A 121,896-nucleotide genomic window follows, 5' to 3' on the forward strand; every position below is an offset into this window, starting at 1 on the left:
CCACACAAATATGCCATTTGTGACTCAACCAAAAGCATTCATTTTAGTTCCTAGTCTTTCCAAAGCACTTAATAGTTTTGTTTTGTCATTTGGTCAAACAGACCTTAGGTTCCTGAGCCTCCCACCCTCCCGCAACTTCCCCTGGTGCCTAGCACAGAGCTTTCCAAACAGGAGGAGAAAGGTCAAGCCTTGTTGAATGAATGCAGCATCTCAGTCCTGTGGGATTCAGCTCTGCTTGTGGAGACATGCTTTTAATGACCAAAAATCTAGTTTTCAAGTAAAGGAATCAGGTATTCCATCTTTTTATTGACGTTGAAACAAAAAGAAAAGAGCTTTAACCAAAACAAGTCTTTGAAGTTTGCCATCAAAAGGATTTCCTTAGAGTGGCTGTTGAAAGCTTTTAAAACTAGACAGGCTTTTAAAAATAAAGTGGGTTACCATCTCCTGGGAAGTTTATGTGTGGGTCTAATTACAACAAAGGAGTATCAATTGAAATAACCTTTATAGAGTCTTTGAAATGGCTGGAAGTCTTTCTGGTAAATAAAGGATGAGAAATGTCCCTCTAGTGAATATTTAAGAGTTCCTTTGTTAAATATTTTACTTTGCAAGACAGGAGCTGCAGGTTTCTAGAAGCTGAAGGAGTAGCTAAAAAACTCTTACATCGTTGGTGGAATTGTAAATTGGTACAGCCTTCCAAGAGAGAAATTTAGGGTATCTAACAAAATTTAAAGTATGCATAAACTGTGATCCAAAAACTTATTCCAATGTTATAATAGGACAAGTGTGGCATGGTCAAGAATATTTATAATATTGTTATTTTTAGTAATTAAAACATTGAAACTTAAGGGTCCATGACAAGGAATTGATTAAATCAATTACGGTATATCCACTGCGGCAGAAGTCTTTTAAAAATACTATGTATTTTTATTTTTTGGCATGAAAAATGTCCATGATATCCAGCAAACAGCAAACTTAGTTATCTGGACAGAATATGTATGAGAATGTGTTCACTGTCTCTGCTTTGTTTGAACTATTTATGAAAATGATGCATTATGAAGGAAGAAAATAATGATGCTTTCTGTTTGGAAAAAAAAAAGCAGCTGTGATTTGTGTTTTCACTGCTCAGAAGACAGAGCAAAGAGCAGACCATTGGGCTAAGCAGATTTACGGTCATCCTATCCAACTTCCTTACATGGGATATAGATAGGAAGACAGTTATAAAACTCCTCTAATATAATTCTTTACTTAAAAATACAAGCAGTACAAAAAAAAAAAAAAAGTAGTACATCTTTTTTTCCAAAATGTGTTGCTGAGGACTGCGATACAAACTAAATGATATACTTTTCAAAGGAAATAATACAGTAATTTATTCCAGCATTAGAAGCATTACAGAGATGATCAAAATTATGCCATAAGTTTAAAAAGACACACATATAATATGTAAAGATAGAATAGTGTCATAAGTCTGAGCTATCTAAACTGAAACAATTAATATATAATAAATGTCAATTAGTAAAATTTTGATTGGTGTATTAGAATTTTGGTGGAATTAGGGGATGACTTCTATAGATCATATTGCTAATAAACTTGTCCATGATCATTTTAAAAGGTACTTTCTTCTTTTTTTTAAATGTCTATTTATTTATTTTGAGAGATAAATAAATAATATTTTATGAGCAAGGAAGGGGCAGAGAGAGAGGAGAGAGAATCTGAGCACAGAACCCAGCATGGGACTCAATCTCATGAACTGTGAGATCATGACCAGAGCCAAAATCAAGAGTCAGACGCTTAACCAACTGAGCCACCCAGGTGCTCCTCTCTTATTTATTAGTCAAGTGTATGCAGCTAATGGGCACATCTGAAAATTCTATTGATGGAAACCTTGCCTTCATCTTTCCCTTTTCTCCCTTTCTCTATCTCTCGTGTCTGAGAGACATCTCTGGGTTTATACTGGATTTATATGCAAGAATTGAAAAGATAGATGTATCTGGCATTGATTAATATTTCCCAATGTCATTTTCATTAACAAACTCCTCTAACAATAAACTATATCTCTAACCCCATTAGAATTTTTAATGTGTATTTGCCCCCAACTTTTTAAATGAAAAATGTTGCATAAATAGAAAAGTTGGCAGAATTATACAGTGATATACCCACTATTGGACTCTACAAGTATTAATATGTTGCTGTATTTGTTTGATCACAGAGCTATCTATTCTCCATCTATGTTCTCTATCCACCCACCAATCCATCTTATTTCTTAGTGTGTGTCTTTTTTTAAGATTTTATTTTATTTTTTATCATTTCTTTTGAGAGAGTGTGTGGGCAAGAGCAGGAAAGGGACAGAGAGAGAGAAAGAGAGAGAGAGAGAGAGAGAGAGAATCCCAAGCAGGCTCCGCACTGTCAGCTCAGAGCCTAACATGGGTCTCGAACTCACAAACCGCAAGATCATAACCTGAGCTGAAATCAAGAGTTGGATGCTTAACCAACTGAGCCACCCAGATGCCCCTAACATTTTATTTTTCCAAGTAATCGCTATACCCACTATAGGGCTCAAACTTACAACCCCAAGATCAAGAGTTGTGTTCTCCACTGACTGAGCCAGCCGGGCGCCCCCCTTTTTTTTATGTATTTCACAGTAAACTGCAAACATGAGTATGCTTTATCCCTAAACACTTCAGCTTGCATATACTTAAGTAGATCTTAATATTTGCCTATAGTTCTTTATTCTCTTAAGAGAAGTCTGCATACGGTGAAATAGACAAATATTAAGTGTACCACCATTCTATGAGTTTTGAAAAATGCAACACTCAATCCAACCCTTATCTAGATCTGACCTCATTTTATACACCATAGATTAGGTGTGCGTATCCTAGAACCGCCTATATGTGCAATCATTCAGTTAGTACTATTTTGTGAAAGGCTTCTTCCACTCAGTGTGTTTTTTGAGAATCATTCATGTTGTGTTTCACTAGTTCATCCCTAGTTATCACCGAGGGATATTCCACACTGTAAGTGTATCACAATTCATTTCCTCCATTCTCCCCTTGATGGACATTTGGTTGTTTCCGCTTAGGGGGAAAAGCTGCTATGAACCAGCCAAGAACTGTGTGGGCCTGAGTCTTCCTCTCACTTGCAGGATTCAGACTAGCCCAACACAGGTTCAGGGATGCTGGCAGAAGATGTGAGATCGCTAAACCAGACACAAAGGGTTTTGTTGCTCACAGCAATGGCAGTAGCCAGAGTTATCAATATCTGCACCACTTCCCTAAGCCCATCTCCAGGGGTGACATACAGGGCCAAGGGACAACAGCAAACAGGAGTTATGTCACAGGGGACAAACCTTGAGCTTAGAGAACCTGAATCTGATGGTCCTGGCGGGAGACTTTATCTTCCACTGCCGTTCTCTATACAAACATAGCGCTGAACAAAAGACAACCTGTACTTCGCTCACAAGCCGCAAGCTGTGCAAAACACCAGAGAGCCACGGAGAACGGTCTCCTTACAAAGCATTCCTGCACAATCCTTTTGTGAACGTGTTTTCGATTTCCCTTGGGGAAAACCCTAAGACCTGAATTGCTGAATCATAAGATAGATGTTTATGGAACTATCAGAACTTTTCCCAAAGTGATTGCACCATTTAATACGCCCACCAACAAACAATGTATGAGCGTTCCTGTCTTTTCAACTCTCCCCGCGTTGGTGTTGTTAGTGTTTTCAATTTAGGCCATTCTGGCTAGTTGTAGTGGTGACTTAATTGTAATTTAATTTGCATTTTCCTGGTAACTAATGATGTTGACCCCTTTTTTGTTTGCTATGGGCCATTAGTACGTTTTCCTTTGGAAGGTGTCTGCTCAAATCATTTGCCTTTTCAAAAAAATAGTTTTTTTGTCAGTCTATTACTGACTTGTAGGAGTTCTCTCTATGGATGCACATCCTTTACTAAATATATATTTAACAAATATTTTCTTTTTGCTTGTTTTTTTATCTTTTTAACTGTGCGTTTCATGGAGTAGGATTTAAAAATTTTTGCTGACGTCTAATTTATCAACTTTTAATTTTATAGTTACTATTTTCTGGGTCTTGTCTAAGAAATCTTTGCTTACTTCATGGTCATGAAGATTCCTTTTAATGTTTTATTCTGGAAGCTTTGTAGTTTTAACTCTTAAGTCTAGGTCATGATACATTTTAAATTATTAATTTTGTAAGGATTAGGTACAGGTGGTTCATTTTTTTTCCATATGAATATCCAGTTGTCCCAGCACCATTTTATGAAAAACTTTTCCTTTCCTCACTGAACTGCTTTGGTAAAAATCAAGTAATTGTGTAAATATGCATCAGTTTGGGGGTGCCTGGGTGGCTTAGTCAGTTAGGTGTCCAACACTTGATTTCCACTCAGATCATGATCTCACAGTTCATGGGTTCAAGTCCCACATTGGGCTCTATGCAAACAGTGCAGAACCTGCTTGGGATTCTCTCTCTCTCCCTCTCTCTGCCCTTTTCCCATGTGAGCACACTCTCTCCCTCCTTCTCTCAAAATGAATAAATAAATATATATTTTTAAATGTTTATTTATTTTTGAAGGAGAGAAAGAGCATGAGCGGGGGAAGAGCAGAGACAGAAGGAGACACAAAATCCGAAGCAGGCTCCAGGCTCTGAGCTATCAGCACAGAGCCTGACGTGGGGCTCAAACTCACAAACTGAAATCATGACCAAGACAAAGTCGGATGCTTAACCAGCTGAACCACCCAGGCGCCCCAATAAATATTTTTTAACGTGGGTCAATTATAGGTTCTCTACTCAGTCCTACTAATTTGTCTATCATTACACCAGTACACTGATTACTGCAGCTTAATAGTATTCTTAAAGTCAGATAGTATAAATTCTTAAATTTTGTTCTTTTTCAAGATTACTTTGGGTTTAAAAAAAATTTTTTTTAATGTTTATTGATTTTTGAGAAAAAGATGGAAAGGCAGGGGACGGGCAGAGAGAGAGGGAGACACAGAATCCAGAGCAGGCTCTAGGCTCTGAGCTGTCAGCACAAACAACCCAAAAAACTTTGGGTTTTTTAAAATGTTTATTTATTTATTTTGAGGTTGAGAGAGAGAGAAAGAGAGAGACAGAGAGAGAGAGAGAGAGAGAGAGAGAGAATGAGTGGGGGAGGGGCAGAGAAAGAGGGAGAGAGAGAATCCCAAGCAGGCTCTGCCCTGTTAGCACAGAGCCAGACACAGGGCTGGAACCCATGAACCATGAGATCATGACCTGAGCCGAAATCAAGAGCAGAACACTTATCTGATTGACCCACCCAGGTGCCCCTTTCAAGATTACTTTGGATAATCCAGATTGTGTGCATTTTCATAGAAATTCTAGAATTGGTCCTTGCAATATAGATAGATAGATAGATAGATAGATAGATAGATACATAGATACATGGATACATAGATAGACAGGTAGTTATTTAGTTTTTGCATAGTATGTAATAGAAAAGTTATTTTAAGTATAATAATAGGAAAAACATTTAAATAACTGCATTATTTTTTAAAATGTTTATTTATTTATTGAGAGAGAGAGAGAGAGAGAGGGAGTGCAAGTGTGAGCAGGGGAGGGACAGAAAGGGAAAGAGGGAGAGAATCCCAAGCAGGCTCCATGCTGTCAGCACAGAGCCCAACTGGAGCCTTGAACTCACAAACTGTGAGATCATGACCTGAGCCGAGATCAAGAGTCAAATACTTTACTAACAGGTGCCCCTAAATAGCTGCATTATTATATTTCTAAATCCATATACATAAGGCAACTTTTTTATTTGATAAGTTACAGATATCATGTAATTTGATGAACATTAACTAGGTAAGAAAAACCTGACAATATGTTGTGTTTGTTTTGACTTTTCAGAATAGGATATTCTGATTAGTCTTATTAGACTGATTAGATGTGCCCAATTAGAATAGTCATGCTCTGGAAAGAGTAAGCATGAGGGGCGTCTGGGTGGCTCAGTTGGTTAAGTGTCCCACTTTGGCTCAGGTCATGATCTCATAGTTCGTGACTTCAAGCCCTGCATCAGGTTCTCTGCTGTCAGTGCAGAACCTGCTGCAGATCCTGTCTCCCTCTCGCGCTGCCCATCCCCTGCTTGAATTCTTTCTCTCTTTCTCTCTCTCTCTCTCAGAAATAAGTAAACATTTTAAAAAAAGAGTAAGCATGAAAAAAATTAAAACAAATGAAGTAGTCATTGTGTTGTTCACTTAATTATAATACATATTTGAATCTCCTATTTTTAAAAAATTTTTTAATGTTTATTTATTTTTGAGAAAGAGAGAGACAGAGTGCAAGTGGAGAAGGGCAGAGAGAGAGGCAGACACAGAGTCTGAAACAGGCTCCAGCTCTGAGCTGTCAGCACAGAGCCCGATGTGGGGCTTGAACCCACAAACTGTGAGATCATGACCTGAGCCGAAGTCAGACACTTCAACAACTGAGCCACCAGGCACCCCTGAATCTCCTATTTAAAGTAGCATTTCTAAATAAAAAATTTGTACTAACTAAAGAATTACCAAACAAAATAGAAAAGTGAAATTATAGAAACCCTTGAAGAATTATCAGGAGTTAAACATGTGCTTTTGAAAGTTTAACAGTATAAATATCTGAAAATGTTGAGAGATATAATAGGCTAATATTAAAAATCTATAATATATATCAAGCATACAGACAACAAAGTTGGCATATATATACAAAGCTGATATATATACAAAAATTAGGAATACAATGCCAATACAATTTTTTATTCACTTATACTGCTTAATATTTATTACTTTACTAAAGTTGCTTAATGCATATTTTCTCCCTTGTCACCTTAAAACTTCCATCATGAAAACAACAACTCATTCGCCTAAGCTTTGAAATAGCAGACTTCTTAGTTATTATATTTATCTTATTATTCAATAACACTAATATGCTTATGAAATGCTTTTTGTTATCTTAAAATTTTCTGGGGACTTTGATACATCAACAATTCTGTCACTTTTACTACCTACAGAATGTTGTAAAATGTGGAGGTAAGAAATTGTGGCCTCGTGACTGCAAAGCTTCCAGTACAACAGGTTTAAGATGATCATTTCTGTCAGAGAAACATATTAATGGAAAATTGACTTGACTACTGAAAGGTCTCTTCTGCCATCTTGTAGTGCATGGCAACCCTTCGTGAAGAGTAGTCTCATGAAGTGTACTTGGCCAGAGAGTAAATATGAACAATTAAGGATATATATGTATACATATATGTGTACATATGTATATAGATATATATGTGTATATATATATCTCCTTATATATCTCTATATATCCATATATATCCTCAACATAATATATCCTTTATGTATATTTATGTAAATATAAATAAATAAATAAATATATATATATATATATATGTATAAAGCAGTGAAAAGGAAAATGAAAAAATAAACAGACATATTTATTTTGGAGCAAATGGTAAGTCAAGGTGTCCTGACATTAATTTTAAATGATTTTCAATTTAAAATGCCATATATGGTCAACCTACAAGTTGCATGAGAAAGTAAATTAAGCTATTTGCACACATACAGGTAGTTCTTGAGATGAGAGAAAAGCCAAGAAAAAGGAAGACGTGGGCTATGTGGGATGTAAGAGAGTGAAGCTGACCCAAAAGCCTATTGAGAAGAGGCACATTTCCTTTCTTTTTTTTTCTTTTTTTTTTTTTTTTTGACAAGAAAAAGAAAGGCACTTAGAATCTCCAGAAAAAACAGACAGTTGTACAGGATGGTCATGGTTCAAACAGGAAGCAACCTAGAAAGTAGCATAATTTTGAGCAATTGGTAGAGTATTAGAAAAGAGAATCTTTTTGGCCTTACAATCCTAAGACTGTCACCTAAGACAGTGACTCTGGAGTGCTGACATTGACCACATACAGAAGGAACTAGGGTCCTAGCACATTAAAAATCTCTGAAGTTAATAACACTACATAGCTACAATAATGTATAAACTGTTTAATGGTTTTCAACTTCTAAAAATAACCTTCAGACAATCCATAGAAGACTTACTAAGAAACTTAATTTGAGAGGTAAAATTTGGAGAAGAATTCTAATTCTACATCCTGAGGAGACAAGAAATATTGTATAAAATTAATGGAATAAGATATGGAGGTCTAAGTACATTATTTCAAGTTATGAAGGTTAAAAAAAAGAACTAAAAATAAAATAACTATCAAAAATTGAAACGAGAAGGCCAAATTGTGTAGGTTAAATCCTTATATTTGGGGGCTGGGAGCTGTTGGACAATATCTATTTAATCTAGAAGCAGTGATATGGACACAATATTTAGAATTATGAAGGTAACTACCAGAAGGATGAAAATTAAAAAAGTGATTGCCCAGGAGAATACGCCTGGTGTAGGAAGAGACATGACGCTTTCCATCACAAATCCTGTGGTTTTTTTTTCAAAAAGCAATTTACATTTATTATGTTGATAAAATTTTGTTTAAATAAGAATAAAATTTAGATTGAAATATATCAGCATTGTGGCATCAAAAATAGACCAGAGCAGCTGTCTTAAATGCTTGCAGTTTTTGGTTAGAAAATGCCACTTGGTTTATTTTTATAAATTTTCCACATAGCTTCAAACTGCTATTTGTTATTTTTTGTTCAGAAATCATACATTGTGAATAGAAGACTTTTTTTTCTCTATAAGTGAAAAGCCGAATTGGGCTTTTTATTTTCATTAATTTGTTTTTTAATTTTGTTTTAAGTGGGCTCTACATCTAACGTGGAGCTTGAACTCACGACCCTGAGATCAAGAGTCTCATGCTCTTCCCACTGAGCCAGCCAGGTACTTCAAGGGCTGTGATTAGATATATACATGTTATTGATTGGGGGAAATATTTGTATATATTCTTCGGTGAAATGTCTACTCGAGATGACTACTTTTAATGAGGTTGTTTGGTTTGTTAATGAGTTTTAGGAGTTCTTTATTTGTTCTGGGTCTTGATTCCTTAATAAGGAATATCTAACAGATACAGGATTTTCAAATATTTTCTCCCATGCGGTGGATTTCCCTTTCACTCTGCTTCCTCACTTTACACCATGGTTTTATATAGACTAAATTAAACAGTGCAGAACTAAGGATAAAAGAATGAAAACTACATAATGGTCTACCCCACCCAACGAGCCAGCTGTGTCCACTGAGTGGTAAACCCCCATACAACTCATGTGTGAGCTGGTTCATCTGACCTGCTCATTGGGTCAGCATCTGATGGCTCTCAAACTTTCTGTTTGAAGGATAAATTTTGTTTTTAATTACCGAATTATTTTTAAAAATTGAAACAGAACAGTGACCATTCTAACTTGTAACAAAGTAAGCCTCTTTAACCTTCAGTTGGGAAATGCTGCCCTGCCACAATACATCTGATTTATGAAGTCACTGCTTTGAAACCATCCAGGCCTCATCAGGGGGCTCCCTCTCCAGGTGTGGAAAATGCTGTTCTAGAATTTTCAGGCCTCCCACTTCCCGGATCAGACTCCCTGTCAGACTCTATGGAATGAACCATTCAGGTGGGTCCTCTGCCATCCTGTGCTGGTGAAGAGAATTTGAAAATACAGTTCTTTTTTTTTTTTAATTTTTTTTCTTAATGTTTTTATTTATTTTTGAGACAGAGAGAGACAGAGCATGAGCAGGGAAGGGGCAGAGAGAGAGGGAGACACAGAATCGGAAGCAGGCTCCAGGCTCTGAACTATCAGCACAGAGCCCGATATGGGGCTTGAACTCACAGACTGTGAGATCATGACCTGAGCCGAAGTCGGATGCTCAACCGACTGACCCACCCAGGCGCCCCTGAAAATACAGTTCTACAATTGAAAAACGACATTGGCATTTTGCCAAGAGACACACATTTTGTGAAATCCCCTCTGCGCTGACTTGAGGAAGATTCAAATTTTGTCTCTCCATCTCTGACTCCTAGGTGTCCCCTGATGTCTTGGCAGTTGTTAAAACAAGTGAATTCTAAGGCAAAAAGGCAGAACTGTCCTGGAGAAGCTCCAAGCTAGAGTGGGGACCACAAAAGGCACATCTGCTTGGCTCCCTGCCCTGAGCCCTGCCCGGTGTTCACGGCATTGTCCCGTTTTATTAACTTACATGGGCTAACTATTAAGGAGATCCAGTGCCATTCTTATGAAAAACAAATTATCAGCTAATAGTACACTCGACGTTCTTTGAAAGTTCTGTGAAATAAAAGCACAACTGTGATCTCCGGACAATTAATTTTAAGAAACATGACTTTCAAAGGCTATAATTCTATTTCAAGAATATTGTTCACCACTGACATTTGAAAATAAGCTTCCCCACCCACCCCCCTTTCGCAGAAATCATTTTGACATGTTTGCTTCTGGGAATTTCTTTCTCAGCAACACATATAAAAGCATTGAACTGATGAAGTTGACATTCTAAACATTTGAAGTTTGTCTTTGATTCTTTCTGGAAAAAAAAAAAAGAAAGAAAAGAAAAGAAAAGAAAAAGAAATAAAAGGGAAGGGAAGGTCATTTAACATGAAAACATCTCTGAGAGTTTGATAGGCTTGTGCTATGGCGACCTAAAATGAAATGAAGACATTTTTCAAAAGGATGGAATTAGGAGATTTTCCTCAACTTTCCACACCTTCCTTTGCAGAGATGTAGAGGCTGAGGCCAAGTAATATTAATGTTCCCCTGCCACTGACATCACTTGCTCAGCAGCAAGGCTCCTTCCCACACGTCATCACGTATCGAGCACGTGGCCTCACCAGTCTCTTTTTGGCCCTCTCCAGGTCATTCTCATTGTCTGCCTCCTAATCCTAAATTAAAAACAACAACAAAAAACAAAACAAGAAAAGCACAAACAACCATCTTCTCATTTTATCTTTTTAAGTTGACTTTTATTTATTTTGAGAGACAGAGAGAGAGAGAGAGCAAGAGCAAGGGTGGGGGCGGGGGGTGAAGGGCAGAGAGAGGGAAACAGAATCCCAAGCAGGCTCTGCACTGAACGGGGGCAGGAGGGCGCTCGAAGTCATGAACTGTGAGATCATGACCTGAGCCAAAGTCAAGAGTCGGACACTTAACCTACTAAGCCACCCAGGTGCCCCGACCATCTTCTAATTTTAAAAGATAGGTACTATGTGTTAAAAAGGAGAGATGGCTCTACGTATACTGACATGGAATACTGTAGTATATATTAAATGAAAAAAGCAAGTCACAGGAAAATAAATTCAGTGATTCCATTCGTATTCTTTAAAAATATGTGTCTACATGCATGGTTTAAAAAAATGGAATCATACATACACACAACACACAGAGACATATACATGTTAAAAAAAAAAAAAGGTTAAAAGCAAACACTGGGCCCCAAATGGAGTCCCTTATGCTAAGCCCCACATCACCAAACGGAGACTTAATTACAGTTTTGGTTCTCCCAGAAATGGAATCCTAAAGCAGTCAACCAGGAATCACCTGATCAGTGCTAGTGAGTTAATCTGCCTGATAGACCCCTATCAGCCCCTAAAGGATGATCACCCCTAAAGGGGTGACCGTGTAATACCCAATCTGATTTTTTACTGGTGTAACTTCCTTATTCCTACTCCCTTCTGCCTACAAGTCTTTCACTTTGTACAGCTACTCAGTGCTCCTTTCTATCTGCTAGATGGGATGCTGCCTGATTCGCGAGCTGTTGAATAGAGCCAATTAGATCATTAAAATTCACTTGGTTGAATTTTGTTTTTTAACAAAGCCCACAAAGAGGGGAGCTTCCTCCCACCCTCAAGGAGAGCTGGGGTCTGCACACTGTCCTCTGAGCATGTCCTGCTTGGGAATGGTCTCAGTTGTGTCCCTAGTGTTGCCATAAGGCCACCTCCTGGAGCCTGCCGGAACACCCAGTGACAGAGGGTCACCTTGGGTCTCCTCAAGCCTAGAAGGATGGATACAATTACAGGAAGGAAATTAAGGCATAGAAGAATTCGAGTACCTGCTAACTTGCACCTTCTCCTGGACCTGAAAAGATTGATTCTGATGAGGAGGGCTGTTGCTTGGGAAGGTGTGATCTGTGGGTGCCCTGAACTTCGTCTAAGCAGACTCCCCTCAGATTCTCATCACCTCAAACAGTTCCCTCTTCTAGTCCCTGTAATAGACTCCACCCCCAAACCCCACCATCTGCCCGCCCAAGTGCAAGGCAGTGTTTGGGATTTCCCCCTATACTTTGTGAAATTGTACCTCCTTTTCCAGTTGAGCAGGTACTCCAGAATAAAATTCTTTTTGGTTCTGTGATCTTAGTGAGTGAGGAGGAGAAGGAGGGACCAGTTTTTCTAGGGACTAGAGTGGGAGGTTATCTATCGAATTTATGAATCCTCTGAGAGAAGTCTGGAAGGATCTGTGGGAGGGGTAAGATGGGAGGAGAGTGTGTAAAGAAGCTTTCACTTTTCACTCCATATATTTCTGTACTGTTGCATTCTTTTGCAATGATCATGAATTCGTGTTTTACTCATGTAATTATAAAAATAAAAATAGGGGCTCAGTTGGTTAAATGAGTTGTGGGTTTATGCATAAATTTTTAATTTGCCTTCTTGCCATGGACCAGAAATACTCTCGAAAGTGAGGACATCATGCAAAATAATGAAAAACAATGTGAGGGAACTGTCACAGGCAGGGAGCTTTCTCATACTGGCTGGTATTTATGCCCTAAATAATTAAGTTTAAAAAAAATTTTTTTTACATTTATTTATTTTTTGAGAGACAGAGCACAAATGGGGGAAGGGCAGAGAGAGAAGGAGACATAGAATCCAAAGCAGGCTCCAGGCTCCCAGCTGTCAGCACAGAGCCTGAGGTGGGGCTCAAACCCACAAACTGTGAGATCATGACCTGAGCCAAAGTCGGATGCTCAACAGACTGAGCCACCCAGGCGCTCCATAACTAATTAAATTTAGAGGCAGCTTGTGTTCTGAACCACTTCGATCATATAAATATATAAGGAAAGCACCTAGATCAATTTTGTCTTACTGGCTGTGAAATTCTACAAAGCTTAGCAGTAATCAGAAGACTCTGCTCACAACCAAAATCCTGACTAAAGGAGGCCAAGGTGGTTATAATGGATGTGAAACCAACGAATATCGCATATGAAGACATCTTTATAGTCCTCATTCGTATTTCAGAATGTGGAATCTTATCATAATTTTTTCAAAAACAGCAAACAAAAGCACCTCAACCATAAGAGAGAAATGTTGAAAGATGATTCATTTTCTAGTTTACACTGATGGGTGAAGAGGATTAAGGAAGAGAAACCTTACATAATAGCTGAAAAATTAGAAACTTTGGATGTAAAATGGGAAACCATTATTCTCGCTGCTGAAACCATTAGCCAAGTCAAGGTAGTCTGCACAGCATATTGTTATCACTACTCTTTGTTAATATAGCAACATTTGAAAAATATTACCTGAGAAGCATAAACCTAGAAAGTAAATACTGGAGTGCCTCAATCAGTTTAGCATCCAACTCTTGATTTTTGCTTAAGTCATGATCCTAGGGTTGTGGGATCGAGCCCTGAGTAAGACTCTGTTCTCAGACTGCGTAAGATTCTCTCTTCCTCTGCTCCCTTCCCCTCCTTGCTCTCTCTCTCTCTCAATATTAAAAAAAGAAAAAGTTAAAAAAAGAAAAAAAGAAAAGAAAGTAAATATAGAGCTTGCACCTGATAATTCAGTGAAATCAAACACAGAGGAAACAGCTAACTTCCTGGTAAACAAAATTAATTTAGTAAAACAAAACAAAAAGCCTGAAGCCGTGATTTGCAAATGTGGCCACTGTTAATATCGCCATGGATTATATCAGACATTACAAAAAAAGCCCCACATGACTATGTTTATGTGCTATTCACATGAAGAGTTAAGACAAATGAGACTTGACACAATAAGCCATTTTAAAGATGTACTGGATGACACAGCTTTGCACCCTGGCATCAGGGACTTTGGTTTCTAACAGTGGTCTGTGGCAGTTGGAATAGGGACAGCCGAATTCCCTGGGCTAAGAATGCAAAATGCACACAAGGTAGATAGAGGTGGAACCGTCTAAAAAAGGAAGATTCGCTTTCTTGGAATTGTTCACCATCTTGTCATTGGTCCCACTTGCTCTAAGTACCCACGTTGTTCTGCATTCCTGGGTTTTCATCAAGTTCCAGGGACTGGTCCTTGTTTAGAGCAATGTTCCAATGTTCGTCATGCAAATGTGGTTTTGCTTTGAATAAGATTTCAATGCGTTTGCTGCTTCACAGATGCTTTGAAGCATCTGTGCATCATGCAAACCCAGTTTGGGGAACCTCGTGAATTCTGAAATGGGTCATGCTGTTAAACAAGGGAGCTTGTCAAAACCTCTTTTGTACTCCTACTTCCAACTTTTTTTTTTTTTTTTTTTTTTTTTGCCATTTGCCAATATCCAAGTTTTCAGTAATTTTCCAGCTCCTGAATGGAGTTTCTTTTTCGTGACCCACAAATATGCAACCTGAAAGGATGCTTGACTTGACCCAAGGGCTTCTCAAGGATAAGATAATAACAGCATCCCCCCCCCCCAACCCTACCACATTTTGGTACTAGGTTTTGGACAGCCTTGGCTACCTATCAAAACCAGAGTCACTGCTCTGTGTGTGCCTTTTATTTGGCACATAGAAAATCATAGGTCCTGCTGGGAGACATATGGAGTCTTTTTGAAGAAGTAAAATATTCCCAAAGTGCTAACCGTCAAAAGCTGACCGAATTCAAACAAAGCCCTGGCATTCCAAATCATTCAGTGGTGTGTGGGCAGCAAATTTAGCCTCGATCACCCGCCTGCATGGCAACGGCTCACCTCTGCTGCACATAGTTCACCAGGACACATAGTTCTCTGGCCTTCGTAACACACCCGTGCTGGTCATGTTGGATTCAAAGATAACTTGCCAACTACAAATACACACAGGCCATCATGCACCACGGGGAGTGCCCCACGCTGGTGGAGGCTTGTATCCATTTGTGATTTATACTGTCCCAGCATGATCTGCAGTGTTACATATTTATCTTCTAAAGGAATCCGACAGATCTCATTCCAAAATGAGAATCTCACCCCCCCCCCCCCAGTTGAGGATCACTGCTTTAGGGAGCAGCAAAGGAAATCTAGGGTATCTGGAGAGGAGAGGACAGGCGAGAGAAGGAGGGGGAGGCCTAGAATATGGATTTCTTATTTTCTCAAGTGAGTCAAATCCTGAAGGACATGGTCTTCCAAAGGAATGCTGGTATCAGATACAAACCTAGTGTTTTAAAATAAGCATTACTAATTGTTTTTTTTTTCATATGAATGCCTGTAAACATTGTAAATATCTGCCCCATCAGAATCCTGATCACCTTAGTCGGATTGGACTATTGTAACAAAATACCACAGACTTGGCTTAAACAGCAAGCATTCATTTCTCACAGTTTTGAAGGCTGGAAGTTGAACACCAAGGTGCTGGAAGATTCCCTGCATGGGGAGGGCCCTCTTCCTGGCTTGCAGATAGCCACCTTCCCGCTGTGTCATCACCTGGCAGAGGGATGGGTGGGGTGGCCCTCTGGTCCCTTCCACTTCTTATAAGGACACTAATCCCATCATGGGAGCTCTACTCTCACTACCCCATCTAAATCTGATCCCTTCCCAAAGCCCCATCTCCTAATACCATCCCTTTGGCAGTTAGAGTTTAAACAAATGAAATCTGGGGGACACTAACATTCAATCCATAACACTGCTGAACTTTTCTTCCAGGGAAACAATCAAGTATTTAGCAGGTGGGCAACTTATGCCCTAGTTTCCTATTCATTTCCCCTTGAGAATATCTGCCTTTTGGAGATCCCGTCACACCATCAGAGAGGTCTGAGGTGGGTGGGGCACGGGATGTGCCAGCCCAGACAGCAAATGGAAGCAACTCCTTCAGCAGAGGAGACACTTCAGGAAGTCAGATCTGGCTGCTCTTTCCCACCCAGTTTTACGCACTCTGCCCTGTGAGCTGGGTTCTCTGGAGCAAACACTCAGCAAACTGCCAGGAGTCAGGGGAGCTGCGTCCCAGCCCTTGATCTGCCCCCATGTGCTTTTAAAAACTTGTTAGCTCGGGGAACCTGGGTGGCTCAGTTAAGCATCATGATCTCTTGGTTCGTGAGTTTGAGCCCCACATCGGGCTCTGTGTTGACCAGAGCCTGGAGCCTACTTCAGATGCTGTGTCTCCCTCTCTCTCCACCCCTCCCCTGCTCACACTCTGTCTTTCTGTCAACAATAAATAAATATTAGGGGCATCTGGGTGGCTCAGTTGGTTAAGCGACCGACTTTGGCTCAGGTCATGATCTAGTGGTTTGTGGGTTTGAGCCCTGAATTGGGCTCTGTGCTGACAGCTCAGAGCCTGGAGCCTGCTTTGGATTCTGTGTCTCCTTTTCCCTCTGCCTGTCCCCCACTTGTGCTCTGTCTCTGTCTCTCAAGAATAAATGTTAAAAAAAATAATAAAAAAAGTTACCTTTTGGACCTGTGCTTCCTCACATGTAGAAGAGTTGGATCCAGCAGTGTCTCCAATGGTAGAGGAGAGTCAACCAACCTAAGGGGCTTTGGGATGAAACCCAAAGAACCATGCTGCTAGCAGGTACATTTCTTTTGGAAGACTTACATTTTTATTTTTATTTGTTTTAATGTTTATTTATTTTTGAGAGAGAGAGAGAGAAACAGAACATGAGCAGGGGAGGGGCAGAGAGAGAGGGAAACAGAATCTGAAGCAGGGTCCAGGCTCTGAGCTGTCAGCACAGAGCCTGATGCGGAGCTTGAACTCACTAGCTGTGAGATCATGACCTGAGCCAAAGTCGGCCGCCTAACCAACTGAGCCACCCAGGCATCTCTACATTTTTATCTTTAAAACACATGAGAGGGGTGCCTGCGTGGCTCAGTCAGTTAAGCGTCCGACTTCGGCTCAGGTCATGATCTTGCCCCGCGTCGGGCTCTGGGCTGATGGCTCAGAGCCTGGAGCCTGCTTCAGATTCTGTGTCCCCCTCTCTCTCTGCCCCTCCCCCGTTCATGCTCTGTCTCTCTCTGTCTCAAAAATAAATAAACATTAAAAAAAATTTTTTTTTAAAAAACACGTGAGAATTTTGCATTCTACTCTATAACATATCTATGTTTATTTAAATATTAATGTCTTGGGGCGCCTGGGTGGCTCATTCAGTTAAGCAGCCGACTTCGGCTCAGGTCATGATCTCACGGTCCGTGAGTTCGAGCCCCACGTCGGGCTCTGCGCTGACAGCTCGGAGCCTGGAGCCTGTTTCAGATTCTGTGTCTCCCTCTCTCTGACCCTCCCCCGTTCATGCTCTGTCTCTCTCTGTCTCAAAAATAAATAAACGTTAAAAATTAAAAAAAATAATAAAAAATAAATAAATATTAATGTCTTAAATCACTTCTCATGAAATAAAGTTAATGTTCCACGTTCTTCCTATGGCTTTGAAGACAAAGAGAGGCTGAAGCCAAGGAATTGGGGCAGCCACTGGAAAGTGAAAAAGGCAAGGAAAGGGGTTCTCCCCTGATAAATGAAAGCTCCCCAGAGCCTCCAGAAGGAACCTGCCCTGTTGATACTTTGATCTTAGCCCAATAAAATTAATTTTGAATTTCTGACCTCCAGGACTCTAGGAACGAATCTATGTTGTTTTAAGCCACTGATTCCATGGTGGTAATTTAAGAACAGCAGTAGAAGACTGTTACCGTTGATATCAAAGCCCATGTTTATTTTGGCAGTTTTCCCCAATGGCAGAAATTCTTGTTTATACATTCATTCCTGTATGCGTTGCTAAGTCAGTGAGAAAAACAACAGCAGCTTTCATTGGGGGTGCACTTATAAAAGCCCATTTTCCTGATTCACAAAGGAGAAGGCACTGCATGGGTACTCATCTGATTCCATTTCACTGGCCCTGTCTGGTTAATGGCCTGGCCTCTTCCATTTTTTCCCTAAAGGAGAATTAATGAGAAAAGAAGTGTCTGCAGAAGATGCATGTCTAGTCAGTAGCTCCAGGTGCCCCGGCATGTCCGAGGACATGCTTGTCAGTTGGCATGAGGGTCTCTGTTGATATGCTTCGCAAAGAGGAGCAACAGATCATGACTGTCTTAGTTGGCTTTGCCACTCAGCACGAGTTAAGGGGGCCACCTCAGTCATTCTCACTGCTGTAATTGTACCGCAGACTGGGCGGCTCTTAGATAACCGACATTAATTCTCACGGTTCTGGAGACTAGAAGTTCAAGAGCAGAGCACCAGTGTGGTCGGGTTTTGGTGATGACCCTCTTGTGGGTTGCAGATGTTAACTTCTCCCTGTGGCAGAAAAAGAGTTCTAAGATCTCTTCTATAAGGGCTCTAATCCCATATTGATGAAGGCTCCATCATCATACCTAATCACCTCCCAAAGGTCCCATCTCCTAACATCAGCACATTGTGGGGGCGGGATCTCAACGTATAAATTTGGTGGGGGGACACAGACATTTCCTGGGGAGGGGGGGCAACCTCTGACTCCAGTGTCGTTCCTGGTTTTTCATTCTAATTCCTCCTGGAATAATTTAACTGATTCATCATATGGAACTTTCATTTTATTTTCATTTATAGTAACAACAATTTCAAGGAAAAGGTGAAATAGAGCAAAATTTTGTAGTGTCCGACTAATTTTAAGTGTACTTTCCAACAAATTGAAATGTTTATTATTTAAAATTTTTCATAATGGGACATATCAAACATATCTAAAAGTAGAAAGAACAGTATAAGGAACCCCCAGGTGCCCATCACCCAGCTCTAATAATTACCAATACATGGCTGGACTTATTCATTTCCCCTGGCCACCAGTGGAGTATTTGAAAGCAAGTTCCAGACACCATATCATCAGTAAATACTTAAGTGATTATTTTAGAGTTTAGTTGATAAAAACAGCACAAAATTCAAAAGATAGAAAGCAAAATTGAGAAGAAGTTAAGTCATGATGCTCCCCTGTCCTCCTCCTCCCGTTAAGCCCTGCTCCCAGACGCTGTGACTATAACTAGTTTTGAACCACAGCTGATGCTTGAATGCAGGGGTTGGGGGCTCTGGCCCCCCATGTAGTCAAAGATCTGCATATAACTTTAGACTCCCCCAAACTTAACTACTAATAGCTTACTGTTGACTGGAAGCCTTACTGAGAACATACAATTAATGCATATTATGTATATGTATTATACACTATATTCTTATGATAAAGTAAGCTAGAGAAGAAAAATGTTATTAAGAAAATCATAAGGAAAATACACTTACAGTCCTATAGGGTATTTATTGAAAAAATCTGGATATTTAAGTGGATCTGTGTACTTCAAATCCATGTTGTTCAAGGGTCAACTGTAGCTCTTTTATTTATGTATTTATTTATTTAAGATTTTATTTGTAAGTAATCTCTACACCCAACGTGGTCCTCAAACTTACAACCCCAAGGTCAAGAGTCACATGCTCCCCAACTAAGCCAGCCAGCCAGGTGCCCCAGTAGCTCTTTTAAATGGAGGCACCACGGGGTGCTTGGGTGGCTCAGTAGGTTGAGCGTCCGACTTTGGCTCAGGTCATGATCTCACGGCCCGTGAGTTCAAGCCCTGCATTGGGCTCTGTGCTGACAGCTCAGAGCCTGGATCCTGCTTTGGATTCTGTGTCTCCCTCACACTCTGCCCACCCCCCCCCCGCCCCCCTACCCCCAGCCGCTCATGCTCTGCCTCTATCTCAAAAATAAATAACATTAAAAAAATAATAATAAATGGAGGCACCACTTAGTCCCACAAAAAGGAGATTTCTCTTAGGAAATTGGCATCTGAATAGACAGACTGAGCTATCACTTAGTATATTTCATTGATGGCTCTTCTGTTAAGACCAGTTACATTGGACTATGTACTGGACACATCATAGATCAATTAATATCTGTGGCTTGATGAATCCTGTAGCTAAAGATGGATGTTATTCAAAACCCAAATTTCCAGCACCCATTTTGCACCACTCTGTCTTGGCCATACACAGAACGTGAGAACCAGCAGGGTGCCTAGCAGTTTAATCGAGCCCTGGGAGATGGGAGAATGAAGCCCAGGGAAGTCAAGCTGGTGGCAGAGAAGTAGAACCTCATTCTCCTGCATCCAGTGCTCTGTCCACTGTGCCCTGAATTCCTCCCCAGCCTGTCCATGTTGGAGTGTATTTGATGTGTTCCCGTTACCATCATCCACAATTAAGAGCAGATGCTGCATTCTTTTAAATTTGCCCTTGGAGAAGGAATCCTTATGGTGTTTGATGGAGCAGCCAGTAGTGGGTTTTACATGCCCAGAGCTGGCCACAGAAAATTCTTCCCGGGATTCAAGACACTCTCAAACAGAACCCATCCAGCAAAACATTGCTAAGGGCCCACAATGGGCTGCTTTCTGCTTACTGCACGCAGGTCGCCTGGAGCTCACAACGCATCTGTGCAACACTGAAGAGTTTCTAAAGTTCCCTGACATCCAGAAGTTCACGTGTTTCTCCTCCTTTAAGGTGAATATCTATAACCCTGTTTTTACATAATAGAAAGTTAAGATTCAGCCATTCTAAGTGACCAGCCCAAGGACGGGTAGTCAGAAAGGGGCAAAGCTAGCACTTAAATGATGGCCTGTGGCCCCCAGCCTGGTTCTCCACCCTCATGCCTGCCTCAGATACAAAATGGAGTAAATGTCTATTTAAGGAGAATATATGAAACGTGACCACTGTTTTGGAAGCCCAGAGGCACAGTATGTGTTTGTCCTGGCACCAATTCTAATTTAGTAGTTTTGGAAAGGACGAGTCCGGCAGGGGGCAAACTGGGAGTGTGGGGAATTATAAGCAGTTTATATTTCTGGAGCATGAAATGGGAGTTGGGCAGCAGTGAGCACGGGAGCCGGGGAGGTGGGCAGGAGCCAGCTCCCGGAGGAGGGCTTTGTATGTCATGAGGAACTTGGATTTTATCCTCTCGTTAACAGATGAGAAGTCACTGAGGACTTTAAAGCAAGGAATAACACGGAAATATTTGCATTTTAAAAGTCATTTGGTGGCCCTGAGGAGGACAAACTGAGGATACCAGGACCAGGGGCAGAAGGATCAGCCGGCAGGCTACACACTGGCTAAATGCAACAGGGCGAGGGGCTGGGAGGGGCAGGAACACAAGGCCCCAAGGTCCGAGCCACAGAGCCCATGGGAAAAGCGAATTTATTCATATCCTCCCATTACAGTGCAGGATGTGACGCTGTTCTGGGGTTGAACTTTCATTGAAGAAAAGCTGAAGACGTAATGAACATACAACAAAATGCACAGGTGTGGAGTGTTCAGCCCGATGAGTTTTGACAGCTGTATAAGCCATGTGACCACAAGGATGTTGGCTGACAGGTAATTGCAGGTGCAGACACTGTGAGAAGCGAGCAACGTTTTTCTTTGTTTTCCTGTCGTACAACTAAGACACACTGTCATGGAATAATACCAGCATTACAGCCTTCCGATTCCTTTCTTTTCCCCAATCTTCTGTCTGAGCTAGGGAAAACAAAGGGAGAAGGGACAGGAACAAACACTGGTTGAGTACACTGCATGCCCGGTGGTGACAGGTATCATGGCATTAACCCTCTCAATGGCAGCCTGATAACCAAACCATGAAACAAGAAGGAGGGTGCCTGGGAAGCGAACTGTCTGTTGTTAGACAAAGCAAACAGAGGTCAAATATAATGGACATTTCTTTTTTTTTTAGAGAGAGAGAGAGTGAGAGAGAGAGCATAAGCGATAGATGGAGAGAGAATTTCAAGGCAGGCTCCATGCTCAGTGTGGAGACCAATGTGGGGCTCGATCCCATGACCCTTAGATGAAATCGGGAGTCGGCCACTCAACCAACTGAGCCACCCAGGCACCACAACAATGGGCATTCCTTAGAAACTCCCCACTCACAGTGTTGACCCATGAGTGCTCCTGGCAAGGACCTCTGAAATAGTGACAGAGCGAGGCCCATCGCATCCCATAAGCACAAGATCAGGGTGGAGGTTGGCCCGGGTCAACAATGGCCAGGGAGAGATGCAACCTCCACGTAGCTCAAGTGAGGAATGCCGCTGGGTCACAGAGGCCTCAAGACACTGCTAGGGCCTCCCCACAGAACCTGAAATGCCAGGGCTCCCCGTGGTAAGGTCCTTAGGTCCAAGGCCATAGTGTGGCTAATGTATATCCTGGCTGCAGCTGACATGGAAAAATGCTTCAGGAGCTGAAGTTTAAAGCCATGGGAGCACGATAGGTCTAGGCATAAGGTGGCTAAATGTTGTTTAAATGGCCCATATTTCCTACTGGACAGCGACATGCAGAAAAATGAACTGGGACCACCTTCTTACACCATACACAAAAATAAACTCAAAATGGATGAAAGACCTAAACGTAAGACAGGAAGCCATCAAAATCCTAGAGGAGAAAGCAGGCAAAAACCTCTTTGATCTTGGCCACAGCAACTTCTTACTCACCGGGGGCCTGCTGGGAAGGCACTAACTACCCAAGCGCTGGGGCCGGAGGGGTTCCAAGGAAAGCAGACCTGGAAAGAGTTTCACTCGACTCCTCAGTGGGTTTCTGTGCAGATACTTTTTTCCAGCAGGATGGCAGCAAGTTGGACTTTGCTTGGTGATGACAGCTATTCAGGGGTTTGGGTACCTTGCAAGGAAATTCTATAAAGTTTCAGTGACATTTAGAAGAATTCTCACAACATATTGTCAAGTTAAAAATATCATTTCATTCTGATCCAGTTTTGTAAGAAAAAGTATATAGGTACTTTTGTGTCGAGAGGAAAAAACCGAGAGAGCATTGTGTTAGGATTTGGGGCTGTGGAGAACAGAGGCTCACCAAGATTTCTCAAAAAAAAAAAGACAGGTTCATCGCAAGGGAACACCTGCACAGAGATACAGAAAAAGCTGGGAACCATTAGGAATGAGGCTTACTCTGGAATCAAGGCAGGTCCAGAGGCCTCAGCAGCAGGAGCAGGAGGTACTGAGGCTTTGCTGTTGTGACAGGCCAGCTTCCTCATACCCCCTTCTGGAACTTCTCTCTCCTTCTCACACCTCCTTCCATTTTCTGTTCCTTCACAATCTCCGCGTGCACAGGACCCATCAGGGCTGCGTAGGTCCTCCTATGTTATTCTATCACACAGCTCCCCATCCCCACCCCCACCACACCCCTCATCCCTGGAGTCACCATTCTCTCAGTAGCTCCTGGTTCTAATACCCAGGAGAGAATAGCTACGGTCCACCATGTTTGTGCCCAACCAACGGAAATTAATCTGCCTTGGGATGCCTGTGTTCCCTGGTCTGGTCCACTTACAAGGACCAAGGTCACACCGGTTACTTTGATTTAGCCCCTCAGTGCCGTGGCCAGTGGGGCAACTTAGGGTGCAATCAGATCACACACACATAAGCCCGACTAAAATGTGAATGATAGGAAAAGATGCAGTTCCGTGCTGGTAACGCGGCACCCTTTGGTGCTCAGTCACCACTCACGGGCTCTGGACCCAGTGGATGCGCCTTCACGCGTCTGGCAGAAGGTTCCGATGACCACATGCTGCTTGCCGCTGTCACGCTCCACGTCCAGTCCGGGCTTGAAGCCCCCAGATGAGAACCCCAAGCCTCGACGGCCAGGCCTATCTGCTTGGTTTTCTCTCTTTTCCAGCAGAAAGATCTGAATTTGAGACTGGTTGAATTATGAGTTGTTTTATTTTTAATCTGTTTTATGAGCCCCTTATTAGCAGGAAAAGCAAGCATTAAACAGAAAAGTGGATGTTTGTTTTTCTTTTTACCTAGGCATGGAAAACGGCAAAGGAACGAGAGAAATGACAAAAAGCCACAGATGTTAGGTGATCCACGTGTGGGAGAGGAAGTGGGCACCCCCATTCCACCCATACAGACTTCCCTGTAGCCACAGGGGACGGCAGAGGCCCTGCTGCTCGAATTTCATCTCCAGAACTGCTGAACACCTGCAGCTCTTGAATTTCATTCAAGATTCCTCCTCAGTAAGAGAATGTGTTCTTTCGAGAGGTCACATCCATTTCTGGAGCCTGGAGCATGAACATGGCTGGCATTCTGCCACTGGCCCCAGGAATCACTTGAGAGACTGTGTTCTGGGCCCTTCTGGAAGGAGCTCTTTGTTCTGAGTTCTGTGCTTGTGTAAAAAGGTCCCTTGGAGGAAATCTGGTATGTCTATTCAGAACAGCTCACAAAAGGGAGAGTTGTAAACACTTGGATAGACAAGGTTTGCTTTAATAAATTAACAATTACCTTAAAATGATTACACTCTCGTGCTTCCTCCTCCCCACCCTGGGGGTTCTGGGTCCTGCCAAATGCACTGAGCTCTTTATAAAACTGGCAACAGCGAGGAAATTCCAAGTCAAGAATGTAATGGAGGCCCCATTATCGGGGCAGGAGGAACAGGGGACATAGAAAAGCCGCGAAAAGGCAGTAGTTCGACAGATTATAAATGAAGCAACAGATGTGAACTACTGGTTAGTATGTTTTATGTAATCACAAATATAGTCTTCCTAAAGATCCTTCTCATGGAATTTTAAAATTAAGGTTTGGAGTTTCTTGCTGGTATTTTTATTGGTTCCGATTAGTTTAAGGGAGTGGAATGCAGCTGTTTAAATGAATGTGATGGGGGCACCTGGGTGGCTCAGTCGGTGGAGCATCCAACTTGGGCTCAGGCCATGATCTCATGGTTCGTGAGTTTGAGCCCCACATAGGGCTCTGTGCTGACAGCTCAGAGCCTGGAGCCTGCTTCGAATTCTGTCTCCCTCTCTCTTGGTCCCTCCCCTGCTTGTGCTCTGTTTCTCTGTCTCAAAAATAAATAAACATTTAAAAAACTTAATAAATGAATGCGACGGACTGAATTCCTCTATAAGGACAAAGAAGTAAATCCCATGATAGTAAAAGGCACAAGCCGTATGACTACCTGTCCTACAATCTTCCTGCTCAAATCTTATATCCTATTTGGAAACTATTAATTAGAATTTGAGAACAAAAATATGTCATTATCCATAGACTAGATCAATAGGTGGAGGTTATCAGTTATAATCAAGACTCCCAATGAGCATTTTGTCATGTTAACATTCTTATTAGAGACTGTGCGTATCTAGTTACTCATAGAAACACATTTTATTTTTTTTTGCTACAAAACAGGATTTTTTTTGAAAAAATATGTTTGTGTCTTTTTAAAATTTAAACTGTATTTAAGGTAATGTATTCTCTTGGCTCACTATTCAAAGGGTATAAAATGAAAGTCTCCTTCCTACCCTGTCCCTCAGCCTCTCATTTCCTTTCCCCGGAGGCAGCCAATGTTTTCATTTTTCTTGTGAATCCTTCCAGATACTTCATTGTTTTTTGTTTTTCTTTTTGTTTTTAATTGTTTAAGTAGGCTCCATGCCCAACATGGATCTTGAACTCATGAGCCTGAGATCAAGAGTCTCATGCTCTACTGGCCTGAGCCAGCCAGGCACCCCCAGACACTTATTTGCATACAAGTAAAGATGCACATAAAATTTTCTGTTTTACACAAACTGTAGAATATTACATATAGTTCTACAACTTGCTTTTTTCTGTTAACAATGTATCTTAGAGAGAATCCACTATTCTTCACGGTTATTCCATTATATGAATGTATCATCACTTACTCAATTACCACTGTTGGACATGTAGGTCCAATATTTTGCATCGTAAACAATGTTTAGTGGATGCCCTTGTGAGCAATGTTTATAGGATATCAACGCCTATCTGCCAAATGTACCCCTCCCCCCAGAGAGATTGTGGAAAACGGCATTCCCCCCAATGACATGTGACTGGTTTCCCACAGCCTCCTCAATGTTAGGTGCTATACGACTCTTTGAACATTGCAAATTTCATAGCTGAAAAATGTGGATCATTGTCAATTTTGCTGGATGAAAATGGTATTTCTATGCTATCATTTTATGTGTGCATATTCTAATTTGCGTTTCTCAAATTTTGAGGGAGGTTAGGAATCTTTAATACTCTTTGGCATTTCGTCTTTTTTCAATAGTCCATTTATATATTTCAACTATATTATTATCAGGTTGTTATTCTTTTTCTTCCTGACATCAAAAAAATTTTTCCAATTTATCATGTCTTTTTCATTGTTTATGAATTTTTATTTTATTTCCCAAATTCAAGTTTGGGCTTTGTAGTAAATGTATCAATTTCTCTTTACTGGCTGTAAAACTTTTAAATTATAATTAAAATGGCCTTTCCTACCCTAAGATTAAAAAAGAATTCCCTTTTTAGGGGTAATTTTGTGGTTTAATTTTTTGTATTTATAGTAATTTTTTAATGTTTATTTATTTATTTATTTATTTAGAGAGAGAGGGCGAGCATGGGAGGGGCAGAAGGAGGGGGACAGAGGATCTGAAGCAGTCTCTGCCCTGAGAGCAGAGAGCCTGATGTGGGGCTAGAACTCACAGACTGTGAGATCATGGCCTGAGCTGAAGTTGGACATTCAACCTACTAAGCCACCCAGATGCCCCACTAAATATACGTTTTATATTGAAAAGTAAATATTCAGACTTCTGTCTCGAGTAATTTAACATCCTGGGAAAAAGTTCTAGATAGAAAATAACAAGAAATGCTGATCCAACATAACCACTTAAAAAAAAAAAGTATAGCTTCACTTGTGAAAAATTAAGGAAAGTCCCTAGATTAGAAAAGAAAAACTTGATGTTAGAGCTAAAAGCCACACTGGCATTGATGTTACCTCTCCCCTGAGAGTATTAGCTGATCTCAAGTAAACAAGAAACTCAAGTTTTAATGAGGCCAGAAGACAAGACAAGGCATAGGGCTGCACAAAGTAGGGATTATAGGTTGGAGGCCCTTTCCTACCTCCCAAGATGCTGGGACTAGTCCAAAAAAGTGAGGACTGGAAAAAATTCTCTCTCTGACAATAAGAGAACAAAGGACAAAAGAAAAACTGTCTGTATTGGTCTGGGATCAAGATGGGGCAAATGTCTCCTTGAGAGTTCATGACCATGAGCATGCCCGTTGCTGCTCCGGAGTTCAAATTCTACTCCCAATTTATGTTTACTCCTATAAATCTAAATTCATCTCAAGGATTTCTGGGCTGGTAGCACCCTGGAGCAGCTGCAGAAGAGAAAAAAAATCTTCCCAGAAAGTATATATCCACAACCCAGCTCTCCTAGGAATGGCACAAAGCCTTTTTGAGCACAAGTTTACCCCCCAAAAGTACAAAATGCATGCAGAAAGAGGCCACCATGAGTGAAACAGACATAAAAAGTTTAACCACTAGAATCAAAAACATCTGGCAAAATCTCTACCTGCAACAACTATCTACAGGTACCATTACTGTCTGATTAATTGTCTACTTCCTTTGACCGTCCAACCCATAAACAAATACTCTACAGGCTGAGAGACCCTCCAAATAAAATTGTCCCACCACTAAAAACACTCAGAAACTCCCACAGCTTCCTGTCAATAACTGTCTGTACTCTATAGCCAGTCTAGACATTGATTCTACCAATAGGTGCTTTATTTCCCAATACCAACAAGTATGCATTTTAAAAGCTTGATAATGAATACCTCAATTTATTCTCTTAAGAATAAAAAATTCCTCAACAAAGTAGGTTTAGAGGGAACATACCTCAACATAATGAAGGCCTTAAATGAAAAGCCCATAGCCAACAACATAGTCAATGGGGAAAAACTGAGAACTTTTCCCCTAAGGCAGAAACAAAAGAGGAATGTCCACTCTCACCACTTATTTAACATAGTACTGGACATCCTATCCACACTAATCAGACAAGAAAAAGGAATAAAAGGCATCCAAATTGGTACGGAAGAAGCAAAACTCTCACTATTTGCAGATGACATGATATTATATATAGAAAACCCAAAAGATTCCACCAAAAAAAATTGCTAAAACTAATAAATGAATTCAGTAAGGGTGCAGAATACAAAATCAGTGTAGAGAAATCTGTTGCAGAAAGAGAAATTAAGACAACAATCCCATTTACAATTGCACCAAAAAGAATAAAATACCTAGAAATAAACTTAACTAGGTTTAGTTCACCAAGAGGTGGAAGACCTATACTATGAAAGTGATAAAACATTGATGAAAGAAATTGAAGACAATAAAAACAAATAGAAAGACATTCCATGTTCATGAATTGGAAGAACAAATATTGTTAAAATATCTATACTGCTCAGTGGGGAAGATAGCAGCAGAGTAGGAGGGCCCTAGGCTCACCTCATTACACAAATACAACTAGAGAACTATCAAATCATCGTAAGTGCCCCAGAAGCTGACCTGAAGATGGCAGAACAAACTCCACAACTAAAGGTAAAGAAGAGGCCACATGGAAGAAGGTAGGAAGTGCAGAGATGCAGTTTGGGAGAGAAACAGATCATGGTTGCCGTGGTGGAGAGGAAGCCATGGTCACGGAGAAGGGTAAGAGACAGACTAACACACAGGGGAGCACACAGAGAAAATGAATTCCCAATAGCATTTGGCTTGGAAAGCGAGTGGGGCTTAAAGCCTGGAGTTTTAAAGGTCAGCAAAAGCATGACTATGATAGAAGCCGGAGGCAGGCAAACACCTGCAGACATACAGCATGGAAACAGCATTCTGAAGAGCACCTGGGGCACACAGTGAGGAAGTTATTTGCTCATCTCAGAGCATGTCCCAGAGAGGCAATGCTCCCAGAGAGATACCTCTGGGGACAAAGGAACTGGCAGGTACCATGTGCCTCCCCCACCCATCAACAAAAGCATAAGGCCACCTGCAGGAACCAGCACCAAGCCCTGCCTCCATGCTCCAGTGGAACCACCTCTCCCAGTCAGGTTTGCCTTGGTCCCAGTGCAGTCAACCCCAAAAGATGAGCCCAAACCCTCTTAACACCACATCTACTGATGTGAGCGTTTTGCAGAGCCTCAGTTCTGGTGGCAGTGGGCACAGGTCTCATTTCACAAACAGACCAGAGCACACCTGGTTAAAACACCCCACATTCAGACCAGGGACAAAATACTGTTCACAACAGGCAAAAGAGAGCCTCTGCAGACGGCTGGCCTAAAGGATAAAGTGGCCAGGACAAAACAGCCAAGCATACACAGCACACCTTGGGTACCAGGCCCTGGGGAACAGGGGACATGACATGGCAGGACACTACAGGACCTCCTCTTCATAAGGCCATTACCCTCAATAACAGGAGATGTAGCTGACTTTGCTAACACACAGAAACGGGCACAGAGACTTAGACAAAACGACAAGATGAGAAATTTATCCCAAATGAAAGAACAGGACAAGACCATAGCCAGAGATCTAAGTGAAACAGATATAAGTAACATGCCTGATAGAGAATTTAAAGGAATGATCATAATGATACTCACTGGACTGGAGAAAAGAGGGAAGACATGAGTGAGACCCTTGATACAGAGATAAGGAATAACATAGCAGAGATAAAAGGCTTAATGAATGAAATGAGAAACATGCCTGATACTTGCAAATGAAATATCCAACAAAGATTTAGTATCCAAAATATATAAAAACTTATATAGTATCAAAAAACAAATAATGCAATTAAAAAATAGAAGAAACAAACAGACGTTTCTCTAAAGGCAACCAGCTGGCCTACAAACACATGGGAAAGATGCTCAACATCACTTATCATCAGTGAAATGCAAATCAAAAACTACGGTGAGACATCACCTCATACCTGTCAAAATGGCCAAAATAAAAAACTCAAGAAACAACAGGTGCTGGCAAAGATGTGGAGAAAAAAGGAATGCTCATGCACTGTTTGTGGAAATGCAAACTGGTGCAGCCACTGTGGAAGACAGAATAGAGGTTCCTCAAAAACTGGACCCTATGATCTAGTAATTCATACTATAGGGTATTTACCCTAAGAATACAAAAACACTAATTGAAAGGGATACATGCACCTGTGGTTTATTGCAGCATTATTTACAATAGCCAAATTATGGAAGCAGCCCACATGTCCATTGATAGATGAATGGATACAGATGTGGTACACACACACACACACACACACACACACACACAGAGAAATATTATTTGACCATTAAAAAAAATGAAATCTTGGCATTTGCAACAACATGGATGGATCTAGAGGGTACAATGCTGAGCAAAATAAGGCAATCAGAGAAAAACAAATACCATATGAGTTCATCGTGTGGAATTTAAGAAACAAAACAAATGAACAAAGGGAAAAAATAAGGAGGCAAACCAAAAAACAGACTCTTAACTATAGAAAGCAAACTGATAGTTACCAGAGGGTGACTAAGTAGGTAAAGGGGATTAAAAGTACACTTATTATGATGAGCACTGAGTAATGTATAAAATTGTTGAATTACTATACTATACACCTGAAACATAGAACACTATGTTAAGTACACTGGAATTAAAATAAAAACTAAAATAAATTCCACTAGCAGTATTTGGAAGAAAATCTCAGCAATAATTCAGGGGGAAAGGCTACTTAAACAGGATGCAAATCCAAAATAGTTAAGAAAATACAGAGCCTGGGGCACCTGGGTGGCTCAGTCAGTTGAACGACCAACTTTGGCTCAGGTCATCATCTCGTTGTTTGTGAGTTCAAGCCCCACATTGGGTTTACTGCTGTCAGCCTGTCAGTTCAGAGCCTACTTCTGATCCTCTGTCCCCCCCCTTCTGCTCCTCCCCCACTTGCACTTGCCCCAAAATAAATAATTATTAAAAAAGAAAGAAAATACAGAGCATGATCTTGGACTTTTGTCCCAAGGCAATGAGTACATGATTAGACCCATGTCAAATGGAAGCAATATTCAATACAGTTGCTCGTACGCTATCCTGAGGACCTAAAACTAAGTAACCTGTTTTTCTGTGTTCCTTGTATTAGATCTGATAACGTTCTTAAACCTTTTGACTGTTCAGTTTTAATGCCTACTATATATCTGGATAAAGGAAATAAAAATTATAACAAATAATTACTGCATTATCTCTTTATATATTATGGATAAGCTTAAAATAATAGATAGTACAACATGTAGCAACTGAAGAAAAGGTCATTGTTTATGGGTGTTTAAAATGTCCTTTATTAGAACTCAAAATATATGTTTTTATCCTCAGAAAATATATCACATACTTGAGATTCAAATTAGCCTTCACAGAAGTTCTTTTCATACTTTAGCTAAAGGAGTACTTCTTGATTGATTTGCTGGATTACACTAGTAAGAATTTCTAACATGTCAGGCAAGGGAAAAAACCTGCCAAGCCTTAAATTTTAAAAATTGCAGGTTGCTTGCTTTTTGTTTTTTGTTTTCTTGTTCAGTCATGACTTTATTTATTCAATAACCATACATTGATAACCCAGTATCAGAGGGACTATACTGCTTACTGGGTATATTATGGTGAACAAGGTACATGTGTAACTTCAAGGAGCCAGCAATTACAACAGAGTATAAAGGCCATGAAGGAATGAAGAGAGAATTTTGAAGGAGTTGCAGTGAGGAAGCCTAAGCCAGCTTCAGAGACGATGAAGGCTTCCCAGAGGACTTGAGGCAAACAGGGACAATTGTGACGAAGGACAATTCAGAATGCACCAGTTGTGCTGAGGGAGGAGAGTTAGGGAGTAAATTCCTGAAAGGATCAGCAGAATGCAGCAAAATATGGAGTTGAGAAAGAGCTTGGAGCACTCTGGAAACCTCATGTCTATCTGTCTGTCTGTCTTCCTTCCTTCCTTCTTTCCTCCTTTCCTCCCTTTTTCTATTTTCTTTTCTTTCTTTCTCTCTTTTTCTCTTTCCTTCCTTCCATCCTTTATTTTTAATTATTTTTTAACGCTTATTTATTTTTGAGAGACAAAGAGAGACAGAGCATGAGCAGGGGAGAGGTAGAGAGAGAGAAGGAGACACAGAATCCAAAGCAGGCTCCAGGCTCTGAGCTGTCAGCACAGAGCCCGACACGGGACTTGAACCCATGAGCTGAGATCACGACCTGAGCCGAAGTTGGACGCTCAGCTGACTGAGCCACCCAGGTGCCTCACATCCTTTATTTTTTAAATAGTTATTTAAAATGGGATTTCTAAGTCTAAAGTCTGCCTTGTACAGAAGTGGCTTTTCTCAAGAGAACAACTTAATAAAGCTGACACATTTCCTAAAGTTAACTTGATGGAGATCTTTAGTTTTTTTTTTTTAGTGGTTTTATTTATTCTTGAGAGAGAGAGAGAGAGACAGAGCATGAGCATGAGCAGGGAGGGGCAGAGCAAGAGAGGGACACAGAATCCGAAGCAGGCTCCAGGCATTGAGCTGTCAGCACAGAGCCTGACATGGGGCTCAAAATCATGAGTCGTGAGATCATGACCTGAGCCGAAGTTGGACACTCAAACAAATGTGTCACCCAGGTGCCCTGAGACCTTTAGCTCTTATGTATACTTTACCCAAAGCCCCTTTCCCGGGTAATCTCTGTATTTCTTTGGAGACCCACTACTCCCCCACTCTGTCCATGTGATCTGGGAGGGCTCCCTTGGACCCGGGAGTGCTACCTGGGACCTCTTCTGGAGCTATCTACACAGTGAGGAGCAATTTCTGCTGACACTGCTAGCTGGTACTCAGCCAGCTCCTGGGGCAGCTCCCTCGGGGTGTGCCAGCCCAGCACAGAGCAGCAGACAAGACAGACTGTTTCCTGTATTCAGCCACTCCTGAAGCCACGATGTGCCTGAGCTTTTGGGATATGTGAACCTCCCAACATCCCCCCATCTTGGGCTGATTTGAATTGTTTTTTTGCTACTTGCAACCTAACCTGCCCCTATAGAAACACTAAAAGGAGTCCTTTAGGCTGAAATGAAAGGACACTAGACAGTAACTTGAATCCACATGAAGAAATAAAGAACACTGGTAAAGGTAACTAAAAAGGTAAATATGTATTTTAAAAAGCACAAGTATATTTTTTTGTTTATAAGTCTTTCCCCCCCCAATCTGATTTAAAGACACCTGCATAAAGGAATAATTATAAATCTGTATTGATGGGCATACAAAATATAAAGATATAATTTGTATGATAATATCAAAAAAGAGGGATGTGATATTGTGATTTTTTGGTCTTAAAAACCTTGGAATTTCCTAAGTGATAAGAGCCATAAAGGTGGCTTTTCTAATTCATAACCAGCTCCTTTCAACCACAGGTGACTTTATGTTAATACCATGACTTTACTTGCCCACCCTCCCACCCCTCCAGCCCTATCAGCTGAATTGACTGAACTCAGTGGTCACCAATGGTCAGTGATCCACTCAATCTTGCTTATATAATAAAGGCTCCATAAAGCCTCCAAAGGACTTGATTCAGAGAGTTTCTGGGCTGGTGAGTAAGAATGGATCCACGTGTGGCCAGGGGTGGTAGGAAGGGGGTGCTTTCCAGACTCCACGGGGATAGAAGCTCTTGTGCTTGGGATCCTTTTGGACTTCACCTGATGTATAGCTTCATCTAGCTGTTCACTCCTAACCTTTAACTTTTGTAATAAACCAGGAATTTAGTAAGTAAACTGTTTTTTTTTTCTCCTGAGTTCTGTGAGCTGCTCTCGATAATTAGTCAAATCTGAGGAGAGTGTAGAAATCCCTGATTTATAGCCAGTCAGAGGCACGAGTGACAGCCTGAACTTGAAGTGGGAGGCAGTCCTGCATGACTGAGCCCTCAACCTGTGTGGGATCTAACGCTATCTCTGCAGAGAGTGTCAGAATTGAGTTGAATTGTACAATACGTAGTTGGGGTCCACCACAGAGTTGGAAAATTGCTTGATGTGTGGGAAAACCCTCCTACATCTCAAGTCAGAAATGAAGCACTGAGAGTAGAATTCAGTAATGAGTAAAGGAATCAAGCGTTTTCTTTACAAGGGCAAGAAAAGCAGGGGAAGATATGGAGTTACACAAACAAAGTTCTTGTACACTATTGAAATTAAATTGACACTAATCTGAAGTAGATAAAGTACAAAGATTTTAATTGTAATTCCCAGTGCAACCATTAAGAAAATAATTCAGAAGAATATATAGTGAAAGAAATTACAAAAGAATTAAAATACAGACTAGAAAATACATAGTTAATGCCAAAAAGTTTTAAAGGGCAGTAATGAAGGAAACATAGGAAGAAAAAAAGACATAAGACATATAAAAAAGAAACTGTAAAATGGCAGACATACATCTTTCCTTATCAGTAATTACATTAAACATAAATAGATTAAAAATTCTGGTTAAAAGGTAGAGTTTTGTAGTATGGATTTAAAAAAAAAAATGCTCCAACCATATGGTGTCTACAAGAGACAGACTTTATTTAAGTTTATTTATTTATTTTGAGAGATAGAGAGAAAAACATAATCCCAAGCAGGCTCTGTGCTGTCAGCGCTGTGCCCAGCACAGGACTTGATCCCACAGACTGAGAGATCATGACCTGAGCAGAAACCGAGAGTTGGACACTCAACCAACTGAGCCACCAAGGCACCCCAAGAGACACACTTTAGATTCCAAGATGCAAATAGGTTGAAAGTAAAATGATGGAGAAAGATATCATGCAAACAGCAACCAAAACAAATCTGAAGTGGGTATACTAAATTCAGATAAAATAATCCTTTAAAAAACTGCTACTAGATGCTTTCAACAATGGCCAAATCACAGAAAGAGCCCAAATGTCCATCAAATGATGAATGGAGAAGATGTGGTTCATATGTGCAATGGAATACTACTAGGCAATGAGAAAGATTGAAATCCTTCCATTTGCAACAACGTGGATGGAACTGGAGGGTATTATGCTAAGTGAAATAAGTCAGTCACAGAAAGACAGATATCATGTTTTCACTCATATGTGGAACTTGAGAAACTTAACAGAAGACCATGAGGGAAGGGAAGGGAAAAAAATAGTTTCAAACAGAGAGGGAGGCAAATCCATAAGAGACTCTTAAATACAGAGAACAAACTGAGGGTTGATGTGGCAGGCAGGGGAGAGGGGAAAATGGGTGATGGGCATTGAGGAGGGCACTTGTTGGGATGAGCACTGGGTGTTGTACGTAAGCGATGAATCACGGGAATCTACCCCTGAAACCAAGAGCACACTGTATACACTGTATGTTAGCCAACTTGACAATAAATTATATTTAGAAAAAAGAAAAGAAAAAAGTAGTAAAGTGGTTGTTCCATTTTCATATGACCTACATAGTTTCTAATAAAAAGTCAGGAACTTTTCAAGCCAAAAAAAAAAAAAATTGCTACTAGAGACAAAGAAGGACATTTTATAATGATAAAGGAGTCAATCTATCAAGAAGACATAACAATTATATACATATATGCATCTGAAACTATAGCCCCAAAATACATTAAGCCAAAACTGACAGAACTGAAAGGAGAGATAGACAATACAACAATAGTTGGAGACTTCAGTACCTAATTTTCAATAAGTCTAGAACAATTAGAAAGAAGATCAATAAGATAATAAGTGAGAGAATTAAAATGGTACAATGTTTGATTTATTTTTGAGAGAGAGACAGAGAGACAGAGCGCAAGCAGGGTAGAGGCAGAGAGGGAGACACAGAATATGAAGCAGGCTCCGGGCTCTGAGCTGTCAGCACAAAGCCCAATGTGGGGCTTGAACTCATGGACCTTGAGATCATGACCTGAGCCAAAGTCAGACGCTTAACTGACTAAGCCACCCAGACACCCGTAAATGTTTATTTATTTTTAAAATAGAGTGAGTGTGCATAAGCAAGGGAGTGTCAGAGAGAGAGGGAGGAGAGAATCCCAAGCAGGCTCCAAGCTGTCAGCACAGAGCCCAACGCAGGGTTCGAACCCACAAACTGTGAGATCATGACCTGAGCTGAAGTTGGAAGCTTAACCAACTAAGCTACCCAGGTGCCCCGAAGACATGCTTTTTAAGGGCACCTTTGGCTAAATCTTGGTTCAAGTCTTGTCCTCTAATCTGGCCTCTGTCAGCTATCAGGTTCTCTGGCATCCATTTTTACTGAGGTCATAGGAAACCTCAGTTAGCTGTCTTGTTTAATGGGGAACCTGTTTTTTAACTTTGGAATGCTTTCGTGGACCTAGGATACAAGAATCAAAACCATATTATCAGTGTTTTTGTCTTAAGAATTGGCATATTTAATTGCATGCTGAAGAGGATTTCACTTATTAGATAGAGCACAGTCTCATAAATCCAAAGTGTGTAATTGAGAAATTGAAGTAGGCTTAATTTTAAGTTGAAAATTAAGTTAATTAAATTTAAGTTGAAATCTTCCTAAATTTGTGTGTAGAATTGGAACTTTCAACAGGTTCCACTTATTATAAATTTAAGTACTCAGCAAACACTGAAGGACAACCTTGAAAACTAGATTGTTAAATATATACCTACATGTTAAACTGTTAGAAATAATATTTGCTGTGTTTTTATTTAAAAAAAAATTTTTTTTAACGTTTTATTTATTTTTGAGACAGAGAGAGACAGAGCATGAACGGGGGAGGGGCAGAGAGAGGGGGAGACACAGAATGGAAGCAGGCTCCAGGCTCTGAGCCATCAGCCCAGAGCCCGACGCGGGGCTCGAACTCACGGACCGCCAGATCGTGACCTGAGCTGAAGTCGGACGCTCAACCGACTGAGCCACCCAGGCGCCCCTTTGCTGTGTTTTTAAACTTTTGGAAGAACTGGGTTTTTTTTATGTTTATTATTATTATTATTATTATTATCATTATTAGTTTTTTGAGAGAGGGAGAGAGACAGCATGAGCAGGGGAGAGGCAGAGAGACAGGGGGACAGAGGATTCCATGCTGGCTCTGTGCTGACAGCAGAGAGCCTGATACAGGGCTTGAGCCCACAAATCGCGAGATCATGACCTGAGCTGAAGTCAGACGCTTAACCAACTGAGCCACCCAGGCACCCCAGAGGTAGTTTTTTTAATTTTGTAAATCAAATAAATTAACCATTAATTTTTAAAACGCATATTAATTTCTGATTAGGCCTTTCTGCAGCAAAAGTTGCCCTCAAGGATACTGGAAACTTTGTGTCAACAACATGCATGACCTTCTTGCTAGGTTGCTAGAGAAGTCCCCTAGTCTCCAAGTCTCCTAGACTACCAGCAGTCTAGAAAGACCCTAAGCCACCCAGCAAAGATGCATTTGCAACACCTACACATGACCCAATGAAAACCTGGACACTGGCTGGCAAAGTGGCAATTCACAGTACCTGGTTACTTCCTGACTAGGGTTGGGATGCTGCTGAAGAATTCCCTGAGGTTCAAGGCTAAGCTGAGCCCTTCCTTGGTTGGCCAGTGAAAGGGGTGAGGGGTAGGCACAAAGGGAAAAAGTGTCCACCCTGATAAAACATCCTTTACAAGGGGCCTGAAAGCAGTTCAGTAGGATCATGAAATTGATGAAGGACAGAAGCAGGACAATGTTTACCCTTAGCCAAGAAGGCTGGCCTAAAGCCTGCATAGTTTCAATAAACATCGAATATGTGCTGCTTGCTACATTCTTTAAGGGTCTCACAACTGCCCCTATATGTAACCTATAGTTAATATTGAATTGAATGACAAGCACCAGAGGAATCTTGCAGAAGTAGTTTTACAAGCAGAAATTCAAAGAAATGTAAAGAGGCTTCTGTAATCTGACACTTCCTGCCTGCCCCCTTCCCTTTGATCACTAAGTATGAAACCACCCACCAGCCTCACACAGCAAAACGTGCAATTCTTTCTGCCCACGAGTTCTGACCTTGTGCTACTTAAAATAAACTTACTAAGATGCATCTTACCATCTCAAGAATTCTTTCTTGATGGTTGTGTTCAATGACTTCACATCGTTTTTGGTGGCCTGTACCGGGATAGCAACAAAATGAATCCAAGAGCTTCAGTGCAGCTTGGGAGTCTCCTTTACTACACCCCCTCTGCCACTCCCCCCAACCCCCTTTTTTGTTTCTTACCTGTTCTTTTTCGGAGAGGTCCTGAATAGTCCAACCCTTCAGAATGTGCCATGTCTGAGTGCTCAGGAGAGAAGCTCTTGCCTGTGGCTACACTAGAGAAAGGGACAAACTCCTGCCACCTGGCTGGACACTAGTACCTTGGCCATAATGGCATTGGGCTCAGAAATCAAGCTTTCCCTCTTTTATCTGTTCTTTGAATCCTTATATTCCTATCACTGGACAGCCATACAGGTCATTAGGATGGCTGTGAATTTTAAGAGTTCTGTGTAAGATTCCCTCCTAAATAATCTGGTGTCATCCCTCAATGAGTATAAAATTCAAGATACATCTGACCGCATGCTTGTGGGAAGGGAGTGGTCAGAGCTATTACCTAGTTGGGGCATTCACCCAATGGGAGACTACTCTCTTGGGATTGGATCATGGATAAAGCTCATGAAAAAGTCACCTGGATTAAATAGGAGTTCTATACTTTCATTTTTTCATGTCTCTCATTTGTTCCTACCTGTGGTCTATTTGGCATTCTCAGTCCTGCTCTCAGATTCGAGGTACTTCTAGCTTAGTCATAGGATGTTTAATACAGTATAAATAGTTGCCCCTTCTCAACGAAGGCCAGGATCCCATCCATTAATACTACATCTACAGGCTAGGCTTACAACAGCTATTGTTATTGGTCATCAAATATATCAACTCCCTCAAAATTGAAAGAGGCAGCCTCAATCTTTGCAGCATTTCAGTCCATCTACCAGCACCTACTGTAGCCTAGGATGCAGTGGGGGAAGTAAAGGGAGGTCAACATCCCTTCTCAAGTAGTACAAGGGTGTCAGAAGAATCAGGAAGAAGGTCGACTCCTGCCACTCAGCACCCCAGGAACCTACGGCAAAATTCCTGATGGGATGCCACTTGGAAGCCAAGGGGAATTTTGGTAATGGACTCATAGTTAGTTAATACACTGTCCTCATTTTGTAGGATTTACCTATGGGATAGACTTCCTCAATCCCAAATGATTTCCTCTTGGGCTGTCTCCTAACATATTAGAATCAATTTGGATTTAAAGAAAAAGTGCAAATGGGGCACCTAGGTGGCTCAGTCAGTTGAGCACCCGACTCTTGGTTTCGGCTCAGGTCACAATTTCAGAGTTTTGTGGGTTCGAGCCCCACATTGGGGTCTGCGCTGGCAGTGAGGAGTCTGCTTGGGATTCTTTCCCTTTGCCCCTCCTCAACTTGCACTGTGTCTCTCTCAAAATAAATAAACTTAGAAAAGAAAAGAAGAAAAGAAAAGAAAAGAAAAGAAAAGAAAAGAAAAGAAAAGAAAAGAAAAGAAAAGAAGAAAAGAAAAGGAAGGGAGGGAGTGCTAAACCATATTTCCCACTCCAAATAATAAACATTACGCCCCCTAGTTAACAACTGTCAATTAAAGATAGACATCCAACCCCCAGGGTGTGCAGCTCTTGAGCTTCTCCGCTCTCAGATCTTGAGAGTGTACTTTTCACTTTAATAAATTGTCCCACTTCTGTTACTCATCTGCTATGCTGTTTATCTACCCTTGAATTCCTTCTTATGACAAGATCAAGAACCTTTGGCAACTCCTTTGGGTCAAGCTGGGTCAAGGTTCCAGCGCCCGGGGTGTCTCCAGTTCACCTGGCAACATCTTTTTGGTGACCATGAAGGGACAAGGTAACAGGCTGAACAACCCTTAGGTTGAGTCTCCAACTCTCACCTTCCTTGTGCTGGAGAGTTGCTTAGTCACTGTTCTCCTCTGTTTGCTCCCTCTTTCTGATCTACTTGAGAAAAGACCTAAAAAGGAAACAAAAACCACTGGTTTGCCAGATTAAATGCAATCTCAGTGCAAGGGAGACCTCCTGTCTCCCAAGAAAACTTATGTTGATTGAAAGGAAAGATGGGCAGGGGTTCCCACTCCAGGAGGCGCACTAGGCTGAAGAGGTCGGCAGGTTGGGGATGCCCTTCTGCACCAGGGATGATAGTTTGGTGGTTTCTGGGAGATGTCCTTGAGGCCAAGACTATCCAAGGCAATGCTCTTGAGGTTCAGCAGGGATGCCTCTAGTCCAGGTGACTGTCACTGTCTTTCCTCTAAATTCTCAATTCCATCCAACACTCCCTTGAGACATATCTTGAGAAACTGGAACCAGTTTAACCCCGATACCTCATATGCTTTCTTCCTAAGTCTGTTCCTTTTGTAGCACTATTGGCCTCAATATAAACTAGAGGATGGAGAAGTCTGACCAGAAAAATGGACTGAAACCCAATATGGTCAGGCTTTTATGACCCTGTACCAAGACACTTATCTGTCCATTCTCCTTTAGGTGACCTGAGAACACCCATCTCCTCCCTGTCTACTCCTCAATCACCATCAGCTCAGCTATCTCAGGCTCATCTACTTCTGTTAATCCATCACATCACCTATGTTCTGTCATGTTCTCTGGTGGCCCCCACCCCATCTCTCTTATAAACATGTTGGTGCCAAGATCTTGCACACACCTCTCTTTTCCCTGACTCACTCATCTCCTCTTTGCTTCTTCTTTTGTGTGTCAGGTCTGAAATATATCTTGAGGGGACCAGATGAATGCTGCCTGACTCTTCTTGTATGTGGGGGCTTCTCCCTCATTCATTTCCGGGTTAATGGCCATGATGTTGGAAGTCGGTGGCTAGTCTACTTTGGGATGCCAAAACTCCTTTTGTTTCAGAGAGGTTCCCTATCTTCCCCAGCCCGACATGGACTGCCTATTTTCACTTTTTGTTGGTGGCAAGAAAATGTGCATCTGTTCATCTGCCCAGGGCTGATGAGCTTTAGGATGAAAAGTCCTCTTTCTTCTGTCCCCTCCAGCCTTGCTGGTGGCACCTTACATCTTCTGCTTCCACCTCCTCTTCCTCCTGTTTCTGGGTATGGCTTACATAACCATGTCCTGTACCATCCTCAGCGCCTCTGGAGCCATTGGCTCCTGCCCCTCTTATCCTCACTGTCAAGGAGTGAAGAGCCCCAAGCTGTGGGGCCACCTCCTTTGGAGGTTCAAACTGAAGCACCTCCCAAATCAGCATGAAGGAGCCCAAGGGTTCCCTTGGACTGAAACCAACCCTTCAGATTTCCCCTCAGTTGCCTCAAGTAAAATTGACAGTGGGGGGACAAATGGATTGACTTTTAGTGGGTACAAATGCAACATATTCTGTATTAAAGCTAATTTAAGTTTGTTAGTTTAAGATAGATATGTCTTTAGAGTTACTTTTTACCAAGGTTTACTAAGGGCTAAATAAGCTTTTGTTATCTTTGTTGCCATTTGTCAGAAGATGGCTTCAAATGATGTTTAATTTTGTCTCGTGAGTTTTCTGGGGTAATTGTTAGGAATGAGTAGGTTGAATAAAAAGGTTTGTAAGTAGAACTTTTAAATAGCCTCCAGAAGTTTTGGTAACCTGAAACTTAGAAGTTTTGCGAAGTCAAATGATAAACTGGATTGAATTCATTGGATATCTAAGTCTTCCAAACAAGATAAAGATTACTGACATAGGTTTTTGCCTTCAGCTTCTTATTGCAGAGAAACTGAGGGTAGTTGAGTCTGTTGGTAAACATGATTTTATGCTTTATTGAATGGTTGTACTATGGGAAAGCATGTTTTTAGAAATTTATGAAATGTATTCATAAATTTGCCAATCTAAAGAATTCTGGTATAACAGACAGTTTACAATTAATTTTCAGTGGCAACTAGTTTCCTTAAGTTAAAGTTCTCCTAAATGTAATTAAGACGATGAAATGCTAAGGAATGCAACCCCGTATGGAGGAAAACAGGAAATGTACAAGGAAGGTATAAGAAATGAGAATACATTTTGTTGAGGGAAACGTGTTCGATTTGTGTCCTAAAATCAGACGGGTTATTCAGAGAGAAAAGGCTTAGGGCAAAATCTGAATGAAAAAGAAAGTTGTAGAAGATTTGTGAAGGGAAATCGTTGGAAAATAATTTTATATGTGGTCAGGACTAAAACTGAGATAAATGGATTTTAAAGATACACTGGTATAAGATGGAAATTTTGATTTTCTCTCTGTTAAAAAGACAAAGTTTTCTTGGATTATTGGTCTGCTCTCAATAAAAAATTGTAAACAAAGTTTTTTTTTCTTTATCTGCCCAGAAAGCCAAAGCTTCTGTGTTTTGTCTTTATCAGGCCTTTGATTACTTCAGAAAGTTAAAACTTCTCAATAAAAAAGGTAAGTTTTGTGAACAACTGTATAACCTTCTGTAGAATCTCTTATTGCCAGCTTGGTTAATGAAATATTGATTTTATACCGATCTGTGATTCTATTTAGCCATGTACTTTGAAACTTCCCAAGATTCAAATTCTAAATGAAATCTTTTTTAAAAGTTTATTTTTGAGAGAGATGGGGCAGGGGATTGGGGCAGAGAGAGAGGAAGAGAGAGTATCAAACAGGCTCCTCATGGTGAGCGCAGAGCCTGACGTGGAGCTCAACTCATGAACCCGTGAGATCATGACCTGAGCTGAAATGCAGAGTCAGATGCCATCCAGGCACTCCCTAAATGAAGTCCCTAAACCAAGTCTTTTCAACTAAATAGGCTTGTTTATTTGGTATGTTAAGTTACCTGGGAAGCATTGTCAAAGAAATGATGATAAACCTTAGGTTACGTTCTTTGGGTAAATGCTGTAACTGTTCTAGAAAATATATGAAATTCTGAACGTTTTAATATGTCCTGGCATAAGGTCATCACTTGACATTCTAATTATTAAAATACTATATGTCACAGAAATAACCAGATTTCCTTGCCAACTGCATTGTTACGAACTCTCTTCAAATCTTTAACCATGTCCGTTTTTGAGTCTTTTGTCTTGTACAGTTATCGTTCTGATGCTCTTGCAGAATGAGTTTTGTCTTCAAGATTGATGAAAAGGATTTTCTAACAAACAGGTTTCTGGTATCTTTAAGATCATAAAACTAAACTGGATAAGAATTTCCAGAACGAATGGGAGAGCTGCATCAAAACAGAAGAATTAGTAACATGGGACTGAATGAATTGAGGAAGATGATTATAGTGTTTTTATGACTCCTGTTTGAAACATTGCTGGTTCTCTAATGTTTCCTCTTCTAGAGTTAATAGTTTTCTCTTAGGATATCTGTGACTTACAGAATTATGATAAAATATTCCTTTGTGAACAAGTTGCAACACTGGACCCTCTGAAATTCAGAAACTCTCAATGAGTATTATTTCTTTCATGGGAATATAATTATTTGCACAAGTTCAATGAAACTCTGTTCTCCTTATAACAGGACCATTGGAAACATTGGTTATATTACCAAGGCTTTTGACTAGAATGTCACGAGGTCCATGCATAGACTCAGATATGCCCAGGCAGCTTAAAGGAACTAAGGTTGACTTAATGGAGCCAAAAAAGCCCCTTGGAAATATCAGCCTGATATCTTGCTTACAGAGTTCCCAGCAGCCTTACCTGGTGAGTAAAAGAAGGTCACTTCCTGGCAGGTGCAGGAACCTCAGGATATGTTGATGACCTTGAGAAGAGAGAAATTCACCCAAATCTATAGCTATTGCAGGCAACTCTGATGGCAAGTATTTGGCTTGGCTTTGGCCTCAAGAGGCTATTGAAAGTTCAATCTGGAGATTCATTGTAAAAAGTTCTAGCAAAGCAGGTTTTTTAAAAGATCTGTACGATTAATCACTATTCTTACTGAGTTTATGTAAATAATTAGGCCACATTTGTCAAAACTGGACTTGTTTTACAAAGAAATTCATCTTGATGTGGCTATCTCTGATAAAAACAAGGGTGATTATAGAAAGAAAATACGTTTCAGTAATACATCTTTGTAGATATTTGATTTTAATACTATTTATTATAAGCTAGACTAGATCCTCAGTTCTTTTGGTTTCCTCAAGAATTTGGCTATGGCTCTCCAAACTAAGGTTTCCAAACTTCTTCCATTCTCTTGACTTAAAGTCATTAAAAACAAAAACTGCCCTTTTTTCCAAAAGCCCTGAAAACAAGTTGCTGGACAACTTGAGGTCAACTTCAGAGAAAATGCCCAAAACTCATGTACAGTCTTTGTGCCTGTCAACTACAGTCTTTGTGCCTGTCAAAAGGATCACCAGAGGGGCGCCTGGGTGGCTCAGTCGGTTAAGCGGCTGACTTTGGCCCAGGTCATGATCTCGCGGTCCGTGAGTTCGAGCCCTGCGTCGGGCTCTGTGCTGACAGCTCAGAGCCTGGAGCCTGTTTCAGATTCTGTGTCTCCCTCTCTCTGACCCTCCCCCGTTCATGCTTTGTCTCTCTCTGTCTCAAAATAAATAAACGTTAAAAAAAAAAAAATTAAAAAAAAAAAAAAAAAGGATCACCAGAGACATCTGAATTACAAACCAGGAAAACCCATCTGATTCCCACTGCCTGTTCCCACTCCGCCTGAAGACATCTAAACATCTTTCTCACTGGCAGCATGCGAGACTCTGACACTGGGTTTGTAATTTGTTCTAACCATTAACCTATATTTTTCTTTTGTTTCCCTAAAAGTGCCTCTTATAAATTACCTGATTGCTTGCTAAACAAAACGATCTATATGATGGGTAACACCACCTGCTACACAAGTAAGTCCTTAAATGACTCTCAAAATAACATTACGTTATTTATTAAGCACTATAGTAACTCATGAGTAAAGCAGTTCTATAAAATAGAATGGCATTAGATGCCTTCACAGCAGCACAAGGAAGGACACGTGCCGTTATTAAAATGGAATGTTGTGTCTCCAATATAGTTGGTGACAAAAGTGTAACAGGATTACTTACAGATATGAATAACCAGATTGGTGGTCTTAAAGACTCTCCATTGCCACTTGATGATTGGTTAAATTCTTGATCTAGAGGTGGACTATGGTCTACCCTAAAGGGTCTTATCACACTTCTTATTTTTATTATATTAATCCTAATGTGGTGTCTCTTTCCCTTTGTTCTTTCCTATTGTCGAGGTACACGTAAACAGTTCCTGATTCCTTTGCCCCGCTGACAGATGATCCCTACTACACGAAACAATCTTTCCTTGACATCCACTCTGGACTCTGAAGCAGTGGCCTTCTGTGATTATTATTCATAGGAACAGACAGTGACCAATTTTGGATCATAGGTAGGAATATCTCTACAACTCCCTGTCAGCTTGAAGAAGTTACAGACAATGAACCCTTTGCCCTTCAGCAACCTTAAAGATTTAAGGACCGAAAATTGGTTAGGGGGGAATATGATGAGGGACAGAAGCAGGAAAATGTTTACCCTTAGCCAAGAAGGCTGGCCTAAAGCCTGCATAGTTTCAATAAACATTGAATATGTGCTGCTTGCTACATTCTTTAAGGGTCTCACGACTGCCTGCAAATCTCACCTATAGTTAATATTGAACTGAATGACAAGCACCAGAGGAATCTTGCAAAAGTAGTTTTACAAGCAGAAATTCAAAGAAATGTAAAAAGGCTTCTGTAATCTGACACTTCCTGCCTGCCCCCTTCCCTTTGATCACTAAGTATGAAACCACCAGCCTCACACAGCAAAATGTGCAGATCTTTCTGCCCACGAGTCCTGACCTCATGCTACTTAAATAAACTTACTAAGTTGCACCTTACCGTCTCAAGAATCTTTCCTGACCGTTGAGTTCAATGACCACACATCAAAATGGAAGAGGTCTGAGGTGGGCCTGGTTGGATGAGCGGGACCAGAATGGGGCCCTTAGGGACCTGCTGAGGAGTTGGGCCTTTATCTGAGGAGCCAGCATTTTAAGCAGAAGTATGAGAGGACCTGCTATCATTCATTCATCCCTAAAGCATCTGTGTCTGCCATGTGTCCCACACTTAAGGGTGCTGGACAACTGTTCAAGGCAGTGATAAAGAATCAAGTTCCCTACCCTCATGGGCCTCACATGCTAGTTAGAGGAGAATAGAAAAGTCACCGATAAATACTTTCGGAGAGTTACCTGATATAAAAAAAATAAAATGGTAATAGGAGGGGTGACTGGGGAGAGGCCATTCCTTGAGAGATGGTAGTAGAGATATTTGAGCTCAGACAGGAATAAGAACAAGCAAACAAAATCTGCATAAAAAGCAGAGGGCAGCAGAGGAAACAACTCATGCAAATCCCAAGGGTGGCATAAATGTGGTGTGCTGAGGGAGGGCAAGGCCAGCAGCAGAGAGAACAGGAGGATGAGGGAAGGGGGTGTGAGGCGGGAGGAGAGGACAGTGAGGCCGCCGGTGGATAAGGCTGAGAGAAGAAAATGTCATTCCACAAACCCAGGACTCCAACAAGTCTTCTCTCATCATTTTCTTCAAATCAAGTAAAATCTGACCCAGAGCCCTATTGCAGCCAACATCTGCCAAGAGCAAGGCTCTGTTACCTACCCTGCATCTCACAGGATCCTAGAGGCAAGTCTGGGGGCCCTAGACACGGAGGGTGGGGCTGGGCTGCTAATAGCCGTAAGTTGAAACCTCTAGAAGAAGGCAACTGCTGACTTTGGAACCAGGACACTTGAGGGCACATTGAGGCCTGGAGCACAGTCCCCATGGTCTGGGAGACCCAGGCCTCTTCCCATTTTCTGGCAAATGCGATTGATTGCTTACCCCCACCTCCCCACTCCCCCCCCCCCCCCCAGAAGCAAAATCCACTGAAGCAGAGGAGACTGCTGAAAAACAAAAAGTAGTTGTCTGCTTTGCTCCTACTAGGTAACTTGAGCCCCTGAGGCAAAGGAGCACAAAGGCCTTGCAGTTCGATGGGATTTGGAACTGGGGTTGGGGAGCTATTACCTGCACATCTGTGTTAGAAGGATCACTCTGGCTGTGGCATCGTGTACATCAGGAGGGCTCACAATGCAATCATTATTGCCACAGAAGTAGTTCGGTGGTGTCTGTGTCTAAATTCAGTGGCTAACTTCAATCAAATCAGGACATTTCGGTCCCCGTGATAGATGAGGGTTCTGTACTTTTCCAGGTTTCTTTCTGAGTCACAGCACCATGCTGGGAGGGCAGAAATTTTTCTCTCTGCTTTTGTACTGAGAATTCTCATCTCAAAAGCTGGGCCCTGGAGTTGCTGCTGACTCCATCCTTCAAGCACAGACTTCAAAACAAAAAGATGTAAAATGAACTTTTTTTCAAATGGTTAGGAAAAATCTAAGAGGCCTAAGAGTCGTGACTCTTAACACCTATAAGCCAATGGAGTGTCCGCCAGCTTAAGGAACTCAGAACATGCCTGGCGTGGTCCGCTGGGTGGGCCTGCCATACTGCAGCCTGCCGGCCTGCTGGTTTCCCCCGCTGAGAGGATCTCGCTCCACTGGGCATCTTCAGATCAAGACCCTCTGCCTCTCAGGGTCACATGACTCACCGCCACTGGACAGCTTCAGCAAAAGAACAACTTTCCTCATCGAATGTATGGTCCTACTTGAAATGAATTCTACCCCCGAACTCCTTAGATTTCTCATTCCGTTAAATCACTCGGCAGGCAACCTGTCCTCTAGAATGTTCCCCTCTCTAGAAGCCCTGTCCACCAAGCTGTCAGAACGTAGATTCTGGGAAACAACGCTGAATCTATCATAAAGGTACCATTTATGGCTCTCAATTCTAATAACGTCATCCCATGAGGGTCACTGTGGGAGAGCGGGGAGTGATTTTCCTACCTTGACCTTCCTGTGACTCCTTCCAACCATCAGATAGATCTCCTGAGCCTTGTAGAACAAGGAGAATGTTAAGTATTTCATTTCAAAGTTTCCCCCGTATTGGAACAAAGCGCATGAAAAAGCAGAGAGCAAACTATTAAAGAGCCTTTGTTTCAACACAATGTGTAGGGACATCCAGAGTGAAGGGTACACGCTTCCCTCAAACTAGAACTTCACTAGACAGAAATGTCACATTTATTCTAGTGTTTGTTCTACACTGAAGTTAGCAAAAAGCAGGACACAGTCATTTCAATTTTTTATTAAAATACTCTTTTGCTTATAGGGACAACCAAAGAAAAAAATGCGTAATTCTACATGTTGTAGATCATGTGAAATACAATTAACATAGACTCTGGGGAATGTAGGATAGATTTTAAAAATCTTCAAGGAAGCTTTCACAAAAACAAACTTTAAATATGTGGCTTATTCATATCTACCTCATTTTTCAGAAGTTTTAGTTTCTTTTCTCTATGTTGATGCTACTCTGCTTTATAAATAATTGTTCAAATATTCTAAAAGTTTACCAATTTTGTTTCCTGAAGCTTTAGAAATATTATTTCTAAATGAAAGCCTCTCTTTTATAGCATTCTATGTAAACAAAGACTTACTTTATTTGAATTATCATTTGATTTGGTGCCACTATTTTGAGTACATTTCTGCAATAATTAGATGTTATGGGGACAAAGAGAGACAGGAAAACTAACTAGCAGGGGCATGTCTTACCCTAGGAAAGAAACTTTTATATATAGCTTTTATAATACCTACTGATTTAGGGGTTTTTTGATCTAGTTATAAAATAGTTAACCTAATTTTTGATTTAAAAAAAAAAGAATTTTTACCAGAGCTTCAAGTTAGAAGTAAATCATATCTAGAATAGTAATAAAGGGTCTAAATTTTAGTGGGGTTACTGGCTTCTGAAATGTTATACTTTTATTTTGGAAAACATTATTATTAAAAACTTGAAATACATTATAAACTGGTAATGGAATCTTTTAGGTAAACTCTGTCTTTCAATCCCCTCATAAACCACAAAAACAAAGCAAAATTGAATATGAAATTAACCATTGCATTTAGGGATAATTTCTACTGGGAGAAATAGATGTAAGGAAAATCAGTTCAAATACAATATGGTTCAAGAAATTACCTTCCCAGTATAAGGGCAGAAGAGATATTACAGTTAAAAATTTAATAATGAAGTCCTAATAAAGATGATAAATGCAGTTAAAAAGTGTCATAGTTAAGGCAACATTAAGCACTGTCAATAAACACAGAAGGATTTCTATATTCAGAGATATGAAATTACTTTGAAGAATACCAAAGTGGAAATGAAGCACCTGGATGTAGATTCCTTTAAAACTTTCTCTTTTTTAGTTTAAAAGGTTTTAAGAAAACCATTACCTTTGTAGGCATTAATGAAGAAGGAAAGCCAAAATGTTTTCAAGGCACTTTTAAACAGAGGCATTTTAGGTGGAAGTAAGAAAAGGATATCCCAATGTTTTCCTATTAAAAAAAATACACACAAGAGCTAAATTTTAACTTTTTTTTTAAAGGCCAAACGTTTTTGAAAAGGCTAAAGTACCTTTAGTATTCATTAGAGTAGTCTGAAAGAACAGAAAGGTATTAAGGCTTTAGATTTTATGATAGTTAATTATGATATTACATATGATTTTGTAATTAACTATTGTTCATACAATGAATACAAATACAAAGTGTCTAAGAGCATTATCTATTTTTATGTACTAAAATATTTAGACATACAAAAAAGATATTCCTGCAAGTTACTTGTAACTCATAATGTACTGAAAAATTAATAATTTTGTATAGTCAAGAGTCTCTGTAATATAAATATTTATGTTTTAGATTCATGCTTGAAGACTGGGATTTTATTACGATGAAGGACACATAGTATTTAAGCTTATCATTATCGAAACATATAAAACAAAATAGTCTGTAGTGTACTTGGAGTTAACATCATCTTAAACAGAGATTTCTTTTTCATTGCATACCCTTCACCTCCCACTGTCTGATTATACTTTGTAGTGAGAACATTCTATCCAGATGGAAACCTAAAGGAAAGATTACACTATAACAAAATAGTTTAAGTTTGCTTCCCATAAGAATTGCCAGCTTTTTCAACCTTCCCTGTTCACACCGGAGAGTTTCCTCTTTATCTCCTCCTGTCACTCAGCTTAGGAACAAGGCTCTGCCCACGCTGTCTGTACAACAGGACGAAGTGTTTCCCTGGTGCTCTAAGTGGAGTCTGATTTGGCAGGCACTTCCCATCCTGAGTGTTCCGTAAGCTGGTACCTTAAGTCTGAGAAATGCTTATCTTCCTAATTCTTTATACCCTAGCAGAATATTTAATGCAATGTCATAGGTGTGCCTTGCAATTCTTGGTCAGAATTCACCTACCTCAGCACTTTGGGCAGGGGCATGTAAGAGAAGGAGAAATTTTCCTCAAAGCTCTGTCAGCATGTGTATTACAGGATGGATTCTACTACGTAAGAGTTTTAAACTGTAAAATGTAGTAAGCATTTACTTTCTAAAACCAACATTACAAGGTTTGAAATTAAGCCTTTAATGGTGAAATTTATGTGAGTTCTCATCGGACTATCTACCCTATTTATAGAAGAGATAAATGAGACAAGGTACAGTGAGTGAAGACTGGTGTACGACTGGAAAAACTCAGTGTCCCAGGAGTAGTATATGAAGAAGTCATAACTTCTGTTAATGTGCTCTAACACTTTCAAAACCAAAGGCTTTTGGAATGCTAGAAAAAAAATGACATCAGGCTTTGTCAAAAAACCTCAGATCTTTCAAGAAATTCTCTGTGTACTTGCTTCTCATATGATCAAAGTTGTAAATGTATTTAAGAGGAAAGGGCTTATTGCCAGTGGGCTATAAAATCAACCAGAGCAGTGATAATTATAATTTAACACATTACTGGATTTGTCATACTTTAACTCTGTCCAAATTCTATCTTCTTAACCAGCTAGCATGCCGGTGCAACCAGTAGAGCTCAATGAATAGTTTTTCATATCTTTCTTGTTGTCTAGATTGCTTTGGTTTGCATTCTTCTCCTTCTTTAGAACATGCAGTTCATACATTTGACAGTTTTACTACCATAGTCGATGCATTCTGGACCAATGCACTCGCAGCAGGCGTTATGGAACCAGCGATATTTGGACGCTCCCATGGATTCACAGGATATTTTACACTGATGTATGGACATGCAGTCATCAAAATAAACCACAGTACACATGTGTTCTGAAAAAGAAAAAATTAAGAGCTCAGAGCAAGAAAGAGGAAAATCAGGAAATGCTTTAATACCTGTCTGATATTAATAGTTATTCTTGGTTCTCTTACTGCTAGTCTACACAGGACAATGGAGGAGGTGTAGGAAAAAAGATCACATTTGTTAATTATATTGAGAAAGAAGCCAGAGTCTCCCACTCCAGTTGAAGAAGGTAAAGGACTTCCTTAGTCACTTTATCAGATTCTGGACTTTGATCTCAAAGTTAAGGTTACTAGGCTTAACGTTTGCTATGCTTCAGAGCTGTGCCTTTTAAATTGGGCATTCCTTCCTTCTTTCCTTCCTTCTTTCCTTCCTTCTTTCCTTCCTTCTTTCCTTCCTTCCTCCCTTCCTTCCTTCCTTCCTTCCTTCCTTCCTTCCTTCCTTCCTTCCTTCCTTCCTTCCTTCTTTCTATTTATATTTGAGAGAGAGGTGGGGGGAGCGTGAGCAGGAGGGGCAGAGAGGGAGGGAGACAGAGGATCTGAAATGGGCTCTGCACTGACAGCAGAGAGCCTGATGAGGGGTTTGAACTCAAGAACCATGAGATAGTGACTTGAGCCAAAGTTGGACACTTAACTGACTGAGCCACCCAGGCACCTCAAATTGGGCATTTCTGATAAGATTTCCTTAGAGGAGAGAATTCTCTGGCTAAAAGAAGTTTGAAAAATACTGTTCTAAAGCTATACTGAGAATTTACAAAAAAAACAAAACAAACTTAATTCAAATGATGCAAAATGGTTAGCAATACTTGGCACAATTCTGCATTAGCTATTTAAAAACGCTCATATTATCAGTAGCAATTTCTAGTCTTGCTTTCCAACACAACTATTTTTGATTGTTTCAATTTTTAGTTCTCCTGGTGGTTAATGTCATATAATGACCTAGCTAGGAGGATAGGGTACATGAAATAAATAAAGACAATAAAAAATATTAATAGAGAGTGTATGATTAGAGTCTGTTATTTTACAGAGCCATTTATAGAACTGATAAATTACCAGGCGTCTGAATAGCAAGGAAAGGTTTAATGGAAAAGAGCGGGCTTGTATTAGGAAGAAGAGTGAAATGCAAAGTTACCAGGTAACAAAATAAGGAAAGTCACAAGGAGACCAGTGCAGTGAGCATGGGGAACGGAGTGGAGGCCAGTCCCGCTGCAGTGAAAGGTTGGCAGCAGGAGACAGCAGAACCATCACTGGCTATAGAAGATGAGATCAAGTCAAGACAGAAAACACGAAGGCCAGTACAGCATGAGACCAGGCAGACTAGGGACTGAGCAGGACAGGGGAGCTTTGAATCTCCAGGTGATTAGTAACTTTTTTTCATTTATTAATTGAACAAGTATTTATGGATCACCTACTATGGAATGGCCATTATGGACTCAAAGAGTAATGAGAGAATCCAAGGAACTAAGTACAAAATGGTAGACCTATAAGTTAAAAACAGACAACAAGTCAAAACACAAATATGGGGAGAAGGAATAGAGCTAATTTGCTCTAGAGGTAAGAGCAGGGGCACCTAGAGAAGGTGTCAAAGAGGAGAAACTTTGTCTCGAAAGATAGTTGGTGTTTCCAGGAAACTTGGCTTCCTGCTAATTATTTTATTAAATTAAATGATATTTGAACAAAATTTATGAATTATCATTGAATGCCTATTATACTGATTACATTTTAGTGGAGAAAATGATAGCAAAATACCTTAATAAGGCATATTCCATATATTTCTGATGTTTTCCAAAATCTGCAATTTGTCTCTTAAGGTAGTATAACCAAAAAGCAACAAGAATGCTTACTCTGAGTATCATTAACAAATGCTGTTTTGCTTTTACTACTGATATCCAAAGGTCATACTATTTCAGATAGGCAGGGTTATAAGGGAGGGCACAAGAAAAAGCCAAATAAGAAATAATACAAATTATACTATTTATGCATAATTCATTTCATATTTTAAGAAATAAAAACTTCATCATTGCCATATTCTTCCACAGTAAAATGGTGCAGAGCCTTTTACTTGAAAATATCAAAGATTTTATAAAAGTTACATGCCCTTTACATTAAGGAATGACCTATCCTCACTAATAAGCGTTCTTTAATATGGTTTTCAAAGTTATACAAGTCATTCTTTCATTTAGTTCCCCTTCTGACCAACAGCACTGGGGACAGTTTATACCTGGAGATTAGACGTCTGTAATACCAACTTGCTCATAAAGAAATTTAGCAGATGACCTCAGTAGCATTTTTGGTACCAATGCTATTACAAAAACGTGACTTCCTAGGACACTCTGAATATTACCTGACAGTGTGCAATGCTATATGAAGTAAGCAGCACTGTTGCTATCCTATGGAAAGAACAATTTAAGCCTAACACAAATAAACATCAAAATTAGAACCAGATTATCTATCTTCCAACACAACCTCTATCACTGTGACCATGAAGGAGTGGTGACTATATGCCTGACATGCCTCCTTATCTACTTAGGGATTAGGGTCATTAAAGTCCAGAATTTACTTAAAATTAGACAAACTCAAAGATACTGTAGGTTTCACAGACCACCCAGAAAGTGAGGGGGCAAGATAGAAAGTCAGCTGTGGGCAGTTACCTTTGTCACTGGAGTAAGGTGCGTGAACATTATTGCTAGGAACAGACACATTTTGATGGTGTGGCTGGTTCACAGTTTCTAAAAAGGAAACCAGATTCTCATGATGCGAGAGTTCCTCTGCAACAGGGAAGGAAACAATGTTCCAGTTCAACTGAGTGTCTCCTTCTGTGAGCGCCCGGAAGAGAGAAGGGATTGGCTCGTGAAGCTCCTCCACCGTGCTCTTTGAGGTTGGAGGTGTGTCACTATAGTTTCTAGGATTACACATACCTGGAGGAGAAGGGACGAAGAAAATAAAAGTTAATTTTTCTCCCTGACTGGAATATCATGCAATACTATCTTGCAATCAAAGCTCCAACATATTAAAATTAGGCTGCTTCTACATATACGTAGATATCTTCCTAGCCTTTTTGGCTGAGAGGGCCCAGAAGTGATGACACCCCTGTAGCATTGAGCACATCAAGTGCCCAGATGTTGTTTTCTAAATACCTAACCTCCACTAAGAGGGACCAGAGCTATTTTGAGAAAAGACTGATTCCAGAACTAGGTCAGGGAAAGTACAAAATGACCCTGGGATACTTTCTATCCCAAAAAGTAAGGAAATGCTCAGTGAATAATGGGACATATCAAAACACAGGATGTAACTTGAAGGGGTTCCTACTGGCCAAATAGACAATTTTAATGTCAAAATAAATGATGATAGTAATGGATTACCACCTGACAAATAAAATAGGAACTAATGAGTCCTTATATTACCGATAAATGAATGAAGGAAAAGCTCCCCAACTGATAAATGTAGAAGGAATGAAGGAAATAGAAAATCACCACTTGGCAATTATCATAGAGGTGTTTGATTCAGAAGGGAGTCATCAATGGATGCTAAAGCTTGTGGGTGGAGGTCAGATGAGGAACATATTAAAGTACTCCAGGATCATCCTACATAACATAAAGTCTCTGCTCAATAAAACTCTCAAGGGAAAGACCGCAGTACTGTTTCAGACTGAATGAGTCTGAACAGACATGACAACTAAATGCATCACATATTCTGGATAGCAGCCTGGATCAGAAGAGGTATCACAAGGGATACTGCTGAGACATTTGGCAAAATATGAATGAAGTTTGTGGACTGGATGGCAATGTTGTAACAATGTTATATACGAGAATGTTCTAGTTAGAAAACACAGACTAGAATATTTAGTAGTGATGGGATATCATGTATAAAGCTTGTTTTCTAAAGGTTCAAAAAAGGATGAATGATCATGTGTGTTGGGTATGCGTATATGGAGAGGGAGTAGTACTGAACAATGGAGCAAATTCGATAAAATGTTAGTAACTGGGGAATCTAGGTGAGGGATACAGGAATCTTCACCCTTCTGGCAGATTTTCTCTATATTTGAAGTTATTTCAAAATGAATTATTTTGGAGGCACCTGGGTGGCTCAGGTTATGATCTCCCAGTTCATGAGTTTGAGCCCCACATCAGGCTCTGTGCTGATGGCGTGGAGCCTGCTTGGGATTCTGGCTCCCTTTCTCTCTGCCCCTCCCCTGCTGATTTTCTCTCTCTTTCTCAAAAATAATAAACATTTTAACAAAAAAAAAAGAATCATTTTTTAAAAAAATCTTAAAAAGGAAAACCGGTAGAGGGGAATTAGCGATAGTGACTATAGAAAATGTTTCCAAGGTGTTTTGTTATAAAGGGAAGAGCTGAGAAAATGCTTAATCAGCCCCAGTCTTTGGGCAATAATAGCCCAACATCCAGCTGATATTGTGGAGCAGAAGGGAGCTACCCAGAATGCGAGTTCTGAGCTAATTAAATGATTATTATTGTCTTAAGCCACTACATTTGGGGGTAGGTTGTTTAGCAGTACTAATAACTGGAACAGAGCCCTCCGGATTTTCTTTCATGAATACTGTACTTTAAACACTAAATTATATTTCACTTTGGTTTAGTATCTATTAGGTCTAATATGGAGTTTTTCTTTTTCCTCAGACTAAAATTTTGAACTGTTAAACCAAATTTATAAATTCCTAGATTTTATAAATTTAGGCGGAAGGGAAAATCATCTCGTGTTTTCCACATGTTACTTGTTTAAGGGACATGGCAAGAACTGAGGATAACGAGGTTGTTTATACTCTTCATAAAATCTTTTAAAACACAGGAACCCTTAATGATTTAGGTGATGACACAGAATGATGGATTAAAGGGTCAATCTGACTCCTTTATTCATAAAAGAGGAAATGGGCCCAGATAAATTAAATCATTCATCCACTGTTATATAATCTAGGATTAATGCCAACATTATGATTCAGTCTGATTTCACATCCATTGCTGATTTCAATAACCACATTCTATAAATAACTGTTAAGTGGCACTGAAAAGCAAATAATACTTAGAATACGTGAATTATAAAATATACATAATTTATTCTTCTGCCGGATTTTATAATGAATGAAAATTAGTAATCTGAGATGAAAAGGTAAACAACAGAGCTCAATGGTTGGAAGAGGTAAACTCAACATCTACTGGGACTTTAAACAAACTTCAGGGCTCATTTCCAGAGATTTCATTACATTCAAAAAAGTTTTGAGGGGAGAGATCTGTGCATTTAACAAACTTAGGCCAAAAACATCTGTAATTTAAATCTGAATACACTGTGTTAAAACCAGTATGCATGAAGTAAATGCTTGCTATCTAGATAATATTTTTCCATGGCATGATTTTAAAGCTTTCACATATCTTTCTCTTTTTACAGCTAGGATTACATTCAGAGAGATCATCACTAGAAACTCTTCTTAGGCAATGCAGATTTTGACCCTGCATTTCTTGCCTGAAGCACTCTTCAAATTCCGAATTCTTTCAAGCATGGGGAGTTATGAAATCTGATCTTCCAATGACATGTGCGATTTATCCTGCTCAGGAAAACCAACTTTTTAAAATTTCTGGAAGTTCTTTTTTTTTTTTTTTTTAATATTTTACAAATTTATTTTAGAGAGAGAGGAGGTGTGAGGGGACCAGGGGCAGAGAGAGAGGGACACAGAGAATCCAAGGCAGGCTCTGCACTGTCAGCACAGAACCCGACACGGGGCTCAAACCCACGAACTGTGAGATCACAGTCTGAGCTTAAATCAAAAGTCAGACACTCAAATGACTGAGCCACCCAGGCACCCCTGGAAATTCTTTAGTTGTCTATATTCATTATGTACAATGGATTAATTTCTGGGGAGAAAGTTACTAACCACTCACAGCTTAAAACAATTAGGAAAACTACTCTGGAAAGCATCTATCATCCTCCTGAAGTTTATCATTGTTAGCTTTTCTTTAGTTGGCTACAGAGGTTATTTTCACTATCATTGTGTTGAGGCAGTTTGTTACTTTGTGCCATTCTATCACTACAGTGAAGTTTTTAAATTTTAAAGAAACCGGCTCTGCACAAGGCAGTCAGGAGAGGCTTCAAATCAGGAAACAAATGGCAACCATTGAAAAGGCAAGCATTTCAAATCCTTTAGGTGCATAGAACTTTGATACAATTTGTTTCAGCAAGCCAGAATTCACTACTATTGTGCTCTAGATCTACAACTACTAAGTACAAAGATTTTTTCTGATGTGTGCTTAATTCTTTTATATATCTGACCTGTGTCTTCATACATTTGAAAACTAAGGTTATATTAAAGTAGAGCTTACTTGATGAAACCACGTTTTAGGGTAGTTATTAAGACTACGGGGGAAAATTATTACTTTCCTTAATGTGCATGGTTAAAAGCAACCACGGAGTCCAGAAAAATGTACAATAAAGAAGCAACATTGCTTTCCACTCCTCCCACCCCCAATTCCACTCCCCAGACACACCCACTTTAAAAGTGTTCTTGGGACACCTGGGGGGCTCAGTTGGTTGAGCGTCTGATTTCAGGTCATGATCCCACAGGTGGTTCCTGAGTTCAAGCCCCACATGTCAGGCTTTCTGCTGTCAGTGCAGAACCTGCTTTGGATCCTCTGTCTCCCTGTCTCCCTGCCCCTCTCCCACTCTCTCTCTCTCTCTCTCAAAAAGAAAAAAGAAAAAGAAAAAAGTCTGTTCTTAAGTTTCTCTGGTAGTTACCTCTACGAGAATTTAAATAAAAATGGTTAATTACCAGAAGCAGTAAAAAACATCTTAGACCTTATCTATTAATCCTCTTATATGAGAGATGAAGATTAAGTTCATTTACACTAGACTCTTTCTTGTGTTTCTAATAATTATATTATTCTAATACTATAGAATACTCCTTTGCAGTCTTAAATATACTTAAACTTCTGATTCTTATTCCACATCTCTTAATTCCCTCATTTGCAGATAAGGATGCCAGTGTCTTCCCACTTTCCCCACCCAACTCCTCCTAACTTATGTTGACAAACTTAATAAAAACCTTCTGTTGCCTAAATACAATGAAATCTTCTTGTCTTAGTATACTTGATTTTGAAAGTTGAAAACCAGCAAACAGCAGTTTACCTTAACATGACCCCATGAACATTGTTCACTGAAAAGCACACAGTATGATAGGATTTCCTTGTCCAATGCTGTATTATCAGAAGCAAATTTTCTAATTTTAAGATAAAATGAATTTTTTTCCATGAACTCCATACAATACTGAAAAACAGCTACATTTCACACAGCATTACCTATCAGGGCTTCTTGCCAAAAATTTTAACCTGAATCCAACCAAACTTTTAACAACTAGCTTCAAATTACTGGAAACACAGAGGGATAGAGGAACAAGCTAAATGACAACCTCAAGGAAATAAAGTTAGACCCTTAATGTGGGATATTCTACAGGCAAACTGATACTGTTTCTTCAATATGTCAGGTGGCATGAGAAAAAAACCACACACCAGATACCACATAAGCATCTTGTTTGGATCAATTTGAACATATCAACTATACAAACATGCTTTTGAGACAAATGGAGAAACTTGATTATGAACTGGAATGTTAGGTTATACCAAGAAATTACTGTTAATTTTGTAGGTTTCATAATGGCATTATGATTTAAAAAGTAAATGTATTTTCTTTTAGGGATTGAAACTGAAGAATGTAGGGGTAAAAATTATTTACTGTCTGTAGTTTGCTTTTAAATATTCTGTGCCAGGTAAGAAAAAAAAAAGGAGGAAAGGATAGATGAAACGAATGTAGCTTATTTTTGATAATTGTTGAATCCAGTGATGGGTATATAGGAATTCATCATGCTACTCTCTCTACTTCTCTGGATGTGAAAATTTTCATAATGGCAAATCAACTGCCATATTTAATTCCTAGGACTAATGTTTTCTTATTGAACTTCTGCATTTTCTTGTACTTTCTATGCTAGGAATTTTCTTGGAATGTGTGTGTGTGTGTGTTTGTGTGTTTGTGTGTGTTTGTACCACAGACAACAAGCTTATAACAAATCTTGAAGAATTATTCTGCTTCTCAAGTGTATGCTAGATATCCTATGGAACACATTTTCTTCTCAGAGATAGGCTTCTCAGGGCCCTCACTTATTGCTTCGGGCAGACTAGTTGTCTCTTAAGCCTCTGTATTATTTATGCTTTTAATTTTCTGTGTATTATGATGTTTCAACATCTTTCTGGCTGGGGAGAGACTGCTCCTTCCTGGGCTAGTCAATTCTTAAAGCCAGCAGTGGGCTCAGCCAGAAGGAGGCTTTTGATATGCAAATTAACCAAACCCTGAGCCACACCTCCTCTATCACCCAAGCACCCCAGGAGGCATGCGCTTAATGAAGCCAGACCTGGTGCTAAGCAACTAGCGAGTGTCTCTAGGGCCTAGAGCCCATGGGAATTATTCAAACTGGCCAGTTCTAAACTGTACGCTCGGCCCTGCCTTTACTTTCCAGTGGAAACCCCACTGAAGATTCTGGCCCAGATTTTCCTCCTGTTCCTGTCTTTTGCCACTTGATAAAAAGCTGGTGCTTCCCCTATGACCCTGGATGGCATGCAGTGACCCCCTCTCTGAGACCTGTGATTTATAATGAACTTTGTTCCTCACTGAGCCTTTCCTGACTGACCACAGAACAGCCTCCTGTGTAGCTTTCATCTTATAACTGTCCTTAAATCACCTCCTGGTTAAAGCCAGTATTTCCTTCAACCCATGTTTTTCTCTTTCTTGGTCTTTTGCCTTATTTTCTCTGATACCACACCAAATGTGGTGTGTGCAAAGTACACTTAAGAGTTCTTGCTGTCCAAAAATGTTTTTAATTTTACATTCACATTCTTGATCAATAATTTGTCAGAACAAAATAATTTTCCTACTGCGTATTTAAGACGTTGGTCCAGTGACAGTAATGAGAAGTCTGATGGCAGTGTGATTCTTCTTCTTTTCTTGACTCTGGTTTTCTACTCACATGATTTATTTTATTTTAAGTAGGCTCCATGCCCAAAGTGGGGCTTGAACTCACAACCTTGAGATCAAGAGTTGCATGCTTTACCAACTGAGCCAGCCAGGCGCCCTTGCAGTGTAATTCTTATTCCTTGTACATACACTCTATTGTTATTTCTGAGATCTTTCAGAATATTATTTAACTTGGCAATAGGAAGACTTATAGGAGGCTGTGTTTAGATGTAGGTGTTTTCTCATTCATCTTGTTCTGCATTCTGTAGATTCTTCCAGTCTAACGATGCATGTTTTTTTCTCAGCCTTGGGAAGTTTTCTTCTATTATTTCTTTGACAGCTTCTTTCCTCCTATTTTTGATTCTTTTCTGGAGTATCTATTTTTCCCTGTCATATTTTCCATCTGTCTGTTTGCTCTATATTTCTATGACATTCCAATGTTATTTCCAACCCCTCTTAATTTACAATTTTTCTAATCAAATTTTAAATTTGCAAATGCTTTCTTGTTCTGTTTTTTATAATATAATAATAAAATATAATATGTTTTCTCAAATTCCTCCAAAATATAGCCATCAGTTTTCTTAAAGATTTATTTCCTAAAGATTTCCTCCATGGTCAGCTGGTCTGCTGCTGTACCATGTTCTTTCCTTCAAGGAACTTGCTCTACTTTGTTCACAGGTCTGGTTATTAGGCTGGAGACATTTCCTCTCCTGCAATGCCTGAATGAGGGGATCTTGACTCTGGTGTGCCAACCACACACCAGTGCTTGTAGTCCTTTCAACTTAATTCCTTCATTTTCTCTAGAGAGAATCTCTCCATTTTTTTTTAACCTGGGTTATTTTGAATGTTTTGTATGAAGAATGAGAGAGGGGATAGGGTATCAAATCATACAGCTGTTCTTTAGACACATCTTTAAATAACCTTTCTATTTTCACGTATATTTCTCATTCTTACACACCACAAAAGTCAAAGCTGAGCCTGAAGATTCACTGGGGGGTTTAGTTAGGAAAGTCACTCCTCACCCTGCCATAACCCCCTTTTCTGCAAATTGTTTTGGTGTTGCTTCCAATCTGTTTACTAAACAGCAAGATTCTCCATCTTCCTTTTAGGTATTTCTCCAATTTCTCTTTCTCTTTGTTGTTAAAGTTCATTTCCAGTTGTATTCTTTTATTTCATTTTACTGGAGTTTAAAAAGTACAAGGGAGAGCATGTGTGAAAACAGACCACTGTGTTGAACCAGAAGTCACATTTGCTTTAAGGGTATGAAAATGTGATGAATCATATTTTCTTTTGCTTTTTCTTGCACTCTGGCTCTTGACCTCTCCCCCATTCCCTCTTCCATCTCGTTTTCCCCAGAATCTCTTGTATCCAACTTCCTATAAGGCATCTCCACTTGAAAACCTTATATGCTCCTCAAACTCAACTGTCCCGGTCATCTTCCCCAACATACCTGGGCATTATTATAGGCATTCTCTATCTTGGTTTCTGTCACAATTTATCCAGTCACACAAGCCAGAAACCCAGAGGCTACTTTGGCTCTCATTTCTCAATTCCCACTCCCAAGGTGTCACCAAGTATGGTCAAGTTAATCTAATTGTTGTTCCAGTTAGGCCACATTTGTTCATCTCTTCTGCTATCACTCTAGACCAAGTCCCCATGAAATTTTGACTAGACCTAAAAGCACTGTATTTTGATGGATTTTAAACTCTATCTTCCATTCTCCCTCAGAAACTCTAGACCTTTAAAACGCATGTTACTGAATTTTGCTATCTGTTATCCCTCCTTTTGGCTATTAGCTTCTGAACACTCAGGCATACTTCTTCCTCACTAACCAATAACTTCAATACCTGGATCACCACTTCATTTCCACCCCTAGACCCACTGTCATTGTTGACAATTTCAATATTCACACTGAAGATCCCCCTAATACCCTGGTCTTTTGTTGCTAGACCCCCTTAGTGATAGGGTTTGTAAATCCACCCCACCTCAGTCATACAACTCATAGGTCTAGCATTAATTCCCTTCTTTCCTTATATCTTACATCCAGTTCAAACCACACTCTGACAACTTACATGCAAAATATTTTCTGAATCTGAGCCTCACCATCTCCACTAATGTCAATAATCCTAGTCTACTCTACTATCATCTGTTACTTCAACTACCACAACCACCTCCTAACTGATCCCCCATCTCCTCTCTTCACACCCTAAAGTCTGTCTTTTGTGCAGAGGTGTCCAGAATGGTCATTTAAAAAATGTAATTCGGATATCACCAATGCATCCTCTCCAGTTGGTTTCCATTATACTTAGGGTACAATCCAAATTCCCTTCCTGGCCTCCAAGACCTAGTCCTTACCCACCTCTCCCATTCATCTCCCTCCACCCTTCCTCTTCATCACTAACATTGGGCCATACTGATCTGTTTTCAAACTTGGATCTTTAGCCACTGCACTTAAAACATATTTTGATATATTAAGTGGTACACATCAATCTTTTGTTAATGATGGTTAACTAAAGTTACTGATTTCTAAAGCTTGTTGGAGACAGACTGTTTTTAACTCTAAAAAATTAGAACTTTCCAGTACTGACAAAAGGAGGAAAAAAAGCTCTTTGAGACTTATCATTCACCTGTTTTCCCTAAATGAAAAAAAAATTATTAAAAGATGCCTTCTACTCTAAGTAAAAGTAAAATTATTCTAAAGGTATCTTGGATTCAGGAGTACTTGGGTGGCACAGTTAGTTGGTTAAGTGTCTGACCTTGGCTCAGGTCATGATTTCACAGTTTGTGGGTTTGAGCCCCACATAGGGCTCTGTGCTGACAGCTCAGAGTCTGGAGCCTGCTTCGGATTCATTCTCTCTCTGTCTGTCTGTCTCTCTCTCTCTCTCTCTCTCTCTCTCTCTCTGCCTCTCCCCTGCTTGTGCTCTCTCTCTCTCAAAAGTAAACAAATAAACATTAAAAAAATTAAAGGTATCTTGGATTCTGTTTATTATACTTTTATAAAATAAAATGTCTTTATTGGAAGTATGTATGAGGAATATTCAACTTTAGAGAGAGGTATGGGTGGTATAAAGAAGGGAGACATTTCATATATATACTTTCTTGTATTGTTTGAATTTACTGTATGTAAATAGTAACTTTAGTTTTTAAATTATATTTTAGAGGAAAATACATATGTGTTAATAGTAGTTGATATCAAAGGTCCTTCTTTTCTATATTTTCCTAAAATTCAACACAGTACTTTCACCTTAAATGACGTACTTAGATGTGCAAAATTGTTGCTTCCTTAGGAGTTTTCTTTAAAAAACTGAATATATTTCAGATTTTAAAAAAAGGATAGATTTGAATAGCAGTTTCCAAAGAATAGTCTAAGAGCTTTGTGGAGTCTCCAGGATCCTTTCAGAGGAATCATACAGTCAAAGTAATTTTCACAAGACTTCGTTTGTTTCACAGGTCTGACGTTGGCACTGATGACACAAAAGTAATGATGAGCAGAACATTTGGCAACTTAGCTTGAATCAAGGCAGTGGTACCAAACTGTTATCAGCAGTCATTGTGTTCTTCACTACCAAATACAGTTTTAGTTTGTTTTTAAAGGCTCATTTCACTTAAGACAATGCTTAATGGAGCAAATAAAAATTATTAGTTTCATTAAGTAGAGATCCTTGAATACATGACTTTTTAATATTCTGTGTGATGAACTGGGAAACATGCAAAAAATACTTGCTGCATACTTAAGTGCAATGCCCGTCTTGAGGAAATAGCTTATTTTTTTAATTTTTAAAAAATTTTTAAAAAATGTTTACTTATTTTTGACAGAGAGAGACAGAGCATGAGCAGGGAAGGGGCAGAGAGAGAGAGGGAGACACAGAATCCGAAGCAGGCTCCAGGCTCTGAGCTGTCAGCACAGAGCCTGACGTGGGGCTTGAACTCACGAGCTGTGAGATCATGACCTGAGCCAAAGTCGGATGCTCAACCGATTGAGCCACCCAGGCACCCCGATTTTTTTAACTTTTATTTATTTTTGAGAGACAGAGAGCGCGAGTGGGGAAGGGGCAGAGAGAGAGGGGGAGACACAGAATCCAAAACAGTCTCCAGGCTCTGAGCTGTCAGCAGAGGCCAAAAGGCCACTGGTGAGACAAATAGTAACTGAAACTGAGAAACAAGGACATGCGTTGTCTAGAGCAGCTTTCCTTAATCTTTTAGAACTCATGCCCTGTTTTCATAAACATAAAAATCCCATCACCATCTGTCCTCTCACGAGTTGTCATAGCGATACGATGCCTTTCAATGCAGACTCAACACATATTGCCTAGTAGGGCAGAGACAACATTAGGAAGGGCCATAACAATGTAGTCTAAGTATGCAGTTCTCAGATGGTCTGGCTAAATCCAAGAGAAAATTTGGAGTTCACAGAATACAGCTTTGTGCCCAAGCCCAACTATCTACAGAGATCATGAAAAATTAATAGTTGTAAATAACTATTAAGTCCAACATCATATACTAGCTTAAAAGTGATAGTTATAATGGCTACAAATATAATGGCTACTGTGTTATGTGATTTTAGAAGGACACCAGCTTTGCCTTCATCTTCACAAGAAGCCGAGTAACATATAATGTGTAACATACAAAAATTAGTACAGCAGAACAGGTCACAGAGCACGGACTTGAAAGCCAGGCTTGAGTCCCAGCTTTCTTTCAGACTAGTTGTCTAACCTTAGGGAGGTCATTTAAACTCTCAGATGTTTCCTCAAGGAAACATCTGTCAAACAGATGAAGGATAATAACATTCTCATACTCCTTAGGTTTGTTGTAAGGACCAAATTAATATATGGAAAGTACTCGACATATACAGATGTTATATAAGCATTAGCTATTAGTTTTTTAGAAAGTATTCCTTGGCTGACTAGTAATCCAATTTGGACACTGCTACGCTGACTTTTTAAAAAAGAATTAAGAAGTGTTCCACTAGACAAAACTCTTTAGGGAGTCATACAGTATATATGGAATGCATGGTCTAAGAATCAAGACATCTTGAACTGAAGATGCACTAATTAACTGTAATTAATTCATTCAACAGCAGAATCTCATCTGATCTCTTCAAATTTTACAATATCAACAAAACTACTGTCGTTTGTTTAATTCACTGATAAACATTTTAAACTTAATTTTTTTTTGTTTTAACAATAAATCTTTATTGAAAGACATTAAAGACAGAAAGATATTAAGTAGAAAGCAATACCATTCTTATGGGTAGGAAGATTCAACATTAAAACTATATTAACACTCTGGGGCATCTGGGTGGTTCGGTCGGTTAAGCATCCAACTCTTGATTTTGGCTCAGGTCATGATCTCACGGTTCATGGGATTGAGCCCCGCATAGGGCTCTGCACTGACAGTGTGGAGCCTACTTGGAATTCTCTCTCTCCCTCTCTGTCTGCCCCTCTCCTGCATGCACTCTTTCTATCTCTCTTAAAATAAATAAATAAACTTTAAAAAAAAGCTATATCAACACTCCAAAAATGTATCTGTAAATTTAGTGTATGTCCAACAAAAATCCTAAGGTTTCTTTATGTTGACATGAATAAAGTCTCTTTATTTTGAGAATTAGATGCATGAATAAAATTTACATAAGATCATATTGTCCATGCTATTTTCCTCCGTAACCTATTTTTTAACAGACTTTTTTTTTTAATCTATGTTGATGCTTTATTTGAAATAGTTCTTCTGAGTTTCAGGGTTCTTTCCTGCATCAAATGAATGAAAGTCAAAGCAGGGAGGAAAAAAGAAAAAGGTACTTGTCAGTTTGAAAGTCACAGTTTATCTTTCTATAATTAGATTAGGAGGGGAAAAAATGAAGAACCCATTGGTAGCAGGAAGAAGCAAGAGTATTCTAGGGTCTGGCATTTGATGAAATAGATATTCAGTTACTGTTCATTTCCATTGTTTTTCCATGGCAGAACATACAGCAGAGACTTGGGAATGCACATGCCTGAAGCCAGGTTACTCTTATGTTCCATAACTATGTTGCTTGCAGGGTTGTTGCTGCCACAGTAGTTGGCTGTGCCCCAGACAAATGGGGTGCTGGTCTGTTCCCACAGATCTTTATCCCAGTCTTCATCGCAAGGAGGGGCACTGCCAGGTGCTCTTGGCCAGAGTCTCTTGTCCAGGGTTCCTGGTTTGGTTGACAACATCCTGCTCAATACAACTTTTATCGTCACAGCTTGAGATATAGTGGCTGATTTCGGCCCGAGGAACCGGTGGCGAGCATTGAAGGGACAAGTAGCCAATTTGTTTGCGACATCAGGATGATTATTTCTGCACTTGGTAAGATGATAAGGAAACCTGCAGGCCCTGATCTGGTGGTTTTTATCATAGGGGAATTATAATAGCTTCTCAGGGTCCAGGGAATTGATGTAAGTTTCTTCCATGTTGGAAATGAAGCAGCTGAATCCAAGTGCTGGTTGAGACACACTCTTCCCACAGTCGCTTTCTCTTAACAGACTTTTTTAGAACAGTTTTATGGAAAAATTGAAAAGACAGGACAGAGTATAACTAATAACTCTACACTTAGTTTCCCCTATTATTAGCATTGTATATAGTATGGTACTTTTGTTAAAATTAATGAACCAATATTGATACATTATTATTAAATAAAGTCCATACTTTTTTCAGATTTCTATAGTATTTACCTAATATCCTTTTCCTGTTCCAAGATCCCTTTTAGGATGTCACACTGTGTTTAGCCATTATGTCTCTTCAGGCTCCTCTTGGCTGTTGTAGTTTCTCAATTTTACTAGTTTTTAATGACTTTGACAGTTTTGAGTAGTACTAGGCAGGTATTTTGTAGAACACCCCACTTTTAGAATTTGTCTAACGTTCTTCTCACAATAAGAGTCAGGCTATGGGCTATTGGGAGGAAGGCTACAGAGGTAAAGTGCTATTTTCGTCAAATTAAATCAAAGCTACACACTACCAACAAGATTTATGGCTTCTGATGCTGACCTTGACCACCTGGCTGAAATAGTGTAAGATTTCTCCACTGCAAAGTTACTCTCCCCCACCCTGCCACCACACCATTTAGAGGGAAGTGACTATGAGCAGCCCAAACCTACGCAGGGTGCAGTTCTGCTGCGGCTTCTCGAGGGCAGACCATCTACATAGTTATTTTGAATTCTGCCTTGGAGATCTGTCTCTTCTCTTCCACTAATTAACTTATTTAATCAAATATTTGTATCAGCGTAGACTCATGAATACTTATTTTATACTGTTAGTTATGATCCAGTATTACTTTATTTTGTTGCTTATTTTTAGCCACCAGGACACTCACACATCAATCAATATGGGTATCTTTTTTTTTTTTTTTTTTTAGCACTTCCTTATCTTTTGGCACTATAGTATGTTCCAGGCTTATCTTCTTTATTTCCTGCCTCAGTGTTAGAACCAGCTGTTTCTCCAAGGAGTCTGGCTCCCTATTCTCTTATTGGAGAATGATATTAGAAACCAAAATCTGAGTGCAAAGTGTGCTCATTGTACTGGAGCAGGATACCCTTTTAAGACGTCTTTTTAGGGGCGCCTGGGGGGCTCAGTTGGTTAAGCGTCTGACTCTTGATTTGGACTCAGATCACAATCTCATTGTTGGTGAGATCGAACCACGTGCTGGGCTTTGCGCTGACAGTGTGGAGCCTGCTTGGGATTCTCTCTCTCTGCCCCTCCCCTGCTCATGTTCTCTCTCTTTCTCTCTCAGTGATGAGGGAACAAAAGGCAAGCTGACACTCCCACCCCCCCCACCCCCCACCTAGATGAGATATGTGTGATATTCCTTGGGGACTCCTGGCTGCCCAAGAACACAGGAAAGGGAAAAAACAAATGGTTAACTGATAGAGATCATAGACCTGCAGGACATAAGTCTCCATCACTCCTCCATAGTGATGTGGGAATCAAAGGCAGAAGGAAATGGCAGATAGAATTAAATTTCCTTGTAACCTGTAGCCCACTGACAAATACTTGAGGCTGGCAGAGTAAAACTTTTCTCCAGGAACTCCCTACTGTCTTAATGCTAATGCTTTGCTAGAGGGAAAACAACTATCACTTGACAATATCTAGGGCTCCACTATCCTGTGATTCTTCTTTAGCATATGAAAATCTCACTGGAAACTTCCCCTGGACTTTACCTCCCACCAACTCCATAGTATATAAGCAGTCTCTCCTCAAGGTCTGGGGCAGCTCTTCCTGCCTGCGGATCCTGTTCCCGTGCTTCAATAAAATCACCTTTTTGCACCAAAGACGTCTTCAAGAATTCTATCTTGGTCATCAGCTCTGGACCCCATGAACCCCACTAAACCTCATCATCAAAATAAATATACTTAAAAATTTTTTGTAAAAGATATTTTTAAAAGGCAGAAGATATATAGGACATATACTACAAACAAACTCAAAAGTTCTTTCTTGGATAAGGAAGGTGAACTATGCCCATGAGTAACTTTAAAAATCGTTTAAATGAAAGCAGGCCCCTTGCTTTGTCTGGGGCTCATATACAAATACAAAAGCAAAATAACTTCATAATGCAATTCCCAAACCTGCTTCTATGACAACTGAAGGGAACTTTAAATAATAAGCAATTTGGTCTAGAAATGTGAGACCAATTATCATTTCTAAAAATAATAGTCCAATGGGTATCACAAAAGAGAATCCTTTTTTTTCAAAGGTTAATTTAGTAAAAAAGGTATAGCTATGAAAAAAAAAACTTAAATAAAAAACAATTACCTAACATAGCTTTATTTTGGAAAAAAAAGGTAATTGAACTTGTTCCTGAATATTATTCCATGACTCATATTTGATATATGTAACAGATTACAGTGCGTTGAAAGGAAAGACAAGGATATTTAATGACCATCTTTGAAGAAAATTCACTCTAAATAAGCAGCTACTATTAGTAACAGAAAATTGTGACTGGAATCATTTTGGAATTAGCCCCTGGGCTATTTGTCACATGGATAAATTAAACTCAGTTTCGTTACTTATTACTTTCTAAATCAATAAATCAGCTTTAAAAGTGAACTCTGAATAGGCACATATGACTCTAGTCTTCAGTGTCCTTAAGTACTTGTTGGGTAACAATTATAAACATCAGAGCCCATCAAACATCATTAAGCAAAATAAAACCAAGTAAAAAAAAGCCTATGTTCCTTGACATATCAATTCTGGCATATGTATTAAATCAAATGCAACACTTAAAATGGTTGGATTTGATGGAAACCACGATGTATCTAAATAATATGCATTGTTTTCTTAAATACTCTGAATATTTTAAAAGGAAATGGAAAATGGAAATTTTCCATAAAATGGAAAATCATATTTGTCAGTAAGGATTTAAAAATAAATGTTTACTGTAGGATACAAAATTAACATATAGAAATCTGTTGCATTTCTATACACTAATAATGATAAAGCAGAAAGAGAAATTAAGAAAACAATTCCCTTTACAGTTGCATCAAAAAGAATAAAATGCCAAGGAATTAACTTAACCAGGAAGATTAAAGACCTGTACTCTGAAAACTGTAAAACAGTGATGAAAGAAATTGAAGAAAACACAAATAAATGGAAAAATAAACCATGGTTGGAAGAATTAATATTGTTAAAATGTCCATACTACCCAAAGCAATATACAGATTCAATGCAATCCCTAACAAAATACCAATAGTATTTTTCACAAAACTAGAACAAACAATCTTAAAATTTGTATGGAACCACAAAAAACTTCAAAGAGCCAAAACAATCTTGAGAAAGAAGAACAAAGCTGGAAGTATCACAATCCCAGATTTCAAAACATACTACAAAGCTGTAGTAATCAGAACAGTATGAAACTGACACAAAAATAGATGCATAGCTCAATGAAACAGAATAGAGAGCCCACATCTATATGTCAATTGATCTATAAGCAAAGGAGGCAAGAATATAAATGGAGAAAAGAAAGTTTCTTCAATAAACAGTGCTGGGAAAACTGGAGAGCTACACGCAAAAGAATGAAACTGGTCAGCTTCCTCACAAAATATACAAAAATAAACTCAAAATGGGTGAAAGATCTACGTGTGAGACCTGAAACCAGAAAGCTCCTAGAAGAAAACACAGACAATAATCTCCTGGACATGTTGCCCTTAGCAACATTTTTCTAGATACGTCTCCTGAGGCAAGGTAGACGAAAGCAAAAACAAACTAGTGGGACTACACCAAAATAAAAAGATCTTACCCAGCAAAGGAAGCCATCAACAAAAAGGCAACCTAGTGAATGGGAGAAGATATATAAATAATATAACTGATAAGGGGTTAATATCCAAAATATATAAAGAACTTATACAACTCAACACCTCAAAAACAAACAATCCAGTTTAAAAATGGGCAGAGGACTTGAAGAGACATTTTTCCAAAGAAGGCATACAAATGGCCAAGACACAAGAAAAGATGCTGAACATCACTAATCATGAGGGAAATGGAAATGAAAACCACAATGAGATATCACTTCCCACTAGTCAAAATGGCTACTATCAAAAAGAGAAGGGGCACCTGAGTAGTTCAGTTGGTTAAGTGTCCGACTTCAGCTGAGGTCATGATCTCATAGTTCGTGAGTTCGAGCCCCACGTCCGGCTGTCTGCTGACAGCTCAGAGCCTGGAGCCTGCTTCAGCTTCTGTGTCTCCCTCTCTCTCTGCCCCTCCCTTCCTCATGCTCTGTGTCTGTCTCTCAAAAATAAACAATAAACATTCAAAAAAAAAATTCAAAAAAAAAAGAGCAAGGTGTTAAAAAAAAAAAAAAAAGACAAAAGGGCCACCTGTGTGGCTCAGTCAGTTAAGCATTTGACTGTTGATTTTGGCTCAGGTTATGATCTCATGGTTCATGAAATCAAGCCCCACGTCACATTATATCTCTCTCTCCCTCTCCCTCTCCCTCTGCCCCTCTCCTGCTTGCATGTGCATGCTCTCTCTCTCTCTCAAAATAAATAAATAAATAAAGACAATAAATAAATCTAAAAAAAAAGACAAGAAATAACAAGTATTGGCACTGTTGCTGGGAATGTAAATTGATGCAGCCACTGTTGGAAACAGTATGGAGGTTACTAAAAAAATTAAAATTAGAAATGCTATATGATCCAGTAATCCCACTTACCGGATCAAAGAAAATGAAAACACTAATTCAAAAAGACACGTGCACCCCTATGTTTATTGCAGCATTATTTACAATAGGCACCATATAGAAGCAACCCAAGTGTCTACTGGTAGGTGAATGGATGAAGAAGAGTACTACATATACACAACGGAATATTAGCCATAAAAGTGAATTGCAACATGGTTGGACCTAGATGTTATTATGCTAAGTAAAATAAGTCAGAGAAAGACAAATACCACATGATTTCACTTATATGTGGAATCTAAAAATCAAACAAACAGACAAAAAAAATCAACAACAGACTCATAAACACATAGAACAAACTGATGGTTACCAGAAGGGAGGAGGACAGAGGGATGGGCAAAAATGGGGGAAGGGGAGTGGTAGGTACAGGCTTCCAGTTATCGAATGAACATGTCACAAAAGGACGAATGATACAGCATAGGAAATATAGTCAATGGTATTTTAATAGCACTGTATGGTGACAGATGGTAGCTACACCTGTGGGGAGCAGAGCTTAATGTACAGAGTTGTCAAATCACTATTTGTACACTTGAAACTAATGTAACACTGTGCATCAACTACGCCTCAATAAAAAGTAAGTAAACAAAAATTAAAACAAAAACATGATAACATAGGGTAGGGACGTAAAGTCATTTATTTTCAACCAAGGCACTTTGTGCTGTACTCTAACTTTATTCATGTCTTCCTGAACTAGGAATATAATTTGACCGTACCTAAAAATAACTAAAAACAGGGTACCTAGGTAGCTCAGTAAGTTAAGCATCCGACTCTTGGTTTCAACTCAGGTCATGATCTCATGGTTTGTGAAATTGAGCATCAGACTCCATGCTAACGGCATGGAGCCTGCTTGGGATTCTCTCTCTCCCTCTCTTTCTCAGCCGCTCCTACACTCTGTCTCTCAAAATAAATGAACAAAAATAACTAAAAAACCCCAATTTCCTATACTAGTATTTTGGTTGAACTCTTAGCACATATATGTTCTTTAATATTAGAAAGTAACATGCTGGTATGAAGCAAAAGAGAAATCTGTGTGGTAGCCAATGAGTACACCTAGATCTGATCTGAGCTACAAAAGTCACAGTTATGGGTGCTGGGCTGGCTCACTTGGTTAAGTCTCCGACTTTGGCTCAGATCATGATCTTGCAGTCTGTGGGTTCAAGCCCCATGTTAAGCCCTGCACTCACAGCTCAGAGCCTGGAGCCTGCTTTGGTTTCTAGATCTTCTCTCTCTCTCTGCCCTCCCCCCATCTGCACTCTGTTTCTCTCTCCTTCCCTCTCTCAAAAATAAACATTAAAACAATTTTTTAAACAAAAAAAAAAGGCACAGTCATAACAAAAAGCGTGGATGCCCCAAAAGGGAGAGGCCAAGACCCAGTGAAGTTAGTACTAGAACCGTGGCCGTGAATTCAAAGTCAGAGTTCAAGGAATTCATAAGGCAAATAAAGGAGCAGAATTACAGAAGAAACATGTGATCTACAGGGTGGCAGAGCCTATCTTAAGGCTCAAGGTTGTGTTCCAAGTATCAAGTGCATAGCTGTCTAATCTTGTTTTCCTGGCTTTTGCAGGTGCTGCCTCTTACCTAACAGGTCCCACCTTCTTTTGCAGTTCTCTTAGGCTTTTCTCTCACCTGGGTGAGATGTGGTATCTCTGAAATAGCGTGGCATTTATCTTTCAACAAGTTTTTGTTGGTAAGCAGTTTTTCAGCAGGCTTCCCAGCCTCGTCTTGGAACATATAATATTTTTTTTGTTTTTGTTTTTGTTTTTTTTTTTGAGAGAGAGAGAAAGATTGTGAGGAGAGGGGCAGAAGGAGAGAGAGAGAGAGGAGAGAGAGAATCCCAAGCAGGCTCTTTGTCCAGCATGGAGCCGTATCTCAAGACCTTGAGATCATGACCTGAGGTGAAACCAAGAGTTGGACGCTTAACTGACTGAGCCACGCAGGCATCCTATGTTTTTTTGTTTGTTTGTTTGTTTGTTTTGCATATAATACTTTCATTAAGTACTGAAAGTGGCCTCAGTATCAGAAAGAATCTAGTGTTTCCAAACCAACATTATCAAAACAGTGCATCACTGAATTCCAGTGTTCCATGAGACATATTTTTTTTTTAAAGAGATTTTTTTTACTAGACTTGATTTTTTTTTTTTTAACGTTTATTTATTTTTGAGACAGAGAGAGACAGAGCATGAACGGGGTAGGGTCAGAGAGAGAGGGAGACACAGAATCCGAAACAGGCTCCAGGCTCTGAGCTGTCAGCACAGAGCCCGACGCGGGGCTCGAACTCACGGACCGTGAGATCGTGACCTGAGCCGAAGTCGGCCGCTTAACCAACTGAGCCACCCAGGCACCCCTCCATGAGACATATTTAGTATCTCACTTGTTCAAAGAGGGGCACCTGGGTGGCTCGGTCAGTGAAGCATCCAACTTTTTTTTTTCTTTTTAATGTTTGTTTTTGAGAGAGAGACACACAGAGTGTGAACTGGGGAGGGACAGTGAGAGGAAGACACAGAATCCAAAGCAGGCTCCAGGCTCTGAGCTGTCAGCACAGAGCCAACTCGGGGCTCGAGCCCATGAACCATGACCTGAGACAAAGTCTGACACTTAACCAACTGAGCTGCCCAGGTGCCCCTGTGTCCAACTCTTGATTTTGGCTGAGGTCATGATCTCACAATTTATGGGATTGGGCCCGTGTGGGAGGCTTTGATAGCATGGAGCCTAATTGGGATTCTCTCTCTCTCTCCCTCTCTCTGCCCCTCCCCTACTTATGTGCTTTGTCTTTCTCTCTCAAAATAAATAAATAAACTTAAAAAAAAAAACTGTTCAAAAATGAAAAAGCTGATGGTTGTTATGTTTTTTCTTCACTGGTGAAAGTTACTCATTTTTTCTTATAATTTAACATTGGCCATGAATTCAATATTTAAATGCACATCAAACATGTCTCAAAGTTAAAATTTCTTAAAGTAGTGTGAAAATTAATAAAAGAAAACTTCACATTTTAGTCAGGAGGCCAGAAAGGAGAGCTCTCACACCAAACCACTCCTTACAGCCCGTGGCAATCCCTATAAGAAGAAGCCTATACTTTGCTACCCCAGAAGGAGGAAGGTTTTCTTCTCCCCCAGCAACGGCCCAGATAATGAGAGACTGTCTCAACTCAGCCAGTGAGAATCCACTGCACTTTCAACTCTTAGTTTACTCCAGCAGACTTTTTGTTTACAAGAGTACCCCCAACTCCTCCCTGTCCTCCATACAAGAGTGTTCCTCTCCTTTGTTCTCCAGACTTGCCTATGGTTTTGCTGTAGCTTGCATGTCCCAAATTGCAATTCTCTGCTATTCCCAAATAAACCTCTTTTTGCTTGCAAAAAAAAAAAAAAAAGATAATTTTACTTTTAAGGTTTAAGTAAAGAGTCTATTATATTACACATCATTTAATAATTTTCTAAAATGCATTTTAAACCACTATGTGATACTGTATGATTCCATTTATGTGAAATTATAGAACAATAGTTAGGCCCGCTTGTTTTTGCTGCACATTATTCTAAAAGTACAGGCTAATGCCAAATCCAGAATATAAAATAGAGCATTTCATTTACACAAAACTGAATATTGTCAATGGTCTGTTTCTGTACTTTAGGGCAAAAAAACCCAAAAAACAAAAAACAAAAAAAACTCAGGGAAAACAAAAAGTAGCCTAATTAATGAAGTCAGCGTTCTTTGTGTTTAATATATTAATAACTTTCGGGAGAATCAGTTTTCTTTTTTTTTTTTTTTAACGCTTATTTATTTTTGAAACAGAGAGAGACAGAGCATGAACAGGGGAGGGTCAGAGAGAGGGAGACACAGAACCTGAAACAGGCGCCAGGCTCTGAGCCATCAGCACAGAGCCCGACGCAGGGCTCGAACTCACGGACCGCGAGATCATGATCTGAGCCGAAGTTGGCCGCTCAACCAACTGAGCCACCCAGGCACCCCAAGAATCAGTTTTCAAGAGCTAAGCCTGTTTGGGAAGTCTCTTGCACGTCGAAAGGGAAGAAAAGAATCCTCTTATCAACTGTAGTGTGTACATGTGTATACTTGAAATTAATTCACTCTGGGTAGAAGAATGACCGATGGATGCCGAGCCTTCATAGATATTAAGATATGTACAAGGCCTCTATACATACAACAATGTGGTTTTCTCCAATTTTTTTAAAGATTTTATTTTTAAGTAATCTTTCCACCCAACATGAGGCTCAAACTCACAACACCAAGAGTCATATGCGCTACTGACTGGGCCAGCCAGGTGCCCCAAAACAGTGTGGTTTTGATGCACGAACAGACACAGAGATGGATGGCATAGCAGAGAAAACCCAGAAATAAAGCAAAGTGCATATGATAAAGGTGGCATCTTAAACCAGTGCAGAGAGCCTTTTAAATAGCTTTATGCCTTTATAAATAATATTTAAATAAATAGTGGTAGTTATTTGAAAAAGAAAAAAACTGGATCCATAGTTCATATATAAACCAGGGTGAATTCCAAATGTATTAGACAGCTAGATGTAGATAAACAAATAAAACCATACAAGTATTATCTGGGAGCACAGGGAAATCCTGATTATGACTCAAAATCTAGAAACAAACACTGATAGAGTTGACAACATAAAATAAAAAACTTCTCAAGATAAAAAATAACAAAGAAAGTTAAAATACAAATGATCAGCTGTGAAACAAAATTATAATTTATAACACAGATGTTGGGGTTATATACCGAATATATTTTTAAGCTTCTAAATAATGAACAAAAATACCAATAATCTAGTAGCAAAATGGGCAAAAGATATGAACAAACAATGCACAAAAAAATAAATATAAATCATCCTTAAGCATATGAATAGATGCTCAATCTCACTGGTAATACGAGATAGTGAAATTTTAAAAATATACCATTTCTTACCTATCAAATTAACAAAAATCCAAAACTTTGGTAACAATAGCAGCAAAAGTTTGACAACATAAACCTTTGGTAATGTTGTAAGGGAGCAGGTGTTCTGTTATATTGCCTTCACGAGAAACCAAATGTTACAGCTCTTTTGGAGGAGAATTTGACAATATCTAGCAATATTACATTGACTTGACTACACAAGATTATTCATTATAGTGTTGTTTGTAATGGTAAAAGATTAGAAATAACCCAATGTCCATCTATCAACAAATGAGTACATAAAATGTTGGGGTTCTATGTAGGTAGCCAAAACAATATTAATATGAAAGAAGTTCCAGGATATTCAATTAAATGAAAAAACAGGGGTGCCTGGATGGCTATTTGGCTAAGTGTTTGACTCTTGATTTTGGCTCAGGGCTTGATCTGTTGGTTCCTGAGTTCGAGCTCCACATAGGGCTCTGCCCTGACAGCAGGGATTCTCTCTCTAACCCCCTCTCTGCTCTCCCCACATGCTCTCTCATTCTCACTCTCTTTTTCAAAACAAACAAACAAATAAACAAACTTTTAAAAAATGAAAAAACAAGAGGGGCGCCAGGGTGGCTCAGTCGGTTAAACATCCGACTTCAGCTCAGGTCATGATCTCACAGTTTGTGAGTTCGAGCCCCGCATCAGGCTCTGTGTTGACAGCTCGGAGCCTGGAGCCTGCTTCGGATTCTGTGTCTCCTTCTCTCTCTGCCTCTCCCCAACTTGTGCTCTGTCTCTCAAAAAATAAATGTAAAAAAAATAAATAAATAAAAAGAAAGAAAAAAGCATGAAGCATAATGTTTTATGTGACAAATGAATATTTTGTTTAACAAAATATGAATGCCTATGAAGGTTTTAAAAAAATGGTTATAGATAGGATGAAACCATCCATCCCAATTTCCTTGCGCCAATTCTAGTCAATTCAAGTTCAGGTTTATCCTATTGCCCTAGTTTAATTCTCAAAAATGTCCTAGTTTCTAGGCTTTGATTGAAGGGTGCCTGGGTGGCTCAGTTGGTTAAGTGTCTGACTCTTGATTTCAGCTCAGGTCATAATCTTGGGATTGGTGAAACTGAGCCCCTCATGGGGTTGTGCACTGACAGGACCCTGCTTGGGATTCTTTCTTTCCCTCCCTCCCTCCCTCCCTCCCTCCCTCCCTCCCTCTCTCTCTCTCTCTCAAAATAAACTTTAAAAAATATTGTCCTAATTTGGATAAAAAATTATGTGGTCACCTTGTCTATAGTTGAGGGAAGGAATAGAGTGGAGGTGACAGAGATGGAAATGAGCCATTGCCACTATTATATACATTTGTCTTTCTAATTGTGTAAATATTTTACATAATCAAAGCACAAAAAAATTCAAAAAAGGAAATAAACAGAGGCACCTGGGTGGCTCAATCAGTTAAACCCCTGACTCAGGTCATGATCTCACAGTTCATGCATTCGAGTCCCACATCAAGGTCTGTGCTGACAGTGTGGAGCCTGCTCAGGATTCTCTCTCTCTGCTCTCTCTCTCTAAAATAAATAAATAAACCTTAAAAAAAGAAAAATAATCTCTAAAAACTGAAAACAACACAAATGAACCTAACTTTATATCAAATTGGTCACATAACCACTCACAGAAAATTAGTCTGACTTTGGAAGACAGTATTTGGGCTTACATCCTCAGTGTCTATGCAACGACAAAGCAATCTTAACTGCCACTTAATAGTCTTGTTGATGTATTATAAGTCATTCTATTAATGTTGTCAGAAACCAAAAATTTCAGCGTGGAAGAGTTACAGATATAAAATCAAAAAAAGACCCTGTCACCTTAAATTTGAATTGGCAATATTACTACAAACTCAAAAAGGTTTTCCCTTGTAGCTATTTATTAGCTCTGCCCATGAAAAAGGACTAGTAAAAAGCTAGTAGTAGCAACAAGTAGTCCTGTTGCCAAGACTGTGGTCTCTACCTACCATTTTCTTTTATTGGAAACCAAAGCCCCCCAGGGAAATGGCTAATTCCATAAGTGAGGCAGAGAATGTATAACATGAGCCTGGGACAGCCTGTCTGAAGCTAACAAAAAGGACAGAAACCGTATCAGAAGGACTCAAGAACCAAGTTAAAGAGGTTCCTACTAATCAAAGATGAGTCAATTTGAGCAAAAAGAATAATGACAGCAACTGATTAAAACACTAAACATATTAGAAAAGTCATGAGTTTACAATGATACTTAAAACATCCCCATCCCTACAAAACCTACCAAAAAGCAAAGCCAAAATGTATTAAATGCTATTGGAATTTGCTAGCGCATGAAGTCAATACTCTAAAAATGAACAAAGATGGAGAATTACATATTTATTTCACATTTCACTTATATATCTTTTATTTCAGGGTAACCAAAGGACTGTAGTAAATGTAAGAAAGTTCTATACAGAATAATTCCAGCTAATAAATGCAGAAGGAAAGATAATAATATAAGGTCATTATTTAATGAAACTGATAATGGCAAAGGTTATCAGTTTGAAGGGTGAAACTACAAAGTGAAAGCCTGATGGAAAACTTCCCACAAAAGGATCAGATTTTCACCATCTGAACCCACCAATTGTTTTGAACATCACTAAAAGCAGGACAACCAGATATTATGCAGTATAATTTACCACTGTATTCCACCCTCCTTAACTGAGCCTGAATCTAATCAGTCTTTAGATCTAATCTTCAATCTATAGGAAATAGGACAAAAAAACCAAGTTAAATAAATATGAGAGGCAATCAGTCAAATCCAAAATGTGATATATTTTCCATCATAACTCACTAGTTTCTTCAACAAGTCAAAGGAATTTTAAAAATTTTTGTTATTGTTTTAGTTTATTTTTTGAGAGAGAGAGAGAGTGAGTGAGTAGGGGAGGAGCAGAGAGAGGGGGAGAGAGAGAATCCCAAGCAGCCTTCACACTGTCAGTTCAGAGCCCAGTGTGGGGCTCGAATTCATGAACCATGAGATCATGACCTGAGCTGAAATCAGGAGTTGGAGGTTTAACTGACTGAGCCACCTAGGCACTCCAGTCAGTAGAATTTTAAAAGGTGATGATGAGGGAAGGAAGAATTATTTTACAATACATAACAAACCTGTTTAGAAACATAAGAAACTCGACAGCTTACTATAGTAAGAGGACTATGGACCTTGAGTCGACTGAAACAACTATAAACAACATTTAGTCAATTAGGGCAATCTGAATATGGACTGGGTATTAGGTGTTAAGGAAGTATTTGCTGGTTATTGTAGATGTGGTAATGACGTTGTATTGTGTAAGAAAAAAAATTTTTTTGAGATGAATAGCTAAGGTACTTTGGATATGTAGTGAAATCACTTCATAATAGTCCAACAAAAAAAAAGGTGGGGGGTGAGAGATACAGACAGATGAAGGAATGGATGAAACCAGTATGGCTGCCAAAGCTAGGGAGCAGGTACACAGAAGTTCATTGCACTCTCTATTTTTGTGTGTATTTGGAAAAGTAAAAACAAAACAAACACTAAAACAAAACAAAACAAAAGCTGTAGGTAGGGATCTATGATACTCAAACCACAGGATTTGGGGAATGTGTTGAACAGCAAGGATGAAAATGAGTTGTGGTGGTTACCCTTAAGGCAACTTAATAGAAAATCCAGAAAGAGAAACGAATTCTCTTATACAAGGTTGCTGGAGAGAGCCTGCTAGACAAAGTATGTGCTAAAGGTCCACAGAATGAGACTCTAAGGGAAGGCTGCACTCTAATTTGGGTCCTCTCAGAGGCCTGTGCCCCACCCATGAAAAGTATGGGGAGTGTTTCAGTTAAGAAGGGAGAAGCGGCCACAGGTTTACAGAGGACATCACAAGAGCCTAGTGTGGAAGAGAACTGCCTGTAAGGAAGAGAATACTGCTGTACAAAAAAAACCTAGAATATGGAAATGTTCTCCTAGAGAGCAGAAAGATTAACTGATTTTTATTTTAAAATTTTTAAGTTTATTTATTTATTTGGGGGAGAGGGGCAGAGAGAGAGGGAGAAAGAATCTCAAGCAGGTTCTGCACCATCCTTTTGTGGGACTTGAACCCACGATCATGAGAACATGACCTGAGCTGAAATCAAGAGTCAGACGCCCAAATGACTGAGCCACCTAGGCACCCCAAGATTAACTGAATTTTAAAGGAAAGGTTAAGTTATGTTATGAACTCAAGGTTCAAAACTAGTTATTAAATCCTTAGGGGTAAATATTACATGTTTTTAAATGGGAACTAGCCCAGAAGCATACCAGTTGCTTCTAGAATTGTAGAGATATGACTGTGTATAAGTACTCTTTCTCAGTAGAAGAATTACAGAACTCTTTTCCTAGAAAAGAGGCTCTTCATATTAGTGGCTAAATGAATGGAGGTGCCTGGCTGGGTCAGTTGGTGGAGCATGAGACTTTTTTTTTTTAAGTGTCTATTTATTTATTTTTGAGAAAGAGAGAGAGAACAAGCAGGGAGGGGCAGAGAGAGGGAGCCACAGAATCTGAAGCAGGCTTCAGGCCCTGAACTGTCAAGCACTGAGCCTGATTTGGGATTCGAACTCACAAATTGCGAGATTATGACCTGAGCCGAAGCTGGACCCTTTACTGACTGAGCCACCCAGGTGCCCCAAAGCATGAGACTCTTGATCCCCAGGTTGGGTGTGAAAAAAATCTTTTAAAAAGAAGATTAATGGCACTGTTACCATTGTGTGATGTGTAAAACACACACAACACACATATACACACACACATTATTTTAGGCAATGCTAAAAGTGTACTTGTGTATTTAGTATCCATGTTAAATTAAATGCTTATATATGTATTTAGGGGTGAAAGGACTTGTTTTCTCTTTTCTACTTTCATTGTACATTAAATAAACTTACATTTAACATCCTAAAATAATTCAAAGCTTCTTTTTTCCCCTAACAGAATTTAAAAAATTATGACCATCAAGGACATAAACTGTCCATCTTGGGAGAATAATGCAGTAAGAACTCGTTTATCTGACAGTCGTAAAACACTGGAGTACCTTCTACGTACCATACACTATACTAGCTGTTAGAGATACCAAGATGAATCTAAGATGACAGAAGAAAAGACACCTCTGCCCCAGTTCTCTCAGAATTCACTACAAAACAATAAGGAAAAACAAGAAAGTGAAACACTAACTCCATCTTGGAGGAACCTACGAGTTCAATGTAGGTTCAATGTAGGTTCCTTGGAGGAACCTATGAGTTCAACGTACAAGTTCAATGTGGCGGAGTAAGCAGTATCCCTCACAGGCAGATATGTGGGCACCACAAAATTCTAGGAAGACTCAGGAGTTGCAGACAAACAAGTAAGGCAGAAGCAAGCTTATTCTGAGAATAGTTATGCCTCCAAATTGGTCCCTGCCTCTCTTCTCCCACAACTATAGAAGATAAGACAGTTTATTCCCTAGAGAAATTAAAGCAAAGAGGCCTTGGACTGGGAATACCAAAAATTGTAGAGGGTGGAGATGAAGGTGGAAAGAAAGAAGGAAAGAAAGTAAATTATAGCATGCTTTCTGAATACTGACATCACCCCTCAGGACCCCAGAACATTTGAAGCCATATCACCCACTCTTACCGCAGACCAGACACTCAAAGATTCTTCCCTGAAAAGCTGTATGATCCCAAATAGAAAAATCTATAGATCCTCAGGCAGAGGGTTCCTCAGTGAAAAAGACTGCAACCATCTGAGAGGGAGGCAAACTAGATTCCACACCCTGTCTATGAGCAAAGGCTCCCAATTAGCATTATTAGAGTACCTAACTTATACGTATCAATAGATGGCCAAGGATCAGCAGGCATTTGAGGAAATGGAAACCATGCAAAGAGCAGAAGGGAAAACTTCAACAGCAACTGACCTCCATAATTAACAGTCCCAGAAAGATAAAAAAATATCTTATCTATAACACAAGAAAAATATGCTCCCCAGAAAGGACAAGCAGAGAAGGGCTCTTGGAAATCAAAAATGAAAGCCAAAATTTCAAACACTAATATGAAGTTTAGAAGATTAAGAAATCATTTAGGAAGTATACTTCAATACAAAAAGACAGATAATAGGATTGCCCATTTAATAAATGAGTTTCCATACTATCATGCATCAAACTAGTATGTAACACTAATTTATTCAATGAATTGCTAAAGTAATTACTGATTTAACTAGAAGTAGTGATAAAACTATCCTGGGAAGATAAGAGATACGAGAGCTAAATTATCATCTACCATAATAAGAAGTCAACTAGTAGTTTCTAAATTCAAAGAATCAAGAGAACAGCATAAGGACATTATTTAAAATTATGGAAATAACATAATACCGAAGAGCCAGAAGTTGTTGTCTCTGATGCAGGAGATCAAAGGATTGGGAAGAAGACGCCAGGGGGTTGTTTAAGTACAATGTGCATGTACCTTAGGTATGTGCATACATCCCACTTTGATAAAAATAGAACTTAATTTTAAAAGATCAGTATGACACCAACCTTGATCTGAAGGAGTTTACACTGTTGGAAGAGACATGCAAAACAATCATAGTAGCACGCAATACACAACTCAACAGAAGCAGACAATCTGAACAACATAGTGGATCTTATCTCAGTCAAAAAAAGGGTGTTTGGGGGCGCCTGGGTGGCTCAGTTGGTTGAGCGTCCGACTTCGGCTCAGGTCACGATCTCACGGTCCGTGAGTTCGAGCCCCGCGTCGGGCTCTGGGCTGATGGTTCAGAGCCTGGAGCCTGCTTCCGATTCTGTTGTCTCCCTCTCTCTCTGCCCCTCCCCCATTCATGCTCTGTCTCTCTCTGTCTCAAAAATAAATAAATGTTAAAAAAAATTTTTTTTTTAAAAAAAGGGTGTTTGTGAGACAAGGGGACACCTGAACTGTGGTTTCAGAGGATGGAAAAGGGTTCACTGGTTGGAGAATGATGAATGTTTCCCCTGTCAACAGTCTACACATGTAAGTTTTCTTTCTAAAACACAAGTGATAACATTCCATAAACACACTTTCATACACCTTGCTTTTTTTTTTTTTCACTTAATACCTCTTGGAGACCATTCCTCAGAAAGCCCTTAAAAAAAGTTTTCGGTTTCTCAAGGATCTTTTACTGAAGTCTTACATAAAAGGAAGATAACCTATTTTTAATATACTAACTCCTAATTTTAATTGCAACTACAACACATGCTTCTTATTAAAAATTCAACACTATGAAAAATTAAAAATAAAAAGTAAAAACTTTTCCATTGTTCTTCCATTCCCACTTCCCCAAAATAAGCACTTTGAATTTCCTTCCAGACCTTTTTCTATAAAAATAAAAATGCACATACATGTAAATACTATTCAACTAACGTTCCATGCATCTACTACAGCTTATACTCACACTAGTCTATACACATAAAATACACTTACATTATTTAAAGTCTCTTAAAGTCAAGGATTCTGTGATGAGAAACTTTAAACTTTACTGCATGTCAACTTACCAACGCAATCACAACACTCATCCCAAAGGGTCCCAAGACATAACATACACTCCTTACAGCAGGAACAATTCCCTTCTCCAGGTCGGCACTGGCAGAGCTCCTGGAAATAAGATAGATGTTCAAACTTAAAATTTCAAACAACCATATTTAAAACTGTTAGTTTTTTGCAACCCCCCCCCCATATATGCATTTATAGTCATTTACTCTTCACACAGTTTTTTATTCAAGATCATTAACTGTTTGTAAGAACATAAATATCTACAATGTCAAGTAGATTTATATTTTCTTTTGGATGCATTCAGTGACCTATTTTGGATGCTTTTATCTTATTGTGAAACCAAAGAAAACCTTTTACTTTATAACCCATTACTTTACCCCCTACACTACCTTGAAAAATAGTTCAGTACAAGCACAAAACCTGTTTTTCAGCTATTAGACTCATTGTATAAATTAAATGAATAGCCAGCTTGTAGCAGGAGCTGTGCTTTCTCAATACGTGGAGTCTTTCAAAAACTGCTATTTTTATTGACCTACAACTGTTAAAAGAGTGTGCTTGGTGCAGCAGACTATTTAAAAGAAGGCAGCGATTATTTCCTCCCTATGTCCACCCACCCTCTTTGCAATGTAACTCTGCAGCTCTTCCTATCAAAGGACAGTGTCTATTTCCAGACTAGCTTTAATCAGCAGAATTTGGTGGAAATGACATCGTGTGAGTTCTGAGTCTGGGTCTCCATGGCACTGAGTGCTTATACTCCTCCTCTTAGAACTTCTCCCAGCTGCCATGTGTAGCCTGGAAGAAGGCCACATGGGCAAGTTGGTCCATTGGACGCCTTCCTCTCTCATCCAGCCTCCAACCAACCAGCAGCTGACAATGGACATAAGAATGAGACCAGAAAAACCATACAGTTGATATGGGCCCAAATGGCCAACCCACAGAAATAGGAGCTAAACAAATGGTTACTGTTTTAAGCCACTAAACTTTGGAGTCATTTGTCACTCCACAAAAGCTAATTAATACAGCTTGTTTCTCAAATGAAGCTCCCAGGTAATTCCTCTAGCCCCCTTGCCACCAGACAACCACTCCTAAACAAACCCAACGTAAAGAGAATTCTGTAGCCACCATTGCCTACTTAGCTTTCCCTGGCTTATAAGATACCATATACATTTTTATTTTTATTTATTTACTTATTTTTGAGAGAGAGACAGAATGTGAGCAGGGGAGGGGCAGAGAGAGAGGGAGACCCAGAATCCAAAGCAGGCTCCAGGCTCTAAGCTGTCAGCACAGAGCCCAACGTGGGGCTCAAACTCACAAACCATGAGATCATGACCTGAGCCAAAGTTGGAAGCTTAACTCACTGAGCTACCCAGGTGCCCCAAAGATACCGTATACATTTTGAAAAAAATTTAACATAGCACATAATATTCATTCCTATTAAATTCATCTTATTACATTTCTAGACTACAGGAGTCACTCCGATGTTCTAGTATGACATGATTTTTTGCACCCTTGATATTTAATTCCTTTTTTCTTCTTCTCTAAAAGTTCCCTAGCTATTTCACAGCATTTTTGGCAGTCGACACTTGTACTATTTTCTAACTAATTAGAAAATTAGATTAGTTTGATCCCGATGTATACCTGTGACCTGATGATACATGCAAGTAGTAGTATTTTAGTTCTTCAAAACTCTGTACAATCAAGCTGAATTCACTTACTGCAGACCTTCGGTAACTTTGTTAAGTCTATTAGAAAGAGAAGGACTAAAAGGGAAGGGACTTCCTGAAAAGTACAGATGCTTCATCATAAAACTGGGATGCTTGATCCAGAAAAGCTCAAACATACTTGGAAATTTAGAAAATCGGAGTTGCCAAAGATCTATTTTGTGACTGGTTTCTCCATAAAAACCTGTCTGTCCTGTCTTTGGAACAAGAGAACATTTTCTGAGTACACATGGTGCTTTTAGGATACTTTTTGTTTTTTAGTTTTAGAAAGCTTGCCACTTAGTCACAAGAAATAAAGCTTCTTTCAAATATTAATTTACATTATACATAGTGTCCCTTTATTCTCTAGTTGCTTGTATTTACATTATTTATTTAACTCAGGAGAAGCAAACTAGAAAGTAACAAATTTATTCACAGAATAAGTCTCTCCTTTTTCTATCTATCGAAGCTTCCAAATAGCTTATTAAATGAGTTACTGTATATCATGCTAAATAATGCGGAAATGAATGTCAATGCAGTGGCACCCAGTCTGAGTCATTCGAGTGTTCATTATGTCTTTTTACCATCAGGTATCTGCAAGGTGTTTTAAATTGGAATGAAAGGGTGGTGATACTTTAAGATTACTGGGAACTAATGGAAGGTTAAAACTAAGGCCATTTAAAAGTCGCTTCAACTTGCCTGGATTATGTAGCCCTCAAGATTAAATCTATTTCATGCCCTCTTAATAGATGCTTGTACTTTTACATGTCAGTGTAATGGAATAATGTACTCTAGCAATATGCTTAATAATTTATACTTTACTGATAGAATATAAAGGGAGAGGCTATAGGAAGCTAAGACATGAGGGAAATAACTTGAAAATAAGCTTTATTTCTGCACTATTAAAATAACAAAAGTGCAGGCTAAGACTTTCTCGGTAAAAATTACTGCTAAAACTGGTTGAATGCCAGGTAACAGTATGCCAGCTAATATTTTCCCTTCTTTCCATTTTACTACAGAAACGACTGAAAAATCCTTGCCTTAATAAAACAAACTTACCCACATAAATTAAGACATTTTACAGAGCAAATAGGCCTCAAAATATATCAAAGCATCTCTATTCTTCATAGCTCATGTCAGCATTCTTTTCAGGAGACTGAAAACTAAGGAAAATGAGATCACATCCTGAAACCAACCTTTTAGTCAGCATTTGCACCTTTTCAATTTTCAAACAGACTATTTCTTATTTTCCAGGAGAAAATTCCAGGCAAATTTAATATATGGCATTTAGGATCTCAAAAACCTCACTGAAGGTCAAGAGAGCAAACATATATGGAAACCGTTTGCTTTATGACTATTGTTAAGTCAAGAAAAAAATAGCAATGGATTTCCATGTGTAAATCATGATGAATAACAACCATGTGTGGCTCACCAAGCAATTTATTCCTCCCTAGTCACTTTACGTGTCTTCCAAAATCACATTATTGAATGTTTGGTCATAAACATCTTTGGAAATGTACACTGTAATTTTCTTTACAGCACAAGAAAACTATGGTTAGGATGAATGTTTCTAAAAAAAAAAAAATGCTTCTGCTGTGCTTTGAACCCAAATATTGGAAATACAAAAGAAAAAAAATCAACTCAGTATGTAACTCTGTGATGAATCAAGGATCACAGAAAACCATTAAAAATTCCTTTTAAATTAAGCAGTCTCACTCATTTAAAAAGAAACGTTTAGCTTTAACAGTTTTAGTTATGAAGACATAAATGAATCTTCAGTAACCAGAAAAGCTTTCCCAAAGAGGCTACAGTAAAGATAACAAAGATGCTTTAAGAAAATTTAAGTATTTTGGGGTCACCTGTGTGGCTCAGTTGGTTAAGCATCTGACTTCAGATCAGGGCATGATCTCACTGTTTGTGAGTTCGAGGCCAAGAGGCACATATCCTGCTTGGGATTCTCTGTCTCCTTCTCTTCCTGCCCCCCACCCCCTCAAAACAAATAAATAAACATTTGAAAAAAAGAATTTTTTTAAGTTTATTTACTTGTTTAGAGAGACAGAGTGTGAATGGGGGAGGGGCAGAGAGAAAGGGAGACACAGACTCCGAAGCAGGTTCCAGGCTCTGAGCTGTCAGCACAGAGCCCCACGCAGCTCCAACTCACCAACACTGAGATCATGACCTGAGCCTGAGCCAAAGTCTGACGCTTAACTGAGCCACCCAGGCGCCCCAAAAAATTCTTTAAAATATTTTAAGTATTTTTTTAAACTATAAAAGACTGAAAAATATATACTAGAGTAGAAGGAAAAACACCCAAGTTTCACCCACTTTGGCAAATTCCTACACATTTCTAGCAAAATAACGATTGTATGCTCTGCTGATCTAAAAAAATAAGCATTTCCCTCTCGTAAAAATCCGTCAACATAATTTAATAACTGCATAACAGTATATTCAAAATTCAGAAATAGACCTTAAATCCCGATCCCTTCCACATCTTGTTCACTTTTTTTTTTAATTTAAAATGTGTTGTTTTTAAATGCCTGCCAGGGGGTGCACTGGGGCTGCTCTGCCGCCTGTAGCACCTCCAGAGCCATGCGGCCGCTTGGCCTGGGCCTGGCTTGTCAGACCCAGACACCTTGAATGACCCCACGTGTGGGTTGAGGAGGTTGAGAAGGTCCAGGTCTTGCTGTAAACAATGCTCCTAGGAGCCAGTGCACAGGCAGGTGCAGACGCAGATGTATGTGGTTGGGTACCGCCTCTCCGGGGGTCCCAGTTTCTTATTCTTTATCAAAAGCTTAATCACTATCTTCTATTCTTCTATTATTTTAAAGTCTCTGGTACTTAAGTGGAAAATATGGTTGATTTTTGAGATGTGGAATTTTTCTGTTTGGACTGGGTGTTTATATATTTTACTAACCTTACTTGACCAAACTTGAGTACCACTCAGTTGAATGGAACATGTGATCACAGCCTAACACAAAGTTCACAGAAGTTCAAAATAAAGACTGATTCAGTGCTTCCACTTGTTTACTGCTACTACCTACCCTAAAGTTCCTAAGCAGGTTTTATGTAACACTAACAGGCACTGTGCTAATAATCATTTTATATGCATTATCTCAACTCTCGTAAAGCCCCTTTCAAGGCAGTTATTATCCTCATTTTTTAAATAAGAGTATAAAATTTGTATATCGTTTCCTTAGTAAGAAGCTGAGATTTGACCCCAGTTTTGGTTATTGCTTTTTAGACATTGCAATGAGAAATACAAAGCTTATTTCTTATTAATTTAGCATTTCAATAATTATAGTTATTACTTTCTTAGAATGAACCCATAATTAAACTTAGATAATCCTTTAGGTTGTTTAATCAAAGGCATTATTATATCTTTCACTCTCTACCCGAATACAATTAGAAGTGCTATTGCCCAAGTTTAATCATTGTTTGTAAAGGTAAAGTAAGTATCACTGGCTAAGAGTTGCAAAACCAGTGAGTTGGAATTTAATACTTAATTCTTTTGTTGCTTCAGCTCGTTAATGACCATATCATCTGCTTGCCTACTCTGCAAGTCTTGGAGAAAGTGTGGATGTTGCTCATGGCACAGATGAGAAGGCTGAGAAGGAATAGGTTAGCAATTCATCTGAATTCCCACCACGGGACACTGACATCAGGTCTTCTGACCAGGCTGTTCTACTGGCACTGCTCTTCCATGCTAGAGTGAGAGTAACATGGGATAAGACCTCTTTTCTCTGCGTGAAGTACTGTGCTAGATGCTAAGTATAGTAATCACATTGTTCAATAAATTTATGATAGAAAAAAATCAAAACTTTATACTAAAGGGGAAACAGAGATGTATACATTTGGGCTATCCTATATTGACCAGCATGAGTGTTCAGCCAGAATTTGGTAAGCTGCTTGAAAACTTTATATGAAATGAAAATCTGGCAGGATGAAAAGTTTTGGGAAAGAGTCTAATAATTTAAAATGTATTTTATTACCTTTGTATTAGAAAAATCTTGGATATCTCAGGGAATTTCAAATCTTTGAATGCCAGAATTCAGAGATTTTTACACAATTATTCAAGTAAGAGTCAATCAAGTCTACTGTCTATACCCTAAAGGTTTTGGTGAGATCTTAAACTCTGTGCAAAATAAACAGGGAGAGAGGGTAGAATTCGTCTAAGACTAGACTTGAAGAGTTAAGTTCATAATTTTATGAACTTCCAAATTTCCAGGCCAGCAGTGAAAGCTAATAACTTGAGGAAGAATCTTGTTTATATTCTGGTGTTGTTACTGATAAATATTTCCATTCTCTAACTGTTGCCAAGATCTAGAAATCTATTAGCACTGTTCTTAAAACAGGGAAACATCATCACTGAAAAGAACATGACAGGCAGAGACAGGAAATGACCTGGATTTACAGGATCTAGATTTAAGTCCTAACCCACAAACTGTAGCGTGTAATAGTGAGTCTTAGTTTTTCAGTCATAAAAAGGGGATGAGATGGTGGATTTTCCCTTACAGGCTTTGGCATCCAAGTGAGATCTAAGGGTTTGGTGACCCAGCAGTCCTGCTCCTAGGTATTTGCTCAAGAGAAATTAAAACATACGACCACACACAGGCCTATAAGTGAAAGTAAATATCTTAGGAAGTTCTAGCCACAGCAATTAGAGAAGAAGAAATAGAAATAGAAGGCATTCAAATTGGTAAGGAAGAAGTAAAATTTTCACTCTTTACAGATGGCATGCTACTATACGTAGAAAACCCTAAAGACTCCACCAAAAACCTGCTACAACTGATAAATTCAGAAGATGGAAGGATACAAAATCAATATACAGAAATCTGTTACATTTTGATACACTAATAATGAAGTATAAGAAAGAGAAATTAAGAAAATCATTCCATTTATAAATGCACCAAAAAGAATAAAATACCTAGGAATAAACTTAACCAAGGAGGTGAAAGACCTATACTCTGAAAACTATAAAACAATGATGAAAGATATTGAAGATGAGACAAACAAATGGAAAAATATCCCATGCTTATGGATTGGGAGAAGAAATATTGTTAAAGTATCCATACTACCCAAGCAATCTACAAATTTCATGCAATCCCTATCAAAATATCAACAGTATTTTTCACAGAACCAGAACAAATAATCTTAAAATTTGTATGGAACCACAAAAGACCCCAAATAGCCAAAGCAATCTTGAAAAAGAACAAAACTGGAGGTATCACAATCCCAGATTTCACGATACACTACAAAGCTGTAGTAATCAAAACAGTATGTTACTGGCACAAAAACAGACGCATAGATCAATAGAACAGAACAGAGAGCCAGAAATAAGCCCATAATTATTTAGTCAATTAATTTTTGACAAAGAAAGCAAGAATATACACTGGGAAAAAAACAATTCCTTCAATAAATGGTGCTGGGAAAACTGGACAGCTACATGCAAAAGAATGAAAGTAGACCACTTTCTTACACCATATACAAAAATAAGCTCAAAATGGATGAAAGACTTGAATGCAAAACCTAAAACTGTAAAACTCTTAGAAGAGAACATAGGTAGTAATTTCTCTGATATTGGCCAAAGCAACATTTTTCTAGATATGCCCCCTGAAGCAAGGGAAACAAAAGCAAAACAAACTACCGAGAGTATATCAAAACAAAAAGCTTCTTCTGCACAGCAAAGGAAATCATCAACAAAACAAAAAGGCAACATAGTGAATGGGAGAAGTTTTTTACAAATGACATATGTGATAAAGGGTTAATATCCAAAATATATAAAGAACTTACACAACTCAACACCAACAGAGAAATGCAAATCAAAGCCACAATGGGATATCACTTCATACTTGTCAGAATGGCTAAAATCAAAAACACAAGAAACAACACGTGTTGGCAAAGATGTGGAGAAAAAGGAACCCTTTTGCCTGTTTGGTGGAAATGCAAACTGGTACAGCCACTGTGGAAAACATTATGGAGGTTACCAAAAAAAAACCCTACAAGTAGAATTACTGCATGATTCAATAATTTCACTACTGGTTATTTACCCAAAGATTACAAAAACACTAATTTGAAAAGATATATGTACCCACTATGTTTACTGCAGCATTTAAAAAAAATTTTTTGTAACATTTACTTTTTTTATTATTATTATTTTTTAATGTTTTATTCATTTTTGAGACAGAGAGAGACAGAGCATGAACGGGGGAGGGTTAGAGAGAGAGGGAGACAAAGAATCTGAAACAGGCTCCAGGCTCCGAGCTGTCAGCATAGAGACCAACGCGGGGCTCGAACTCACAAACCGCGAGATCATGACCTGAGCCGAAGTCAGTCGCTCAACCGACTGAGCCACCCAGGTGCCCCTAACATTTACTTATTTTTAAGAGACAGAGTGTGAGTAGGGGAAGGGCAGAGAGACAGGGAGACACAGAATCTGAAGCAGGCTCCAGGCTCCAAGCTTTCAGCACAGGACCTGACGCAGGGCTTGAACCCATGAACAATAAGATGAACCCATGAGCCGAAGTCAGACACTTAACTGAGCCACCCAGGCACCCCAATGCAGCATTATTTACAATAGTCAAGATATGGAAGCAACCCAGGTGTTCACTGATACATGAATTAATAAAGAAGATGCAGTACACACACACACACACACACACACACACACACACACACACACACACAGTGGAATATTACTCAGGAATAAAAATGAATGAAATCTTGCCATTTGCAACAACATGGATGGTTCTAGAGGATATAATGCTAAGTGAAATACGTTAGTCAGAGAAAGACAAATACCATATGATTTCACTCCTACGTGGAATTTAGGAAACAAAACAAATGAACAAAGAAAAAAAGAGACAAATCAAAAAACAGACTCAACTATAGAGAACAAACTGATGGTTACCAGAGGGGAGGCAGGTGGGAGGGAATGTGTGATTTAGGTGAAGGGAATTAAGAGTACACTTACCATGATGAGCACTGAGTAATGTGTAGAATTGTTGAATTACTATATTGTACACCTGAAACTAACACTGTATGTTAACTCTACTGGAATTAAAATTAAAAAATAAAAATAAAAAAATACCCCCCAGCAACATACAAAGCTAATTAAGTAAATGCATAACACTTAAGCATCAGTAATCAACAAAGCTTTTTATAAAATATTTTAATGTTTATTTATTTTTGAGAGAAAGAGAGAGAGCATGAGTGAGGGAGGGGCAGAGAGAGAGGGACACACAGAAACCGAAGCAGGCTCCAGGCTCTAGCTGTCAGCACAGAGCCGATGCAGGGCTCGAACTCATGAATCACAAGATCATTACCTGAGCCAAAGTAGGATGCTTAACTGACTTAGCCACCCAAGCGCCCCAGTAATAACAAAACATTGAATGGTACCTATGCTGATAGTACTTTTACAAACTTTACTTAGAACAAATGGCTATTTAAACACAAACACATAAAATAAAACATCCTCAAAAATTAATCTTTATGCAAAAGCATAATTATTATTAGGTTACAATAAATCTGTTTTGATATATTAGCACTATTTAAGGAGGACATCAGACAAACTTTCAAACTTGGCACAGCAGCATCTAATCTGAATCTTATTATCATGGTGCTCTTTATAATTTTGATTGGTACACCTTTCCCTGAAAATAATATAAACTTAAGTGAAACACTACTGAAAACAGAATTCATTCTTTTAGAGGCTAAATAAACCAGCAAACAAGTTCATGTATATACCTAAATATATCTAACGGCACCCATTTCTTATATAAACATGGTCACAAAATTTTAATCCTACTTACTTTAAAAGTGCCCCAATGAACATCTTTAAAATAATCCAGATGGGGTGAAATGAGGCTGGACTGGCTACATGTGGATCACTGTTGAAGCTGATTAATAAGCAAACTGGGTACGGGGGTATTTTACTATACTCCCTGTTTTGTGCATATTTGAAAATTTCCAAGGGTCTCAATGAAATCCTCATCTTTGTTTTAATATAATAATTCAACAGGTGAAAAAGCCCATGAAAATAAGTTTTAGTTTACTTTTGCAGCTACTCTAACTGCATTCAACATTTGAAGGGAGAGAATGACTTATTCTTCACTTAAATTACATCAGGCCTAAGTCATTACTTTTGGACATTAACTTCAAAGATTTCCATAAAGTGTTAACTGAAGCAAAACAGTACAACCCAGCAATAGCACTACTAGGAATTTATCCAAAGGATACAGGAGTGCTGATTCATAGGGGCACATGTACCCAATGTTTATAGCAGCACTCTCAACAATAGGCAAATTATGGAAAGAGCCCAAATGTCCATCAACTGATGAATGGATAAAGAAGATGTGGTTTATATACACAACGGACTACTATTTGGCAAAGAGAAAGAATGAAATCTTGCCATTTGCCACAATGTGGATGGAACTGGAGAGTATTATGCTAAGTGAAATAAGTCCGAGAAAGACAAATATCGGATGTTTTCACTCAAATGTGGAATTTGAGAAACTTAACAGAAGTCAATGGGGGAAGGGAAGGGAAAAAATAGTTTCAAACAGAGAGGGAGGCAAACCATAAGAGGCTCTTAAATACAGAGAACAAACTGAGGATTGAAGAGGGGGTCGGGGGATGGGAAAATGGGTGATGGGCATTGAGGAGGGCACTTGTTGGGATGAGCACTGGCTGTTGTATGTAAGCAATGAATCATGGGAATCTACTCCTGACGCCAAGAGCATGCTGTATACACTGCACGTAAGCTAACTTGACAGTAACAGTACAAAATGATTTGCAACCATAACTTTTAAGAGCAGTGAAGCAGAATGAAGAGGAAAAAACACTGTAGTAAAATAAGGTAATGTCTTTTTGAGGAAAGAAGAAACACTGTATATTATAAACCAAAATATTACTAGTATAGTAACAAATCAAGATAAGTATAGCAAGAGACTAATGTGGAATTTAGCACTGAATAAAAAAACAAGGAAGAGAAAGAGAATTTTTTACTTTACTGCGATTAAGAAGACCTGAAGTTACCTGAAGTACTTATACATATGTGTGTGTGTATACATACATATGCATATGTACATGTAAATTTACATATTTTTAAAAATAGGCTTCACACCCAGCACAGAGCTTGAATTCATGACCCTGAGATCAAGACCTGACCTGAGATCAAGAGTCAGACACTTAGGGGCGCCTGGGTGGCGCGGTCGGTTAAGCGTCCGACTTCAGCCAGGTCACGATCTCGCGGTCCGTGACTTCGAGCCCCGCGTCAGGCTCTGGGCTGATGGCTCAGAGCCTGGAGCCTGTTTCCGATTCTGTGTCTCCCTCTCTCTCTGCCCCTCCCCCGTTCATGCTCTGTCTCTCTCTGTCCCAAAAAGAAATAAACGTTGAAAAAAAAAAATTAAAAAAAAAAAAAAAAAGAGTCAGACACTTAACTGACTGAGCCAGCCAGGTGCCTCTGAACTACTTATATTTTTAACTTAAGACAAAATACACTTGTAGAAACTAGATTAATAAAAAGTTATTTAGGGGCACCTGGGTGGCTTAGTAGGTTAAGAGTCTGACTTCAGCTCAAGTCATGATCTCACGGTTTGTGGGTTCCAGCCCCGCATCAGGCTCTGTGCTGACAGCTCAGAGCCTGGAGCCTTCTGTGGATTCTGTGTCTTCCTCTCTCTCTGCCCCTCCCCAACTCGTACTCTGTCTCTCTCTGTCTTTCAAAAATAAATTAAAAATGCTAAAAATTTTTTTAAAAAATAAAAAGTTATTTAGAAATTATAACTTAGTTCAGAAAATCTAAGATTTGACAATTAAATTAATTTTTAGAATAAAAAGCTGATTGTTGACTTAATACAAGAAAGTGCAAAATATTCAGATAACCAATAAAGTGTTAAAGTAATGGATCAATAATCTCTGAACATAAGTTTGAATATTTTTATGAAATATAATGTTTATATCATCCCCAATATGACCATAAATATTAGCCAAAGAAGCAATCACATGTCAAAAGGGGTTTTTCTGTTCATAGTACAAAATAGGTCTTGAGATTTCTGGGGTAGAAGCATACTATGAATACAAATTTTAAATCTTCTTTTCACAGAAGAAGAAAAACTAGTAGAGATCTTGTTAAAAACAAAATCTTATATGACCACTTTTCCCCCTGAAATAGTACAGCTAAACCACTCATTATATGAGCAAGGAAATGCTCACCACGATGACAATTTTACTTTCTTGACGTTTAAAGTTAGATTTCTTTCCTGCCAGAAGCAAAAAATAAATATTTATAGAGGGACCACCCTTCTGCATAGCAACTTGTAGGAGTGGCAGAAATGACCACGCTGCCTTGCAACCATGCTGGTAAAAAATATTTACATGACCATGAACTTCCAGGGAAAGTGTTTTATACTTGGTCATTTCATGAGTTGCAGAAGGCTCAAACATAAACAAATGTTGTGACTTATCCTGATCATTTCAACACTACAGAGGACGTTCAAACCAAACCAAAACAACAAAAAGAGAATCTAAATTCCCTCGACAAGGGAAGTAATATCTTTCTTTGAACTTCTATAGCATTGCCTTTCTCAGAGTACTTATTTCCCACCTTCATTTCTGTACCTGCTGTTCTTCCATAGTTTAAGGAGAAAAGTTATCTAACGTTGCCATCTAAAATGTCAACATGCAGACTTTCAATGATAACTTAGCATGTGCAATGGAACGCAAAATCCCAGTAATTCTTAACCTTTCTAGGACCATCAACCACTTTGAGAACCTCCTGACAGGTATGGACATTTTTCCCAAGAAACTGTACACATACAATTTTGAATATAATTTTGGGTATTGCCTGAAGCCTTTAAGGGATCCAATGACCCCAGTTAGCAATTCTTGGTACGTGAAACACCAGTAGCAAATCTGTTCTTCAACTTAAGACAACAGAAATAAAAGAGGACATTAAAATTGAAGTTCATGTTTCTATCAGGCGAGTCATGTTACCCCCCTCCCCCCCCCACACACACATAAAAGAGCAAAAGGAAATGAATACCCACCCATCACAACCACAGCAAGAAAACTGGCCAATCAAAACTAACTAACTAACTAACTAACTAACTAACTAACTAACTAACTAACTATCTCTCCAGGAAAATGATCAGCTTTAGAGCAGAGAACACATTCCAGCACCAAGGGCTTCCCTGCCCCTGAAGTGATACCTTCCAGTCTGTGTATGTCAGCCCTGCCTATGCTATCTCCCAACCAGGCTTTTTTTTTGCCTCATTCTTAACTATAATAGAAAGCTAAGGAACACCATACATTTGAGGAAAGCCTGCCACATGAAAGAGATATAAACTAAAAGAAAAAACAGTCTTAGAGGAAAAAAGAAATCTAGGTAACAAAATGGAGAGGGAGGTGAGAAACATACACACTTCCACCTCTGCCAACAAAACTTGTAATAAGTATCCTCAGAGATATCTGAGAAAATACTGCATTCAAAAGCAAGTAAAAGTGTTAATATAAAAAACTGACAAGTTGAAAATAGGACATTCTTGGAATTTAAGAGTTATTACTAAAATTAAAAAATTCAATTAAAAGAGTTCAAAGGTAAAGTCAAGGAAATCTCACAGAATGCAGAATAGGAAGGTGAGAACAGATTTAAGATCTACAACAGTATATATATATATATATATATATATATATATATATATATATATATAATGTAATTCTTATTAAATATATATTTTTACCCCCCTTTTTCTCTTTCTTTCTTTCTTTCTTTCTTTCTTTCTTTCTTTCTTTCTTTCTTTTTCTTTTTTTCTTTCTTCCTTTCTCTGTTATGTTTGTTTAATCAGGCATTTTTACTCTATTCTTTTTATACCTTTTCTAAATCTCCTTCTTTTTATTTTCCTTTCTCTTCCTCTGGATTAAGCCTTATAGTTTCTTTGATTCTCTGCTTGGTTTTTTTTTCCAGGGTTACTTCAATGAACAAATCAAAGCACACCTCGTGGAAGGTCGAAACAATCCACCACTAGCAGCAAGTAGAAACTTTACAGAGGACCGACCAGTGGGATTGAGCAGTCAAATACACAACAGCAGATTGCACGCAACACACTCCAAAAACATTTCCTGAAGTGGCAGGCCCTGGACAGTGTATGATCCCTTTTTAATATAGTAGTTTTTGCAGGTACAGGACACATAACAAGCTATTAAACCACATAAAAGACAGAAACCTACCCAAACTGACAAAACTGAAGAATTCTCCTCAAAAGAAATTCCAGGAAGAAACGACAGCCAGAGAATTGCTCAAAATAAACAACATATCTGAACAAGAATTTAGAGTAACAGTCATAAGACTAATAGCTGGGCTTGAAGAAAGCATAGGTGACAGCAGAGAATCTATTGCTGCAGGGATTAAAGACCTAAGAAATAGTCACAAAGAATTAAGAAGTACTATAAATGAGATGCAACACACACTAGATACAGTGACAGCAAGGATGGAAGAAGCAGAGGAGCAAATAGGTGAAATAGAAAATAAAATTATGGAAAATGATGAAGCTGAAAAGAAGAGGGAAAGGAAATTACTAGAACATGAGGGGAGATTTAGAGAGCTAAGTGATTCAATGTAATGAAATAATATCTGTATCATAGGAGTTCCAGAAGAAGAAGAAAGAGAGAAAGGGGCAGGAGGTGTATTTGAACAAATTACAGCTGAGAACTTCTCTAATCTGGGGAAGGAAACAGGCATCTGAGTCCAAGTGGCACTGAGAACTCCCTTCAAAATCAACAAAAACAGGTCAACACCACGACATATCATAGTGAACCTGGCATAATACAAAGATAAAGAGAGAATTCTGAAAGCATCTAGGGACAAATGGGCCTTAACCTACAAGGGTAAACACATAAGGGTTGTAGCAGACTTGTCCAGTGAAACTTGGCAGGCCAGAAGGGAGGGGCAGGAAATATTCAATGTGCTGAATAGGAAAATTATGCAGCCAAGAATCCTTTATCCAGCAAGGCCATCATCCAGAACAGAAGAGATAAAGGCTTTCCCAGGCAAATAAAAACTAAAGGAGTTCATGACCACTAAACCAGCCCTGTAAGAAAACCTACAGGGGACTCTGTGAGTAGAAAACAACAAAGGACCAGAGACATCACTACAAACACAAAACTTACAGATAACACAATGACACTAAATCCATATCTTTCAAAAATCACTCTGAATGTAAATGGACTATATGCCCCAATCAAAAGACATAGGGTATCAGAATGGATGAAAAAACGAGATCCATCTATTTGCTGCCTACAAGAGGCCCATTTTAGACCTGAGGACACCTGCAGATTGAAAGTGAGGATGTGGAGAAGCTTCTATCATGCTACAGGATGTCAAAAGAAAGCCAGAGTAGCCATACTTTATCAGACAAACAAGATTTTAAAACACAGACTATAACAAGAGATGAAGAAGGGCATCATATCATAATTAAGGAGTCTATCCATCAAGAAGAGCTAACAATTGTAAATGTTTATGTCCCTAACAAGAAAGCACCCAAATATATAAGTCAATTAATCAGAAACATAAATAAATGTATAGATAATAACACCATGATTATAGGGGACTTGAATACTCCACTTACAACAATGTATAGATCATCTAGGCAGGAAATCAATAAGGAAATAACAGCTCTGCATGACACATTGGACCAGATGGATTTAACAGATATATTCAGAATTTTTCATCCAAAAGCAGCAGAATACACATTCTTCTTTTTTTTAATTAAAAAAAATTTTTTTTCAATGTTTATTTATTTTTGAGAGTCAGAGAGAGACAGACCATGAGTAGGGAAGGGGCAGAGAGAGAGGGAGACACAGAATTCAAAGCAGGCTCCAGGCTCTGAGCTGTCAGCACAGAGCCCGACACGGGGCTCAAACCCACGAACCATGAGATCATGACCTGGGCCGAAGTCGGACACCCAACCGACTGAACTCAGTTGGACTGAGCCACCCAGGCGCTCCAGAATACACATTCTTCTTGAATACACACAGAACATTCTCCAAAATAGATCACATACTGGGTCACAAGACAGCCCTCAAAAAGGATTGAGATCACACCATGCATATTTTCAGATCACAGCACTGTGAAACTTGAAATCAACCACAAGAAAAAATTTGGAAAGCCCCCAGATACATGGAGGTTAAAGAACATCCTACTAAAGAATGAATGGGTCAACCAGGAAATTAAAGAAGAAATCAAAAAACATATGGAAGCAAATGAAAATAAAAACATGACAGTCTAAACCCTTTGGGATGCAGCAAAGACAGTCCTAGGAGGAAAATACTTTGCAGTCCAGGCCTATCTCAAGAAGCAAAAGAGGTCCCAAATATACAACCTAACCTCACACCTAAAGGAACTAGAAACAGAGCAGCAAACAAACCCCAAAGCCAACAGAAGAAGAGAAATAATAAAGATTAGAACAGAAATAAACAATATAGAATCAAAAAACAAAAACAAAAAACAAAAAAAAACCCCAATAGAACAGATCAATGAATCTAAGAAGTGGGTTTTTGAAACAACGAACAAAATTGATAAACCCCTAGTCAGATTTCTCAAAAAGAGAGGACCCAAATAGATAAAATAGAAATACAAACAATTGGGGCACCTGGGTGGCTCAGTCGGTTAAGCGTCCGACTTCAGCTCAGGTCACGATCTCGCGGTCTGCGAGTTCGAGCCCCGCGTCGGGCTCTGGGCTGATGGCTCAGAGCCTGGAGCCTGCTTCCGATTCTGTGTCTCCCTCTCTCTCTGCCCCTCCCCCGTTCATGCTGTGTCTCTCTCTGTCTCAAAAATAAATAAAACGTTAAAAAAAAAAAGAAATACAAACAATTATTAGAGAATACCATGAAAAATTACATACCATCTGGACAATCTGGAAGAAATGGACAACTTTCTAGACACTTACACACTACCAAAACTCAAACAGAAGAAATAGAAAATCTGAACAGACCCATAACCAATGAAGAAATTGAATCAGTTATCAACAATCTCCCAAGAAATAAGAATCTTGAGCCAGATGGCTTCCCAGGGGGATTCTACCAGACATTTAGAGCAGAGTTAATATCTATTCTTCTCAAGCTGTTCCAAAGAAATAGAAATGGAAGGAAAGCTTGCAGATTCATTCTATGAATCCAGCATTATCTTGATTACCAAACCAGATGATGACCCCACTAAAAAAAGAGAATTACAGGCCAATATGTCTGATGAACATGGATGTGAAAATTCTCAACAAGATACTAGCAAATAGAATTCAACAGTATATTAAAAGAATCATTTGCCATGATCAAGTGGGATTAATTCCTGGGCTGTAAGGCTGGTTCAATATTTGCAAATAAATCAACATGATACATCACATTAATAGAAAAGAGGATAAGAACCATATGATCCTGTCAATAGATGCAGCAAAAGCATTTGACAAAATACAGCATCCTTTGTTAATAAAAACCCTCAAGAAAGTTGGGCTAGAAGGTACATACCTTAACATCATAAAAGCCATATATGAAAGGCCCACAGCTAATATCCTCAATGGGGAAAAACTGAGAGCTTTCCCCTTGAGAACAGGAACATGACAGGGATGTCCACTCTCGCCACTGTTGTTTAACATAATGTTGGAAGTCCTAGCTTCAGCAATCAGACAATAAAACAAAATAAAACGTATCCAAATTGGCAAAGAAGAAGTCGAACTTTCATTCTTCTCAGATGACATAATAGTCTACATGGAAAACCTGAAAGACTCCACCAAAGTACTGCTAGATCAGACACATGAATTCAGCAAAGTCGCAGGATATAAAATCAATATACAGAGATCGGTTGAATTTCTATACACCAATAATGAAGCAACAAAAAGAGATCAAGGAATCAATCCCATTTACAATTGCACCAAGAACCATAAAATACCTAAGAATAAAACTAACCAAAGAGGCAAAATATTTGTATGCTGAACACTATAGAAAGCTTATGAAAGAAACTGAAGAAGACACAAAGAAATGGAAAAACATTCTATGCTCATGGATTGGAAGAACAAATATTGTTAAAATGTCAATACTACCCAAAGCAATTTACACATTCAATGCAATCCCAATCAAAACAGCACCACCTTTCTTCACAGAGCTATAACAATCCTAAAATTTGTATAGAACCACAAAAGACTCCAAATAGCCAAAGCAATGTTGAAAAAGAAAACCAAAGCTTGAGGCATCACAATCCTGGACTTCAGCCTGTATTACAAAGCTGCAATCATCAAGACAGTATGGTATTGGCACAAAGACAGACACATAGACTATTGGAACAGAATAGAGAACCCAGAAATGGGCCCACAGATATATGGCCAACTAATCTTAGACAAAGCAGGAAAGAGTATCCAGTGGGAAAAAGTCTCTTTAGCAAATGTTTCTGGGAGAACTGGACAGCAACATGCAGAAGAATGAACCTGGGCCATTTTCTTCCACCGTGCTCAAAAATAAACCCCAAATGGATGAAAGATCTAAATGTGAGACAGGAAACAATCAAAATCCTAGAGGAGAAAACAGGCAGCAACCTCTTTGACCTCGGCCACAGCAACTTCTTACGTGACATGTCTCCAAAGGCAGGGGAAATAAAGGCAAAAATGACCTCATCATGATAAAAAGCTTCTGCACAGCAAAGGAAACAATCAACAAAACTAAAAGGCAACTGACAGAATGGGAGAAGATATTTGCAAATGACATATCAGATAAAGGGTTAATGTCCAAAATCTATAAAGAACTTAACAACTCTTGAAAAATAATGCAGTGAAGAAATGGGCAGAAGACATGAATAGACACTTTTCCAAAGAAGACATTCAGACGACTACCAGACACATGAAAAAATACTCAACATCACTCATCATCAAGGAAATACAAATCAAAACTACAATGATAGCACCTCACACCGATCAGAGTGGCTAAAATTAACAATTCAGGGAACAACAGATGTTGGGGAGAATGTGGAGAAAGGGGAACCCTCTTGCACTGTTTTTGGGAATGCAAACTTGTACAGCCACTCTGGAAAAGTGTAGAGGTTCCTCAAAATATTAAAAATAGAATTACTCTATGACCCAGCAATACTAGGAATTTATCCAAAGGATACAGGAGTGCTTTTTGAAGGGGCACATGTATCCCAATATTTATAGCAGTGCTATCAATAATAGCCAAATATGGAAATAGCCCAAATGTCCATCAACTGATGAATGGATAAAGAAGCTGTTGTATACATACACAATGGAATACTACTCAGCAATAAAAAAGAATGAAATCTTGCCATTTGCAACCATGTGGATGGAACTGGAGGGTATTCTTCTAAGCAAAATATGTCAGTCAGAGAAAGACAGATATCTATCACATGATTTCATTCATATGTGGAATTTGAGAAACTTAACCGAAGATGATAGGGGAAGGGAAGGAAAAAATAAGAAACAGAGAGGGAGGCAAACCATAAGAGACTCTTAAAACAGAGAACTGAGGTTTAATGGGGTCAGGGGTTGGGGGGTGAGGAAAATGTGTAATAAGCAATGAGGAGGGCACTTGATGGGATGAGCAATGGGTGTTGTATGTAAGTGATGACTCACAGGAATCTACTCCTAAAACAAGACTACAATGTATGTTAGCTAACTTGACAATAAAAAAAAGAAAGAAAGAAAGAAAGAAAGAAAGAAAGAAAGAAAGAAAGAAAGAAAGAGAAAATGAGACACCAATATACTCCTTTCAGAATGGCTAAAATTTAAAACATTGACAATGTCAAATGTTGACAAGGATATAGAACCACTTTGGAAGATAGTTTGGCAGTCCCCCTCCCTTTTTTTAAACATTTAATTATTTTGAGAGAGAGAGAGAGAGAGAGAGAGCAGGAGAGGTGCAAAGAGAGAGAGGGAAAGAGAGAATCCCAAGCAGGCTCCACACTGTCAGCACAGAGCCCAACCCAGGGCTTGATCTCAGGAACCATGAGATTGTGACCTGAGACAAAATCAAGAGTCAGATGCTTAACCAACTGAGCCAGTCAGGTGCTCCATTGGCAGTTTCTTAGAAAAGTAAACACACTCTTAGAATATGATGTAACAATTGTGTTTCTTGGTATTTACCATGAGCTGAGAATTTATGGCCACACAAAAATCTGCACATGGATATTTGCAGCAGCTTTATTCTTAATTGACAAAACTTGGAAGCAGTGGACAAACTATGATATATCTATAAAATGCAATCTAAATCAGCAATAAAATGAAATTAGCTATCAAGCCACAAAAAGACATGGAAAAGCCCCAAATGTACATTGCTAAGTGAAAGAAAGCTGTCTGGAATGGCTATATACTGTATAATTCCAACCATATGACAAATTGGAAAGAGCAAACTATAGAGACAGTAAAAGAGATTACTGGTTGCCAAAGTCTAGGAAGGGGTCTCGGGGAGAGGTAGGAAGGATCAGGTGGGAAGCACAGGAGCTCTTTAGGACAATGAAACTATTCTGGGCCATACTGTAATCTCAGATATATGACATTATTTATTTGTCAAAACTCATAGAACTATACAACACAGAGAGTGAACCCTGATGGACTTCAGTTAATAATAGCGTGTCGCTACTGGTTCATCACTTATAACAGATGTACCAACTAATGCAAGATGTTAATAATTGGGGAAAGAGTGGGTGTGTCTATGGGAAAAGAGTATGCTGGATCTTTCTGCACTTCCTGCTCAATTTTTTTGTAAATCTACAACTACTCTAAAAAGTAAAGGCTATTATTAAAACAAAAAAATCCAAGGCTGGCTTTATTGCAGAAATTGACAAACTGATTTTAAAATTCATATGGTAGGTGTGCCTGGGTGGCTCAGTTGGTTAAGCATCTGACTTTGGCTCGGGTCATGATCTGCGGTTTGTGGATTCGGGTCAAGAGTTGGGCTCTGTGCTGAAAGCTCAGAGCCTGGAGCCTGTTCCAGATTCTGTGTTCCCTCTCTCTCCACCTCTCCCCCACTCGTGCTCTGTCTCAAAAATAAACATTAAAAAATTTATTTTATTTTATTTTATTTTATTTTAATTTAATTTAATTTTATTTTATTTTCTGTTCATTTAATTTTTTTTTCAATATATGAAGTCTATTGTCAAATTGGTTTCCATACAACACCCAGTGCTCATCCCAAAAGGTGCCCTCCTCAATACCCATAAAAATTTTTTTTTAATTCATAGGGTAATACCAGGGACCAAAAATAGTCAAAACAATCTTTGAATAGAACAAAATTGTGTGTGGGGGAGGGGGGCACCTGGTTGGCTCATTCAGTTAAGCATTGGACTCTTAGTTTTGGCTCAGGTCATGATCTCATGGTACATGAGATGGAGCCCCAATTTGGGCTCTGTGCTAAAAGCTTCCTGATTTCAAAATATATCACAATGCTACAGTAATCAAGAGAACATAAGATAAACATATAAATAAATGGGATAGAAGTGAAATTTCAGAAATAAACTCTTATCCTTTGGTCAATTACTTTCAACAAACGTGCCAAGAAAATTCCACAGGGAAGAAACAGTATTCTCAACAAATGGTGCTGGAACAGAATAAAGTTGAATGCACAAAAATCAACTCAAAATAAATCACAGACCTAAATATAAGGGCTAAAACTATAAAATCTCAGAGGAAAATATACAAGTAGGTCATTGTGACTATTAGATCATTGTTACAAGTAGATCATTAGACTGTATCAAAACTTAAAGTTTCTGTATTGCAAATGATATCATCGGGAAGGTAAAAAGACAACCCATAGAATGAGAGAAATTACTTGCAACTCAGTTTTCTGATAAGTGATTTGTAGTCATAATATATAAAGAACTCTCATAACTCAACAATGAAAAAACAAATAAGCCAATTTAAAAAATGGGCATAGGTTCACTGGAATCCTCATACACTGGTGGTGGAAATGTATGCAGTCACTTTGGAAAATATTTCGGCAGTTCCTCAAAATGTTAAACACAGAAAATATGACCCAGAAATTCCACTCCTAGCTATACACCCAAAAGAAATGAAAATATATAGCCACATTAAAAACTTGTACATGAATACTCACGGCAGCATTATTCACCATAGCCAAAAAGTGAAAACAATTAAAATATTCATCAACTGATGAATGGATTAATTAAATACGGTATATCTATCTATACAGTAGAATACTATTCGACCATAAAATAATGAAGTACTGATAGTTATTATAACATGTGTGAGTCATGAGAGAAGTACGCTCAATAAAAGAAGCTAGACATAAAAGATAACATATTATATAATTCCATTCATATTAAATGTCCTGAACAGGCATACAGAAAGATGGAAAGTAGAACAGTGGTTGCCTAGGGGTAGGGAGGAAGGAATGGGGAGTGACTGCTAATGAGTATGAGGTTTCTTTCTAGGGTGATCAAAATGTTCTAAAGGTAGATTGTGGTGATGATTGCATAACTCAATGAATGCACTAAAAACCAGTGAATCACATATTTAAATTGGTGAAATCTATAGTATTAGAATTATATCTCAATAAAGCTGTTTTTAAAAACTAGGACTTAGAGCATCTATCTTAAATTTACAGTATCCAGAGTTGTAGAAAAAAAGGGAGAATATTGTTTAAAAATAATAATAAAAGGGAATATTCCAGTCTCAAGCTCAAAACAAAACCCCTGTTCCCTAAAAAAAATTCATAAGGTGTCCATCACTATGCCCACACAAAAAGACCCACACCAAGGATAAGGAGATGAAAGCAAACATTTCCAGAGAGAAGAAACAAACAGACTAACAAAGGCACCTACGGAGAATAAAAACCAGACTGGTAACAGACTTCTTACTACCATTATAGAATGCCAGTAGCATAAAGACAGTTAGGAAATGTCTTTGAAGTTACTAGTGAAAATAAAGTAACACAGAATTCTATATTCAGACAAATCATCAATCAGGTATAAATAAGACGAGAGAATAAATGTATTTTTTAAAAAAATTATTTATTTATTTTGAGAAAGCATGGGTGGAGAGGAGAGAGAGGAGAGAATCCAAATCAGGCTCCATGATGCCAGAGCAGAGCCTGATACGGGGCTCGAACCCACAAAGCTGTGAGATCATGACCTGAGCTGAAAGTGAGTCAGATGTTTAACCACCTGAGCCACCAGGCACCCCGAGAACAAATGCATTTTTTTTTTGAGAGAGAGACTATGAGTGGGGGAGGGACAGAGAGAGAGAGGGAGACACAGAATCCAAAGCAGGGTTCAGGCTGTCAGCGCAGAGCCCGATGTGGGGTTCAAACTCATGAGACGTGAGATCATGACCTGAGCTGAAGTGGGATGTGCAACTGACTGAGCCACCCAGGCGCCCTGAGAACAAATGCATTTTTAAGAGATGTAGCACCCAGAACATTACCTCCCAATATTGCCTTTGTTAGAAGACACTCGAAGACACGTTACAACAAAATGAGAGTAAATTAAGAAAGCACAAGACACGAAATCAAAGAAATAGTGGAACCAGCTTAGGAAAGTAACAATGGGGATGCACTATAGGACAGCTTGAATCAGACCTGGAGAGCCATCAGTTAAGTCTGGAAACAATAACACTGAAGGCTCCCTTGGGAGGAGGACAGACTAAGAATTTAAAACAACATAAGGTATTAATGACTAATGATGCAAATCAAGAAAGACAATTAGAAATTCAAGAACAATAAAGTCATTCAAGAAAAGAAATGTCGGGGCACCTGGATGGTTAAGCATCTAACTCTTGATTTTGGCTGAGGTCATGATCTCATGGTTCATGAGTTCAAGCCCCTTGTAGGGCTCTACACCGACAATGTGGAGCCTACTTGGGATTCTCTCTTTCTGTCCTTCCCCTGCTCATGCACACACACTCTTTTTCTCTCTAAATAGATAGATAGATAGATAGATAGATAGATAGATAGATAGATAGATAAATTTAATGTTTTATTTATTTTTGAGAGAGAGACAGAGTGCAAGCAGAGAAGGGGCAGAGAGAAGGAGACAGAATCTGAAGCAGGCTTCAGAGAACAGAGGCTCAAACCCACAAACCATGAGATCATGACCTGAGCAGAAGACAGATACTTAACCGACTGAGCCAGTTGGTTAAGTTCCAACTTCCGCTCAGTCTGTTAACTGTCCAACTTCGGCTCAGGTCATGATCTCAAGGTTGGTAGAATCAAGCCCCATGTAGGGATCTGAGCTGACAGCACAGAGTGTGCTTGGGATTCTCTCTCTCCCTGTCTCCCTCTGCCCCTCCGCCCACTCAGGCACACACATGCACGTGGTCTCTGTCTCTAAATAAATAAATAAATAAATAAATAAATAAGCATTAAAAAAAAAAAGTGAAAATGGAAACTACCACTTGGAAGATTAAAAGTGGTTCAAACTGAATAACAAAATGGAGAGTAAAAAGGATTACTCGAGGATTGTTTTTCATCATGTATCCTTCTAACAATGTGACTTTTTAAAAAGGGACCTTTAGGAACTACACAAACAGTCAGAAAGCAATTAACAAAATGGCAATAAGTACATATTTATCAATAATTACTTTAAAAGCTCCAATCGAGGGGTGCCTGGGTGGCCTAGTTAGTTAAGCATCCAATTCTTGATTTCGGATCAGGGCATGATCTCATGGTTCGTGAGTTTGAGCCCAGCATGGGGCTCTCTGCTGTCAGTGCAGAGCCTGCTTCAGATCCTCTGTCCCCCTCCTCTCTGCCCCTCCCCTGCTCACATGTGTGCTCTCTCTCCTTCTTTCAAAAATAAAAAATAAAAACATTTTGTAAAAAGCTCCAATCAAAAGACAAAGGGTGACTGAATGGACAAAAAAATAAGACCCATCTACATGCTGCTCATAAGAGACTCACATCAGACCTAAACATACATAAAGACTGAAAGGGAAGGGGTGGAAACATCCACCATGCACATGAAAATGAAAAAAAAAGCTGGAGCAGCAATACTTATATCAGACAAAACAGACTTTTAAAACAAAGACTGTAGGGGCGCCTGGGTGGCGCAGTCGGTTAAGCGTCCGACTTCAGCCAGGTCATGATCTCCCGGTCCGGGAGTTCGAGCCCCGCGTCAGGCTCCGGGAGTTCGAGCCCCGCGTCAGGCTCCGGGAGTTCGAGCCCCGCGTCAGGCTCCGGGTGTTCGAGCCCCGCGTCAGGCTCCGGGAGTTCGAGCCCCGCGTCAGGCTCCGGGAGTTCGAGCCCCGCGTCAGGCTCCGGGAGTTCGAGCCCCGCGTCAGGCTCCGGGAGTTCGAGCCCCGCGTCAGGCTCCGGGTGTTCGAGCCCCGCGTCAGGCTCCGGGAGTTCGAGCCCCGCGTCAGGCTCCGGGAGTTCGAGCCCCGTGTCAGGCTCTGGGCTGATGGCTCAGAGCCTGGAGGCTGTTTCCGATTCTGTGTCTCCCTCTCTCTCTGCCCCTCCCCCGTTCATGCTCTGTCTCTCTCTGTCCCAAAAATAAATAAACGTTGAAAAAAAAATTTTTTTAAATAAATAAATAAAACAAAGACTGTAGCAAGAGACAAAGAAAGCACTACACAGTGACAATGGGATCAATCAAACAAGAAGATGTAACAATTGTAAATATTTATGCATGCCACATAGGAGCATTTAAATGCACAAGGCAAATATTAACAAACATAAAGGGAGAAACTGAGAGCAATACAACAACCACAGGGGACTTTAGCACCCCACTTACATCAGTGGGTAGCTCATTCAGACAGAAAACCAACAAGGAAGCAGCGACTGTGAACAACACATTAGACTAGAAGGACCTAACAGACACACAGAGGATATTCTATCCAAAAACAGCAAAATACACATTCTTTCCATGTACACATGGAACATTCTCCAGGACAGATCACATGTTAGACCACAAAACAAGTATCGGTAAATTTAAGAAGACTGAAATCATAGTAAACATCTTTTCCAACCACAATGAAAACTGGAAATCAATTACAAGAAATAATTCTGGAAAAACTGCAAACACACAGAAGCTAAACAAAATGCTACTAAACAACAGATGGGTCAACCATGAAATCAAAGAGGAAATCAAAAAATACATGAAGACAAATGGAAATGAAGACACAACAGTCCAAAACCTTTGGGATGCAGCAAAAGCAGTTCATAAAGGGAAGTTTATAGCAATATAGGTTTATCATAAGAATGAAAAAAATCCCAAATAAACAACCTAACCTTACAACTAAAGGAGGTAAAACAAACAAACAAACAAACAACAACAAACAAAGCCCAAAGCTAGTAGAAGGAAGGAATACTAAAGATTAGACCAGAAATAAATGAAATAGACACAAAAACACAATAGAAAACACCTATGAAACCAAGAAGTGATTCTTTGAAAAAATAAACAGAATAAATAAATATTTATCCAGACTCATCAAGGAAAAAAAGAGGGTGGGCTCAAATAAATAAAATCAGAAATGAAGGAGGATAAATCACCACACAGAAATACAAAGGATAACAGTATGAAAAGTTATATGCCAACAAATTGGACAACCTAAAAAGAAACAGATTAATTCCTAGAAACATACAATCCTCCAAAACTGAATCAGAAATAAATAGAAAATTTGAAGAGACCAATTACTAGTAAGGAAATTGAATTAGTAGTCAAAGAACTCCCAACAAACAAAAGTCCAGGACCGGAGAGCTTCACAGGTGAATTTTAACAAACATTTAAAGAAGAGTTAATACCTATTCTTCTCAAACTATTCCAAAAAATAAAAGGGGAAGCCAGCATTACCCTGATACCAAAACCAGATAAAGATACCCCCCAAAAAGAAAACTAAAGGCCAATATCTGTGGTGAACATAGATGTAAAATCCTGAACAAAATATTAGCAAACCAAATTCAACAATACATTAAAAAAATAGTTTACCACAATTAAGTGGGATTTATTCCAAGGATGCAAGGGTGGTTCACTATTTGCAAATCAATCAACAAGATACAGCATATCAACAAGAGGAAGGATAAAAACAATATGACTACCTCAGAAGATGCAGAAAAAACATTTGACAAAGTACATCCATGATGAAACCGTACAGAGTGGGTTTAGAGAGAAAATGTTTCAACACAAAAAGAGCCACATATCAAAATCCCGCAGCTAAAATCACATTTCAATGGTGACAAACTGAAAGCTTTTCCTCTAAGATCAGGAACAAGACAAGGATGTCCACTCTCACTACTTTTACTCAACATAGTACCGGAAGTCCTACCTGTGGCAATCAGACAAGAAAAAGAAATAATTGGCATCCAAATTGGTCAGGAAGAAGTAAAACTCACTCTTTGCAGATGGCATGACACTATATACAGAAAACCCTAAAGATTACACCAAAAAACTACTAGAACTGATAAATGAATTCTGTAAAGTTGAAGAATACAAACTTAACATACAGAAATCTATTGCATTTCTGTACAGTAATAATGAAGTAGAAGAAAAATAAGAAAACAATCCCATTTACAATTGCATTAAAAGAATAAAATAACTAGGAATAGATTTAATCAAGAAGGTGAGAAACCTATACTCTGAAAATTATCAGAAACTGATGAAAGAAACTGAAGATGACAGAAAGAAATGGAAAGACATTCCATGCTCCTGGATAGGAAGAACAAATATTGTTTAAATGTCTATACTACCCAAAGCAGTCTACACATTTAAAGCAATCCCTATCAAAATACCAACATCATTTTTCATTTTCTCGCTTTCAGAACTAGAATAATACTAAAATTTGTATTGAATCACAAAAGACCCCCAATAGCCAAAACAATCTTGAAAAAGAGAAGCAAAGGGTGAAGCATCACAATTCTGGACTTCAAGTAATATCACAAAGCTGTAGTGACCCAAACAATATGGTACGGGCACAAAAACAGACACATAGATCAATGAAACAGGGTAGAGAGCCCAGAAAGAAACCCACACCTATATGGTCAATTAATCTACAGCAAAGGAAGCAAGAATATACAATGGGGAAAAGGCAGTCTCTTCAATAAATGGCGCTGAGGAAACTCAACAGCTACATGTGAATGAAACTGGACCACTTTCTTACACCACACATAAAAGTAAACTCAAAATGGATGAAAGACCTAAATGTGAGACCTGAAACCATAAAACTCCTTAAAGAAAACATAGGCAATAATGTCTTGGACATCAGTCTTAGCAACATTTTTCTAGATACGTCTCCTGAGGCAGGGGAAACAAAAGCAAAAGCAAACTAGTGGGACTACACCAAAATAAAAAGTTTTTGCACAGCAAAAGAAAACACCAACAACAAAAAAGGCAACCTAGTGAATGGGAGAAGATATTTGCAAATAATATATCTGATAAGAGGTTAATACCCAAAATATATAAAGAACTCATACAACTCAACACCAAAAAACTCACAAATAATCCAATTAAAAATGGGAAGAGGACCTGAAGAGACATTTTTCCAAAGACATACAGATGGCCAACAGACACATGAGAAGATGTTTAAGGTCACTAATCATCAGGGAAATGCAAATCAAAACCACAATGAGATATCACTTCACACCAGTCAGAAAGGCTATCATCAAAAAGACAGTGAATAACAAGTGTTGGCACAGATGTGGAGTAAAAGGAACCCTCATGTACCATTGGTGGGAATGTAAGTTGGTGCAACCACTGTAGGAAACGGTAAGGACGTTACTCAAAAAGTTAAAAAATAGAAATACAGAGAACAAACTAACAGCTGTGGCAGGAGGTGGGGGGTGGGGGGTAGCTGTGGGTAGGAAAAATAGATAAAGGGGATTAAGAGGTACAAACTTCCAGGTATAAAATAAATAAATCACAGAGATGAAAAGTACTGTATAGGGAATACAGTCAATAATATTGTAATAACATTGTATGGTGACAGATGGTAATGACACTCATCATAGTGAGCACTGAGTAACATAAAGAATTGTCAAATCAGGGGCGCCTGGGTGGCGCAGTCGGTTAAGCGTCCGACTTCAGCCAGGTCACGATCTCCCGGTCCGGGAGTTCGAGCCCCGTGTCAGGCTCTGGGCTGATGGCTCGGAGCCTGGAGCCTATTTCCGATTCTGTGTCTCCCTCTCTCTCTGCCCCTCCCCCGTTCATGCTCTGTCTCTCTCTGTCCCAAAAATAAATAAACGTTGAAAAAAAAAATTAAAAAAAAAATTGTCAAATCAATATGTTGTACACTTGAAACTAATGCTACATTGTATGTCAATTAAACTTCCATTAAAGAAAGAGGGGAAAAGGCCTTCTTACTCTGATTTAAAAAAAAAAAGCAGGGGGGTGCTTGGGTGGCTCAGTCTGACTTCAGCTCAGGTCATGATCTCCCAGTTTCAAGAGTTAAGCCCCTTGTCGGACTCTTTGCTGACAGCTCAGAGCCTGGAGCCTGCTTCACGTTCTGTGTCTCCCTTTCTCTCTGCCCCTCCCCCACTCACGCTCTGTTTCTGTCTCTCTCAAAAATAAATAAAATAAAATAAAAATAAAAAACACTGGGACACCTGGTTGCATCTGACTCTTGATTTTGGCTCTGCGTTGGGTTCTGTGTTGATGGCATGGAGCCTGCTTGGGATTCTGTCTCTCCTTCTCTCTACCCTCCCCCTGATTGTTCGTTCTCTTTCAAAACAAAAATAAGTAAATAAACTTAAAAAAAAAAAAAAAGAACTAGAAGGAAACTTTGAGATCTCCCAGCCAGCCAATTTATTTTACACTTAATACGTAGCATATTGTATTTCCCAAAGATATCCATGCACTTTATGCCATCCACATGCTCTTCTTATGCTCCTCTATCAGAGGCAGGGCCTATGTTCCCTCCACTTAAACCTAGGTGGACTTATGACCATTGTGGGAATAGTAGGTAACCTCTCGGGTGAGGCCATGAAAGGCAAGAAGATTCCTCCGGCTCTCTTTCATGACACACATATCTTGGGAGCCCAGAGCCAACATGGAGGTGACTGGCTAGTCTTAAACCAGCACACTAGAGAGGTCATATAGAGACAGAACTGAGAAAGTGATTGAGAGTGAGGAAGAGAGAGAGAGAGAGAGGGACAGAGGGAGAATGAGCATGCTGAAGAATCTTTCTAGCCCCAGTGTTAGACTTATCAGTGAGCCTTCAGATTTGTGAGATGCAGCACAGCGACCGCCAGTCACATATAGCTACTTAAATATAAATTACTTAAAATTAAACAAAATTTCAAAATCTATTCTTCAATCACACGAGTTATATTTCAAGTGCTCAATAGCCACACATAGCGGCTAGCTTCTACTTCACTGGACAGGGCAGGTGTAGACTGTTTCTATCATTGGAGAAAGTTCTAGGGAATAATGCTGCTTCCAATAACTGCAGCCCCCAGCCCTTCAAGCTGCCCTAGTGCTGTGTGGTGCAGACATGAGCTATCCCACCAAGCCCTGCAAATTGCAAATTCGTGGCCAAAATCAATGTTGTTTTCAGGCACTGATTTTTGGGGTGGTGGTTTGTTACATACCCAGATAGTAAGTGGAACACAAGGAAAATAAAGCTGAAGATGTGAAATAATCTGCCGGAGTTTTGGAGTCCCGAAAATCAGTCAAATATTGGGACTAATCACATTTTACTTCAATGTCCAGTAAGTGCTGATGAATAAATGAACAAGAAAATCCCCGAGTCTTGAGCCTGCAATAGTTTTGTTTTTATTTATGTAAAAAAATGTGTAATTATTTCTGAGAGAGAGAGAAAGAGCGCATGCACATAAGGGGCAGCGGGAGGGGAAGACAGAGAATCCCAACCAGGCACGTGGAGCCCGATGCGGTGTTCGAAGTCACGAACGATGAGATCACGACCTAAGCTGAAATCAAGAGTTGGACACTTAACCGACTGAGCCACCCTGGTGCCTCAAGCCCACAATATCTTTAATTTCAAATATTTTGCCACTATGCACCAGAAGCATTGTCTCCACTACTCCAGAGAAAGATTTGACGATTCCTGGCTCTGAAGGAACAAGATCCTGAGAAACGTTAGCATCATGGAATCCATGGTAAAGAAAACAAGTCCTAGTTTCTTTCCAGTGAATTTACCAGACTCACCATTTAACAGGTGAAGCTCACTCAATTTTCCAGTTTTTACACTCATATAGTACTCTTTACTTTTTTAAGTTTTTTATATTACATATTTTTAATTTTTTTTAAATGTTTATTTATTTTTGAGAGAGACAGAGAGGGCATGAGCGGGGGAGGGGCAGAAAGAGGGAGACACAGAATCCGAAGCAGGCTCCAGGCTCTGAGCTGTCAGCACAGAGCCCGACGCGGGGTTCGGACCCACGAACCATGAGATCATGACCCGAGCTGAAGTCAGACGCTCAACCGATTGAGCCACCCAGGTGTCCCCATAGTACATATTTTGAATCTTAAAAGCAAAAGAAACAAACCAAAAACCTTTGATGGTGTTTATCAATATCAACCAAAAGCTATTTTTTTTTAATTGACTGATTGAGACAGAGGGTACAAGCGAGTGAGAGACAGAGAGAGAGAGAGAGAGAGAGAGAGAGAGAGAGAACCACAAGGGACAAAGAGAAAGAATCTCATAAGGGGCAAAGAGAGAAAAAGAGAGAAAGAGAGAGAGAGAGAGAGAGAGAGAGAGAGAGAGAGAGAGACGTGGGGCTCACCCAGGGCTTGTGTTTCACCTGAAGTGGGGCTCGTGTTCACCGGAAGCAGGGCTCGAGCTCACCCAGTGTGGGAGTCAAACTCATGAACTGTGAGATCATGACCTGAGCCAAAGGCAGATGCTTAACACCTGAGCCACCCAAGCACCCAAAAGCTATCTTTTCAAAATATTCCTTTACCAAGCAATTCATTTTAATAAAATCCAATTTTAAATTATTTGAACTAGGGGCGTCTGGGTGGCTCAGTCGGTTAAGCGTCTGCCTTTGGCTCAGGTCACGAGCTCACAGTTCATGAGTTTGAGCCCTGTGTCAGGCTCTGTGCTGACAGCTCGGAGCCTGGAGCCTGCTTCAGATTCTGTGTCTCCCTCTCTCTCTGCCCCTTCCCCACTCACATTCTGTCTCTCTCTGTCTCTCAAAAATAAATAAATGTTTTTTTTAAGTTTTTTAGAAGTAAATCATTTGAACTAATGGAAATTACAGATTTGGAGAGTCAAAAATAACTAGGGATGTAAGTGAATTTCCACCTAAACATGAATATAAAAATCACTGTGAGACTTCCTTCCTTCCTTCCTTCCTTCCTTCCTTCCTTCCTTCCTTCCTTCCTTCCTTCCTTTCCTTCCTTCCTTTCCTTCCTTCCTTCCTTTCTCTCTGTCTCTTTCTTTCCTTATTTATTTTGAGAGAGAGAGAGACAGAGGGGCATAGATAGAGTGAGAGAGAGATTCCTAAGCAGTCTCCACACTGTCAGCACAAAGCCCAAATGGGGCTCGATTCCATGAACTGTGAGATCATGACCTGAGCTGAAACAAAGGGCTGGATGCTTAACCGACTAAGCCACCCAGACACCCCATGAGACTCTATTTCTAATAATGAATTATGAAGCTACATTGAAACAACCTGGGAAGTATCACAGCTTCCCCATCAGACCAGAGCAAAAGCTAGACTTCACGTACAGACTACAAAATTTTCTGCTAGCATGAGCCTAAGCAGACATACCATATCAAAACTTCCACGTATGAAATTAGATGATACTCAAAATAATTGTTAATCTTTAACTTTATTTATTTTTTTCAAAGTAATCTCTACACCCAATGTGGGCCTTGAATCACAACCCTGAGATCAAGAGTCACATGCTCTTCCAGGGCACCCAAGTGGCGCTCAGTTGGTTGAGTGTCTGACTCTTGATTTCGGCTCAGATCATGATCCCAGAATCATGGGATCGAGCCCTGCATTGGACTCCGTGCTGAGTATGGAGTCTGCTTAAGGTCCTCTATCTCTCTCAAAAAGAAAAAGGAAAAAAAGTCACATGCTCTTGCAACTCAGCCAGCCAGGCACCCCCTAAATTGTTAATAGCTACATGTTTTAAAGAGTTCTTATCTCTAAAATGTAGAGATTAGAATTATGATAAAATGGTATCAGGAATTTGCCTGAAGTTAAGATGTAGCTGGGGTGGGCAGTATAGAGGAACACAGATGAAACAAAGTAGCCCTGAGTTAATGACTGCTGTCACTGCTGGGCTTTATACTCCTCTCTTCTACTTACGCTTGAAAAAGTCCACAGCCAAAGAATTAAAAACCAACCAACGAATATTTACATGTTTTGGTTTGAAATGCAAAGCAAGGGTGGGGCGCCTGGGTGGCTCAGTCGGTTAAGCGGCCGACTTCAGCCAGGTCACAATCTCGCGGCCCGTGAGTTCGAGCCCCGCGTCAGGCTCTGGGCTGATGGCTCAGAGCCTGGAGCCTGTTTCCGATTCTGTGTCTCCCTCTCTCTGACCCTCCCCCGTTCATGCTCTGTCTCAAAAATAAATAAACGTTAAAAAAAAAATGCAAAGCAAGGGTAAAGAGAGTATGAGACAGTGGCAAACCACACTCAGATAAAGGCCAGGCTTCCTAGAAGTTCAACTATTAAAGAAAAGGACCAAAATGTCCAAAATAAATACAAAATGCCTCAAATCTATAAAAACCCTTATCACTTCTATTTTTTTTAACATTTATTTATTTTTGAGAGACAGAGTGAGACAGAGTATGAGTGGGGGAGGAGCAGAGAGAAGGGGGTACACAGAATCCAAAGCAGGCTCCAGGCTCTGAGCTGTCAGCACAGAGCCTGATGCGGGGCTCGAAATCACGGACCGCGAGATCATGACCTGAGCTGAAGTCAGACACTTAACCGACTGAGCCACCCAGGCGCCCCAAAACCCTTACTACTTCTAGAACACACACCCAAGTGCTCCATGTTGGGATCACAGCCAGGACGTAGCTGACTCATACATTACACAGAATTCTAACATGTGTGGTTACTGGATTTCTTAGCCAACAGCCAATAACTAAAAGGGAGGCTAATAAATACAGACACACAAAAGGCAGAAGACTGCTGATGGCCTAATGGGATGGGGAAAAAAAGGGAACAGCTATATAAGACGTGAAGTTCACCACTAATTAACCCAACTTTATGGGGTAGTAACTAGTACGTTTAGTTGGAAGGCCACAGGATTTGGAGTCAAAGACTGTTCCACAGCCACTTACTTGCTAGACGAACCTAACCAAATTATTTAACCTCATGTTTTTCTTTAGAAAAATGAAAGTGGTAGCTATACCACTAGGCTTATCCTGAGGACTGAAAGAGAGGTAACTGTTGAGTACCTTAGAAGCAGATTCTCCAATCTCAGCTGACCATTTGCCTACAACCTTGCGAGAGTCGCTGAGCCAGAACCAGCCAGCTAAGCGCTCCTAGACTGAAGCCTCGGATGCCGCATGAAATAATAAATGTTTGCTGCATTTGTTGCTACATTTGGAATAACTTGTTGCACAGAATAGACAACTATTATATGAAGGAACAAGGTATCTATTATTTGACTAGCTAAATTTTTTTTCTAAATATAGTCATTGAACTTCTTTGGTATACAAACTAGGTAACACAAGGGAACCCTTTTCTTTATCTGAATGGCATACTCATCACTTTGTAATGGCATATTTATGAAGCTGGGTATTATTTTCAAGACGAAACTTCTGGAATCTGACATGGCTCATATGCAAGAAAACTATGGGGGGTAAAAACCTAGACTCTGTGTCACGGTTCAGTACCTCAGGCCTTGACCTCATACTCAGGCCTTACTCTGTAATATACATATACTCTATATCTATATCTATGCACTGTATATCTACACTACATTTTATTTTTTTAATGTTTATTTATTTAGTTTGAGAGAGAAAGCACAAGCAGGGGAGGGGCAGAGAGAGAGGGAGAGAGAGAATCCCAAGTAGGTTCAACACTCAGCACTGAGCCGGACACAGGGCTAAATCCCACAACTGTGAGATCTTGACCTGAGCCCAAATCAAGACTCGGATGCTCAACCCCACTGAGCCACCCAGGTGCCCCCACGTTTTAATATTAATAAAAAGTATGCTTAGTCCTACCTGAATGAGGCATTTGCTCACATCGCTAGCACAGAGTGCTTTGTTACAACTCAGTGACTCAGGGACCCAAGTCAGGAACACCAGAATGGCCAGAGTAAGCATAACAACAGAATGTGACTTCATGGTTCTTCAAAGACAATCAACTCCCAGGAAGCTAAACCAACAAACAAAAAGAAACAAAACAAAACAAAACTTTAATTCAAAGGCAAGGACTAGGTTAAGAACAAATACAGAAATGGAAAGCAAAACAAATAAACCAAGACTCATTATTTGTATTAAACAACTTTTGAGTGATCATTTAAAGGACATTTTCAATGAGTGATTAAACAGTCAAAACCAACTACGTTATATAGTAATGTGTTGTCAGCAAACTGCAAATACATATATGTGTGTGTGTGTGTGTGTGTGTGTAATACCACCGGATTACTGAGGCAAATAACTAGTTTTAATACTGCACCACTTTAGCTTTAGGCCCATTATTCAACTTTGAACCTATATAAAGACCATTAATATAGTACCATAATATAAAACGTTTAACAAATTTTAAAACTGCAAATTATTCTAATGATTATTTATGACTATCTCATTTTATGTCTTCACATAATTAGCCAGAAGCTATGAGCTTGAAGCAGCTCAGAGAAAGAAGTTGAGTTGACAATCATTTCTTAAATAACTTAGCAAATAACCAAGGGGGTAGTAAATTATCAACTGCATTAAGAACTCCGAGTAATTTCTTAAAATGTGAAGATGTTCTTTTAAGCCTATACCATAGGTACCATAGATTCTGCAACGTTATTAAGAAGACAGTGCATTTTAAAAAGGAAAAGGAAAACAAGACCAGCACAAATCCTGATAGTGGTTAAACAGTGATTAAACTAACATGGTTAGTAAGCTTTTTAAAAAGATAGAACTTCTTCGAGCTCAAACATCCCCCCCAGAATCAATTAAAGTAAATGATTATTGATGTCAGATAGATAAAAGGTGAGTTTATGGAGCCTTTATGATTACTGTAAACTTTTACTCCAAGCATTACAAAATACAGTGAAACAAAAGCTCTAAGAAGGTGAAAAGAATAAAGGGCTTTGCACCAGGTATGACTCAATTTTGAAAGAGAAAGCCCTGGCGAGGCCCACAAAGTATTCCGAAAGACCGTTAGTAACCCAACTTTCTAATATATTTAACAGCACATACCAAGTCGGATGATTTCTGGTGCCACCAGTACATATTCGTGGAGGCCAAAGAAGGTATTTTGAAAAGTGATTTTTTTTCCAGAACTAGTTTTCACCCTACACTCACTAAAACTGGGACTTTCCCCCGCATCTCTTATGGTTGTCTCCATCCTACTCCCCAAAGCTTACTGGAAAAAGCATTCAAGTCAACAAGGGCAAGTACAAAGCAGGTAACAATTGTTTAAAGGGCCTCTCCTTTTTTCCTGAGGAGTCAGGAACGGTGCCGCATCGAAACTGTTTTCGTACGTGGGGACCAGTTTCTCAGGCTCTGGCGACCCGTGCGTGGTCCCCAAGGGGGATGGCACTGACAGCAGCCTTTGTGCCTCTGGACGGAGCCCCAGCTGCCGGTTGGCGAGGCAGAGGCCACGGCGGCTCTTCACCCCCGCTCACCGACGCGCCGCTGAAAGCGAGGCAGGGGAGGGGGCCGCAGGGGTGCCGCCGGCCTGCGCGCCCGCGCCCAGCACCCACCGGGCGGCGCCCCCACTTCGTCCAGCGCGTAGGCGGGGCCCAGGCCGCGCGGGAGCTGCTCCGCTCCTCCCGGCCCCGAGAGCCCGCCGCGGCCTCGGCCTCCAGAGGCCGGAGCTCGGGGCCCGGACCCTCCCCGGCCGCAGACGCTGCCCCGCCTGCTCCCGCTCACCGTGCGCCGTGGCGCCGCCAGGCCGCCTGGCCCTCGTTTCCCCGCAAGTCACCCGAGCCCTGGGCGCGCCGCCGGGCTGTGCGAGGGAGGCAGGCCGCGCCTCCGCGCCGTCCCTCAGCGCTGCGCCCGCGAGCCTCGGGCACCTTAAAGAGACAGGCCCGCCACCGCCCTCCCCCCAGCTCCCCCGGTCCCTCCGCCCGCCCTCGGCTCCCCGCCGCCGCCAGCTCCCGACAGGAGGCGTCTCTCACTCCCGGGGCGCTCCTGTCAGCGCACGCCCCGGCCCCGCCCCCGCCAGGCCCGGCGCCCAGTCTCCAGTCCGGCCCCGGCCCGGCCCGCGCGAAGGCCCCGCCCCCAGGCCCCGCCCTCCCGCCAGGCCCACGGCCGCGGTCCCGCCCCCAGCCGCGGCCCCGCCCCGCTCACGCACGAAGGCCCCGTCCCGCCCTCGGGTCACGCCCAACAGCGGCCACACTCCGGCCCCCAGGGACAGCCACCCGGGCGCCCACGCGCGCTTTCCCTCCGCCCTCTTCCCCGCCCCCATCTCAGGCTTCTTTGTCCGCCTACCTGGGGCAGACCCTCTGTGAGGCCCAGTCCCTGGACTTAGCAAGTGCATGTCGCGCAGCCACCCATTTGACGTACCCGAGCTCGGTGACTCTCTACGGCAACCACTTGAGGCAGCGGTGATGGTCCAGTTATGGGGATGCAAGACAGAGGCACCTAGTGGTGGAGTAGCCCAGCCCGCTACCTTGCAGAGCTGACGCTTGAACTCTTGTTATCTCATGTTGGAGGCCGGATTTATTAAAAAGGCAGGTTTCTGGGCTCTGGCTCAGAGCTACTGAATAAGGATCTGCTAGGGCAGAGCCTTCGTTCAGCAGTTCACTAAAATTTGCTGCGTCCTTAGCCAGTGCCTGGCACTGTGCTTAGCACTGGAACTAGAAAAGAGGAGGCGACGTGGGTGCTGGCCGAGAAGGAGGCCTCTGGCCTTCGGAGAGGATGGACAGACAGCTAGACAAATGGCTGCAGCGAATCACCCCAAGTAGGAGAAGGCTCCCGGAGCATGGATGACGCAGCACTCATTTCAGGCTGTATTTTAGAAAAAAGAATTCCTTCCATCAACAGTTGCCATGTACATAAAAGCATTTGAGAATTGCGCTCAGATCTTTACAACAACCCTGGGAATTTGCTTTTTAAAAAGATTCCAGAGTGATTAAGTTGGAGCCCATTGGGCTCGATGATCCGCAAGGTACTTTCCCTTTGCAAATGGTGACATAATAGTGATAGAGTTTTAAGCTAGTAGGAGTCTTAAATGCCTTACATTCCCCTTTGTTGCTTGGAAGAAAACAGAAAGAATGGATGGAAAGAGTTGATTGGCCAAGGGGGTGGATTACCTTAATGATGTTAGTCCATTTTTGTACAGTAAGTAAATAAACGTGCATTTTAAAAATCATCCCTGAAAGTTATATTTTTAAAATTTTTAAATGTTTTTATTCATTTTTGAAAGAGAGGGCATGAGTGGGAGAGGGGCAGAGAGAGGGGGACAGATGATCTGAAGCAGACTCTGTGCTGACAAAGGCAAGCCTGATGGGGGGCTCAAACTTACAAGCCGGGAGATCATGACCTGAGCCCAAGTCGGATGCTCAACTGACTGAGCCACCCAGGTGCCCCATCCCTGAAAATTATCTTAAAGAAATAATTGAGAGTATAC

At 39.6% G+C, this 121,896-nt stretch overlaps 1 protein-coding gene, 1 long non-coding RNA gene and 1 pseudogene across 4 annotated transcripts; all 3 read right to left on the reverse strand.

Annotated features, from left to right (window-relative positions):
• Positions 1-16,836: 16,836 nt before the first annotated feature.
• LOC113602185 (uncharacterized) lies at positions 16,837-39,376 on the reverse strand. Its single transcript, XR_003423542.2, has 3 exons — positions 37,834-39,376; positions 17,456-18,357; positions 16,837-17,209 (listed from the first exon to the last, which is right to left on the reverse strand). It is a non-coding gene; the product is annotated as an uncharacterized LOC113602185 (long non-coding RNA).
• Positions 39,377-47,942: 8,566 nt separating this feature from the next.
• Positions 47,943-121,066, reverse strand: TWSG1 (twisted gastrulation BMP signaling modulator 1). Of its 3 annotated transcripts, none has more exons than XM_053205493.1 (5): positions 120,831-121,066; positions 118,329-118,482; positions 83,554-83,653; positions 53,585-53,851; positions 47,943-50,966 (listed from the first exon to the last, which is right to left on the reverse strand). In XM_053205493.1, exons 2-5 carry the CDS (start codon positions 118,449-118,451, stop codon positions 50,785-50,787), a joined length of 672 nt encoding a protein of 223 aa, XP_053061468.1. In that variant the 5' UTR covers positions 118,452-118,482; positions 120,831-121,066; the 3' UTR covers positions 47,943-50,784. The 3 variants fall into 3 exon arrangements, with proteins under 3 accessions (XP_053061468.1, XP_026924290.1, XP_014917095.1); XM_027068489.2 differs by lacking the exon at positions 120,831-121,066 and adding an exon at positions 120,195-120,332; XM_015061609.3 differs by lacking the exon at positions 120,831-121,066 and adding an exon at positions 119,520-120,135.
• Positions 59,817-67,718, reverse strand: LOC128312301 (gametocyte-specific factor 1-like; annotated as a pseudogene).
• Positions 121,067-121,896: the final 830 nt, after the last annotated feature.

The sequence above is a fragment of the Acinonyx jubatus genome, chromosome D3 (assembly GCF_027475565.1).
Source record: "Acinonyx jubatus isolate Ajub_Pintada_27869175 chromosome D3, VMU_Ajub_asm_v1.0, whole genome shotgun sequence".
Taxonomy (NCBI): Eukaryota; Metazoa; Chordata; class Mammalia; order Carnivora; family Felidae; genus Acinonyx; species Acinonyx jubatus.

Bases quoted from the DNA above. Each gene is read 5' to 3' on its own strand.
- TWSG1 (XM_053205493.1), bottom strand. From the start codon at position 118,451: ATGAAGTCACATTCTGTTGTTATGCTTACTCTGGCCATTCTGGTGTTC. The intron at 53,852-83,553 runs GTAAGTTGACAT...CTTCTCCTCCAG, and splicing joins TGAGTGTTGTGATTGCGTTG to GTATGTGTAATCCTAGAAAC. The intron at 50,967-53,584 runs GTAACTGCCCAC...TTTCTTTTTCAG, and splicing joins ACCTTACTCCAGTGACAAAG to AACACATGTGTACTGTGGTT.